General features: G+C 35.6%; 1 protein-coding gene across 1 annotated transcript; it reads left to right on the forward strand.

The window, feature by feature from the left end:
- Window positions 1-10,890: 10,890 nt before the first annotated feature.
- LOC145685321 (brachyurin-like) lies at window positions 10,891-110,747 on the forward strand. Its single transcript, XM_081757696.1, has 6 exons — window positions 10,891-10,918; window positions 16,434-16,683; window positions 29,866-30,035; window positions 41,979-42,068; window positions 53,250-53,386; window positions 109,054-110,747. The coding sequence occupies exons 1-6, from the start codon at window positions 10,891-10,893 to the stop codon at window positions 109,201-109,203; spliced, it is 825 nt and encodes a 274-aa protein (XP_081613822.1). The 3' UTR covers window positions 109,204-110,747.
- Window positions 110,748-144,179: the final 33,432 nt, after the last annotated feature.

The following is a 144,179-nucleotide window of genomic DNA, read 5'->3' on the forward strand; positions in this document are numbered from 1 at the left end:
TAAATTGCAGTAATAGTTATTGTTAATTTTTATATTCAAGGGGAGACGGAAAACCTACTTTTATCTTAACATTTGTTTTTCTTAAAATTTCTATTCGGGTTCATACCCTTCCCCCTCAACATTGAATACGGAAATGGAGAACTTATTTAGAATTTTATTGTTGATTCCAGTATATTTCAAGCATCACTTCTCGGACCTTGGCCTGGGATATGTCGATAGATCGCTATCGTCGATATATATATTATCATATATCAACATTCGATATCGCGAATATATGGACATGAATATATTATTCGAAATTTTCGATATCGATATTCGGGGGGCGGCGAGGTATAAGGGGCCCCTAAGACTTGCGATGGATGAAGAAATTAAACTTACTTATTACAATATTGTTTTCTAATCATAATATCTTTATTACCACAAATTACAATGTAAATACATCCACTTGCAAATTTGCAATATTATATGGTGTAATTTCTTAGGCGCCAGAACTTTTCTGTTCCCTGAAAAAAAAAACAAAAAATCACGTGCAAAAGCAAGTGCTTCGAACTTTGAACTAGAATTTACCATAACAAAGTTTTTTTATTTCTCTCTCTTGGAGATTGATTGATTGGTTTTGAGTTTTACGTCCCGTTCAGCAACGAGGCTATATGAGACCTGGACCTACTGATTAACGTGGAATCCGAACCACATAAACTCCCTCCGGGAATGGAACCCGGTTCTCGTTACAAATCGGAGGATAATAATGGGAAAACATACTTTATATTTTGTTTTCAGCTATGGATTTTAGATTTGCAATTGATATATTGTTCCGTCTTAGCCGGATTTGAAACAAAAGAAGTTTCCAATGAGTTACTCAAAGAAATGTTTTCCGCCTCCAAATGAAAATAGGAAGACACTTAGAAAAACTTATTATCGGGTTTTAACACAGAAACATATGATTGATAGAGTATCGACCTAAACCACTCGAGCATTTTGCATGCTTTTGCGGGCTTTCTTTTAACTTTTATGAAAGCAGTTTACTGTTCCATACTCGCTTTTGTTTATTGCGATACGACTATGAGTTCTCAGTGAATATTTGACGTCACAGCTCTTGCAATGTATAAAAGTGTTTGTAGAATAAATCGCATTCAATTTTACGTCCTAATAACATACGCAAATCAGGTTGAATTCATAAAATGATTGAGGTTGGAGTGAGCGTAAATGTTTTCATTTAGGAGTCTGGATATGTAAACCCGCTTAACGTAGGGATTTATTTCTGTGAAATTTGGGACATGGCGAATAAATACGAGTGAGCTTGGAAATGTGAAAGTTCATCTGAATTTGTTTTACAATCACTTCAAAATACAACTTTATATATACTTTTAAAAAGCCATCCCTATTTTGAAAAAAGAATTTTACTGTACTCAGGCTCGAACCGCCGCCCTCCGGTTCTAGAACTCTAACAGCGCTATTAAGCACGCTTGACCACAGAGGCAACTCACGAAAATGCGTTGTGATATAGCTAATAGAATCGCTCCAAGCGCATTTTTACACTTGGAGTTTTAAATAGCCAGTTTCTGTCTTTTTCAATAATTCCAACTGAAAATATTGACTGATTTCCCATATTGGAACTTTGCGTGAAGTGTGCATTGTATGCTCATTTCCTAAATGCACTATTTTCTGTTCTTTCAATTTTACGTATTTGTGAATGTTCCTAAGACCTGTTGTGTGCAGCGATTTTCACACAGTTAAGCGTTTTACTAACCCCCGGAGGCATAATATGTTAAACGTAGGCAACATTCTGTTGTTATCATAGTAGTCACTTGTAAAGGCACACCTAGTATTAGTTTTTTGTTCTTGTGTTGACCTTGAAGGACCAACAAATGCCTTTCGTGAAGCTACAAGTTTTCTTTAACTTTATACTTTATAGCAAGAATATTAACTGCTATATAAGACACAATTATATACCTGTGGCGTGGGAGACCCTGGTTTGATTCCAACGGGAGCTCATGTGTTTCGGATTACATGTTAATCAGTAGGTCCCGTCTCATATAGCCTCGCTGCTGAAAAGGGCGCTAAACTCAAAATCAACTCAACTCAATAATTATCTATACATTGAATTTAATAATAAGGAGGGAGACCTTGAAGGAGGGAGGCCGAATAAAGAGGGAGACCTTAAAATTTAACACGTAGGGTCAGCGTGAGTCAGAGAGGTCACGGTGGGTGGTGTGTCACAGTGAGCCACGTCCTGTTGACCCACGATCCACTGACCTACTCACAAATCTTGACCCAATTGACCCACTCCATATCTGGACTGTACACACAGATAAAGCAGACATATATGTAATCTGACCTTACTTGGCCTTCACTAATTTAAGATAATCTACAAAAAATGAAAGAAAGCAGTTTAAAACGCAAAAATATAGAAATGTATTTTCAACGGAACAGAAAAAAACGTAACAGCCCAGATTTGAACCTGGATTTCTCCACTTAGCAAGCAGACGTCTTACCGACTTACCCACGGCATATCTTCCGACTTCTGGTTTTGAAACTCTTCCGACTTCTGGTTTTGAAACTTTATTTACACTGCGTGTGTTACGTAACAACGTTACGAGATGTCCTTTCTGTTGTGTTAATACGCGTTCCGTAAATTTACGAAGTCGCTCTTTTAATCCTCAATCAATTCGACAACACACACACACACTGTAACATATAATCCATAGATTTGATGGATTTTATGTCACTGGTTATTAAATATTTATAGAAAAGGTGTCTCTAGGAATAATTATATTATATTATTTTGTACCGAAAAAGCTTTTTCGTTCTTGCCTATTCTTTTGTTTTTGTTGGTTATGCCCCCTGGTGGGACGTACTAGCACGACGGATGAGCTTTCTCTATAGTAGCCATAGTTGTGCTGGAACGTTCGAGGGAGGAAGTATAATGGTTGTTTCGCTACTATTATCATAATTTGTGATCGAGTTATTGTGTCAAAAGTTATTCTATATACATAATCTACGAGTGGTATTCGAAGTATAATTCTGTTAAAGTTTAAAATTCGAATGTAATCATGAAGTTTAAAGTGGAGTGCTGTAACCTCATGTCGGCTAGTTGTTCTATTCGATAGCACGGATTGGCTTAATAAGGCAGCGAGGTACGTAAGTTTCATGCTTTTCCTTCCTTCATTATATTATTCTTGCATTTAAAGGGCCGTTTGCCATTTTGTTAGTTTTAGGCACTTTGCCTATAACTTTTCTACCTTTTTTCTATATTGAATTAGATTCCTGCATTATTACCAATCGGCGTGACTAATTAGAACAAGTTAGCTGGTACTGAGGCAAATAGTTTTGCGTTGCTAATTGGATAATAGCCTAAGATTGAATCTATTGAAATTCTTTTTCCACTATTACGAAGATCATAATGAAATACTGATTGTTGAATTGTTAAATATATGTTGATTAATGGGTTCTTGAAAGTTTAAATATACTGTTTGAATTTCTAAAGGAGATCGGTTGTACGAGTATTATTTTATGAACTCAAATCCTCCTACTACTATTCAGAGATCTATTTTCATGGTATTGCTTGTTAGTAGCGATAATAGATTACGTATCCTTTCTATATTTCAGTGTGGAATTACGAAACCACTAAAATTAATATCGAGGGAACCGATCGATGTGTTCTCCTCTCCCACCCATACATATACGCTAGTTTTCGAATTTGAGGTTATATATGGTTTAATTGAAATTAAAAAGATACCGAAATTAGCGTAATATAAGTATGGTTACACATTATTCCAGCACAACTATCATTAATTTTCTGTATATGGAAGGGGTGGTAATCGTGCAATATCACTCGTAGATATAAAAAAAAAAGGCTCAGTATTGCATAATTTATGGTGTATAAGAATTTCAGTATTGCTCGCAATGAAAGAGTAAAGTATACGGGGTGTGAGATTGACACTAGAGGTCTCGGGTTCAATCCAAGTGTTGCTTTTGGATTTTCTCATTTGTAAAAGCTTATTCGTTGGTATATTACATGAACTGTGCTATCCTTGTTAAATCGGAGTTTATTTCCTTATTTGAACATAACATGAATCAGTCTAAAGACGAAAAAACTGGTGGTAAACAAAAACATATAATAGTGGACGACGAGATTAGTCTTATGAATGTCGCCGGACCTATTAGAGGAGACCGGAGTGTTCCTTTCTCCGATAGTGATAAGGACCTTGAACTAATTACTCAGAACACCGAGTCAATAACGTTAGAAGCCCCAATGGATTTGTCAAAACCAAAACTGTGTGAAATTGTTTATAAAAGTGGAAATGATAAGATGAGGCAAAGGATTTTAAATCCTGTAGTTATCAACCGTCATAGTGAATCGAGTATGCCACACCTGCAGGCCAAGGCTCCCGACCTTCAAACAGGTTTTTCTTTATCTCACTCATTGCCTCGAGGCTATCAACCTACTGAACAATATAAAAATTTTTCTTTAGGGCATGGTTTTCAAAACAAATCTGTTGCTATTCCTTTTAAATCTGATAAACTAATGAACTCAATAGCCATAATACCTTTTGAACGAATGATTGTGAATTTGCCCTTTTGTGATGGACACAATGAAGTGTTATTATTCGAGTGGCTGCTAGGTTTATATCAAATTGTAAAGACAATGTTGTATTCTTTTGACATTGTATTAATTGCTTCACTTTCTAGAACAGGAGGCACTTTAAAACAAATTCTTTTAGAGTGCGTTACTAATAATTGTGAGTGGCATGGGGTTACAACTCGTATACGAGAAGCTTTAATTTCAGAAACCGGATTACGTGTAATAAAACAGCATTTTTTAGAACGCTTGCAAGACAGGGATGAAAATATAATGGAATATTTTGATCACGTGTCTGACTGTTATTATATATTATTTGGTGAATATGATTCAATTCCCATATTGTATTACATATTGGGAGGTATGAATCCCCGATTACGTTATGAACTCTTCTGGTATTCTGAACCAGGAAGTCTTGAGGAATTAAAAGATAGGTTACAAACTTATAATTTGCAGCAACAATCAGTGTTAACTTATGAACGTAAACTTCTAGAAATTCCTCGACAAGTGCGAATTAAGTGTCATCTTTGTCATGGAAACCATAAACTAGTAAATTGTCCCCATAGACAGCAACCTATTCACAATAAAGCTATTGGTCAAGAGAAAAGAACTTACAATAACATCAGTAATTTTAAGAAAGGAAGTGTGCGGACATTTAATGATAAAATGGTGTATCGCCCCCTTGCAGTGTTTGTTAAAGCAATTATACATGAAAACCATGTTGAAGGTGCAATTGATACTTGTTCGACAGTTAGTTTGATTGACAATGCATTAGTAAGATTGTTGGAGAATAATAAACAAATAAAAAGGAAAAAAGAAAGTTTTGTTGGTTCGGGAATAGATGGGAAAACAGTGACTATTAATGAATCTGTGGAAATACCTATCCGGATTGACTCTGTTACTATGAATATCAAATTTTTCATTCGCCCTTGTTTGTCTCCAAAATTTATATTGGGTATTGATGCCGTTAAAGCTAATCATATGGTCATCGATACGGTGAACGACGTAGTGATATTGAAGGGTGGACAAGTGCGTGCCCCTATATTTTATAAACGTTACATACCATCAAGTTCAAGCATTAATGAGTCTTCTAAGTCTTTTGTTAGTGGACCAGTCCAGCGGAACCGGAGGGGGAGGATTGAGTTGTTTTGGCCCACATCTAATCCGAAAAGGCGGCTCCAGAGGGAGGTCACTAATGGAATCCAGGGAGCTGTAGGAAATTGTGGTGTGATGCTGAGAAAAGATGGTCCAGTGGTTCATGCCTTGGTTGATAGTACGAGTTCGGCGAGTCGGTCCCCGGTCGCAGGATCGAGCCAGCAGTCCAGTCTTCAGAGGATAGTAACTGAAGAGTCGTTTTCGTCTACTGATGCTACCCAGGCCTCCACAAAAGGAGAGCCACATGCTGTAGATCCTCAATTGGATAATCCGGAGGGAGAGCTTCAACGTTATGTAAAGCAGTTATATGCTTCGTACTCCGATGTTTTTACTGAAAAGGTAGGCACAGTACATAACTATACTTTAGATATTCATGTAAACGATGAATCACCAATACGGTTAAAACCTTATCCTTTGCCCCGCCAAGACCAGAAAGAGCTTGATAAAATTTTGGATAATTTATTAAAAGATAACATAATAGAAAAATCAACGAGTCCATGGGCATTTCCTGCCTTCTTGGTGGATAAAAAGACGGGAAATAAGAGACTTGTGATCGATTACTCTAAGTTGAATAAAAGGTTAAATATTGTTTCTCAGCCTTCTCCCATTATGGAGGACGTTCTTTCGGCTTTGAGCAAAGGAAAAGTGTTTTCCGTGGTCGATATGTCTTCAGCGTATTCACAATTATTATTGTCAGAACGTTCCAAAAAATATACTTCTTTTGTAACTCATCGCGGTAGTTATATGTACCGAAAGTTACCTTTTGGATTAACAATGGGTAGTTATGCTTTAATGGAAGTACTTAATAAGTTATTGTATGAGTTAAAGGATGAAGGAATTGAATATTACTGTGATGATATAATTATTTTTAGTAAAAATGTAGAACAACATAAAGTCTTGCTAGAGAAGGTACTTACTATTTTCCGTAATAATGGGATTACAATATCACCAACTAAAAGTCTATTGTTTCAAACTAAGATAAATTATTTAGGATTTGTGATTTCAAATGGAAACTTGGAAATGGACCCTAAAAGAATTGATGTTATACGAAATTTACCCCCACCAAAAAATCGAAAAGCTTTAATATCTTTGGCAGCATTTCTCCAATTTTATGGGAAGTTTGTTGAAGGATTTAATGAAATCATGTATCCTATACATAAGTTGCGCAGTATACGGACAAAATTTGCTTGGAAATCAGAGCAGCAGGCCGCTTTAGACAAAATAAAGGAGTTGTTTGAAACTCAGATTGTTTTAAAGTTACCAGAATTAGACCGGAAGTTCATAGTGCGGACGGATGCAAGCACCCGGGCCCTTAGCGGGGTCGTCGAACAAATGGATAGCGCCGGGAATATTAGGCCTGTGAGTTTCTATTCGCGAACTCTTAAGCCAGCGGACTTTCATAAGAGTGTGTATCATCTTGAGTTGCAGGCGGTGGTGGAAACTCTTGAACGATATAAATTGTATTTACGTAATGGATTTGATCTTTTGATAGATAACCAAGCATTGACGTACGCCTTGAGTAATGTAAGGCGGATGAAAAAGTATGGCAGCTTATTGTATAGGTTAGCATGCTTTAATTTTGATGTTAAACATTTGTCATCAGTCCAAAATATCGGTGCAGACTTGATTTCACGGATTTATGATCCTTTCAATTTTGATATTTATGATACCACTTTAGGTGAGGAAGAAATTAAGAAAAAATTGTTAAATATAAATTTCTGGAATAATCCCAATTCTTCTATTTCCATAAAGGAACATCAGTTGCGGGACCCTGAATGTTTACAGATTATTGAACAATTGCAGCAAGGTAAGGAAGTTAAATCGTTCAAATTAGTTAATGGTATTCTTTGCAAGAAAACCAAGGCTCATATTCGTCCGTTTAAGATATATGTTCCGAACGCTCTTAGGCCTATGATTATGGATTTGTACCATAATGACCCACTATTGGGGTCACATCTAGGGGTTTATAAATCAATCAATAGAATCGCCATGAGATACACGTGGGATCGGATTTTTACGGACGTTCATGATTACATTACTTCGTGTGAATTATGCCAACGCGCGAAAGCGAGTAATGTTACCCCGCGGGGAGAGTTAATCTCTGAAGTAAGCAAAATTATTAATTCCCATTGGGATATTGATACCCTAGGTCCCCTACCAAGAAGTAGGGCTGGGCGATACATATTGATAATTGTTGATAGATGCAGTAAATTTTTAATGTTAGAGCCTCTCAGGGAATTGAAAAGTTGTCTTGTTATTAGGATATTACGTAAATTGATGAACCGACACGGTTATATACATATTCTTTCCCATGACAACGCGTCAATTTTTACATCACAGATTTTTCATGATTTTCTTGCGGGATTGGGGATTAGAGATTGTCGGGTATCACCTTATTTTCCAGCGGCAAATTCAGCGGAACGTCCGATAAGAGTAATTAAAGATATTTTGAAAACATATGTTCATGATAAACAGGAACATTGGGATAAGATGTTGGGAGAGATAGAATTCTCTTTGAATAATTCTATCCACGAGGAGACACGTGTTTCTCCCATGGAGATGAAATATAATTATAACGTCAATGATCCGTTAGACGTGAAATGGAGAATTGATATTTTATTTCAGAATAAACCAGATCGCGATACTTTGCAATGTGCTATTCAAAATATGGAGAGAGCGTGGCAACGTCGTAAACGGTTATATGACCAAAATAGGGTCCCCACTGATTATCAGGTGGGGCAGAAAGTTCTTTTAAAATCCCAACTGAAATCTTCATTGACAGATAAGATTAATAAAGGATTATCTATGAGATGGTCTGAACCGTTCGAGATTGTTAAGCTGTTGACGAACAACACATTACTCGTTCGGAATGTAGAAAATCCGAGAGATGTGAGAAGAACGCATGTGGCGTTAGTAAAGAGATTTCGTGAGAGGAGGTCTGTACCGTGAATTTTCGGTACTGTACTGTTACTAATATAGAGAGACCTGTGAGTAATGATATAAGAGTAATATTGAAATTTTCAGCAAACTGTAAATAATTATATGTATATGTATGTAAATTGTCTTTGGTGTTTTTTGTACTGTTTCTTTTTTTTATTTATGTAGGGTGGCCACCTGCTAATCTAGTCATGTTTGTTCGGCTTCTTGTTTTGTATTTCGTCTCCGTTTGTTGTGAACGTAATGGGAACCCATGATTTCTTGGTATGCTTATGGATTGCTGGAAGGAGGATATGAAATGAAATTTGAAGGTCGGATATATACATTTGTACTCATGTTATTTTCGTCAGGTATTGTTATGTTATTAGAATCTGTTTGGAGATTATACCTACATCAGAATTTATTTTGCACTTAAAAAGAAATAATTATATATTGAAAGTAATTTCCCATACGAATTGTTATTATTTATTAACATATTGTTTGGATCTTATGATTCTAATTTGTCTCTGGTTATAATGACAGTTAATGTTTTCTGACACTTTTGCAAATAGTTTAACTAGTTGGATCCACGGTGAATTCGGATGAACACATGTGGATTGATAATTTATTTTCTCTTTTTCTAAACTTTCCCTAGTATGAGTGATTTTGTATGGTTGATATAGGGGGAATTTTTTTTTTTAATTTTTAGTATGATTGTTTGGATGAGTGTTTGTTCTTTTCTTTCCTATACTAACATTTTTCTAATATCGTCCACAATATGTCCTTATCTGTAATTCTCTTTATTTCTCGATTCGCTCGCTTTCAAAAAAGATTTTTTTTTTTGCTTGCGAGTGGGCCGGGGCGAGGGTGTAACATATAATCCATAGATTTGATGGATTTTATGTCACTGGTTATTAAATATTTATAGAAAAGGTGTCTCTAGGAATAATTATATTATATTATTTTGTACCGAAAAAGCTTTTTCGTTCTTGCCTATTCTTTTGTTTTTGTTGGTTATGCCCCCTGGTGGGACGTACTAGCACGACGGATGAGCTTTCTCTATAGTAGCCATAGTTGTGCTGGAACGTTCGAGGGAGGAAGTATAATGGTTGTTTCGCTACTATTATCATAATTTGTGATCGAGTTATTGTGTCAAAAGTTATTCTATATACATAATCTACGAGTGGTATTCGAAGTATAATTCTGTTAAAGTTTAAAATTCGAATGTAATCATGAAGTTTAAAGTGGAGTGCTGTAACCTCATGTCGGCTAGTTGTTCTATTCGATAGCACGGATTGGCTTAATAAGGCAGCGAGGTACGTAAGTTTCATGCTTTTCCTTCCTTCATTATATTATTCTTGCATTTAAAGGGCCGTTTGCCATTTTGTTAGTTTTAGGCACTTTGCCTATAACTTTTCTACCTTTTTTCTATATTGAATTAGATTCCTGCATTATTACCAATCGGCGTGACTAATTAGAACAAGTTAGCTGGTACTGAGGCAAATAGTTTTGCGTTGCTAATTGGATAATAGCCTAAGATTGAATCTATTGAAATTCTTTTTCCACTATTACGAAGATCATAATGAAATACTGATTGTTGAATTGTTAAATATATGTTGATTAATGGGTTCTTGAAAGTTTAAATATACTGTTTGAATTTCTAAAGGAGATCGGTTGTACGAGTATTATTTTATGAACTCAAATCCTCCTACTACTATTCAGAGATCTATTTTCATGGTATTGCTTGTTAGTAGCGATAATAGATTACGTATCCTTTCTATATTTCAGTGTGGAATTACGAAACCACTAAAATTAATATCGGGGGAACCGATCGATGTGTTCTCCTCTCCCACCCATACATATACGCTAGTTTTCGAATTTGAGGTTATATATGGTTTAATTGAAATTAAAAAGATACCGAAATTAGCGTAATATAAGTATGGTTACAACACACACACACACACACACACACACACACATATATATATATATATATATATATATATATATATATATATATATATATATATATATATATAGAGAGAGAGAGAGAGAGAGAGAGAGAGAGAGAGAGAGAGAGATATGTTGGTGCACCAGTATGCTCCCAAGAGTACAGATTAATTCATTTTAATCTACAGAACAAATGCTTTTTATGAAAGCAAGGGGACTGCTACCCATAGATGGCTAAGTGAGGTAAATGAAATTTAAACTTCAAATGGAACTGGGGTGGCTCACCGACAATGGCTGTTTTAACACGTGCCTGTGTAGGTAAGTGGATACCGCATGAGACTGTCATTCTAAGGGTCTGGGGTTCGAGTCTCGGCCTAGACTGAGTTAAAATTTTTTCAAGGAATTCAACACTATAAATGATGTTCGCGTTTGATACTGAAAGAGATTTATCCTATGATGGGAGGAAAACCAAGACGGGGGCAGGGCGAAAGACGGACACTGTTTATCTTTAAGTGTTAATATTTAATTTATTCCCATGTCTTTTGCTCTTTCCTTTCCTTCTTTTCTCATTTTGTTTAGCTTTCCGTACATTTTCGTTTTCTGCATGAAACGTATTATTCTTTTCGTTTTCTTTGCATTAATTCCTATCTCTTTGAATTTAATGTCAATGGAATTTCTGCAGATTTATCTCCTGGTTGTTTCTCTAAGTGATGCTCTCAGATAGTAATACCTTTTCCTCCAAATGGAGGAATATCCTGGCACTTTCGGGCATGTATTTGCTTTCATGTTGGTTGTCCAACTATCAGACATCGAGTGAAACTATTCTGCTACTGGAAAAAGCTATCATTTCTTATGTATCCAACCTCCATTTTCTACTGTCGCTGACTGTACACACACACCCTGTGCGTGGGTTTTCTCTGCGAAAACGTAATATCTTCGCATTCAAGACTCCGAAATAGATGAAACTAAATCCACGTAAAAGGGCGTAGGATAATTCCATATGACTGCCATTAGACAGGGGCGTCAGTGAGGGCAAGAGGGCAGCCTACCATGAATCTCAGATTTTGGGGACAGTAAGGCAGACCTTTTGATAAGCGAAGTCCAAGAGAACAAGTTTTGGGTCCTTACACCGAGTAAATATAGAAATATAAATTATCATGGATGAAATATAGATTATCAAAACTGGAAAGTTGCCCGGTCCAATTTCCAGAATTTTAAGTAGGCCCGAAACTCGAAAGTAGTAAAACCTTTGGACTCCTAGGCCAAAAAATATACAAGACGGCAATTTAGGCCTATAGTTCCTTACGGTCAATAGATATGGTGATCAAAGTCCGTATTTGTTTGGTATAAGGACTTCAACTTTTTCTGGGGGACGAGGTGGCTCAGTGGTAGAGCGTTCACCTCCGGTGCTTGGGGTCCCTGGTTCGATCCCAGCTCGCGCCGTGTGGACTTTGTGGTGGACAAACACCGTGCTCGTGGGTTTTCTCGGGGTTCTCCCGTTTCCTCCCACTTTCTTCATTCCACCATTTCACTCATTTCATATTATCACCGTCTCCTTTAGCCTAACCGGCATAACCGTGGGACGTTAAACTTAGAGATTTCATTTCATTTTTTTCAATTTTTTTTTCTGTGGACTTTGCTCAGGATATCTGTATTGCGCTCCCAACATTCGAAATTCAGGGTAGGGGGGCGGATGACCTATAAACGAATGCCCCTCTCCAGCGGCAATCATATAAAACTCTAGATTCCACCTTGTCACATAGTTTTTTTTTCTTTCATTTCTGATTCTTTCTTTCTCTAAAGTATGTATGTATGGAAACTGAGAACCAACATGTACTGTGTCAACGAATGCCTGCGATATTTCAGAAGCACAATTTAGCAAAGATCTCATTGTTTTCTGAATACAACACAAAAACTTGTTTGCATGGTAGTTCTTTTATTTATTTTTAATGTCAGTTCTACACGTAGTCTACCTTCGACTACGACACTTGCTCGCAAGTTAACTGATAAGCATTTAAACAATACAAGAAACGTTAAAAACATGGGGGGGGAAGAGGCAAAATAAATTGTAGATCACCACATTAACTTGCTGTAGCCACAAGAAATCAAAACATTCACATGGGAAGAAAATAATCTTTTGAATGGGAAGTACTCAGGTCCGTAGCCAACCTGATTTCTTAGGGAGGAAGAAGTGAATACTGAGGGGGTAATTATTAAGACATGACACAACACCATAGGCCTACCGCTCACTGGCAACATTTTGTCGGGCAACTATCTTGTTGCTCTGGCTAAATGCATTGAGCCTTATGGGAGTCCGCTCACTGAGGCGACAGCGACAGAAAAGTTGCCGAGGTGTCGCCAAGCAGGGCGACAGCTCGGCGACGGAACAGTTGCGCAACATATAAAAATGCATTGAGTCTTATGGGAGTCCGCTCACTGAGGCGACGGCGACAGAAAAGTTGCCGAGGTACCTCCAAATAGAAAGGTAAAAAATAAATGTTTTCTACATTTTTTTTCACGTAACAGTTCGTTCCGTGTGTAGCGCGTGAAAAGAAGTGTTCGCAATGGAAACTAATACATTCTTTGATTAGTAACTAGCATGTCTTTAGTGATAAAGACTATGAAAAATTAATTGAGGATATAGAGAAACGCTGAGTGTTAAAGAAGAAATATATAAAGAAGAAATTATGGAAGGAAGAGTGTTTCGCTGTTATAAGAAACTAGAATGAGCTTTCCAGCCAAGAAAAAACAACACAGGTAGGTACATTTTTCGATAATGACATATCGCTGTCATACTACACACTACTACTTTCATTAATTTCCCACAATAGAAAAAAAACACAGATAAAATTATCATTTTCAAGTTTCTTTCCATTTCAAATATAAAAAAGAAAAAAACTGTACTGTATAAAAATGGCTGATTTTAAAACGTGAAGAATACGCGGGAAGAACGAAGAAAGCCAATTTTTATTTATGGCTATACGTAGAACATTGAGAGTACAGTTACTGTACAGTGTTGTCGGATTGCCGCTTTTGTTAGTTTCGTTCTGTTAGTTATTTCCTGTCGTTTTATATTTTCGTTATTCTTGTTATCCTTTGATTCGAATAATTGTTCCCGTTTATATTAGCATACACAATGCTGTTACTTTTGTCACTCATTGACGTTCAGGACGTCATTTAGGGGGGGCAGGAGGTGCAATTGCTCCACAAGAGTTTGAGGAACACATATACTTTAATTAATTGTCTACTAATATACTAGTACAAAACGTGAAAGTCTTATGTCGGTGGTGCTCTTGCCCCCCTCAAGTGAAGTCTGAAATAACGCCCCTGTTGACGCTACCTTCGAAAGTTTATTTAAATTTATTTATTTAACCATTGGAATGGGCGGTAGTTTTTTTTTTTTTTTTTTTTTTTTTAATGTCCGAAACCAGCGATTATGCGAACTGTTCCGGTTGCCGATATCTAAATTGTGATATCAAATGCTCGGCAACTTTTCTGTTGCCGTCGCCAGTGAGCGAGGGTATGGCAACAAAACTGTTTTGTCTCCTTGAAGTTGCTGACTGCAGGCGACAGCGACGAGATAGTTGCGCAACTGTTTTTTCGCCAGTGAGCGGTAGGCCATAAAATTGCATAGTTATTTATTATTTACAAAATCTGTAACAGCTATAGTTTCTTTTATACATAATATCCTGTGTTGACAATATTACAGTACACAAATTCAAGATTACGAACATTGATCATCAACATACAAGATTTGAAAAAAACTGCGATGCAATACAATTGAGGTGCTGGGGCAATATAGTGCTATGGTAAACGTAGATTAGGAACTTCATTGTACGTCGCATTTACACTAAACAAAAGCTAATTAACTGTATGTTAGAGTGAGCACATAACCCATTAATGAAGATTGTTCCATTTGCAGAAAACAAAATATTATAAGCTGAATATTTTGACATAGACTTTTTTGTAACAACAAAACACTCCAATTAACTTTTATTGTATAATGCCATCATTATATATTCATTAGAATTGATTTGTGTTTCTATCTAAATAAAAAAAAAACTATTTTCCTTCACATTGTCATTTTGTAGAAGGGCAACTTGTTTGTTTGTTTGTTAAAATTTAGCATCTTTTTTCAGTACCGAGGCTATAAAATACACGAAGCTTGCAGTTTAAAGTGGAATAAGAACCACCACATTGCTCTCGAATTCAAGAATTCCACGGGTATCAAACCCCGAGATCACATTCAAACACGCGCGCTCTATTCACTAGACCTGTGGTAAGGGCGATTTTGTAATATTGTTTTACAAATTATTAATTTCTCGTAAGCCTTTACTGCAGCTTTTTCTTTGTACTAACTCCTAAGAATGATGAGATAAAAATACTGAGACCTGAGCACTTGCATTTATTAATAGAAGAGCTTAAAAGAGAATATTATCATATATGTATAATCGAACGTACTTCTTTTGTTTCATTTCTGTGCGCTTAATACGAGCTCTTTGAGACGTACTTTGTTTCATATTAATTAAAATTGAAGTATTTATTTTCTAAACATTAGAACAAATTATATTAAAGCTACTTTAGGTTATATCAATACAAAATAGAAGTACATGTTTTATTGTACGTTTGTACTCTTATTTTCTACCTTCCAAAGTAAGAGAGACATTACAGTTTATTTATATTCACAACTAACGTTGTGGACTATGATAATGTTGTTTGGAAGTGCACCTGATATTCTTGGATGCTTGTCACGGTTGCAATAACATCGCATCGTTTCAAATTCTTGAAACTGATAAAGGCAGTTAAAGTGTTTGGTACATCTAGCAAAGAAACATAATTTTACACATACATGGGTAGAATTCGCAAAGTTGAATTTAATTTGGTAAATATAATAGCAAGAATTTCGCTGGTTTTATGTCAGTTTGAAAATTCTCTTCAGCGTGTTTTTCAGAGGGAACAAAAAGTAATGTAGAGGGTGTAGTGCCCTCTCTAGCCGTTTCCTGGCTACGGGCCTGGAAGCACTTTTTAACCATTTTCTTTGTCTGGCATTTTTACAAAATTAAAATAAAATAATAATAAACGTATGCTTAAACAAGTCTTAAAAATACACGTGTTTAAAACAAAATGTTTAAAATGTATATAAAATTTGCTTTAAAGAAAATCAATTGTTTGATCACTTGTTTTAAACAAAACAACCCTGCAAAATAGTAGACAGATAGTTGTACAAATTCGCTATAAAAGTACCGCAAATCGAGTGGAGCTTTTGGGTAGATCAGGCTTCGGTTCGAAAAATGATAATCGGTCCGATTGATAAGATTGTTTCGAGTTCGCTTCAGAAATTAACACAGAGGAAGGATCGGGAAGAGTGGTTTAGGGAAAAGCATTTGCAAAGTTTAACAACTAGTACAATTAGTGCTTGTCAGTTGAGTTTTACGGAAGAAAATGAAGCAAGTGATGCAGCCTTGGAAGATGAACCGTTTTATCAACCAAATACATCCGATCAGAAGACACAGATTCTGAAACACGATTAGCTCAAAAGAGGCATCACTACCCAAACTTAAGCCAAATGATGGAAAGTACTGGCGTTAGTAACCGAGTTGCACCCTTTCCCCTCGAATGCGGCGAGACCCCCGACATTCGAGATTTTCCTTTCCGCTCTATGTCGGGGCTACCCTACCCTAATTTTGACGCTTTAATTACTCGCATGTCGACAGAGCCCCGCTTGTACGATTTAGTCGACAACTTCTGCCATCTTTTGGCCGTCTATTCAACTCGTTCGGCTGTTCGTGCCACAGTTTCCAACAAATGAAACGCGATATACAAATGTAAACAGACACCAAAGATGGCTGGGTTTGTGAGAGACGAAGATATACAAGGTGTTTTGGAAGCTGCGATTTCAGTGATAGTGGTAGCGAATATTTAGATAATGACAGTTTGAGTGAAGAAAGTAGTGGTGATAAATCTTCCGATTCCAATGAAAATGATGACCAAGGAAGAGGTGATGTGTTGACAAGAGACAATTGGACTCCCTATGGTAATAATGATGCAGATTTTCCAAAAATACCCTTCAAAGCAAATTCCGGGTATAAACACCAGTTGTTGGTCGGAAGTTAATTATTGGAAAATAACTCGTGATATGAAAATGTAGAAGAAAACAGGATAATCCCGAGAAAACTCACGGGTACCATGGTATCCGTACGTTTTATAGTCTGGATCAAACGAAATCCATCACGCACCAGAAGTAAGCGCTCTATCACTAAGTGACAGTGCCCCTACTTTGGAGGAAACACTATGATTGTGACAAATGTATCGGTCTAGTAAATATTATATGTGATAAACCAACATTCAAGAAGTACAAACGGTCAGAATGTAGATTTCATAGAGTTTCCTTCGTTCTGAAACGGTAAGTTTTTCTAAGTCAGTTATTCTTAACTGGTTGCCCACGTCTCTCAGGAATTGGGGGCAGTAACTCAGTGCGGTAATAGTATACATGAGAACGCCGTGATCTGCGTTTCTTCTGTGTTCTATTACCACTTCTACATGAAATACCATAAATTTTCTACGTAGTGCAATAGTAAGAAGTATCCATGTGCACAAGATATGCGATATGCGTTAAATCCCCCCCCCCCCACACACACACATAGTCATAGATAAAGTACAAGGGCACTACACATGCAGATATAAAGTACAGGTACGTTATTTTTTATTTTCGTATCAGTCGATAAGTAAATCAAAGTCGCTTTGTTACCCCCTTTGTAAGTTCGTAGATACTCAATGAATAATCCCTAAAAGTATGAGCGTCCAGCTCCTTCGGGAACTGACGCGGCTTTATGTATACTATATCCCTCAGTGCTAAACAGCTTGCCTCTGGTACGTGGGATTTGTGGTTCTTTCCCCAGACAAGTAATTTTGTGTTGGAAACCATCGTAACGTGTGTGGGTTTTCTCAGGATACTCCAATTTACTTCCACATTCTTATTCCACCGCATATTCCACCATCATTCACTTGCCTTATTAATTGTCTCCCTTAGCCTAAAGAGCATAATCGTGGGTCGTTAAACTGAAATATTTCATTTCATATTTCAGGGATTGTTTACAGTTTGTCGATGGGTCAGCATGAAGATACGTTGTAATATTGTTCTATTATTTGTAAGGAAGAAAGAGTCTATAGGACTATAATTTTCGAAAGGCTGAGAAGTACATTTGTAGGTTGATTGTAAGAAATATTTGATAAGATAACATTACACCCTTCATATTAGCATATTACACACTAGGATTTAGCAGGCGTTTACAGGTTATTTCTTCAATACCTACGCAGTCAACAATAGTGAACAAAATTGCATCGATTGCTTCACTTAATCAGTAACAATTTCTTAACCTATAAAACATTTATTGAAAAGAATTTTAAATTCGGATACATTGACACAGGAACTAAATGAAGCATTCTTAACAGTGACGATACCAGTTTTAATGAATTAGGTGGAAGTAAACTGAAAAACAGGAAAAATCAAGAGACAGCAAAATTTTGTATACGAAAAAGGTAATTTAATATTACCTCACCTATTTCATAATATGTCTGCAGGGAGCAGGCGTCGTCACATGGGACGGACGCTCGTCCTCCTATTCCCTCTGGATTTTTAACTTTCACATAGTTCGGGGTATTACAAACGTGTTAGGGCATGAAATGTGGAAGGGCATCGCGAACGAAACGTGTGTATGATACTTCTACTAGGAGAACTTGTAAGAGCAAGACGGAAAAGAAAGACAGGTAACATACTGTATATAATAAAGTTAGATGTTTGTATGATAGTAAGTTAAATAGTGAAATACAAAGTGTGAGTTTTGAATATATGTATACCCTAAGATAATATATATTTTTTTCCATAACATCTTACGAGAAGTTAAATCCCAAAACTTCCGTTGCATACTTCACAGTGGAAAGACAAAAAAGTGATTACAATGTGTCAACTTTGTATATATAATTTCACATTATGTAATAATTGCGAAAATTCATATATGTGGATTCCGTCTAAGTATTCCAATGCAAAGGTTTTTTTTTCTTTCTTTTCAGGCTTACACAGATTCGATTATGATGATTTGGTGCTGTTTGCGCTAATTGCTAAGAGTGTTAGTTACATAATATAATTTTTATTGACTTAAGCCACAATCTTACTAAAGTCCGCGATAATCACTGATATATGTATTTATGTATATATATATATATATATATATATATATATATATATATATATATATATATATATATATATATATATATATATATATATATATTATCCTAGCCCTAACTGTGTGTCTAATGACTAACGCATGAACCTTCTCTGTATGAGATCTTGGGTTCGAATTCCACTTTAAACTATAGATACCCTCTACGTCTCATATAATCTCGGTTCTCAAGAAGAAAGCTAAAATCCATATTTTGTTTGATTTGGTTTCGTCTCTCTCCCAATTACATAGAGCTGATCTCAAAACAGATTTGTATTACTCTCTTCAATTACCATCAAGCAACATAAAAGTTAGCAGATTATTTCTTCTAAATCGAGACCAGAAACTACTTTACGAGACAAGAGGAGACGGGAAAATTTTTTCAGATAATCGAGACGAAAGAGAAATAATTCTTCGAAAACCGAGACGAGACGAGAATTTTATAAACATTGACGAGACGAGAAATTCTTATTTCTAGTCTTTCTCGTAGAGAACACTACTATATTTGGGATTGAATTATGGTCCTCACATCAAATGTAAAGGCTGTACTACTAAGCCATCAATCTTCTCCCTCCTTAGTGACACGGAAGACTTGATTTAATTACCGGTACGTTTGCGTAGGATTGCTCACGAGACGAGACGAGAAATAAAGTTTTCTCCTGTCGTCTCATAAATTAATTGTTGTATTCTCCTCTCGTTTTGATTCTCGAAGAATTAGTTCTGTTCTCGTTTTATAAATTCATGAAATAAATTTCTGTTCTCTGTACATCATATCTGGAGATTAATGTTCTGACTAATAGCCTACAGTGGCAATTTTAAAAAGTAAGATGATATAGGCTTTCAATGATAAATGTTATGACTTTATATATATATATATAGGGCAATAAATCGAAAAACTGTATATCAGTCTTTTGCCCCCTCCCCCATTGGAAAAAATCCTGCGGGCGTTAGTGATTATAGTTGCTTCGTTACTGTAATAAATTGTGCTATACACGGATTAAATACTTCTGTGTTTTATATAATAATAAGAACCTTATTTATATTTATTACGGCCCTTGCTTTACGACAGCGAAACATTCACGTTCAATGTAATCAGTTTCCATTCTCAAATAATGGCAAGGAGGCAAATGAAATAATTCACGCACATATTTAGGACTCAGAAAGGTGTCTTACGAACATGACGTAGTAAATTCCTGAAGAGTGAAAAGTGCTAGTAGCAGTTGTTAGAAGTTATTAACTTAACATATAAGACAATAAATTGAAAAACTAAGAATACGAATCGTTTCAGAGATGCCAGTGCGCTGATGCTTCAAATATATGCCTTTACTCCCTATAGCTACGTTATTTCGCTATTCAAAATAAAAACTCTTAAAAATTAATCACAATTTCTTATGCAACCATCCCTTCCTTGGAGTACTGCGCGGTTACAGCGATGTAAAGGCACTTTTAATACATGAAGCAAATTCAGAAAATTAAAACCTTTTTGTATAAGATTAGAAATGTGTGGTATCCACGTTAAATGACGATAAAGATCAATTCTAGAAATGAGACCGTGTCAACAAGCAAACGTTAACAGACACCGATACATAAATCTGGATCAAGAAGGCAAGTTAGTTGGCTTGAATAATGAACTCACTGAGTGTTTCCTTTTGTCCATAGAAAATCGAATACTTATTTGTTTGATCACGAAAAAGAGGATTTAATCTTAATTTAAAATGTCGACTATTACCACGAAGGTATTCAGAACTGCAATAAATAAAAATAATGTCAAGCTGTGCAATGAACCTTTTCTAACTCGAAGAATGTATCAAAAAATTGCTGACGAAGGAAGAAGGGTTCTCAAAATAATTTCCGAGATGAGCAAGGTAGTAGTGTCTATATAATAAAGAAGTAGATCTGTACCTTTCTTAATATACAAAGCAACTGCAAATAACATTCAGGAACTTACTAAGTATTCACTTACAAAATTTACAAGACGAATTAATAAGAGCATTATGTTTGTAGCTTCTGAGTTTCTAGATTGAAATGATCAGAGCCTCACATCATCGAAGTAAGAAAGCCTTTTCGAACCAGGTATGAGGAAACAACAACAATAATGAAACCTCATAAGTACACAACACATTATGGCATATATTGTCAGATACACGATCACCACATGCAGCTGTATTGAATGACTGTCTTATAAGAGGTCGAGAGCCAAGAAAAGTATAGTGGTCAATATTTGTGCTACGGAAATCTAATGGACTGTTCTGCTATGAAGACTTACCAGAATAATGTACAGAGTCAGAGATAGACGAAACATTTGGACACAATATGTTGGCTATATCAATGCAATCTCGAGGACCTCATATGTTGATAAACCAGGCACACTTGTACTGAAGCAATGACTAATTATGGACTGAATGCGACGCCATACAGTAGAGATAGAAGGTTGATTACTGAGGCACGAAACAGTTTTTTTGTTGTTATTTTTTGTTACTCAATCTTTCTCAATTTAGCTCTTCGAAGATTTAGTCAAATATTTAGCACGGACACGAAGAATTTATATTCTTGAACATTATCAGCAGTTGAATCCTGGCTGAAGCATGCAAGACCACGATGAACAACTTCACAGGTTTCCTCAGACCACAACGGAAATCATTGTCGGAGACCGTTGCATTTGTATTTTGCAATGAAATCAAAAGTGTTTTTCATAGACGCTTATTCAAATCATTCATAGTAGAAGCACAGACGGGGAAGTCAGAAGAATCAAACGCACATTTCTGCCGGAATATTAGTGAATCAGTGCACTTCAAGTTAGAACCTATTAGATGGCACTGATTGACAATCGACATACTTTAAGTGATCACAGGACAATGGTCACTGTCACAAAACATAGATGCATTCTCTATGTAAAAGAACATGCATAAAAACACTACACGAATATGTACGGGAAACTGAATAGATATATCATCATAAAGGACAAGGATCCCACTCCTATTAAAGAATTCTTTTATCTGATGGCCCGGTTGTCAGTTTTTATTGATACCCCTAGGCAATGGTAAGCATTCAGGTCTCCAAAACGCAACACAGATAGCTCAAGGTAATTTCAAATCTGAATGAGATCGGCTGCCGTAAAGGCTCATCACGATTAAAAGAAAGTGGAAAGAATTTGATCTGGGAGGGAAGGAGCTTGCAACCAGGAGTCTATACCGAGAATGAAAGTTATTGAATACAATGATGGCTACGCCTCTAGCAGCTTAAACTTCAGTATGTGTAGTATACCTGTAAGTACAGTAGATGACTGTATAGGCTAAAAATGAGTTTTTAGCAAACATAAGTCTGTTAGTGAATGGTCAGAAACTATCACTCAATCTTCAAGATGACTGGTAAAGCCCATGATGATTATTGAAGAAGCATCATTTCTGGAAATATGAACCTTTAAGATCAACTTTGCCTCTTGGGGAATCTATCGTCCATCATATTTCATCATTTCATCTTCCAGTATATCGAAATTCAGCGAATTCTAAGCTGGCTTTCAAACTGGTTGAGACTTCTCATTTTCTCTGTTCTTGGACACGTCGTATGTGCTGACTAGCAATGTATGGTGAGTGAAGACGATGTGTCGTGAACTGGAGCCCATTGCTACGACAAACATATAGTGTTTTGATAAACTTGTTAGATAAAACTTCGGCTGGGGTTTTTGTTCAGAACTTTCAGACGGAGAATTTGAGTGGAAATGTCGTATGTCTGAGTTGTCATACGCTGTCTATGTTACAACGAGATACTTTGTATCGTTTAATAATTACTTGTACCTTGGGCAGAAAGTGCTCATACTCAAGCACTATACTTGAGATAATGTCAATTTAAAATAACAGAAGAAGAATGTTTTTGATATATGTAAGAAATATACATTATTGTATAATTGGTTGCTATGTAGCTGTTTATAGATACCTAATCAACACGTATGTTTGTAAGACAGTTTTGAGTGAAAATACGTTAAAAGAGTATCAACTAATAAACCATTTAATACCGATCATCGACTTGTAATTTCGATAGAAAAGGTGAGAATAATAGTGTATATAATTATGGAAGATATTTTTATGTGTAAACAATTACTGCCACACAAGATTCACTGATATCATTAGCCGAACCAGGGTTAACGACTACCTTTGGTGAGTCGTTGTAAAATTTTTGGTTTACCTCACCCGGGAACTTTGTAAATTCTTACCCTGAAGTATAAAGTAAGGGTGAATTTACTTCTGTAAGAAGGTTCATGACTACGAACTTTACTATACTTCGAAGTGGTAAAATAATCACAAGAAAAATGATGATCTGTGAGGTAATGGAAAAAGAAACTGGTGACAGTGATAACGAAGAACAAAATACAGCTCCTGTTGTACCCGAAATGTTATCGTTAGAAGACAAAATTTTAATGGCTTTACAGAGACAAGAACAACGATTGGAACAAAGTTTAGCCCAGATGTCGGAAAATTTAAAGCAGACTTCCAGTAAACAGTATGAAGAATTAAAGCAGACTTCCAGTAAACAGTATGAAGAATTAAAGCAGACTTCCAGTAAACAGTATGAAGAATTAAAGCAGACTTCCAGTAAACAGTACGAGGAATTAAGTAAACGATTGGAACAGACATCCGGAGAGACGAAACAATCTATTATACAGGCGGTGAGTGACATTACATCACAGTTCGATGAAAAGCTAAGAAGAGTATCTGAAGATTGCCAGGATAATTATAACCATACAATTCAAGAAGTCAACTGTGTAAAAAAGGATTTGGAAGTAATAGAATCTTCTATACGGCAACAAAAGATTCAGGTCACGGATAATTCTACCAAAATACGTGCGAATACTCAGTTGATATCTGCATTACAAGAGGAAATCAGGATGCTACAAATTAAGGACAACGCATACCAAAACAACATGGTTAATGATCATTTGGAGTTCCCTTGTTCACAGGAGATGACCTCGCAGTCACCTGTAGCAGATCAATGTGAACTTCGCATTATCTCATCTTCTAGTAACCCATCCGATGAGGACATTATTTTGGAAGAAATTCATCCAAGGAATACAGATGGGCGTAAAAGAGATGGTGGAACTACACATCATGCAGTAGGTAGGAATTGTCACTCAACACGAACACGGAAAGGTGAAAGAAAGGTAAAGTTAAGTGTAAAGATGAGTGAAATACGTGCGTTGAGTAAGTTCAGTGGTAAATGTAACGAAAACGCTACCTCTTTCTTAGAAAAATTTCAGGATGAGTGCAATATAATGTGTATAGATAAATCGCAATATATGAAACTAATCCCTCATTTATTACTCCCACCATGTTCTTTATGGTTTAAAGCAGTACGAGATCACGTCAATACATATGAGGAATTTAAAGCTGCGCTGATTGCAAATTACGAAAATGACTTTTTGCTTGCAAACAGAGATGCCACGATTAGAAATCAACCTTTCAATCCTCGTTTGCACAAATCTGTTGTTGACTTTGTTGTAAATACATATAACGAATTAAAAGTCGTTAATCCGTTGCAATCAGAATCCAGAGTAATTGCATCAATCAGAAATTTGCTACCGTTTAAACTACAACAGATCCTGTTTTCTACCCAGTGTCTGAGTTTTAATCATTTATTAATGCTTGTACAATGTTATGAAACTCAATACCACGCTCAGAATCATCAAGCGGGAGTAGGTAAAATTAAAAATAATTCAGATCACTTTGTACCTGTTCGTAATCTAAATATCCGTAAAGCGAACGATACGGAACACAACCTAAATCGAGTGAATTTAAGCAATCCGAACGAACAAAATAGGCAAAGATATGTTGGAAATCCACCTAACCTAATTAATCGTGGCAATCCTTATGTTAGACCATATAACCAAAATAGATTTAAAAATAGACGTAATACATGGCGAAATTCAAGGAATACAGTAAACTACATGGATAGACGTAGTCGTAATTCAAGAGATGGCATTCCGCATCAAAATCAAGAGAATGAGACAATTCTTGTACAGAATAACAATACGGGACATAATCACGATTGTGCAGTACAATGCACTTTATTGGAACCATACACGAGTATGAATTTAAACTAACTGCAGCTGATGTGGTAGGGGTTAAACCCATATCAGCTATAGATTCTCATGAACTTTTTACTTAATTTAATTTTCTTTAATTCTTATTAACCAATGATAATTTTCAAATGATTTTTAATTCTCTTTTGTTAATGTGAAGAATTATAATTCGATTTATAATTGATCAAAGGCAAAGGTTATTTATATTATATGGATTTGTGTTGAGAATTTGTTGTTAAAGATTATGTTAAGAATAAGGTTCATTCTATTAAGTCATTTATCCGACGACTGTCTTTATGCGCTACTTTATATATTACCCGAATAAGATTCTTCTATATTCTGATGCCTTATGGATACAATGTATATTTTAAAACATCATCTAACGTAGTTATCATATAATGAGCCCTGGAAAGATCAAATATTATTTTTCTTAACATCACCGTTTTAATAATGATTGAAAATGCTAATCATTGTGATTTATGTTTTTAAACGGTAATTTGCCTCTTATGATTTTGACTGCGCACCCTTCAGTAATTATATTATTAAGCGACGACGTTTTTGTAATAAAAAGATAAATGATAATGGAATAAAAGATTTATTATAAATGTATTTATATATATGAAGCTTAAGGAAGATATATATATATGCAAGGGGCGATCAAAATGTAAAGGACATAAGTAATGTAACATCATTATTTGTAAACGGACCAGTGGTTCTTAAATATAAAAGCTAAGCTCGCTTGTAACTTTTATATTCAGTCCCATCGTCGGGCGACATTTTTATACAACGAGATACTTTGTATCGTTTAATAATTACTTGTACCTTGGGCAGAAAGTGCTCATACTCAAGCACTATACTTGAGATAATGTCAATTTAAAATAACAGAAGAAGAATGTTTTTGATATATGTAAGAAATATACATTATTGTATAATTGGTTGCTATGTAGCTGTTTATAGATACCTAATCAACACGTATGTTTGTAAGACAGTTTTGAGTGAAAATACGTTAAAAGAGTATCAACTAATAAACCATTTAATACCGATCATCGACTTGTAATTTCGATAGAAAAGGTGAGAATAATAGTGTATATAATTATGGAAGATATTTTTATGTGTAAACAATTACTGCCACACAAGATTCACTGATATCATTAGCCGAACCAGGGTTAACGACTACCTTTGGTGAGTCGTTGTAATGTATATACGCCTTAACAGCTTTCTGTATATTGTAATTTCCATGTTGTAACAATATGTTATAGAGAAAGTAATTGTCTTTTATAGCTATTTGCAATGTTACAGTTTTGAGGAGTGTGAATAGAGTCCATTAGTTTCATTAACAGATTAATTTATTTCTGAAGATAACTTAGTCTATACATAGTCTTTGATAGAAGGGGTACTATATTTAGAAAAACAACATATTACAAAATTAATATCCAGATGGTATTCTAGGTCAAAATTCGAAGTGGTAATGTGCTCAATTTCTTTCAGAAAGAAGCTCCAAAGCTCTGTTAATGCGTAACAATTTTTTGGGTGATACCTCTACTTATACACATTCTTTGAGCAAGTTTGAAGAAAATATTGGAAAGGGTGCGCATTCCTATTCACATTCACGCCTCTGCAGATGGTAGTTTTCTACCTTTTTCATCTAAGCAGAATAGGACTGGCTGCTTCTCAGATGCAAGCACTAATACTCCAGTGCCACAATTCACCCAAACATGGAATGAAGCGTCACATTACGCGACATGTTAGCGTCGACGAAGTGTTGACACTTAAAATTGCGAAGGAAAGTTGATATCTGTGGTCAAACATTGAGGGGATAATAACCACCCTTCATCAATACCGGAAGGATAAAAGTAGATTGAAAGTAAGAATCAGAATGTTTTGGAATCAGTTCATTTAACATCTTATTTTTGATTCGAGCTTCTTCAACTACTGAACTCTGATTTGATTTTCTACTTTATGCCATTAAAAAGATTCGAACCTGAAATTGCTCTGCGACTAACTACCAGTAGGCGATCTGATAGCTAGATGAAAGTTCTACTGTTATACGAAATGAGCGATTCCTTTCTAATTTGAGTAGCTTCTCTGTTTGTCTCGGCATACACCAACTGAGTCCTATTGTCTACTTTCTACATATTCTTAACCTGGCCTGGTGTTTACGTAATAATTCTATTCATACCAATAGTTGATAAGCCCATAATACTACTCAGACAGTAGAGCCTATACCTACCGATACTATTGAATTTTTCAGTGTTGCCAACAAGTGGATATAAAATATCGCTAAATGGGAAATGAAATGACTCCAATTTTGGGTGAAAAGCCGGCAAAAAAATATTCGTGGAATTTCGTCTCTCTCTCACTTCTATATATATATCTATATATCTATATCTATCTATCTATCTATCTATCTATCTATCTATCTATCTATCTATCTATATATATATATATATATATATATATATATATATATGAACGAGTGAGTTGAAAAAGGTACACATTCCAAAAAATAGGCAAGCTAAACTGGGATGGTTATATTCATTTTATATGTACCTACACCGCTTGAGAGGAACAAGGAACCCATTCATTAATTTTAGGTCATCTTTACTGAAGTCTACGGGAACGTATGTGTGAAGAATCGAAGATATTTCTGGAATTTTTTCATGTTTCCACCCAATGTTTGGAAGTTGAGGTGTTTGGAATATGTTCCTTTTTCAACTCACCCATTCATATATATATATATATATATATATATATGTGTGTGTGTGTGTGTGTGTATGTGTGTGTTTGTGTGTGCGTGCGTGTGTTTGTGTGTGTGATCAATTCAAGCTCTAATACTATCTATGCTACAAAACCGTAGATGAAAGAAGAAAGAATCGTAACTAACAATAATTTCACTTTTTTAAATTTTATGATCAATTTCACTTCAACGAAATCAAAGATGAGTTTAGAAAAAGGAACAAAAGTAATAGTCTATAAAAAAATCTTCATTTTTACTGATGCTTCTATAGATAATCAGCTTGCTATGGGTAATGAAGTATTTGTGCATCTAAAGGGAAGCTCTGCAAACTAGAGGAAATGAAAGGTTGGAGTTAGTTCCCATTAGATGGCAAGAGATAACAGCAATGAAAGCGAGAATATAAAGATAAATGTTATGTACTTTAGCAGCTCTTCAACACCTGCGCTGATTCAAATAAGAAAAAGGAAAATAAACATATATCTGAATTGATTGGAGCTAATAGTACCTGATTACAGTAGAGGTTGTTCGCAGCAGAAAAGTTGCTACATTTGTAAGTCTCCAAATTATCATTCAGAAATCACCAAAAAAATCTCTAATCGGAAAAATATTTTTTGTCGCTATCCTGGGTGCCGAATAGCCTAGATTTAGCGACTTTCCCCCCAAATTGGCAACACTGGAATGTTTATTTAATTGCATAGTACCAAATTACATGAATCGCTATACTTGAATTTACTCATTTTCTGATGCAGGTTGATTGTTGGGTTCACTCACTTTTCTTATGAGGAATTGAATGAGGACTTGAAAGTAACGAATTTCCACGATTTCCACCACATCATTGTATTTGTATAAAACATTGTGAGCGTGACACCTGAGCGTACAATGTTATTCCTCTAGCCGCTATCTTATCGTAGTATCTAATTGTAGCCTACGTTGTTAAGGAGGATAGAATGTGCGAAAACGTGGGCTTAGCAGATAGAAATGAGAAACAAATATACAAACAACGACCCTGATGTAGCAAAGACATAATCCTTACCAATCAAAAACTTGTAAGAATAAATAACAATTGTCCAGATTTTTATCTTTTTAAAAAAATGTTATTAATGTACAACACAATAAAACTAACAGTGTACTTTTACTAACAACCACTCGCTAATACAGTAGCAGTTTTCGCAACTGGTAAGGTAGAAAGTAATATGAACATTTAACAGTAATCGAATGAAAAACAAAATGAAGCTCTACACTCTTCCGCTAGTTAAAGATTAACTGCGTGAAAGGGAAAAGAAAATTTGGATTCAGTATAAATGATATTAATCAAACAGAAGCTCCCACCGTGCTACATAACTCATTGATTCTTGAATACTGATTGTGGGTAAAAAGTGTTTGATTATTTAAAATCCCATACAATTTAAAGAAGCCTTAACGATTTAACTTACAACTGCATAAAAAGAAAGCTATGACAAGAAATTAAAGAAGAAAGAATACATCTCGACTACTGTTAATCCCTTTACTAGAAAAGGAATTTTGTGAATCAATATGGATGTACTTACGTGTTCTGGGCACGATGAGCGGTTGACTAGTGCTACTGAAAATGTGATCTCCCTGATTACCTCTATGTCGGATTGAATTCGGTGAATATGTTAATGTGATCAAATGATTGTCTTCCATCCTCTGATGGGATACTCTTGAATTGACGGTTTATCATTATATGATTCAGTGGCTCGACACTCAAACCTGGACTCCCCTTCCTATCCAACTCCGATGGTTATGACTTTAGTTTTTTATATATGTATTTTTGAAAGTTACCATAGTGCCTGATGGTCTTTCTCGCCATCGCTCGTTGGAGCTGTTAATTATACTACTTGTGAGAGATTGGGGAATGGCCCTCTGAGAAGATATGTGTATCTAGACTTGTGTGTATGTGTTAGCAACTGTATACATTTTGTAGTTATTTTCATTTAACTTTAGCAGCTTGGCTATATGTGATGAGGACCTACAGCTTAACGTGGAACCCGAACCACGTAGCTACCGCCGAGAATCGAACCAGGATTTTCCACACCAAACACGCGTATACTACTCACATAGCCAAGAGGGAGCTAAAATTTTTATATTATTCGAGATTAAAAAAATAAATTTGTCTTAACGTGAGATCTAAGACATTGTAAGCTACAATTGTTGTTATGCAACGATGTATATTAAAATCAAATACGTAACATATTTCAATATTATATTACAGTGCTATTACCATTGAAATCTGGTTGGGTGCCCAGAATATCCTAATAGAAACTGAACCTGGAAGACAGACTAAATTTGCAAGGAGGTTTAAAACACATGAGGAATTCAGTCAGCTGCTTCTGAAGAATGACATCTCTCTTGTTGAACTGAGTGAAGAGGCTACCTACAATGGTAAGAATGTTTTCGTTTTCACATAAATATATCGGGTGTTGCAAAATAAGTGTTACAACTTTTGGGAGGTGACTCGTGCCATTGACACAAGAAAAAAAGTTCTCTTGAACTTTCGGCTATCGGACATTGTTTCGGATCTACAAGGTGCCGAAAGCGTGGGAAAATGACTTTCGGACGCCAATAATTCGGAAATTATTAAACGTAAAGAGGGCGGGTAAAAAATTCACTGAAGAAGTCATACCTGCTGTATTGAATTTTGCATGTTTCACAATCCTACCATGCACGCGCAAGGGACTCCCCAAAGGAACGTAGGGAGTCCCGGATAATCTGCCAAATGAAAATTGGTCTAAATGGATATGAATTTATAGGGTTTCTACCAGGTAACAATAATTCGTTTGCATTAAGTCGATATCTGGAACAAATACAAAATGGCGGACACCTTCATTCCCGTTGTGTGTGGTTGCATAGTCGCCAGGTACGGATGCTGGCCAACAGTGACGTTCTGAGTAGAATATATTATGTGTAGCGAATTTGTACTCAAATGCTCTAGAAAGACATCTGGAGTGTCGGTAGAGCACAACAGATGAAGCAGGGTGATTCACATGTGTGGAAACATTTAACGAAAAATGCCTGAAATGCACTCATACTCAGTAAACGTGAGTTCAAAGCGTCCGAAATGTAAGGAATAGCATCAAGAACATGAAATCCATTGCCAATTCACCAATAATATTCCATCAATCCGATGCAATATGATCTTCACGGTTGCATACCAATAAGGATGCAACAACTGAGGCCAAGTTGAAATTGTGCAAGGGGAGTCACTAAGAAACTCGCTAAACTAAATGAATGTCACTAGTGCGTTCGCATGATCGATACTGAAATGTGGCCAATGTGTGTGTTGATATCGACATGTAGCTAATGGACAAATATCAACATGTCCCATTACTGCTTTGTCACCGTCTCACTTGCGGAAACTGGGAAAATAACGTTGTACATTCTGTTATTACATCTGGTGCACTTTTTGGTAGAACGTAGCTACAACACTATTGTATCAATGTCCCTCTTTGTTTGGGGCATTGTCCCACAGTCGACACATATGAAAAGAAATCTCTTAATTCATGGTTCAAATTCTGATAGAGCGTGAAAATAACAAACCTGTATCATGTCCCACGTCTTCTGGGACATATAACGTACTCGAAATATAAAAAATACCTCCAGAAATTCGTAACTTACACACAGTGCCAAGACAAAGACAAAAATGAACCAATTTGGCACATGTAACACTACTGCTGGAACACCATACATATGGAAAATAAAACGACATGAGAAATAGGAAGAAACGTCTTAAAGCTCTGATTGTTTACAACTGTGCAGTAGGAGTAACAAAATGAAACACACAAACATGTCGGGAGGCTGTACAAAAGCGCTTGCCAAACAAAGTGGGTACTCCTCAAATAAACGAATACAGAGAAAGTGAGGCTCCCTCGAAGCCTCAGGGCTAGCGCGCTCGCTTTCGCTCGCGCGGTAGCAGCTTCCAATCCTACTAGGAGCCCACGGCCTTAGATTGAAGACCCAGATAGTTATTTTCCTATTTTTCGCACGTGGGACGGTGTTCCAGCAGTAGTGGGGCATGTTGGTATTTGTCCATTAGCTACATGTCGATCAACACACACATTGGCCACATTTCAGTATCGATCATGCGATCCCACTAGTGACATTCATTTAGTTTAGCGAGTTTCTTAGTGCGTCCCCTTGCACAATTTCAACTTGGCCTCAGTTGTTGCATACTTATTGGTATGCAACCGTGAAGATCATATTGCATCAGATTGATGGAATATTATTGGTGAATTGGCAATGGATTTCATTTTCTTGATGCTATTCCTTACATTTCCGACGCTTTAAACTCACGTTTACTGAGTATGAGTGCATTTCAGGCATTTTTCGTTAAGTGTTTCCAAAGATGTGAATCATCCTGCTTCATCTGTTGTGCTCTACCGACACTCCAGATGTCTTTCTAGAGCATTTGAGTACAAATTCGCTACACATAATATATTCTACTCAGAACGTCACTGTTGGCCAGCATCCGTACCTGGCGATTATGCAACCAGGTACAACGGGAATGAAGGTGTCCGCCATGTTGTATTTGTTCCAGATATCGACTTAATACAAACGAATTATTATTACCTGGTAGAAACCCTATCAGTTCATATCCATTTAGACCAATTTTCATTTGGCAGATTATCCGGGATTCCCTACGTTCCTTTAAGGAATCCCTTGTGCGTGTATGGTAGGATTGTGCAACATACAAAAATTCAATACAGCAGGTATTACTTCTTCAGTTAGTTTTTTACCCGCCCTCTTTACGTTGGATAGTTTTCGAACTATTGGCGTCCGAAAGTCATTTTCCCACGCTTTCGGCACCTTGTAGATCCGAAACTATGTCCGATAGTCGAAAGTTCAAGAGAACTTTTTTTCTTGTGTCAATGGCACGAGTCACCTTCCAAGAGTTGTAACACTTATTTTGCAACACCCGATATAAGGTATAAACATGTATGCAATAAATAGTTTGTGCACAAAAGTAATAAATTAGAGAAAATTATTAATTATAAAGAATATGTTAAAATATAATTATTTGTAGGAGAATTCTGTAAAAGTAAGATAGCATTCAGAAAATTCTAGATACGTTTAATATCAAGAACTCTATTTGAGGACCGTTGCTGAAAAATTTGCTTTCAGGAGAAACATTTGTTTATTTTTAGAACAAACAAATAATTTATTTTTGAAGAAAAATGTATATGATACATATATGTATTAATTTAAAGCAAACTCCTAAGAATATATGCAAATTACGAGATCAATATTGCCTTGCATCACATTTCGCCCTCAGAACAGCACTGACGCAATGTTTTCTGGAGTCATAAATATAATAAATAATGGGAAACGGAGAATTTCACCATTTCGCATGCAGTCCATCGCTCTGTTTCATAGTTTTCATAAGAGACCCACAAATGTTATTCATACATTCGTATTGTTCCGTTCAGTGTTGGGGGGTTCAACTTCATCTCGATTTTTCTCAAACCTTATTGCAACAGCTCCAGCTGTGTGAATGGGTGAATTATCATCCTGCAGTATGCCCAGAAATAAAGATGAACTATTATCCTGGGATATTGCGTCATTGCCCATGTAACGGAGTGTTTCAGCTGATCTGTTTACAGAATAATGTATAAAAAATTCTTGATGTTCATTTTATTTTAGCGTTTCAATGTTGGCTGATTTATGATTATTTTATTATTTGTTACTTGCCGACTTACATTAATCAGTGCTTGTTTGTATGCATTTATTGCTTGTTAATTATTTTGGGTTTATGTGTAATGAAATTCATATTTAATGCTTTGTTAATGTTTTTAATGATGGGCTAAAATATTATTTATCTGTACCTAGAATGCTGTAAATCAACTTTCTAGCAGATATAATCTTCGAAGTAAGATTGAAAAAATGGTAGAGGAGTTCCGCGGTGAATGTGACAGTGTTAACATCTCTTGAAGTGAGTTTCAGAAGAGGAATTGGAGAAATTGAGGCATATGTCGGACAGATTGGGGATAGCAATTATTACCAAAAATTGTTACTTCTTGGTAAATTTTCAGCACTTTTTTAAAACTAAGGTTACTTTTGATTACGTTACATTAGGATACGTCAGGTTTGGTTAGGTTATGCCTGGTTGGGTTAGGTTAGGTTAGGCTCAGAATTAAATTACAGGATCCCGCCATAGGTTAAGTTAGGTTAGGTAAGGTTCAGAATTGAAATATCGCACCGGATACAGAATCCCGCCATAGGTTAGGTTAGGTTATGCCAGGTAGGTTAGGTTAGGTAAGGTTCAGAATTGAAGTATTGAACCCGATACAGAATTCCTCCATGCCTCGAAACGACCAAACTTCAATTTGTGTATACGTACACCCTTACGTATTATTCCGCAAACGAGATATCCCTTTTCCTTCACGTGTGCAGCCACTTAAAATCTGGTATCGATAAGAAAGAGAGCATTGCATTATCGATTCTGGCAAACTTCAAATATATGAGGCATTCTGGATGCTGGAAAAATAAATCGATGTCAGTTGTTAGATGGTGTTTCATCTGCATCTTCCGACAGTATTACCTTCTTGCCAATCATCGGTGACTTAAAAGGATGGAATCCAATTATTAACTGGTTCATATTAGCTTTAGTATCCTTAATAACTTAAACTGGAAATACGAATCACTCAACGAAACAACGTTTGGTTTTATTTTAAAATAATAACTGTGTAAAATTTTTCCAACTAACTGAACATATCGGCTTCAACACATACTGATGAAGATAGTGTCTGATGAAGCCAATATGTTCAGTTAATTGGCGAATCTGTTACACAGTTATTATTTTAAAATAAAAACAAACATTGTTTGTTCAGTGATCTCTATTTATAGTTGAAAGTAAAGATGGGTGCGATCTCCTTAAGAAAACGATAGTATGCAATTTCGAAGATTTAATACTGGTTACAATCTAATGGGTTTAAAATATTATGACGGTACCACCATTTTAATACTTTGATTTATTGGCGAAAAACATTAGAAATGTATTCAGAATACATGCATCTTGTAACAGAAAGCTCAATTAAAAATATTTTTATTGTAATAACCCGCAAAATAATCAAGATTGATGAAAAACAAAAATTAAAAGTGTTACGTAACAAAGGGGGGCGTTTGGCCTTGCATTACAAAGTATGACAAAGGGCAGGGAGGGGTAAAAATTGGTCAAAAATAGCGTTACGTAATATATGGACAGTCCCTAAGTAAAGAAAATCCTAAAAGGGGGTAAACAAAATTTTAAAAAATTAAATATAATAATTTTGTAATGGCAAGTCAATATAAGCCAAATCTTGCCAGTCACTCCCACTCCGCAAGATTCGTGAGATCTTGGGGTGCTAATTAATATCAATTACCTTTAGAAGGAAAGGAAATAAAGATTCATGGAGAATAGGACTCTAGCACCTTTGTACGGAGTAAATAAACTTTTACTGTAGTAAACCTACTATATTATTTGCCCTTATCCATTCCGTTACCTATGTGGGCAATAACTAATTTAACTACGTAAGATAACATTGAAAAAAACGAAAAATCTCAAACATCAACCAAGTAATATTGCGAGTCAAAGGTTGAGCACACGTATACTTTAACTGCACCATAATTTATTAATTCGTTACACTGTTCTGTAATTCGTCTTAAATTGTACCAAAATATTTAATACACAATCACTACTCACATCGTCAGGCCGAACATACCGTTAATGCATACAAATCTTTACACACCAGGTTTACTTGAGTGACTAATATGTGTAAAGGGGAAAAATCTTTAAATATTACGAATCGTTTCTAGCAACACTTATTTCTTCCCACACAAGTTACAAAGTGTAAACATAGTCAGCCATATATACAAAATTCCCTTCCATACGAATTTTCGATGTGAGGACACTGCTTAAACCACTCATTATCGTGCTGACCACTACGTCAAAGATTCGCACGGACCAAACTTTACTTCTCCCAATACGGACGATACCCTGTATGTACACTCTGCAACCTGGTAAACGTATATATGCAAACAATATTTAGTTTTTTTATTTAGGGTTCTGAGAAGCACATTACTGTGTAAAACGATTCGTATTTCTATAGTGTACTTATCTATAAATATATTTAAATTCTGAAATCAACAATTAGAGTATTAAGGGAAAAGAAAGAAAGGGAAAAGAAAATTTAAAGTTGTGATCTATCAAATATTTCCGATCTCCGCAGATTGGAGTAGCGTGCTGCATAGCAGCTTATAGCTAAGATCAAACGTAAAGTTTAATTTCATTTACTATTTGTTTATTTGATTACAAAACGTATAATAATATTTAGGATAGGTAACCAATAAGGTGCTTCACCGATTTAATTACCTACTGAAATTGTAGCCATCGAGCAACCCTAAATAAACTTTAAAAAATGGTACTTTTGAAGTTCACTTAGCATTTTAACTATTATGATTAACAAACGCATAGCATTGTGCGATTGTTTCTCACGTTAGATGGCACTGTAAGGTGAAAATAAAATTTGTACTGGGAAAATGTTTTGTGCACTATTATCAAATTACATATTTCACATCACGAGACAAATATGTAGAATCACCACGGATTTGATTTATGTATGAATTACCTACTAGGTCCGGATGAAAGAGGTGAATAGTTAACAAATCAGCAATACATTGTCCTTAAATAAATTATCAAAAACTCTCACACATACATACTACATCTACTCACAACATACTAAAACTACAATATAATACATATTACTACACGAATCCAAATTCTACATATCTACACTAAATACAAGTACATTTTCTTGAGCACCAACATATTTTTCAACCAACACAGTTTACTCCTCGGAGGCTACACGCCAAAGAACAAGGTAGAGACGCGCCAAATCATTAAGGTGGCATATAGTTCCCCAACGCAGAAAAATCGCGGCGAAAAATACAAAGCGAATGAAAATACTGAAAACTGGATCAAACCGGATTTTAGCAGGATATGGGTATCTCATTGGGATGAAGAGGATCCAAAGCCTCTTACCAAATATCGGATTAGTGGGAAATTCTACCGAAATACCGACCTATGAATTACATCGAAATAAGAATGCATGTTTTATATTTATCCAAATGAGATGCCCATACACAAACTTCACGGAGAAAAATAATACCTAAAAGTAAAACATCATTTCCCGAAGACCTATATTTCTTAGTTATTCTGAAACTCTGAATTAATATCTTATTTAGGCAAAAAGCAAAACAGATTTAGTATGTAAACTGAAAATTATTTAGTAAAACATGGTAACATACAACATTGTTACACAATATGGTTAAAAACTATTCGGACCGGAAAAAATTATACCACCTCAGCTGTAAGTGAAGGTTACAAATTATAGGCAACTATTGATTTCATTTCCTTACAATGTAAATTCTCATGTAGGAAGAGTCTTATTCTAAGACGTATGCAGTAGAAACGTTGTTTTGATTTCTTTTAAATCAGTAATCCTATACTATAAAAGATACAAAAAACAACTTTCGTTAAAAGAAATTATAGCACATGTAGACAACATTTATATATAAAGGAATAAATGAGAAAAACAATTTTCGTGTTTGTTTTCAGAAAGCAAGTTATGCAAAAAGCAGTCCTGGCTATTCATTTAATCTTTACACTCCTGTACTTCTTTGATTGTTTGCATGTAACTTACCAATCCATTAGCAATCAATGCAAATATTACTTTTACTGAGGAAGAAAAGGCACGACCGCCGTATTGAATTTCGTTCTAAATTTTCAAATTGAATCACGAATCATATCATTTGTATAGTTATTACGGAAATATACCCGTGATTGTTACGAGGATTTTGTAATTGAGATATATTAGAAAATCCTCCATCCGAAGAAAGACACCTCAACTAGAATAAAACTTCTTTATTTCCAAATAACTTTTAAGAAAACATTTTGTAAATTGTTAACAAAATACTTATTTATGAAATATTAGAAATGTCATGAAAAATTTTCGCAAACAATTGCCGAATAGAGCTCATACAACCAAGAATCTACTTTTGAATTGACCAGTTAAAATAAGTAGTTCATTTTGTCTGGTAGTAATTAATGAATTACGAACAGAATTACCATAACTTTTTAAAGAAAAATGTCAAAGCTGATCTTCAGTTACCAACTATCTATGAGTTGTTCTTACAAATAAATGCATTATTATCTATTTTATTTTATTTATTTATTTATTTATTGAACAAATTCTCAGATACAGCATAACTTTGCCATTTTACACAGGGAAATGTTAACAGAAGAAATAAAAAAAACAATACAACAATATTAACAACAACATAGAACAATGTCAAAAAAGAGTGTAAAAGTAATATTATTCCGTCAAATTCGTTTAATTACTCTTTCAAACACCGGGTAGCTTGAAAAATGTCCACATCAATTGTTATTTGATTATAATAGTTTGATATTCTGAAGAAAGGCAAGGTGACCAGACGTCCCGTTTTAGCCGGGACAGTCCCTTATTTTCAACCGTTGTCCCGTTTTTTTCTGATTCTCAAACGGGACGCCTAAATGTCCCGTTTTTAAGCAAACATGACCCAGGTGTCCCATAATTATTATTCAAAATATACATGGTCAATGCTAATTCTACACTTCTGTACCAACACTCTTTGGGAAGGTTCAGCCGTGCCTAGAACTTTTGAATAGTCAAATGAGAATTGAGTGTTCTGTGATTCAAGTGGGAATTGAGTGGGAATTCTGAGTGTTCAAGTACTTTGTAAATTGAAAACACTGCTGAGTCCCAAAATGCAATGTGGAAGTCACCCCCCACCCCCCGCCGTCGCCGATTCGTATGCGTCCCGTTTTTGAAAGTAAAAGTTCTGGTCACCTTGGAAGAAAGGAGACCTCTGTATAATTGCCAACCTAGGGCGGGCAAGATGGAATAGGTAAGTATGCCGGGTGATGCGGGAAGGGACGCGTAAGGATAGTTCCTGAAGTAATATTTCCGATCTTAAGTCTCCATTCACTATTTTATGAAAGTATTTCAGGTCAGAGATAATTCTACGTACTTCCGGAGTCTGGCTATTCAGATGTCGCAAGAGTTCCTTCTTAGATAATATTCAAAGTGCAGGAACACGGAAACAGACTACAGCGCTATTTATATAAAATATTTACGATATATGGGGAATATCGGTATAGCTGGTGCCTAAAACTAGTTTATTTCCATCAGTAAGTTCCTCTTTTCCCTTTTCACTTTTTGGAAAATATGAATTATATGAAGTTGTACAGTTGTTAAGGAAATATTTGTTTATAAAAAATGAACTTAACCCCTAGATCTGTTTTCCAGAACGTCAATTGAATAAACTTCAGCCCTCCTATACATTGTCATTTCTTTCTCTCCCTAAATGGATCATACGAGTTTTACAAAATAAATGCTTTCTTAAGATATATAAATAAAATCATTAAATCATTTGTCCAGAAACTTTATCAAGAAAAAACAGAATATATTGCATCGATTTGTAGATTTGTGAACGGAGATTTTAGTTACAAAATAGTAATTTTTCTGTATAAACATCGTTGTAACAAAACAACTTTCCCTATTTGTGAACACTCGTTCTCACACTTTACAAGATTGGATACGTTGAGTGGAATGTCATTCTACACACGGATAGTGAATGAAAAAAAAAAAAAAAAAAAGAGTAATACTTCTACGAGTATAGGGGAAGAAAAAGAAGTTTATTTAAACCTTATCTTGTATTGTTATTTTGATAAGCATTTAATGCTTGCCGTCTTTGAAATAAGTAGGTATGTTGTTGAAAGCGCGAAGCCTTAAAGAGAAATATGAGATTATGAAAATAACTTATTTACAACTAATGCACCTTTATTCAACCATAAAAAATACGGTACAAACCATCATTCATTCGTTGGATTTAACTGTCCAAATTTTTGGGTTGGCTTGAGATAGATTTACAAATCATCTGTATATAGATGATTCTTATAATATTGTAAGATAAAAGGAAGATCATTGATGTAGAGACTAAATAACAGAGCGCCAAAACATTTCCTTGATGGACTCTGTGAGTGAGATTGCGCAGTAAAGAGATAAATTGCTGCCATCCATGTAGATAATTTTGAATACATTTCACAGCACCATCACAGAAGTTAATTTTCGTCGTCAATTTACGGAAGAGGATCTTACGTATAATTGATTGAAAAGATCTATAGCAGTGGTTATCTCTCGTCACACCTCTCTTCTGCGACTTCAGATACAGATGTGAATTCTCAAATCTTCAATAATAATATTAATATTAAATATTAATAATATTCTCACAATTTTATACTTGTTTGCAACAGGACTTTTGCATGCCATTCTAGTGCATTATTATTATTATTATTATTATTAATAATAATAATAATAATATTATTATTAATATTATTATTATTACCAGATTTTGTCTTTACAGCCACAGTTCTTACTCAATAGTTACTTTGCGTTTGTACGATACCTTAAGACGGGGTTGCTTTGCACACGATTTAAGGAATTTTAAAGAAAATCGCATGTAACTTACAAACGTAATGACTTAGACACTGTATTTTAAACATATAATAGCTAGATATATGTATGTGGAAAATACTCTTGCAAGTTCATTAGTAAACATTCAGTATGACCATAGTTATTGAAATATAAATTTTGGTGCAAAGTAACCCAATAGTTGGGGTTACTTTGCACAACATACAAAAAAGTATGTTAACATACGAATATAACGTTTCTGTGTAATGTTTTCCCTTCAGTATTTATACATTTTACTTTCTACACAAAACTGCATACAGTTTACAAATATTGATATTAGAATGAGGGTACTGATATCGTTACTTAGTATGAATTACCAATATTTGTGAAGAAAATTATGTTTTCTGGTACCAGCACAGGAACCACATTCTTATAGTTTAGCATATGTCCCACTCAAATCCCATCTCAGGAAAAGAAAAAAGTTTCCATGAACTGAGTCGCCTTGGTTATTCCTTATGTCCAAGAATATCATCCCAACCGTAATTAGTGGAAGATTTACGGGATTTGGAACTTTCAGGCTGAAGTCCACCCAAATTGCATGATTTCTTTTTCAAAAAATCTAATGCTAGTCATTCCTATGCGTATAATCTGCAAGTCCCCCAAAATCTAGTTATTTCAAAAAAAAAAAAAAAAAAAAAAAAAAAAGCCTTTTGAGTGAAGCCCCTCTCAAATTACTCTTCTGGATCCGCCACTGTACATAATTTTATTTTCCAACAAGAAATTCATTCCGGCATCTACCTAAATAGTAAATATACATAACTTTAGAATGCAGGAGGTTCCAGTAGTAATAATTTCCTGTCTAAGATGTATTTTGGACCTGTGCAAAGTAACCCTGATTACAGGCTGAAAATGCCTTCTTCCGGTTTTTTTTTTATGACTTTAAAACGTTTCACAATTTAAATTCCAACTGTTGCATCAAAGTCCCATTATACACAGTAGTATTCTACGGAACTGACTTAACTTTGACGGAAATTCTTGTAGGTGATATCTTTCAAATTTTGGTGGACTTTACAGTCACTGCTTTCCATTATTCTAAAACAATGAACACTCACGGTAATTAGAACTGATGTTAACCACCAACATTATAGCCAAATTCCAGTTAGATGTTCTGTCTTACGGTGGCACTTGAAACTTGCTGTTCATGGTTTTACCGACAGAGGACTGTGAAACTCTTTTCATATTTTGTGCAAACTAACCCCGTCTTACGCTATTTGGTTTAACGCTTCTTTGTTACAGTTAATATTTGTAAGTCAAATAACCAAAAAATAAAAAATAAATATCGCAATTTAGTATACGTTCTTGGCTTCCTGTAAATCAGTTGGCCTCCAGACACGAGAGTAGTATTTAGTATTTACTGCTGGCAACAACTAATATACATAAAAATCCATATTTTTTTATTTTGATGTCGATTGGTGATCGATTGATAACGGACTCTTTCTTTCTTGTTTCAACAGTGTCGCTATTGTACTTCTGAATAATAAACATAACGCCATCCATGTCTAGACCAATACTGTCTACATCGGCAGTATTGGACCCATTCACAAATTGTTTATTTTTCGTTTTATTAATTTTTCAATTCTATGTTCTGATCTGAGAAATTTCTTTTCTGTGGTGTAGTGAATGTTGTATTGACTGAAATTTCTCGTTAATAAACTTTTATCTCAGTATAGATGTGTTTGCATATAAGGGTAATTATTGATAATGAATATCTAAAAATGGAAAATTAATTATTTCTAACACACTTTTTGTACTAATTCTTCATGTTACATATGTTTACTTGTAGATTATGTTAATCCCATAATTCTTGAGCACAACGACGACTCTCTTGTAGACAAAACTGTGACAGTCAGTGGTTGGGGTAAAATTTCTGATAGTAAGTACTTTTTATTATTTATCTTTTAAACACATGTTGTATTTTACTGGTAATCTGGAATTTCCTGTGATTATTAGAGAGTGATATTTTTATGTATTGTATTTTAAAGATTAATGGTTTAGTAAATGAGGGGTAATTTGTTAGCAAATAAACATGGAACTCTTTAATATGTATTTGAACAGTTACATTACTCATATATCCATCAATGCAGATCGTTACAATCCTGAACTCGATGGAATCCTCGGAAATCATGTCCACAAGCATGTAACAATTGTCAGCAGGCATGATGTCTCATGTTGTACGGCAGTCAGTGCAGGCTCTTTAATGTAAGGATTAAACAAAATTGGTGACAATGAGCACCCTTGCCTGAATCAGTTCTGAATGCTTGCTTCGCCATTCTTTTTTAAAAATCGCAATTGTTGCCTTCTGTCCTTATATAGGTTATGCTATTCTTCGCTCCTTACAGTTTATTTCTGAGTGCTTGAGAATTTGGAACACTTTGTTCTATTCTACGTTATCAAATGTTGTGTCAAAATCCTACAACAACTTGCTTTTCTTAATTGAATTCTTTATTTTATCCATGCTGTTAATGCAATTGTTGCTTCCTGCGTAACAGTATTACTTCCGAAATAAACTGTTTCTGTGTTACAACTTCTATGTTGGCTTTCAATCTTCTAAGGTTATTTTCCTTAAAGCTTTTTGAAGCATCATTACGCTACCTTAGCGTATTGTGATTTTTGCATTTACCAGCATTTAGTGTTTGGAATTACCACTGTCTCTAAACACCATCCCTTTTTAATCAATTCATTGACTCTATGCTGAAATTTCTGTCTCACACTTTTTATGATTACTGTTGGTATTTCATCTACACCTGAAGCTTCGAAATGTTTTAGACCATATATTTCATTGTCGATCTCTGATATGAATGTAATTATATCTGATATTAAATGTAATTCTCCTCTTACCCTCTTTTCTACTTTTTCTATATTTCCCAGTTCCTGTAATTGCTTGTATTCTTTCCATGTGTGCACTTTTGCTTCAGTCGTGGATCTTTCATCTTTATATTTTTACTACATTGTTCTTTCTCTTTGTAGTTTAAACTTTCTCCTAATAATCTTATAAGCCTCACCTACTATTTCTGTGCTCATATTGTTTTTTATTTCTTCACGTTCTTATCTTATCCCTCCTACCTGGCAGTTTGTGTTTAAAATATCGCATTTCTATTTATTTCTATTTACTTTATACAGCTTTTTAACCTCGTTGTTGTTAATGCCCTTTAATTTCCTTCCATCACTCATTAATTCCACCATTTCTTTCATGATCCATTCAGTGGCGGCGATTGCACGTTAAAAGTGGGTTGGCAAGACATGATCTGAATATTTGTATATCAATGTTAGTTTCCCTGGTTATTTCTAACACTTCGTTTGACGAAAGGTTGTATCATTAATAGGATACTATTTTTTTAAGTTAAAGTACCGTATATCGTGTTTCATATTTTATTAACTAAATTGGCAAGAGCAACGCAAGCAGGAACTATTCTTTTGTACTCTTAAACAATGAGAGTGTAAGAAGAGATTTGATTCCTTGTTCATGAACATCTTAAATTTCTGTCTGGAAAATTGTGTTATCAGATTATTTAATAAAAACTTTGCAAACAAATAAATAGAAAAGATAATATTAATTATAGCAATGAATAATGAGGTTTGTTTTGTAGAAGTCATATTGAAACTGGGGGGTTAACGATGAGTGGGTGAAGGTCTTATCTACCTGTGCACCAGTCGCCAGTCGTCTCCGAGACTTGAAAGAGTGCTGATCGACTTTAAGATGAACCCTTTTCAAGGTACCTTGTCATGTCCACAAGGAATCATTTGTTAGAGCAGCTTTACGTGGTGAAGGTTTGCATGAAACTGGGCAAAACTGCGAATGAGGCCCGTGACATGATCAACACTGCTTATGGGAGTGATTCCGAAAAAAAGCCCGGATGAGCAAGCCGAAAATTACATTGATGTTGATCATCTTTTTTGACTGGAAAGGAGTTGTTCACAGAGTTTGTACCACCTGTCAGACTGTGAATGCTGCATTCTACGTGGAAGTACTTGAAAGACTCAGAAGACGAGTCGCCCGCATCCGTCCAGCAATCGCTGGATCATGGAAGCTTCATCACGACAATGCACCGAGCCACACCGTCTTTGCTGTCATGGACTTCCTGATCAAACATGACATCATACAGCTTCCCAGCCACACTACAACCCTGATGTCACTCCTGCAGACTTTTTTCCCCCTACTGAAAAGGGTCGTGAAAGGACGGCAGCAAGGCTGGACCCAGTCCATTCTAGAGGCTGTAACGAGGGATTGAAGAGCATTTTAATTTCTGCGTTCCAGAGATCTTTCAGTGATTGGCAGAGTCGCTGGAAATGCTGTGTTGATGTAGAAGGGGCATATTTTGAAAACTATTAAGTCCTTGTGTGAAAATTGTGAATAACATTTTATTTTTTAATTCAGTCCTACTACTTTCCGGACAAACCCTGTAATCCAAGTATTAAATGTATTATTACTCCTAAAACATGAAAGACAGTGAATACTACAAGCATATGCTACATTTAAAGAAATACGCAATTGCAATATTAATTGCTTTAAATTGCAATTAAAACGCAGTTTCTGTTGCTTCCATAACTACACGGCAACACATATAACTAATACGTACTCACGTAACGGCAAATATTATATCGAACCATTCATTTCTATAACCAATAATGCATACAAAAACTTTACATTTTAAAATGAAACTATATAAAGTAAGGGGTCACTTCAAAAAAGTGGGAGGGCAAATGCCTCTCTTGCCCTCTAATCGCCGCCTCTGGATCCATTTCTCCGTTTCGATTCCAGTGACTCTAGTGAAATACAATACCGGAGACTCCGTTTTCGATTCATGCCTGGATTGTTTTTTATTCTCTGAGAAGAAATCATATTGTTCTTTCCATTTTACTACGCCGATCTCTACTATATCCACGTTCATTCATTCTAACGCTTTCTTCAGATATTCATGTTCAGACTCCTGACGTTAATGTATTGCTTGTCCATAAGTAAGCAACTTTTTGCTCTACCCAAAACCCATAGACCTGACTACTTTTGCTGTATGGGATTCTGAATTTTTCTCTAATCATTTGAGGTAATGCAGGGTTAAAAATCGCCAATTCCTAGCTGAATATTCCAGCAAAAGTGCAATAAAAGTTTCCTGATACTGTCACCAATAAGGAATTCACTTTTTTGCCTATACTATGCTGGTTTTTGCCATTATCTACTGTCAGCCCAGAGCATCGTTGCTCAGGACTTACCCCTAAAAGACATCTGCGTACTCCGAATACACCCGATAATAATAACATAAAAATATTTGATTTATTTGTGATGTTGGTAACGACGATCAACTTTGTTAGATTAAGAATTTTAAAAAAAATAAGAAAGCATTCCTTCTTTAGTTCCCTTCTTTCTTGCATTTTGAAAACATTTACACAATTTCAATTATTTTGTTTTTTAAAAACTCATATTTCATTGTGTTTTCCGTAATTTATTAATAAGCTACTAAGATAGGTGGATATTTAACTTTACCAATTCGTCTTCTAGAATTGGGAACTTATTTTTGATACTACAAATATTCTGTATTATGTAGTTTTCAACGATTTCTTCCTGTACTTATGGTTATGTAACTCGCCTAAATCAAGATTTAAAATAATTTTTCATTGTTCATATGAATAAAATCAGAAATTGATACCTAGCTTTAAAACGAAAATGAAATGAAATGAAATCCTTTAGTTTTGTGTCTCATGGTTATGCCGGTTAAGCTAAAGGAGACGGTGATGATGAGAGATGAGTGAAATGAAGAAAGTGGTAGGAAACGGGAGAACCCCGAGAAAACCCACGAGCACGGTGTTTGTCCACCACAAAGTCCACACGGCGTGAGCTGGGATCGAACCAGGAACCTCAAGCACTGGAGGTGAACGCTTTACAACTGAGCCACCGCGGCCTCTAGATTTAAAGGAATAATTTATTAAGGACTTTTGCAGTTGCATTCCTTTTGAGAGTGTAGATTGGCAGAAATCTCAACAGATAGCTTGAGACTGTTGTATAATATACACAGCAAAAAGTGACTGTGTATAAAATAACTCAATTTGTCTACCACTTTTAAGGTCTTATTTCAACACCAACAGCATAACGTTCCTTGGAGTTTCATAAATATCTAACAACTAACAATGATTTTTTAAATTTTGTTATATGCAAAGCTTTACGCGGTATAATCGACGTTTAAATCAAGAAACGAATAACGTATGATATTTCCTGATAATACTGACAACGTATGGTATCAAAAATGTCATACGCACACAAATTAATTTAGATACATTAGAAAGTACAGGAATATCATACTACTTTCGTTTATTGATATAAATGTCAAATATGCCGCGTAAAACTTTGCATATAACAAACATAACAACTAATACACACTTTCACTGGGAGTTATTAGATATTTATGAAATCCCAAAGGAAGGTGATGGTGCTGGTGTTGAAATAACAAGATAACAGTAGTTAATAAATTGAATCGCTTCTAACACCAACATATTTTAGTGTTTAAAGAAGAACCGTATACGAGGAACAGCACTCCCATGACCACAGACGTATCTGTATTTCTATGGATATTCGACTGAAATATGGAAATAAATGTCTCCTACAAGAATACGTAAATATAAATATACTTTAGTATTGGCAAATGTATTGTTTACTTGTTTGCATTCGCAATTGAAAGCTTTCGTGGCTATGTAAGTAGCGTATTAATTTTAGATGGGGAAGATCTGAGATTGATTCTCAATGGGAGTTCGTGTTATTCGGATCCCACGTCAAGTTGTATGTTCACGTCTGATATAGTCTCAGTGCTGGAAAGCGATACTAAACTCCATACCAATATACTAAGTAACATTCACAATTGAGTCGTATAGTAATTCAGAAATTTGTTAAAACCAGAAAACCATTCATTTTCCGTCGAATCTCCCTTTTAACAAAGTCATGTGTGGCCAATATACAGAAGTGAACTCCATGTTTGGTGATCCAAGTACTACTCACTGGCTTCATGATACAGTGTCAACCAGAGGGTAAAAGTGAGGGGGACGCGGGAAGACGTAATCCTCTCAATTCCAAAATAAATTTCAATAAGCAAAGATAGGTACTTCAGACTGCGTGACGTCATGCGTCCCCCTACCTTTCCAGATCCACTTTTAACCCTGGTGTCAACAACAAAACTATGTTCGCCCTCACCCGGCGCGAATCGAGTACTGAAAAAACACGGGTTATTTTGCTGAATTTGAAAGCTTAAATTGCCTGTTGCTGGCGTGGAAAATGGATTAATGATAAGTGAAGACTCAATTTTAGTATAGATTTAGCAAATTGGAAAGCGTTATACAATTATCGTTTTCGTTTGTATTATCCTCTTTCGTTCAAACTACAATAGATTTTTAAAACCTGTGAATGAAGAACTGATAACTTGCATATTATACCTTATTACAAAAAGATAATTTTCAAATATTTTATTTCTGATATTTGTCCAAAATTATTGTCGCATATATATCATTGTCTTCTTGTAAGAATATAATTCGATAATGATTTAGGAGAGTACTTTTAATACTGATACTATGTGTGTAGTCGAAACATGTATATTTGTAGTAAATTTCATAGGAAAAGAATTAAAAATACGAAAATTAGAATAAGTAAAACAAAATGTTCCTAAATGGACAAGAAAGTATTATTTTCATTTTATTGTTCTTATTTACTGCTCTTTTGACATAAAATTTGCCACATACATGTCTTTGCCGATTATACACATACTAATATTATAAGAAATACCGGGCGAATTCGTTATCAAATTATATTCCTACAACAACATGTTTATAGATATGCGACAATAATTTTGGACATGAGTGTACATATTTTTGACTTGGAAATTTTTGAATTTACAAAACTGTTCAAAAAGTCGTGGTGTACAAGGATATTTTGACAACATTCTGAGAATATTCAATATTATTAATTATTATTATTATTATTATTATTATTATTATTATTATTATTATTATTATTATTATTATTATTATTATTATTATTATTAATAATAATAATAAGAAGAAGAAGAAGAAGAAGAAGAAAATGAACGAAAAATACATGAGAATATGAATAAAATAATTAGTTACTTACTTTGTTATTGCTATTTACATTGGTTCGGATTGTCTCTCTCCCAGTGGGAGAGAAACAACTCTTAAAATTTGTTTTGTCATGTTTTGAAGTTTTATTGTAGTTCGCAGCTTTCTGATGTGATAATTCCATATACAAATATTTACTTACGTATTGATTTAAGGTCTGTAAATATTATGATTACTTGTGAACGTTCTGAGAAAGTCGTCAAATATTCCTTGTACACCGATAATTTCCCACCAGCTTTCTAATTCAAAAATTTCCTAGTCAAAAATTAAATAAATATATGGAAAAGATATTTGAAAATTATCTTTTTGAAGTAAGATAGGACATATAAGCTATCAGCAATCCAGCAACCGCAGTTTTAAAAACCTATTATACTTTGAAATAAAGTGTGAATTGTAGATTTTATTAATTGTTTCTAAAAATGAATACCATTATGCGTTATATATACAGTTATACAAATTAAAACGAAATGTATAATGCTTTCTAATTTGCTAAATGCTATGGTCTAATGAGTCTTCACTTGACCCCATTCACTTTTTGAGTTGAAGTATATTTGACTCCAAGGAAAGGAATGGATTATTTTATTAATATACTATTCCATGGAAGTTATACCAGACGCATGTCAAAATCATGGAAAGTCCTTTTTTTTTTTTTTTTTTTTTTTTTTTAGAAACAGCAAAATGATGGGAGAAGAAATTTATTGTGATCGATTATTGGTTATTTTTCCACGTAGTTACCATGAACTTCCAGACATTTCTGGTAACGTGTCAAAAGCTTCCACGGAGAGAATACAGAATCAACAACATGGGTTATTTTGCGATTTCCATTGCCAAATCGGCCGTCTGAGAGTACAGCCAGTCCAGAACTAATGTCTCGAGCATTTCACTGTCGTTGAAACGCTTCAACAAGTTGCTTCTTCAGGTAAAGAGAAAGAAAGAAATCGCTTGGTAAGGTCGTGGTGCAAGGAGGGTGATTGAATAGTTCACATCAAAATCTTTGAATTGTCTTAACAATAGGAGCAGCTGTGTGGACGGGCGTTGTCATTGATCAGAAAATTTCCAAAGCGTAGCATTTCTCTTCGATGATGCTGATGGATAGCACGTCGCATATTATTCAGTGTTTGGCAATACATTTCCGTTGTAATTGTTAGTCCTCGTTCCAATAATTCACAAGAATCAAATTCTTTTAGTCCCAAAATATGGTTGCCATGATTTTGTGAACTTATTGTGTTTGTTTTAATATTTTCGCTTAGAAGAAATGGAGTACTGCCATTATATTGACTGATGCTGCGACTCCCCGATGGTGTTCAATATCCAGGTTTTATCCTCCGTCACTATGTAAGAAAAGAAGTCACCGACATATTCCCCTATCAGGCCAAAAAAATCACGTGCATCTTTCATTTTGTGCTCTTTGTGAGCATCTGTCAAAATGTTTGGTGTTTACCTTGAACACTCAGCTTATATCACAGCTTCTCTGTCACAATCCGATGCATTGTTATCGTAGACACTTCTGAAAACTCTTTCGTGAATTCAGGTATTGTGAACCGGTGTGGAACCGAACTTTTTCGTTAACGTGTTCCACCAGATCGTCTGTCTTGAATACTAGGTCTTCCGATTCCGATTTTGAATTTCTGCAGCTATTCCACCTTACTGCTACAAGCACGTACGCAACTCTGCTTGGACTATTCTATTTTAAGAAATGCTTTTGCGCATGCTCAACTTCATTAGTGTTATCAACCCCGTGTAAAAAATCCACCCTTTTTTGACATACACCTTTCGACAGAGACCCTTAAGTTCCAAGCATTGTGTATGAAATTTTGTGCTTGATATGTAATAGGTACTTGTGGACTTTATACTAACAATTACAAACGTATTTACATTTAATATGTATCTTGTGTTAATAATAAAACACAAAGCACGTTCATGTTCAGCAGCGTATTAATCCACTTACAAATGAATGCATATAGCAAAAATAACAGAGCAGCGATTGTTAAAAATTAGGAATTAGTGTTACCCTCAGACTGAGATGATTTTGCATTATATTGTAAAGGAATCAATGCGTCTTTGCTTGGATTCACAAAAACTGTTATTAATAATGCATTAAGTTATGCAGACAATAATGTTGGTGACAGGTTTCTATTAATTTTATTTGTGTTTTGTGGAGTTTCTGTGTAGAGTGCTTGCGTCCTAAACTGTCAACAGCCAACTGGTTGTTGTTTTGATACATCAGCAATTTATAAATGTTATGTATTTATTGTAATAAAGTTACGAGAGACACCTTCCTAACTCCTCCCAACGCCTAAAACCACACCTCCTATAACGTCTGGAACTCGCTTTCAATATCAACAAAAATAGTCGCCGAGCCTGGGGGCCCTCCTTAAATAGCCCCGGTTACTTTCGTCTCGAGGAGTAGCAATACAAATTTGAAGCCGGGAGTAACGGTTCGGAATGAAAGCTAATTTCAAACTCCTCCTACAAACTGGCGGATGCCCGCAATATCCCGCCAGTAGTCCAAAACCAAATCCATAGCAAAATACCAGGAGACCAGAGAGGGACCAACGCACGCCCGGACGTCATAAAAATACACCTTCCCTAACCAATAATGCTAACCCTAACCCTGTCTCTCTTCTTTCATAAAATTTCTTCGTAAATTATTCTAATATCCCCAATAATCTTTTTCTTCAAAGGACAGCCGTCCGAATCCAATACCTGTATTGCAAACTAAATTCCCCACTTTAGTTCTTCTGACGGCTTGTGTGTAGGTGAAGTTTCCTTTCATTTTTCCTCCCCCACACACCCTTTATATGGTGGAGATGTGGCTTTCTATCTTTCTTTTTTATAATATATACAGAGTGGTCCGAAAATGTGGAAAGACTCTAACAAAATATAACCACAGTAACATTGTAGGTGGGGAATAAGGATGGTTCTTTGTATCATTGTAGCTGTCTTACTAGCAGAACATGACATTGACGCATACAGAGCGCATTGAGATCGTGCTGATCCCTGAGAACGAAATACCAGGATGATTCCAGACGGTTTTATACTCTGTCATCCGGAGAAGAATCACACCAACGATGGTACTGTGTTCAAACTACTGAAAAAATCCAAGAAACTACGTTTGTAGTAGATCGTTGCATGACATGTAGACAACCCACATCGAAGACGAAGCAACAACTGTGGCATTGTTAGCATTATTCAGTAAAAATTCCAAGAGAAGCACACATAGTGTAATCCGTGAAAGTAGTGTTAGTCTCACCCCAATCATGCGCATTATGTCAATGAAAGTGATACTCTTATAATCTGTAACTTCTCCAAGACCGTACAGAAGATGATCCAGATCATCGTTTAGAATTTGCTCAGTGAGCCACAGAGAAGCTACGACGAAACAGTACAATCTCTTCTGATGTATTGCTTCCTGATGAGGTTAACTTTTACATATCAAGTGAGGATAACAAACAGAATGTGTTGTACTGGTTGGATAGTAATCCGGATTGGTTTGACGCATCCGCAAAGTATTCCCAGCAAGATGAAAGTGAGGAGTAGCGCGTAGAAGATTTGTGTAGGTGATGTGTTGTGGGTTCATTGTTCACCGATGGGACCCTAATGGCGGTAGCATATCGGTACATGTTAGAAGCCGGTATCTTGCCATCAAGGTGCTTTCGGAGGATGGATCATTTCCTAATTGTTTCTAGCACGATGACGCCCCACCTTATGACGGTATCTGTGTCCGTAAGTACCTCGATCAGCAGTTTTCTAATGCATAGACTATTTGGGAAGGAGAGGTAGAATGGCTCGGCTACTTCGTTCCTGTGACCTCACGACACTAGATTATTACTTGTGAGGAAATGCAAAGTCTACTGGACTTTTTAACAAATCATTCTAGAAAGAATCAACAATAACGGAATATTGAATAATAAATTGCAATCTGGTTTTAGAAAAAGAAAAAACACCGAAGCGGCTATAAAGAGATTAGTTGATTTTATATGAGAGCGTAGGAGAAGTGAAAGTAGAAAAGTACCAAGTTGTTATTCATGCTGATATTAGTGGTCCCTTTGACAGTCCATGGTTACATGCAATTATTAAAGAAATGAAAAAAAAATTAAAAAATCAGTAAAACTCTTTACAATCTAATGTTGAACTATTGACTGAAATATTTTTAAAAGGCAACTACAGTAAGTACTAAAGGTTGCTCATAAGAGTCAATTTACGGACCTACAATATAATAGTTTATATTCAAATCATGCTTATAGAAACTAAATAATCTTAATAAAACATTAGGCGTGGTAAAATAAGCAGCTAATGTACCAATTTAGTAGAGATGCAGTTGTAAGTTTGTATGCAAGTTGATGATACAAACATGCCGTTTGCGACATCGATTATTCTCACATCCCTGATGAACAATTACCATGGTGTCACTTTTTTATCCGTTAAGACGCGTGTGATGACGTCATCAATATGACCGCCACTTCAAACTACTTGACACTTATTATTTTGAGAAACATTTAACCAATTATTGTTCTGTTTCCTTCAAATGAAAGTTTCAGTTTGAAACTAAAACTTACGTTCAGTATTTTTTTCTTCATACAAGCGATAATTAAAAATGTACGTGAGACTTTACATATTATCCAAAATTACATATTATGCTCTTCCACAGCGCGATCCAGATCTCAAGTTCTGGCTACTGTCCCATGACAATTCTATCTCACAAACCAACCACCGATGAGCAACCAACTCAAACTGATTACCAGATGTAATCGAAATGTGGAATTGAAAAGCGTTTCGTCTCACCCGAACTGAGACCAATTATTATAGATTAAAGAAAATAATGCGGACTTTCTTCCAAGAAAGAGAGAGAGAGAATTACGAGTAAAAGGCAATTGTGTCTATCATTCAATAAGACCATATCAAATGGCAAACGCAGGAGGTTACATAATGTTTTAATTTTCAGGTGCTACTGGTGTTAATTCTCAGTTAATGTTCATCCAACTGCCTACCATAAGCAATGAAAAGTGTGTAAGTTACTATGGGAGTTATATTACTGATGGAAATATTTGTGCCGACGCAACCTCTGGAAGTCCATGCAGTGTAAGTATTAAATAATTATTTGTATTCCTTATTACTGCATAAACTGACAGAAAATGTTGAATTCTCTTGTTATCTAACTGCAGTTACTCAGAATTAGGTTTTACCTTCGATGGATCTGGGAGATATATAAAATTTTGAAACTGTCGATCAAATATCTAAATTGAGATACACTTAAATGTTACAGAATGCATAGTCACAAAACGCAAGTTAGACTTCAGTGACATCTTCGTTGCTATACAATTACAATCAAGAGATTGTGAGCTCAAAATACAGTAATGTAATAATTAATTAAATTACTATTCCAAGTGGTAATAAGTCAGGAGACTCTACAAGAAATGCATTTTCTTCCTGGAGTAGATGACGTAAAGTAGTTAAATTCAGAGCAGGCTTCGTTCATACATATAGTAAAAGGTGATAAATATACCTAGAGTCAGAAGAAACTGTCCACACATACTCCTATTTAAGAACTCCGAAACGTGAGTGGAAAATAAATTTAAAGGTGAACCTCACATGAAAAACTTCAAGTGGAGATTGGAGTTTTGTCCTTCCCTTATAATTATTAATATAATAAAACAACTCATAAATTTTAATATTTTATTAACAGGTTAAATTTTACATTATTTACCGAGTAGGAAGAGCATAAAATATTTTCAAAGGAACAATACATTATTATTGATAACCATTCTAAAATTTACTAATGGGATTCCTTATTATAATGTAGAAAAAATGTACCCTGTGTATATATTTTTGGAAGGTGTGAAATAAATAACTAGATAATTGTTTGTTTATGACAATGTTACACAGAAACGCAGGCCCATCACAAATGTGTTTTTGTTATTCGTGATTATTCAGTTTGTTTAGTAACAGCATTATTGTATTGCTGAGACATTCTTTTTAATGATATAGAAAGAGTTACAGCATTATAACTGAGAAGTTTATTTTGAGCAAGTTCGATAATGGCTGTTATTGCGAGAGTATTGAAATAGTGTTAAAAGGTTTCTGAGTTAAGTGTACTAATACTTTTATAAGCGTGTTAACACTTACAACGAAACGTTGGTCATTTTGACAGTTGATAAATTTTGCTTTTTAATAGTGACAACACTGTTTGATTTGGATAGCCGCCGCGTCAATAGCTGCTTTTCTTTTCCCTTTCTACTTTTTCCGCCCTGTATTGTTTAGTTTGAGTGGAGAACTTGGCGGCAACGGACACAAAAATAAAAACCTCTCGATCATTTTGACCGTATCTTTCTCTTAATATTATTTCATCATCGGTCTAAAATACCGTATGTTTCGCTTAATGGTGCTGGCTTAGCATTTTTCAGTATAGCTTAGTAGCGTGTCAATTAGATTCCATTAGGTTTTTGACTGAAATGGATTATTCTGGTCGCAAAACAAGTGTCAATACAGACCCGGACTTCAGTGACTAGATCCGTAATTTACTGGATGAGATTGAAACAGATTCAGGAGAATCCTATTCGGAGGTGGATGATTCCGATGCAAATCCGGACTTCGTTATTTCGAGTGAAGAAGAGTTTTCCAAATGAAGAATCCAATGACGTTCTTGATGATGATGATGATGCTTTGCTCAAGGACGATCAAGTTCAAGTAAGTGATAACGAAGCAAGTATACAAAATGTGGTAGCTGACAACACTGAACTTCCCGATTTCTTCTAGGAAGGCTAAGAAAATCCGAATATGGACCAGCTAAGCGTGGAACAGTAAACCTTCGAGAAGAAATGTGAGGACTCCTGCACGAAATATAATTAGAACCGGACTACCAGGGATAAGAGATCCTGCGAAAGCGTTGGGAAATAATATAAGTAAAGTTGAAGTGTGGAAGCTTTTCTTTGATTCTCACATCATTGACAAAATAGTTACTAACACAAACATAAAATTGGCTACTGTTAGAGAAACGCTTGCCCCTGGCACAAGTGCTAGTAACTATAGAGATACAAATATTGAATAAATGCCCTTATCGGACTGCTACTTCTCCTTTCAATTCTAAAATGATGAAGTCAGTCGACGCATATTTCACGCTACAATGTCAAGCAAGCGTTATGAAATACTGATAGTATGTCTCAGGTTTGACAAATTAAACACGTGAACAGGGACGAAAAGATGATAAAGCAGCTCCATTTTCTGAGGTATTTTCTCAGTTTATCTCTAACGGCCAGAAGGTGTACTGTGTATCAGACCAAGTGACAGTTGATTAGATGCTGGTCCCCTTCCGGGGACGATGTGGTTTTAGGGTTTACATGCCCAAAAAGCCAAAGAAATACGGCATAAAAATCATGTGTTTGGTAGACCCTAAAACCTCGTACCTGCTCAACGCCTACATATACACTGGTAAAGGAAGTGATGGGGCAGTATTGACGGAAGAAGAAAGAAATATGAGTATACCTACACAGTCACTTATTCGACTTTGTAAGCCCATAGAGGGAAGTAACCGAAATGTTACGGCAGATAACTAGTTTTCTTCCTTGGAAGGAGTTGAGGAGCTTGAGAGAAGAAAGCTCACCTATGTTGGTACCTTGAAGAAGGATAAGCGTGCGATACCTTAAGAATTTCTGCCAAATAAGGATCGTCTAGTTGCTTCTACTCTTTTCGGATTTAGGAACAATATGACACTTCTTTCGTACGTCCCCCAAAAGAATCAGGCAGTGTGCCTTATTTCAACTATGCACAACACAATTGAGACAAATCAAGAAAAGAAGCCAGAGGTTATATGTTTTTATAACAACACAAAGTGTGGCGTTGATCTCCTCGATATGAGGTGTGCTGTGTTTTCTGCCAATCGAAAAACAAGACGATGGCCCCTAGTCATGTTCTATAGGCTTATAAACATAGCTAGTGTAAACTGCTTCATAGTCTATATGAGCTTCTTGGAAACTACTTTGCAGACAAGACATACATTCATGAAAAGCCTAGCCCATGACCTGATTGTGCCACATCTTCAGAAGAGGCTAATTGACACCCCTAATCTTCCAAGAGAACTGAAGATAGACATCAAAAAGATTATAGGAACCAACCATTCCCCAACAAAAGCTTGTGTGCCGAATGACCGCTTGGATGGAAAAAGGAAAACTTGTGACAAGTCCCTACCTGGAAAGGACAGGAAGATGCAACATAAGTCTTTCAGATGTAACAGCGCTATTTATGGACAATGCGATAGATGAATGTGCTTTGACTGTGCAGCCGAATGCGTATAAAGTGCGAAAAAGAACGTTAAGAGAGCACAGAAAAACATATATCACTTTTATTTTATTCAAGCCACCTTTGTTTTTGTACTTCTGACAGAAAATACGCCAAATCTATGGAAATTTTCATTTCACAGTTTTGTTCCTCTCTATATTATAGTAAAAACAGCACTGTACTGGTGATAAATAAAAGGTTTGTAACGTAAATGGTGTTTTAAAAAATGTAAAGAAATATTCCCTAATTTGACAGTAATATTGACAAAAAACAACAAATTTCCAAAAGGCGGTAAAAATGACCGATGTTTCGCTTAATGTTATAAAAATCATGTTTTGTTGAAAGTGTTAAGTGCCATTAACCTTCATCCGCTCGCGTACTGCCAATTCACGTTTCCGCTCGCACCGAAGGCGATTTGGTCGTTAGTGATTATTAACGTTTTTCAACATTGTGCATGATGCAAAGTGTATGTTTTCGAGTAATTAGGTTTAGTAAATTAAAACAGATCATTGTTGGCCAAAATATCTATTTATATTAAATTATAACACTCCAAAATTTGAATGAATATACAGTGAACAAAACACGAAAGAACCTAACCAAATCAACAAAATCTAAGCTAAGCAACATCCATGTGAGTGCTTTCTGCACGTTTTTTTCCCACAGTCTTAATATTCAAAGCGAGTTCTGTTTTTTTTTTTTTTCCTTGACCCGCAAATGTAGAAATACCTCTACGGATTGGTTGTTCGATTCATCATCGGTAGTTTGCTGTCTGTATTGTGCCAAGAGCACCAGCAAATCTTCTGGCAAAGTTGTGATTTTAGAACGAGCTTTCACGTTTTCTATTATTAGGTCTAATGATACAAGAGGACTCATCCAGATACGGTCCTCTTGTATTATATTTTGATGTTAGGGCAGTTAAAAATCAAACAACGAATGAAAAATGATGAAACTTTTACTTACATTTTTATGTAGTTGCACCAAAAAAAATCAGATTTTCGCTCGCATTCACGGCAGATTGGCCGTCCACCCTCCTTCGCTAATTTTGGGATTGTACTGAGCTGGAAGCAGGGACTGATTAGACTGCAGCTACACAGAATCTAGAAGCCGGGATTGTAAACAGAGAATACAGACCCCTCCAGCCATAATGTTAGCGCTCTGGGAAGAAGGGTACACTAAAAGTAAAAATGACGGCCAAATTGACGCTTGCGCGAGTGGATGAAGTTTAATCAATCCAAACCAAACCATTGAAATCACAATCTGTGATCATGCCCTATTTGTTATATAGTCTTTAGGCGTATATTTCAGTAAAAACAGATAATATTTCAAAAATGTGTTAACAACATAGTACTAATTTACTTAATATATCCGATTCTACAGAATGTCCACTTGATTAAATTAAGGGAAGCATGCAGAAATTTATCAGGGGACTAGAATACCCTCGAGAAAATTTTGAGCATTTTAAGTAGACAATTTAGGAACAGAAATATTTTCAATAAAAATATCAAAACCGTCAATATTTCCCCGAAAGCAAATATCTGATTTTATGATGTAATATGGATTAATCAAGTGTGTACTGCACATACATTATAGTAGGCATAAGTTTATTGTTCTATGTTCAAATCGCAGAATGCATGTGTAATGTTACTTCAATCTTTGTTGCACTCAATGTAACAGAATTCCTGATTTTTTTTCTTTTTAATCAGAGCTGGCGCAACAAATCCTTGTGAGATTGCTACGACTCAAAAAACAGTATCACATTATTCACGTATTCAGTGTGTTCGAGCGTAATCTGATTATGCCGAAACTGAACAGATTCTGGGAGAGGATCATTGTGGCCATTTTTAATACGAAGTTCACGGCGTCGCGCATCGTAGAAATGTGATAGGTGCGTAATTTTCGAGTAGGTTGTGCACTGTGAAACGTATTATACGGAAATATGTGACGCAGAGTCCTGAACCGAACACACCGACGCTAGCAGCTAGAACCATTTCGCAAAAAATTTCGGGATTGTAGTCAGTTTCTCGTACCTCGGCAAAAGTGGAGAGATGCATCAATATCAATGCTGAATGCTACCAGATTCGTGTTCTAACTGAAATGTACCAGCATCAAAATTCCAATAATTTTAACCGGAAAAGACGTAAACCAGGTTGAGTTGCACCAAGACATGGCATCCAGCCATACGGCAAAAATGTCACTGGAATGGACATTTCCACTGATTTCTTTCATTGTTCAAAAAAAAAAAAAAAAGTCAGAGCTAGCTGATTACGGAGAACATTTTCTTTCGCTCGTGCGCCGATTCGAACTAGTCGAAATTTGCGATTGAATTCCGGTCTGCTACTCGTGCGCTTAAAACAACGACCAGCATGTTTGTACGTCACAGGTCGGTACAGGTGAAAAGGTCTGCGCCGATTGCTAGGGAAACAGCTTTACGAAAGATAAGATCCATGTTTTCAAAATGTGTACGACGTTGCTAATAACACAAAGAATAAAAAAAATACAGTAGAGCGTCGATTATCCGAAGTAATTGGGGGACATGGGTGTTCGGAAAACTGGTTTGTTCGGATAATCGAACTGTACATGTTTATTTGCCAAAAAGAAGTACTGTACAGTAAATTTATTCATAAAAACAGGCATCTCTTTAAGTATTACAAAGTAATGTACAAAGGCAACGCCTTATGAAGGCCCCATTAGAAGCAATGTTCCGCCAGTGGTGGCTCAGTGCGGCGACTACTGTGGGAAACTTGGTTTGGGAGTGAGGGGGATGATGGACGGTAGGGTGGGAGAGTAACAGGTGCGAGCGAGTACACAGTTCGGTTAAGCGGTCGTTCGGTTGACCGACGTTCGGATAATCGATGCTCTACTGTAACAGAATTTAAGGTTTATTTTAAAAGCAAGATATTTATTTATTTATTACTAATTACTTTAATATACGTACTTAAATATCTTAGGACAAAGTTGAAGTGTACTAATTTGCTATATTTTTGACATTGTTTGCAGCTTGAGGTAAGAAACTAATTAATATTTTCATGTTACGGTCATCCATGGACCTTACGAAGCGAATTTTATTCGTTCTTAAAAAAAGAAATCAACAAAATAAAAGCATAGTTATTTGATAGTAGAGTGCTAATTTCTTATATGCAAGTTCATCGTGGATTCGATAGTTAGGCGCTCAGGGGGAAAACTATGGAAATTAATGCATGAAAAAACATTTCTCCAAGTAAAAATAATCTAAATTCTTTATTGAGTTCAACAGAAGGACGCACAAATTTACGTAATAATTATGTTTATGAGCATTCTGATTATTTAATAGTGTTATTATCGAATTACTTTACACATTAGCAATATTATTTCTTCATAATATCTTCACGCTTACTGTCGTTTCCTTTAGCCCATGGAACATACTCGTAAATTGTATATATTAGTCCATGTGAACTTTACAAATTGGCTGAAGTGTTTTGAGCACATGAGTTAACATTTAAAATAACAAATAAACAGACATGGTCTCAAAGTAATGATAAACTAGTTACAGTGCCTTATTGCTGAATAAAATAAAATGAAATTTCTACTTTTATGTTCAACGAATATGTTCTGTAGGCAAAGGGAGATTAATGATTAATGAGAGTGAATGATTATAAAAGAATGAGTGGAATGGTCATGTGGGAGGAAACGTGTGAATCGCAAGAAAACCAACGGACACGATGTTGTCCACCACAAATTCATATGGCTTGAATTCAAACCACTTACTCCTCACAGTAGAGGTGAGCGCTTCACTATTGATCCTCTGTGCCCCTTTGATAATGAATGTTTGTGATATGTCATGATGAGTAATGAACGCAATATTCTGTTCCAATGAGTGAAACAATATAAGAGAAATCAATCCACTGAACAAAACTTAAAAGCTGAACTCTTCAAATGTACCACCATATTCTAAACATTAATCATCTCAAAGATGAATGCAGGCTTGTAGCCACCACAAAAATGTAGGGGGAGCCGGTAGAAGTTAGGGAAGCTAATCCGACCATATTATAGTTCATCATCATATTATAGTTTATTTGGAAGCCTACCTTCAAAATTTTAGGGAGTCAGTAAAAATTTAGGGGAGCTGCCTCTCGTGGATATGGGCCTGACTGAAGGGGGAAAAGAATATAAATAAACTTATATTTGTATACCTAGAACACTATTTCGTGTGAGGTTATTGGAAAGAAAAAGCTGAAGTAACAAAGTAACAACATAAGTAACACATAATAAATTTGTGTCAATATTCCTCTTGTTCAGGCTCGAAAAATCCCGGACGCCAGGTAGTCAAGGTGATTGGAAATAAGAGTCTGGCTTCCAAACAAGTTAAATCAAAAATAAAATTATGAAGGCCTATGTATGAAATTGTATTATTATGGCGCCTAGGTCACAAGAAAAATTCTCGAGCACTTATCTTGTTTATGACGGTCTTACAGCAGCCTAACCATCTATCTGTCTCCCTCTATTCGCTACAGCTTTCTTCAGCTTCAAACCACTGCGGTGACCACAAAGGCATTTCCCTTGTAAAAATATAGTAGAAAATAAAGCGGTATATAATACGATTTTTGTAGCTTTAAGATAAGAATAGTTGTAGCGATGGTATAGAGTGATCAATTGCTAATATACAGAGTAAATAGTAGAAAAATGAAAAGACGTAATAGGATATAAATATTTTAAAAGGATTAAGAGTTCCTTGGTGCAGAAAATGCTTATTTGCAGCCGTAGTATAATAGCATGGAGATTCACGAAAAATCTTCAAAATAAAGAAAAGCTATAATATGGTGGCCTAGATATTCTCAGTGCTTAGACTCCAATGTTTTTGGGGAAACACAATAGTAAAGTAATCTTGCTTAAGTGTACAAGTATCTAAAATATTTGTAATGGTAGAACATTACAAATGACCATTAATGCATTTCAAGCTAGGAAAATAGGACTTATTAATACGTTACGTTTATGTACAGTAAGGGGCATTCAAATGAAACACGCTCAATAGTGTAAATTAACGGTAACGATTGTGTTAACTCAAAAATTTAGTTATACACAGTACACATACTCACACATGTAGTGATACACAGTATATATACTCAAAAATAGTCGCCAAAACTGTTGGCACATTTATCGTATTGCGACACTAGCCGATCGATTTCATCCTTGAAGAAGCTAGTAGGCTGCTGTTGGATCCAGCCCTGGACCCAGTCACACACTTCGTCGTCGGTTGCGAATCGAAGTCCGCGAATAGCTTGCTTTAGAGGTCCAAACACATGAAAATCACACGGTGAAAGGTCGGGACTGTACGGTGGATGGTTTAGCGTTTCCCACCGAAACCGCTGCAATGTCGTCTTCACCGCATTCGCCGTGTGTGGGCGTGCGTTATCATGCAGGAGGATAACGCCATTAGACAACATGCCTGGGCGTTTCGACTTCATGGCTCATCTAAGGTTCTGTAAAGTGGCTTGATAACACTGGGCATTGATGGTGGTACCCCGTTCCAGGAACTCGACAAGCAGTGGGCCCTTGTGGTCAAAACAGAAGGACAAAATGACCTTACCAGAACTGGTGTGCACGGCCTTTGATTTCTATGGAGATGGTAAAGTCGCATGTTTCCACTGCTTGCTCTGACGCTTGCTTTCCGGTTCAAAATGGTGACACCACGTTTCGTCCCCTCTGACAATACGCGACAGAAAGCCGTATTCCTTCTCATGATAACGTTCCAGATGACTCAAAGACAGCGCCATTCGAGTATTAAACTGTTCGTCCCTCAGTTGGTGAGGAACCCACTGCGCACTAATTTTTCGAAAGTTCAAGTGTTGATGCATTACGGTGTGGGCGGTGCCTACGCTAATACACAGTAACCGATGGATCTCGTCCACGGTAATTCTGTGGTTGTTCAAGACTAAAGCATTCACTTCAACAATCATTTCCGGTGTGATGACAGGACGAGCATCGTCTTCCAGTAACTCGCGCTTCTCAAGGAATCTTTTGCGCCATTCAACAACACTTGCACGAGTCAGACTGTACTCACCGTACAAAGCCTTCATCCGTCAATACATTTCACGACCTCCTACTCCCTCTGCCGCCCAAAATCGAATCACTCCTCGTTATTCCTGCTTATTCGCCTGCATGTTCGGTAGTGGACGATAACTCCTGTGACCACGTTCTCTTCGGCGTGAAACCACACTGGCTCTATGCAGAGATGGAGTGGGTCAGTGGGTCAAGTTTTCTGAGTGGGTCATTGGGTCGTGGGTCAACAGCATGTGACCCACTGTGACCCACCACCCACCGTGACCAACTGCGACCCACCACCAACCGTGACCCACTGTACCCACCACCCACCATGACCCACTGTGACCCACCACCCACCTTGACCCACTGCGACCCACCACCCACCATGACCCATTGTGACCCACCATCCACCGTAACCCACTGCGACCCAACGACTCAGTATGATCTACCGACCCTCTCTGCTCACTGCATTGTAGAGATTATCTTCTGAAGACTGGTAAATTTGTCTCCGTTTTACTTTCAAGACCTTCATTTCCCTTTTGTTTTACACTTGTTTCTGTCTACTTACCTGAGGTGAGTATATCTAACCAAGTGAAAAAAGAACTTCCTGCACTTTTGGATATCGATATTTTTAATAGTAGTAATAGCAATAGGACTTACACTACAACTTGGCTTTCGAGATCTGTGGGCTTTTGAGAGCTAACTACTGGAAAAAATACATTTTTGAATCTCTGTAATATATAAATAAATTTATAAAAAAAATTGAATGTAACTATGTGTGCCTGATCATCACGGTCAAATTTCAAAGTCAAATGAAATTACTTTTGGTATATAGTTAGGCCTTAATCCAAATTGGGATGTTATCTGGCTTTTATTATAATGCATAATATCCTAAGGAGGTAGTGAGGATCCGAATTTTTGCGAAAAAAAATGAGTATCTCGAAAGCCGTTCAACTTACGGAGCTGGAATTCAGTGTATTAACTCTTTATTGAAAATAAACAGAATGTGTTCTAGCATTTTTTTAAATTTCCCTTTATGAGGGGGGGGGGGTAAATATGGAAAATTGGTAGTGAGTTGGTTTGTAAAAATGATCGTAAACGATCGATGTTATTTCAGAAAAAAATCAGAAACAAAAAATACAGTGCTTGGCTTCATATATCCATTGCTTTCTGCTATAATAATTGCTGAAGCTTATGTTTATTATATGGAGGGCTCACAGCACTGGGCAATCAACCCATAAAGTTGTGAGAAAATTAGACATAAAATTTGTACTGTAACCTTAATTACACGGAAATTTGAAGTTTGGATTGTACGCATAATTCTACGGAAAATTTTATACTTTTTTTCCCTTTACGTTGCTCTACTTACTTTGATTTGGAACTTTGAAATTTCATCCTTTTTTCCACTGAAAAGTATTGATAATTCAACAAGGAAATAATTATACTATGATAATTTAATTGAAATTCATCGTAATTTGGCACATGGCAAACAGCAGTGTGGAAATTGAAGTTGAAGAAGAAGGGATATACCCATTCACCTCTGAATACTTTCCAGAAACCTCGTTTCCTTTCGCTTTCTAGACGGGGGAGGGAACTTGGTAATAGAGATGCAAGGGCTCGGAAAAAAACCGGCTTTTTTGGAAAAAAACTCGGTTTTTTCTGCTTTGCTTTTTTGCTTGGGAAATTTTGGGCTTTTTTGAAAATTCTGCTTTAAATTGATAAAACAGACTTTGTATCGCTTCTCTATAACACAAAAAATCATTTAATTAGTGGTTGATGCTGATAATAATATAAAACATCGAAAATAAACTATGAATTTCGAAAAAATATTTCAAACAATTTTTCTTCAACATATTTACATTATGAATTCCACAGGATTAACCAATGTATATAATAAGAATTTTTTAACCTCCTATATACAAAAGTAAGCAGAGTTGGCAAGAGCCATGGTTGTTTTTGAAAATGCCAAAAACCCGTTTTTTGGGGGATGTTTAAACCAGGCTTTTTTGGTTTAAACCAGGCTTTTTTGATTTAGAGTTTTTGCTTTATGTATTTATATTACATATTCACAGAAATAAGATTGTTTCGCCTTGATGTTATTATGCAACAGCGGGGTTATGCCGGAAGAACTCCCATAAGCTTAAAGAGGTGCGGTCAGTAAATTTCTTAAGTTGAGAATCTCCCGCCCTAGCCATTGGGAAACTCCCGTCATTACTTGAAATGTAAGACAATAACGGGAAAATCCTGTTATTGCTTTGCATGTAAAATTTAAAGGTCAACGTACCATAATCAGTACGCTAAAACTGAGGTATTAAATTACAAATTTAGTACCGGTACGTAGATATCATTGAAAGTCCAATCCAAGCTAATGTTGGAAGCTACGTAGGCAATCGATATATTTTGCCAATTTCTATCAATATATTTAAGCAATATTGGCTTCTTTATAAAACAACACGCATTTAGGCATGCAGAAATATACAATTTGGTTTGTTTCGTATATTTAGGCTTAACATCCTTACGAAATACCGAGGTTATCAAGGAGAAGACTTTCGCTTAAACTGACATCCGAACCGTTACTTGGGTTACGCATGAAAGAAGGTTTGTGGTTCGACCGAGAATTGAACATGGGACACCTTAATTAAAAGGTGAAAGGGAAATAAAACTATTGCAGGTGGTTTGATATCTGGAAACGTTACCATGAAGTTCACACGATTCGCATTTTTCATTCTTTTTATTTTTGTGGTTTACCCAATCACAGTTTACCCAATCCTCAAGTTTTCTGAATTCTTAACAAGAGGGATTCAACATATCATTACAGAACTCCCCCCCAAAAAAGAAGACTACGGAATATATTTAAGTTAAGCTAAATACAACTGCACAACAAACATGACTGAGTGATTAGCTTTTGCGCTTCTATCGGGAAATCCGGGATTCAACCAGCATTCGACCATTCTGACAAAGCTTTTCTTCATTCCATCTGTGAATGTAGAAATAGTGCGTGTACTCTGAGTTGGGCGACTTCCTTTTTTATTGTTTTTAAATCGTTATTATTACTAATTACCAGCACTGACGGTTTTGCGAAGGTTAGGGGGGCGGTATTTCGGACTGAAGCCCGTTCCCCGAAGTTACGGAATGTCTGCAACAAACAAAATATCTATTATTTATGCCTTTAATCATAAACTTTAAGCTCCCGTCAAATAAAAATTACGAATGTTCAAAAAAACTAAACATTAGTAAGAAACCCTTCCCAAAATACTTTTCTAAATCCGCCACTGATTCTCAGTATAAAATGATTTTTAAAATTGTATCCGGAAGATTATTGCTAAACATATAAACGAAACGAAATATTAGTTATGCCTGTACTCATAAACTTCAAGCACTTCCCAAATAAAATTAGGACTTTTTAGGAAACGAAACAATAAAAAAAAAACTCCTAAAGTACTTTTCTAAATCCGCTACTGATTATTTGTATAAATTGGTATTCGAGGTTGTGTCCGGAAAATTATTGCTAAATCTCTTCACAGCTACAGTATAACAGAAATGTGGAAGTACGGTTTGACGGATATATTGAAAAACGTACGCTTTGACGGATAAATAGAAAAACGGGCAAGTTTAACTTTTGCGCTAGAAGCTAGAGTACTAAAAGCTCTTAGAAATGAAACACGGATGACAAACTAGAGAAGAAAAAAGATGTTGATAACTCAAAAGTTAAAATAAAGTTAAAAAGCCTCTAAAATTACCCTCAAATACTACATTCTTCATGTTAGCTTTAATTCGTAAAACATGTGCTCCATCCATCTTGATGGTGAATTTCAGAGCGAAATATCACATTCAGGTCATGTAATTCTTATCTAACTATAGAATATACTATACGAAAGCTATTTAGATAGAAAAATCATGAAGTTGAAAAAAGCCAAAATTTCCAAAATTCTCGTTTTTTTCCCAAAAAAGCCGGCTTTTTATGTGAAAAAAACCATCGATTCAAAAAAGCCGGCTTTTTCGCATCTCTACTTGGTAATGGTATCAAACCTTCATGTGTAATTACAAAAATTAAATTTATAAACAAATAAGAAATCATCAGTTTATCAGGCTTTAATTGATAATTTTTTCAAAAGATTCCCTATCAAAGGCATGGTAGATGAAGTTTCTGTTCTACATGGGTCGACATTGCCAACTGACATGGTCGATATGGAAAAGATGTTGTATGGTGATAGAGAGATGATACTTCTTGCTGAGTATTTCAAAATTGACCGAGAAAATCGTTATCACACTTAAGTCTAACAAGTAGATTGTCGATGAGAAGTTGCAGAAATCTGATAGAAGTATTATCAATTTCCATGACAGAGTGTGAACGGGGATTTCCCATTATGAATTTACAGATGACTGATATTAGAAATAGATTAAGTGCTCAAACATTGTCTAACTTGTTGCTCATCAATGTTAATGGGCCACCGCTAGACAAGCTCAAAGTAGACAAGCTAGTTATTTCTTGGCTGAAGGATGGAAATCATTCCACTGCGGATGATTTACCGTCAAAAAGTTACCAACAGGAAATAAATCCGATTTCAGATTTGTTTTAAGGTGGAAAATTACGAGTTACGGAAAATGTATACTTGTATTACTAATGGCTTATTTGTGCTATTCAACTTTGTACAGTCCGCGGCATAAAATTTGTTACAAAAATTCTAAGTCCAAATGAATAACAAACTCTTGTCCAGTTTTCTTATGCATTCCCGCAATACATGTATCAATCGATTAGTTGCTTCTACTATTTATTCCAACTCCTCCCCGTCCTCCACCTCTCCTTGTCTAAAGCAGTGTGTGTGACGTAGTACACTCTTTCCATTCAGCTGAAAAAGAAACAGGAATCAAGTTTACAACGTTACAGCTTTAAAACAGTGTTTTCCATTCGTTTGTTCTGAAATATTTTTAAAAGCCTAAAGTCACACAATCTTCCCAGAGCTTCATAAATATCTTTAGTTTCATTCTTTTCTTTCTTTAAAGAGTGCAAGCTAGTAAGATGCTCCCTAAGAAATCTATGGAAATTGCCAAGAGCTCTAAAATATCTACGGACAGAAACGAGTTTTATTCAATGATTCATTGAATTTCTTTTCAGTAAGTGCAAGCAAATGTTTCAGGGGCGTCATTTGGGAAGGACAGGAGGGTGTAATTCCCCCTCTCTTAGCTTCATAAATACGTATATTTTGATCAAATGTATAGTAATACACTAATAAAAAGTGAAAATCTTATGTCACTGGAGAATCTCTTCCTCCCCCCCCCCCCCGAATAAAGTCTAAAAGACACTGGTTTTAACAACAAACCTATATAGTTACGATAGCACATTGCTAAAGAGCTTACATTTGGTTTCAAGAGTCGAAGGTTTGATCTCAAGCCATATGACTTCCTGGGTGACATTGAGAGAGAGAGAGAGAGAGAGAGAGAGAGAGAGAGAGAGAGAGAGAGAGAGAGAGAGGGAGAGAGAGAGGGATTCAAGTATGGAGACAGAGAGGGATGATTTGTATACACAGATTTAGAATTGGGGAAAAAATGATTGGACAGCATTCGTATTATGACGAAAATTCTGATTTTGTGAAAGATAAGAAGGGAAGTTTTCGAACTGCGAGGATCACATTAGGCAGTTGTCGAATTAATGTGGAGAACTCTTTTTAGAACATCAGATGATTACAAAAGGAGAGAAAGATCTTCAGAACTGAGGAATTAAGATTTTAAATAATCTGGTTACGGCGACGGGTATCGAACCACGAACCTTGTGGTCATCGAACCATGACTTTATCCATTCTGCTACGGAGGAATCTATTACTCGTTCACATACGTTTCCCTTAGCTGCGTTGAAAGCTACCTTAAGGGGATATTCCAAAAGTTGACTCGCTAGATGCGCCGTTCAGTTAGGACGTAAACCTCTTGTAACTTAGTTACAATGTGCAAAATGAACTTCCTCTCCTTCAGGACACTTTTTAAAGCTTTAAAGTTTGTTACTATTGTTTTAATTAAGTTACATTTGATAGAACCATCTGATAAGGTAGTGTCTAGCCCTGTGCGTCATTGTCTGTTAGGTGAATGGTTAATGTAAGTTACTTTTACGTGGATGGTCCGAGCTTCCAATCAAGACCATTCTTATTGATTATTTCATTTGAGCTACGCTCATACTGTATATTCCACAAGTTCAAGTTTGAAGTAATGTAGTCACAGCTAGTTTAATTCGAAATAATTTTCCAATATTATATTTGTTACGAAATTTACATGGCACTCCTCACTTGTTTGTAGCCCTGCATAAATGCAAAATTGTTTTAAAAGTATATTTTACTTTCAAGTATTATTGATTTTTTAAAATTGTCCTTCAAATTTATTTTATAATTATTTTCTATTTCTTAATTATAACATATTTTCTATTTATATTGTATTCTATGTTACACGTTTATTATTTACATTTTATGTCTTACCTTTGAAGAGGAGCTTTTGACAATTCAGAGCAGCAGGGACATACATAGGATGCAGGCCTTGGCAATCCAGAGCTTTTGCCCCCACGAAATCACTACTTTTTTGTTTATATATATATATCTAATTTTATAGATGGTGATAGCAGAGGCGGATCCAGGGGAGTGTGTTTGGGGTGATCGCATCCCCCAGAATAGGGAACTTTTTATACTTTTTATTTTAAAAATAAAACATATCGTAAGTATTTTTCATCTTTGTATTATAAAGGTAAATTAAAACCTAAAGTAGATAGGCCTTACTTTCTTAAGAAAGTTAATTCTGCAGAAGAGCTCTTTCTCATATTCTATTTTTTCTTTTCATTCTTTTCTTTTCTTTCTTTCATTCTTTTTTCTTTTCTTTTTTTGCAATCCGCTCTTACCTTGATTTGACTTCGAACGACCGCCCCTCCCAAACAATCGTTCTGGATCCGTCCCTGGATGATAGACATTTTAGTAAAATATGCCCTCAATCGCTGAAATAAATTCCTGTCAAGCTTTCGATCGCTGAAATAAATTTTTGTCTACGGCCCTGCAAAACAGTGACGATTTAGGGAGTGATCAGTTAGTAATACCTCCCTGGAGCAACGACACTTCCCCAGAAGTCATGTCTCCGATAATATCAGAATGTGATTTGTGCATTATCACTTTTCACTCTTAGTGTCTTGAAACGCACCAAAAAGGAACTGTTCTGAAATATTTACTGGTTCTCCCTATGACCCCATTTCAATATGGCCAACCTTGGACATATACACATCTGAAATAACACCTTTTATGTCAGTGATCCCGAAAACTATCCATTCGACACAAATATAGGATATTTTCGATTCTTTATTCCTGTCACCCTCGCATTGTCAACTCGAAGCCAACCAAGGCTTATTTTGGACTTACACAGCATCCACAGTGTCACTTTTCATCTTGGAATATGAATTCGACACAAATTTCGTTCGTATTTGACTACGTTTACAAGTCACCTTCACCTCTTGATAGGGATTTTTTCAGTATCTCGCCCCCACAACTATGGAGAAATTTCAACCAACTAAGTATAATTATAAATTATCATCTGAAACACAACAGTACGGGTGATCTTTTTCGCAGAGGAATTCGTTAACTACTGTTTCAATATCAATGAATGGGCTTTTTTTGCTGTCCATTCTGAAGATTGCCAAAGGGCTAAACTTCATCTGCACTATTGTGCAATGAATATAGGTTTTAGTGGTTTAATTTACTGAATACTCGCTTAGATGTTGCTCTCGTCACAGAAAAAGTGATATAAAGTTATAAAAGAAAAATGAAATGAAATATCTAATTTTTACGTCCCACGATTATGCCGACTATGCTAATGGAGAGAGTAATGGTGAGAAATAAATGAAACTGTTTAATGAAAATGTGGGAGGAAACGGGAGAAACCCGAGGACACTCATGCACACGGTGTTTGTCCATAATAAAGTTCTTTGGGCGTGAGCTGGGATCGAACCAAGGACCCCATGCACCATAGGTAAAATTATAAAAGAATAGGCGTCTGAACAAATACGGAACACTACTATCAATGAGAGTTATATAAGATTAGATTTTTAGTTATATCATTCTAAGTTAAAATTTCAATCAATCTTGTTCTTCATTATTGTTCGATAACTTAAAGTTGTTGCTGCAAGGACGTGATAACGTGATAAATCTTTTCAGTAGACTTCGCAGTCACCTCCACAGCTTCTTTTTCATGTAAGGCTAAAGTAGTCTCATTTTAGACATCGAGGAAAAATAGTGGAATTACGAATTTTCAATAGGCCCCGTTTTACTCTGGGCTCCCTCAACGCACTGCCGTTAGTTACGTCACTGTTCAGGATGCATGATGCAGCTTCTGCTTTTAGGAATACTTTCTAAGGCAGTACGAGTTTTTTTTAACTGCTGTGTGAATTAAGTTGTATTTGCTAGAAGTGTCGGTTAAAGGAAACTAAAGATCCTACACTCAAACACAAATAATCTCTTTCGAAACTCTAATGGAAAACGAAAGGAATCGTCCTAAACATGTTACGCTTTTGAAGAGAAAAAGAGCAAAGCAGTAGTTGCACATACGCTTAACGGTGTTTCTTGGATACAAATTTATAAATTTCAAACGTCATGGTTTGATATATGAAGGGTTAGTAAAAAGAATTCTTACGCTGGTGGTCGTGGGTTCGAATCTCTGCTCTTCTTGTTACTTTTTTCTCTTAGGTACACTTAGTTTGTGCATTCCAAACCTCGAAGTTTGGTTTGGATTATTTATGAAAGCAGGTAGAGAATTAATTGTAGTCGAAATTAGTTTTAAATATGAGATTATAATTACATATTTTGTCTTTAACTTATTACGTATCCATTTTTATATCAAATTTTCCAGTCTTTATTTAATTCATCTTCCGGTGTAGTACAATGAACATTTGCAGAGCGACGTCAGTCGGACGAAAATACTATATTCCATTGTTACTCTAATATACCTAGGTATTTGTTCATATATTTATAAATTGTTTACTAAGTAAAAACTTATGGCGGTCCACATTATGTGTCATATAATAGACCGTACGAAGGCGGACATAGCAGAAGGCGTATTGCAAATATCCCTGGTGACAAAAAGTAGGGGTCTTCTTCACTAGATTCGAACCACTGTTACAGGCGGTTTTGGTTTACATAGCAAGCATAATACCACTCGGCCACCAAGTCTCGCACGTTAGCCTCTTTATTAATACAGAACATACTGAGACACTTACATTCACTGGTGTCGCGTAATGTATTTCAGAAAATTTTGTTAATAAGTGGGTCGAATTAGGTAGCCCTCGAGAAGGCTGATGGTGTTGTGGGCGAGCATTTATTAATAGTGTGTATAGTCCCCTTGGGACTCGATTACAGCTGCCATACGCCGCGACATTGAATCCACCTGGCGAGAGATATAGCGTTGGGTGCAACAGATCGACCACGCATCTTCAACACGCTCCCAAAGATCATTAGATGTTCGTGGAGGATTGTTCGACCAGGTTTCCCGCAATGTTCTTGCAACAGAGGCCCACATATTTTCAATAGGGTTCAGATCTGCTCCATGAGGAACCCAGTCAACTATTTCGACATCAGGTTGCCTCTGCAACTATGTCTGAAGCACATTTGAATTATGTATCGAGCTATTGTCCTGTTGCAAATATAATATGCCGTCACCTACATGAGCTTTTATTTCCGGAAGCGTTTCATGCAGATGTTCCACATACTTGTGGGCGTTTAGGCGACCAGAAATCCTGTAGATTCCTCCGAAATGTGCAGCCTTGCATATCCATGCCCAACAGTGGACAGTTACATGTCCCATTCGACCAGAACGGGAAACGTATTCAGAGGCATACCTTTTTCCAGGGGGGCGGTAAACACGCTTGGCCCGAAGTTTGCACTGGAAAATATTTTTTCGTCTGTGAAAACGACCTCGTCCCACACACGTGCAATATTTAACTGTGCAAACACCAGACGGTCAACCATGTGGTCTTCTGTTAGTCGCTCCTTAACAGCTGCCCTGTATGATCTCAAACCAAAGGATTTGAGTCTACGACGAACAGTCGTAACATCGCCTGGGAAATTGGTTTCCTCTCGTAACTGTCGAGCAGACATAAAAGGGTGCTCACGGCATTGGGCAATTACACTCTGGTTTTCTTCGGCAGAGGAAACACTTTGTCGCCCACTTCCTCTTTTACGTCTTACATCTCCTGTTTCCTCATATCTCCTCCACCACCTCCGTGCTGTAACACGGTTAACGCCATATCTCGCGCCTGCCTCGCTATAGTTCATGCCCGCATGCTCAATTAAAGCAATCACGCTGCTTTTGACAGAAGCTTCGTAGTGAGCCATTTTCACACCAGAAGCAAAATGATAGCTTTGCTTAGGTGTTTGAACGGAACGTGCTTCATGTGACGTCACGAAACAAGGCGGAGTTTCCTCTCATTGCTGTAGACGATATCGTACACCCTCTGCTAGACGGAAAAAGTGCTTTTAAGCAATTCATGGCGACCGCTTTGAAATCAAATATAAAGTATGAGAATTAAATTTGTCATATCTGTAGTTTGGTGTAGAGACAAAACAAAATTGGAAACCAAAGGTTTCAGAACAACTCAGATTATTAATATAAAACAAGTCAAAGATTATTAACTTGTATTATCATACAAGAAATGCGAGAATTTTGAAACAAAGAAAAATAACTTAGAAATTTGCAACTGAAGACAAAAAAAAACTAACTTAAACACACTAAAGGGTATGAGTAGGGAGATTAATGGGGACGTCAGCAATGAGGCTATATGTCCCCGTCTCGAGTAACGCGAGGGATGGATTTTACCATTTCACTTTGATGGAATAACGTAGAGGATGGAGAGGAGGGGGAAGATACATAACAGCTATAAATATAAAAATAAAAGTGACAGTGTTCGGTGGTGAATAACTCTTGAACTACCCGATCGTTCTCAATCACATTTTGAACATAGATGAAATTCGAACCTGGGAAACTTTTTGTTATTTAATTTTGATATTAGAACTTGCGGAAGAGGAGGGGAGGGTAAATATATGAAAATGAATAAAACTTAATAACTCTTGAACAATCCGACTGATCCTAATCAATCAAACATTCAATATTGATAAGGTTCGGACCTGGGATGTTTTAATTTTTTGCCTTGACGGCACAATATAGGGGAGGGGAAGGGGGGATTATATAAAAAAATAGAAATAAAAATGCTGTCTTGGTGACTACATCACTCTTAAACCACCGAACTGATCTTAATCAAATTATCAACATAGATGAGGTTCGGACCTGGGGTGGTTTTTTTCATATCCCTTTGATGGTAGAACGTAGGGTAGGAGGAGGGGAGGGGAGATATCTATAAAAATGAACAAAACTTAACAACTCTTGAACTACCTGACCGATCTCGATCTAATTTTCAACATAGACGACGTTCGGGCCTAGAAACTTTTGTTTTAATATTTTCACTTTGACGGTAGAACATAGGAGAGGATAAGAGAAGGGGAGATTAATATATAAAAATAAATAGAACAACTCTTGAACCATCCAACAGATTTCGATCAAATTTTCAACGTGACATTCGGGCCTGGGATAATTTTTGTCAAACCGTGCCCCCAACATGGAGAGGGGAGAGGGATACATAAAATCATCGAAAATGACCAATATCAAAGAGTGCTTTAGTAATACGGCCATTCCATTCTTACGGACGAGACATTTTAGCTCACGATTGTAACAAAAAAACAAAATTCTATAAAATATATAGGATTGTTTATATATCTTAAGATTGGTAGCTGGGCCCTTTTTATCTAACCTTATTTTTAATAACAGAAATCGATTTTACCGTCTTTATGATGATCAGTAACTAAACTTACGGACGGGACATTTTTTGGACACATGTTGTTGTAGACGTCAACTTGAGCGTCATTTTCTGCGAATTGCAAAATTTTAGCAAGCTTATTTTTTTTCCTGTTGGGTTTAAACTATTTACCTACACGTTTCCTCACGTTTCATCTGAGAAAATTTATATTTCACTCAATAAAAAAAGAGTTAGTAATCTTACGGACGGGACCAAGAATTATCTTACGGACGGGACAAAAAAATAATTGCTAAAAAGGACTTCTTGGAACACTCTTTACTGTCTGAACTTAGTTATTACCCACAAAAGAACTAAAACTAGACATAATCTTTACAGATTCGAGAAACAGAAAGGAATTATGCACTTGAACTCTTTTAAAAATTAACACAACTACATGTAAAAAGTACATAGCATATTACTCTTTTAAATTTGCAATATTACTAGAAAACTACAAATATTCCGTCTGGCCTACGATATTAATACAAGGAGATTGGATGAGACTTGTAACTTCACAGATTTTTTCACTTGGATGTAAACAGTTGAATTCACATTTTAAAATATTTAGCAAACTCGGAATCACGTACAAAATTTCAATAACATCATTCTTCTCAACACCACCTTAAGTGACAACATTTTTGTGTGTGTGTGTGTGTGTGTTTAATTTCTCCGAACACTTTACCCAATTTGACTACTTTTAATGTCACTCTGCTTTACTTATTGGGGGTTATCACATTATTTTCCGGAATCCGAGTAAATATCACTGAATTTCACTCGCGCGCCTTTCGGACGGTCTTCAATCTCTTCACTTGGATCTAAATCTGAAGATTCTAGCTCAGCGTGCTTCCACACTTCGTAACAACTTGTCTCACATTGAACAGTTCTTCCGGTTTCAATCTGACGCTCATCAACAGGGCGAAAGTAATGTCGAGACTGAACTTGCGGCATAGAACAAACGCGGGTCCACCTTTTCTCGAGAATATCCCTGTGTTCACTCACAATTTCTTCACCAACGAAGAATAACTGAATTCCGTCGGGCTTACAAAGCTCAGTACAGCATTTGAAAAATTCCCTTGCTGTAGAAACCTCCATCTGTCGAGACTTAACCCTTTCCCACACCATTCTCTTGAGTGTGCCTCCTACACCGTCCACGGCTCCTTTCCCGTGAGAAGTTGCAAAAAAGTTCCATCTGAGAAAACATTCATATGCTCAATTTTGTGTTTTGCCTTTAAGTCAGTAACTGAAGTTTTCAAGAAGACCCACACACAGGACTTGCCGTGGCTCGTATTGTTACTAATAATCGCATAGCACTGCTTTGAATTTTTCATCCAGGCCATACCAGGAAAGATAGTGACTTGAGTTTCGTTCCAGTGTGCATTCTGTATTTCGTCTTGTGCCACACAGGAATAATTTTCTGCAAAATTTACTTTACTTGCAGAACAACTACACCACACTTCAAGTTCTCTTTTTTTATTTGAAAGTAAGATTCTAGGGTCATCTTAACAAAGCAGTGAGTCTTAAATTTTAACAAGCTTTCTCGTATCACATTTACTGCATCTGGAACAGTCCTATGGACAGTACAACGAGTTGGATGTCCGTTCACATCAACCCACTGCTTCCAAAAAATTTCTTCACTTAAATCACAATCACTACCAACAAAAGCTGAAAGATCTGTTGTACAAAGCTGGCAGTTTCCAGTCATGCGATTTTCGTTGGACACATCAGAGCAAAGGCCTTTCAGATCTTTGGCGGTTTTAGGAAAACCATGTATTGCCTTGACCAGTTCACTCAAAATGAAATTGAAGTTCGCGTGAAGCTTACAGACAAACATTATGTGACATTTTAGAACTAAGCATAATGTGTGTTGGTCTCAATTCGTAGAACTTACTTTTCTTTACTTTAATTTCAGAATACTCTGTACGAAACAAAGCAAATGGTTCTTTTACTGTCAAACTTTTTTTAAAAAAATTTTCCATTATCAGTTTTAACGCTCTTGAAATCGCGCTTTCCAGGAGCTTGCCTACTTATGTCGTCACGGCTTGAACCTTTTGTATAGTTTCATTACTGAGGATTGTAGCCCCCCTTTCAGTGATGACAACAAATAGTAACTGTATTGAGTACTTCTTACGGACGGGACACATTTTCTTAATTCGTTTATTTGTTAAATATGAATCACTGGTTGATCACACTTTGAAATTAAATTGAAATTACATTTCTTCCTTTACATATGTGTTTTCAGAACGTTATTATTACTCTACAGAACATAAAAAGAACTTCTTTACCTTTTTTCTTACGGACGGGACATCCGAAACACTTTTAAGTGCTGAGCTACTTCTAGGAGAATCAGAAGTGATAATCCACTGCCGAACACTCCATCATACACACAACAAACAATGACTTTTTCCCTCCAAGCGTTGCTTTCTCAAAGTCAGTAACACGGATAAATAAGTGTTGCCAACAAACGCCTGAAATTTTTCCCGGCAATGCACAGGCAGTTCAGTAAATTCAAACTGCCAAAATTGGACAAAACAAATTTTAATTGCGTTTATTTTTTTTTCAGTCAATGATACACATTCTTCGCTAACTTAAGGCATATTTTCAGTTAAATACCAACAACATGAAAATTTCACTACAAGGTTTACTTTTGCATGGAATGGCCGAATAGTAAAACCATAACATATTACTATTTTTCTTTAATTTAGCCCAGCGAAATCGGGGTGCGACTTAGATTCGAGGACGTCTTAAGTTCGAGTAGTTATCGAGAAACAATTAAAGATATTAACGTGTTATTGAATTACTTTGCTAATAATAATAATAATAATAATAATAATAATAATAATAATAATAATAATAATAATAATAACTATTATTATTATTAGTAGTAGTGGTAGTAGTAGTAGTAGTAGTTTTATTATTATTAGTAGTATTATGGAAGATTTGATCATTCAAATATTGAAAGATCAAAATATTCAAATACCTTAAGACAATTAAACGTGTGTCATCGCCGGCTAATGATCACCAAAAATTCTAAATTTAAACAAAATATTCACACATGTGTGTTAAATGAAGGCTGCAGGAGTTTAGTATTGTGAGCTAGTGACAAGCATGTAATAACGTCTCGTATTTGAAAATAATGTTAGCTACTTTTAATTCACTAACTGGTATTAGATTTAATTCAAGCTTAAAGAATTGGAATGAACAAACTCAGTGTAGCTTAAAGAAACAAAATGTAAGAAGAACGGACGAGATTCGAACCCTGGACCGCCAGTACAAAAATCCTGTTCACTAACCCCTCACCTAACAAGCCATTAACTTCTACAAGTTTTAAATTTGCAAGCAAATGATACCATTATACGATTGTGCAATCAATGTTTTGCTGTTTTCCTCTTCAAGAACGTAACATGTTTACGACAATTCGTTTCGTTTTCCATTAGAGCTTCTAGAGACATGATTTGTGTTTGAGTATAGAATCTTTTGTTTCCTTTAACCGACAGTTCTAGCAAATACAACTCAATTGAAACAGCTGTAAAAAAAACTATTACTGTCTTAGAAAGTATTCCTAAAAGGGAGAAACTCCATCGTGCAACCTGAACAGTGACGGGAGTGCGTTGAGCGAGGCCAACAGCAAAATGGGGTCCATTGAAGATTCGTAACTCCACTTTGAAGGGTTTTAATTAATTTCACACTTTTTCCTCAATGTCTAAAATGTAACTACTTAGCCTTAGATGAAAAGGAAGTTGTGAAGGAGCTATAGACTGTGAAGTCTACCGAAAAGATTTATCACGTCCTTGCAGCAACTATTTGCAGCAACTATTTCCAGCAAAAGGGAATAAGTACATCAGACCTAAATTTTCAGAAACGCTAAAAAACCTTTCCGAGGCGTATTTGTATTTGTTTCAACACGTGTATAACTGATTAATTGTAGCAAAAGAACTGACAAACACTAAGACAAGAAGAAGAATCTTGTATTGTAGCACTGCAATTGGTGAGAAAAGCTTAAAAGTGGAAAAAATATTTTTATGTACTTATTCCCTTTTTTTCCAATCAGTGGTTCAATTATGAGCCTATATTTTTGAGGTGTTAAAAATAATAATAATAATAATAATAAGAAAACTTATTAACTGGTAGGTCACGCTGGACTCTTAATTGTGTATATGAAATAATGGAACGTGGGGTTATACAGAGGATTTTGGATTTCTGTTGGCGACCAATTAATCTTCACCCTAGTAGGGAATACTGGTTGGTCCGGATTTCGAACAATTATGAAGATCAAGATTGATTGAAATTTCAACTTAGAATGAAATAAATAAAAATCTAATCTTATATAACTCTCATTGATAGTAGTGTTCCGTATTTGTTTAGACGCCTATTCTTTTATAACTTTACCTATGGTGCATGGAGTTGTTGCTTAGATCCCAGCTCGCGCTGAATGAACTTTATTATGGACAAACATCGTGTGCATGAGTTTTCTCGGGTTTCTCCAGTTTCCTCCCACTTTATTCATTAAACTATTCCATTCGTTCCTCACCATCACTGTCTCCATTAGCGTAGTCGGCATAACGTGGGACGTAAAACTTCAATATTTCGTTTCGTTTTTCTTTTATAACTGTATCTCACTTTTCGTGTGACGAGAGCATCATCTAAGCAGGTATTCAGTGAATTAAACCATTATATTCATAGCACAATAGTACAGAATGAAGTTTATCTCTTTGGCAATTTTCAGCATGGACAGCAAAAAAGCCAATACATTGATATTGAAACAGTAGTTAACGAATTCCTCTGCGAAAAAGATCACCCGTACTGTTGTGTTTCAGATGATAATTTATAATTATACTTAGGTGGTTGAAATTTCTCCATAGTTGTGGGGGCGAGATACTGAAAAAATCCCTACCAAGAGGTGAAGGTGACTTGTAAACGTAGTCAAATACGAACGAAATTTGTGTCGAATTCATATTCCAAGATGAAAAGTGACACTGTGGATGCTGTGTAAGTCCAAAATAAGCCTTGGTTGGCTTCGAGTTGACAATGCGAGGGTGACAGGAATAAAGAATCGAAAATATCCTATATTTGTGTCGAATGGATAGTTTTCGGGATCACTGACATAAAAGGTGATATTTCAGATGAGTATATGTCCAAGGTTGGCCTTATTGAAATGGGGTCATAGGGAGAACCAATAAATACTTCAGAACAGTTCCTTTTTGGTGCGTTTCAAGACACTAAGAGTGAAAAGTGATAATGCACAAATCACATTCTGAATTATCGGAGATATGACTTCTGGGGAAGTGTCGTTGCTCCAGGGAGGCATTACTAACTGATCACTCCCTAAAATCGTCACTGTTTTGCAGGGCCGTAGACAAAAATTTATTTCAGCGATCGAAAGCTTGACAGGAATTTATTTCAGCGATTGAGGGCATATTTTACTAAAATGTCTATCATCCAGGGACGGATCCAGAACGATTGTTTGGGAGGGGCGGTCGTTCGAAGTCAAATCAAGGTAAGAGCGGACTGCAAAAAAAAGAAAAAAGAAAAGAAAAGAAAAAATAGAAAATGAGGAAGAACTCTTCTGTAGAATAATCTTTCTTAAGAAAGTAAGGCCTATCTACTTTAGGTTTTAATTTACCTTTATAATACAAAGATGAAAAATACTTAGGATATGTTTTATTTTTAAAATAAAAAGTATAAAAAGTTCCCTATTCTGGGGGATGCGATCACCCCAAACACACTCCCCTGGATCCGCCTCTGCTATCACCATCTATAAAATTAGATATATATATAAACAAAAAAAGTAGTGATTTCGTGGGGGCAAAAGCTCTGGATTGCCAAGACCTGCATCCTGTGTATGTCCCTGCTGCTCTGAATTGTCAAAAGCTCCTCTTCAAAGGTAAGACATAAAATGTAAATAATAAACGTGTAACATAGAATACAATATAAATAGAAAATATGTTATAATTAAGAAATAGAAAATAATTATAAAATAAATTTGAAGGACAATTTTAAAAAATCAATAATACTTGAAAGTAAAATATACTTTTAAAACAATTTTGCATTTATGCAGGGCTACAAACAAGTGAGGAGCGCCATGTAAATTTCGTAACAAATATAATACTGGAAAATTATTTCGAATTAAACTAGCTGTGACTACATTACTTCAAACTTGAACTTGTGGAATATACAGTATGAGCGTAGCTCAAATAAAATAATCAATAAGAATGGTCTTGATTGGAAGCTCGGACCATCCACGTAAAAGTAACTTACATTAACCATTCACCTAACAGACAATGACGCACAGGGCTAGACACTACTTTATCAGATGGTTCTATCAAATGTAACTTAATTAAAACAATAGTAACAAACTTTAAAGCTTTAAAAAGTGTCCTGAAGGAGAGGAAGTTCATTTTGCACATTGTAACTAAGTTACAAGAGGTTTACGTCCTAACTGAACGGCGCACCTACCGAGTCAACTTTTGGAATATCCCCTTAAGGTAGCTTTCAACGCAGCTAAGGGAAACGTATGTGAACGAGTAATAGAATCCTCCGTAGCAGAATGGATAAAGTCATGGTTCGATGACCATAAGGTTCGTGGTTCGAAACCCGTCGCCGTAACCAAATTTTTTAAAATCTTAATTCCTCAGTTCTGAAGATCTTTCTCTCCTTTCGTAATCATCTGATGTTCTAAAAAGAGTTCTCCACATTAATTCGACAACTGCCTAATGTGATCCTCGCAGTTCGAAAACTTCCCTTCTTATCTTTCACAAAATCAGAATTTTCGTCATAATACGAATGCTGTCCGATCATTTTTCCCCAATTCTACATCTGTGTATACAAATCATCCCTCTCTGTCTCCATACTTGAATCCCTCTCTCTCTCTCTCAATGTCACCCAGGAAGTCATATGGCTTGAGATCAAACCTTCGACTCTTGAAACCAAATGTAAGCTCTTTAGCAATGTGCTATCGTAACTCTATAGGTTTGTTGTTAAAACCAGTGTCTTTTAGACTTTATTCGGGGGGGGGGGGGGGAGGAAGAGATTCTCCAGTGACATAAGATTTTCAATTTTTAATAGTGTATTACTATACATTTGATCAAAATATACGTATTTATGAAGCTAAGAGAGGGGGAATTACACCCTCCTGTCCTTCCCAAATGACGCCCCTGAAACATTTGCTTGCACTTACTGAAAAGAAATTCAATGAATCATTGAACAAAACTCGTTTCTGTCCGTAGATATTTTAGAGCTCTTGGCAATTTCCATAGATTTCTTAGGGAGCATCTTACTAGCTTGCACTCCTTAAAGAAAGAAAAGAATGAAACTAAAGATATTTATGAAGCTCTGGGAAGATTGTGTGACTTTAGGCTTTTAAAAATATTTCAGAACAAACGAATGGAAAACACTGTTTTAAAGCTATAACGTTGTAAACTTGATTCCTGTTTCTTTTTCAGCTGAATGGAAAGAGTGTACTACGTCACACACACTGCTTTAGACAAGGAGAGGTGGAGGACGGGGAGGAGTTGGAATAAATAGTAGAAGCAACTAATCGATTGATACATGTATTGCGGGAATGGATAAGAAAACTGGGCAAGAGTTTGTTATTCATTTGGACTTAGAATTTTTGTAACAAATTTTATGTCGCGGACTGTACCTACTTTTTAGTAACTCTCTTCTTTGCTTTAGGTTAACTACTTTTAAATAAATATTCATAATAATTGCAATTATGCATATTTGTAACTTAAATTTAACGTGGTGTTTTAGTGATTACACAAATTACAATTATGAGCATACTTTATGGAGATGCTCTCACATAGGGTACCAGAGTACCTTTATACCCTATGAACAACTGATTTTTCAAGTCTTTTGTGAGAAAAATACTGTGAACTGAGAAACCATAACCTTTTCCATATTGTACAGGGGTATTTTCCTGCGAATAGAAGTTTCTTGTGGAATGCGTTCAGAAATGAACACTTGCAAGAATACTCTCTTAGTACAAGTATATTTTAGGCACACACTAATCCCCCCACCTCGAACTGTTTCAATTTCCTCACTGACAAACACTTTACCATTTTATATTGTAAAGGTCAGATCCACCGTTATTGTAACAGAGTGGTGCTTGAGCGATTGACTAGAAATTCAAACTCCAATTAGTGACAATTTCACAGTCTTGTTTTATTACAAGTGTAAACTCTTTAGTCAGTTCAGAAGAGGCCGTGGATCGTGTTCAGAGTTGATGACGATGGATTTTGGTGAGAGTAGGTCAAAGTGGATGAGAGTGGTTCATGGTGGGTGGAGGGTCAGAGTGGGTCACCGTGGATGATGGGTCAGTGGGTCGTGGGTCACGGTGGGTGGTGGGTCAGTGGGTCGTGGGTCAAGTTTTTATTGATCCACGCCAACTCTGGCTCTATGGAACGTCAAACGGTGCGCACGCGTCAGTCTCTCTACCAATCGATGGCGCCACCATACCCGCAGTTACGTGGTGCCAACTTACATGTAAGGCAAAGTTAGACGCATTGACCAGGTTTCATTTGAATGTTCCTCATTCTTATTTTGCCATTTTTCCTTTCACTATTCTATTAAATCTAGGTATAGTTTGCAGTAAGAAACTGTAATATGGAAAGATTCCTGAGGCTTCTAATGCTACTCACAGGGGATACGGACCTGTGACGTCATGCCAAAACCCTTGTCTGTGCTGCCATGACGTAAGCAGGTCATTTTTCCATTGTTTGAAGCGCTGTATCTACGTAACGAAGAAATATTTTTCTGAGATTTTTGGTGTGTGCTATATTGAAAACTGGTTCCACAGGATGATGTCTTTAAATTGGTCAAAAAGGAAATGTCCATCATATCGCCGTATGGAACAGGAAGTTAGAATTTCTGCAATTCCCTTTTGTAACGTCTCTTTGAAGAGCCCAGGTGTCAGCCAAATTGAATATCGTGCTTTTGCACTCCTTTAGCTGCCCTGGTCCATTTTTTAAGTCCGTAGCGTCACCGGACTGTGGAAAGCATGTAAAGAGGACTGAGATCCAATGCCAATGGTCCAGCTGCAATGCAGTCTCCTGCAGTAGAAATTCCGATGGCTGGCAATAGTCTGTACAGGTGGAGTACATATCTAACAGAACCGGCGGTGGAAACATGGTTAGTCCTAGTTAAGTGGCACATTTAAATTCGGCTCAATGTAAGTGTCGATAAGTAAGAGATATTTTTATTATATCCTAGAACACTCAGAATAAGATATTTTTCTTCACCAAAGTCATATTAAAATGCCTTTATTGTTCACTAATACATGGACCAATGAGTTCATATGTCCCTCAATGCTATCTACTAGTAAAATGGCTCAATTCTCAACTAGGTAAAACTAGAAAAAGAGAAAACATGGAATATCAAGTAGACATTAACTTACAGCATGCAATACGACTAAAATAAAGCATGACGAGATTCAAATAGTCGAATCTCGAGATTCAAATACTGGAAAAGATGTGGATTCCTGTCACCACGGCATGGCGCGTCTGCTGATCAAGGAGAAGGCCTCTAGATATAGAGGTTAGCTGCGAATATACTGACAAGTGAATAAGCAGTCACGAACAGACGATAAGGAATGGTTCTCCAGCTTGGGGGTTTGGGTGGGCTAACAACCTCATACTGTAAAAAAAAAAAAAAAAAAAAAAAAAAAAAAAAAAAAAAACTTGTTCAGAAACATTTACAGAAGCCTCGGACCAGGACTGATAATTTAACACGACCTCAGCAAAAGAAAATGGACATGAGATTTGGAACATGGAATATTAGAAGTCTTTATAGGGCAGGCGCATTGAAATACAGGAACGAATAACGAATAACGAATAAGTTAGAGAAATACAGGATGGACCTAGTAGGAGTTCAGGAAGTTAGGTAGGAAGGAAATGGAACTGTTAATTCCGGAAATTTTACGTTCTTTTAGGGGGGAGGAAATAAAAATCACCAATTAGGAACAGGGCTTTTCGTTCACAAACGTTCATAATATCAGCAATTAAGTGGGTTGAATTCGTTAACGACAGACTTTCTTTTATTACTCTTAAGGGTCGGTAGTGTGATATTGTTTTAAATGTACACTCATGTCCAAAATGATTGTCACATATCTAGGCCCAATAAATGTTTTCGTGTAACAATATAATTTGATAATGATTTTGCAGGGTATTTTTAATAATGATACTATGTATAGATAATGTGTATAATCTTGAAATGTATATTTGTGGTAATTTCATAGGAAAAGAATTATAAATACGAAAATTAGAATAAGTAAAACAAAATGTTGCTAAATGGACAAGAAAGTTTTATTTCCATTCTATTGTTCTTATTGCTCTTTTGACATGAAATTTACCACATACATGTCTTTGTCGATTATACACATGCTAACATTATAAGAGATACCGGGCGAATTCGTTATAAAATTATATTTCTACAACAACATATTTGTAAATATGCGACAATAATTTTGGATATAAGTGTACATACTCCAAGAGAAGATAAGAATGACGATATAAAAGATAGTTTTTACGAAGAAGTGGAACGGATATTTGACCACTTCCCGCTATACCATATGAAAATTCTATTAGGGGATTTCAATGTAAGGGTAGGCTAAGAGAATATTTTCAAACCGATTATAGGGAACGAAAGTCTACATAAGGAAAGTAATGACAGCGGTTTTAGACTCGTGAACTTCGCAACATCTAAAAACGGTATCGTAAAGAATACAAAATTTCCACATCACGACTTTCATAAACATACTTGGACCTCACCAGACGGAAAAACACATAATCAAATCGATAATGTTTTAGTGGATAGAAGAAGACAATCTAGCATAATTGATGTTCGGTCGTTTTGAGGGGTTGATGGTGACACTGATCACTACCTGGTAGCAGCGACAATAAGATAAATATTATCGATGAAGAAAGCAAATATTAAATGTCTGGAAACGGGGAGATTTAATTTAATGAATTTAGAAGAGAGCCAGTTAAAAGAGGAATACCAGATTGAAATTTCGAATAGATTCTCGGTTTAAGAAGATTCGGAGTGCACTAGTGTTGAGGATACCTGGATTAAAACTAGAGATAGCATTATAATTTCAGCAAAAGAAAAATTAGGATACGCTGAAGTACGTAGGTACAAACCATGGTTCAACTAGGAATGCATTCAACTAGCGGAGAAGAGAAAATAGGCAAAATTACGTTCGCTACAAAATCCGAATGAAATAACTACACAAAATTTCGGAGACATCAGGAGGGAAACTTCCAAAACTTTTAGAACAAAGAAACGCTTTTTTTAAGCTAAAATTAAGGAACATGAAGATAATAGTAATATATATATATATATATATATATATATATATATATATATATATATATCGGGTGTTGCAAAATAAGTGTTACAACTCTTGGAAGGTGAATCCTGCCACTGAGACAAGAAAAAAAGTTCTCTTGAAGTTTCGGCTATCGGACATAGTTTCAGATCTACAAGGTGCCGAAAGCGTGAGAAAATGACTTTCGGACGCCAATAGTTCGGAAACTATCCAACGTAAAGAGGGCGGGTAAAAAATTCACTTAAGAAGTCATACTTGCTGTATTGAATTTTGCATGTTTCACAATCCTACCATGCACGCGCAAGGGATTCCCTAAAGGAACGTAGGGAGTCCCGGATAATCTGCTAAATGAAAGTTGGTCTAAATGGATATGAATTGATGGGGTTTCTACCAGGTAACAATAATTCGTTTGTATTGAGTCGATATCTGGAACAAATACAAAATGGCGGACACTTTCATTCCCGTTGTGTGTGGTTGCATAATCTCCAGGTACGGATGCTGGCCAACAATGAAGTTCTGAGTACTAAGTGTAGCGAATTTGTACTCAGATGCTCTAGAAAGACATCTGGAGTGTCGGTAGGGCACAACAGATGGAGCAGGGTGAATCACATGTGAGGAAACACGTAACGAAAAATGCCCAGAAATACACTCATACTCAGTAAACGTGAGTTCAAAGCGTCGGAAATGTAAGGATTAGCGTCAAGAACATGAAAGTCAATTCACCAATAATATTCCCTCAAACCGACGCAATATGATGTGCACGGTTGCATACCAATAAGGATGCAACAACTGAGGACAAGTTGAAATTGTGCAAGGGGACTCACTAAGAAACGTTAAACTAAATGAATGTCTCTAGTGGGATCACATGATCGATATTGAAATGCGGACAATTTGTGTGTTGATATCGATATGTAGCTAGTGGAGAAATATCAACACGTGCCACTACTGCTGGGACACCGTCCCACGTGGGAAAAATAGGAAAATAACTACTCGGGTCTTGAATCTGAGTCCGTGGGCTCCCAGTAGGATTGGAAACTGCGACCAAGCGAGCGAAAGCGAGCGCTCTAGCCCTGAGGCTCGAGGAAGCCTGACTTTCTCTGCATACATTTCTTTGAGGAGTACCCACTTTGTTTGGCAAGCGCTCTTGTACAGCCTCTCGACATGCTTGTGTGTTACATTTTTACTCCTACAGCACAGTTGTAAACAATCAGATCATTAAGACGTTTCTTCCTACTTCTCATGTCGTTTTATTTTCCATATGAGTGGTGTTCCAGCTGTAGTGTTACATGTGCCAAATTGGTTAATTTTCGTCTTTGTCTTGGCATGTGTACTGTGTGTAAGATACATATTTCTGGAGGTATTTTGATATCGAGTACGTCATATGTCCCAGAAGACGTGAGACATGATACAAGTTTGTTATTTTCACGCTCTATCACAATTTGAACCACGGATTAAGATATTTCTTTTCATGTGTCGACTGTGGAACAATGTCACAAACAAAGTGGGACATTGATACAATCGTGTTCTAGTTACGTTCTACCAAAAAGTGCACCAGATGTAATAACAGAATGTACAATGTTATTTTCCTAGTTTTCGCATGTGAGACGGTGTCCGAACAGTAGTGGGACATGTTGACATTTGTCCATTAGCTACATGTCGATATCAACACACACATTGTCCGCATTTCAATATCGATCATGTGATCCACTAGAGACATTCATTTAGTTTACCCAGTTTCTTAGTGAGTCCCTTTGCAGAATTTCAACTTGTCCTCAGTTGTTGCATCCTTATTGGTATGCAACCGTGCACATCATATTGCGTCGGTTTGAGGGAATATTATTGATGAATTGGTTTTCATGTTCTTGACGCTAATCCTTACATTTCCGACGCTTTGAACTCACGTTTACTGAGTATGGGTGCATTTCTGGGCATTTTTCGTTACGTGTTTCACACATGTGAATCACCCTGCTTCATCTGTTGTGCCCTACCGACACTCCAGATGTCTTTCTAGAGCATCTGAGTACAAATTCGCTAAACTTAATATTCAGAACTTCACTGTTGGCCAGCATCCGAACCTGGAGATTATGCAACCACACACAACGGGAATGAAAGTGTCCGCCATTTTGTATTTGTTCCAGATATCGACTCAATACAAACGAATTATTGTTACCTGGTAGAAACCCTATCAATTCATATCCATTTAGACCAATTTTCATTTAGCAGATTATAGGGAATCCCTACGTTCCTTTAGGGAATCTCTTGCGCGTGCATGGAAGGGTTGTGAAACATGCAAAATTCAATACAGCAGGTATGACTTCTTAAGTGAATTTTTTACCCGCCCTCTTTACGTTGGATAGTTTCCGAACTATTGGCGTCCGAAAGTCATTTTCCCACGCTTTCGGCACCTTGTAGATCTGAAACTATGTCCGATAGCCGAAACTTCAAGAGAACTTTTTTTCTTGTCTCAGTGGCAGGATTCACCTCCCAGGAGTTGTAACACTTATTTTGCAACACCCGATATATATATATATATATATATATATATATATATATATATATATATATATATATATATATATATATATATATATATATATATATATATATATATACACCCTCCATTCCAAAAGAAACCGAACGTTTTAAAGAAACAAAAAAGCAATGTACATTTTGGAACAAATCATTTTTATTAATCAATGTATTCCCCTTCTGCATCGATACACATATTTGCACGCTCCAACAAGTTGTCAAACGACTTCTCCATGTCCTTTATTGGAATGGTCTTTAGGACGGTGGTCGTCGCCTTCTCAATGGCATCAATCGATGCGTGCCACTTTCCTTTCATCGCCAAATGCAGTTTCGGGAACAGATAGAAATCGCACGGAGCGAGATCTGGTGAATAGGGCGGATGATGCAACCGAATAATGCGATTTTTGGCCAAAAATTCAGTTACAAGTCGCGAACGATGTGATGGTGCATTATCGTCCAAAAGAGTCCAACTGCCGATTTCGCGATATGCGGGCCGAATACGATGAATTCTTGCCAGCAAACGCTTCATGACGCTCAAGTAAAACTCTCCAGTGACTGTCTGGCCGGGCTGAACAAATTCTTTGTGGATAATTCCTTTTGAATCGTAAAAACAAATCAGCATCACCTTAACTTTTGACTTCACCAAGCGACTTTTTTGGGGTGTTCCTTCATCCGGCGCTCTCCATTCAGCACTTTGCCGCTTTGTTTCGGGCTCATATTCAAAACACCACGTCTCGTCACCAGTTACAATCGATTTCAAGAAGTTTCGATCCTGCCGAGCACTTTTAACGATGTCTTTGCAATGAGCAATTCGATCAACTTTTTGGTCTTCGGTGAGTTTGTGTGGTACAAACCGCGAATTAACCTTCTTAAGGCCCAAAACTTCGGTCAAAATGCGGTATGCGGTTGTTTGAGGAATGCCTAATTCCATTTCAATAACTTTCACCGACGCTTTTTTGTTATGTTTGATGAATTCACGCACTTTTTCGATGTTTTCTTCCGATAATCCGGTTCTGGGACGGCCTGATCTTTCGTCATCATCCAGCGTCTCTCTACCCGATTTGAATTGCCTGAACCACTCGTAAACTTGCGTACGAGATAGACACTCATGACCATATGCATTTTGTAGCATTTGGTGCGTTTCACTAAAAGTTTTACCCAGTTTAACACAAAACTCAATTGCAGCTCGTTGTTTGAAACTCATTTTCCGACCGATGTACACAACACACTGACAGTTGAAACGCAATAACTTTGTTGCCGTACATCCAAATGTCATGACATTTATACCAGTTGTCAATGAGGGACTACGCCATCTACCGGTAAAATATTACAACAGATGGCACTAGTGGTACTATTTGTTTTCAAAAGTTCGGTTTCTTTTGGAATGGAGGGTGTATATATATATATATATATATATATATATATATATATATATATATATATAAGGGGATCAACGAATTAGGGAAAGGCTATCAACCTCATACCTATATATTTAAGAAAGTTGACCGAACAGTTCTCACTGACACAGATAGCATCTTAAATAGATGGAAAGATTTATTTGACGAATTGCTTAACACGCAGCCAAAACTAATGTGCATGGAGAAAGAAAAATACACACCGTAGAACCGTATATCCCAGAAACTAACCGAGTAGAAGTAGAAATTGCTATAAAGAAATTAAAGAAACACAAATCTCCTGGTGTAGACGAAATTCCGATTGAGTTAATTTTAGCTGGAGGCGAAAAATTGAGGAACAAGATACACAAACTCATTCTCTTTATCTGAAACAAGGAAGAATTGCTACAAGAGTGGAAAGAATCAATCATTGTTCCAATTCACAAGAAAGGCGACAAAACTAACTGTAATACTTATCGAGGCATTGCTCTTCTGTAAACGTCCTACAAAATCCTCTCTAACATTCTATTAGCAAGATTGCCCCGTACGCAGATGAAATTATTGGAGATTATCAATGCGAATTTAGATGAAATCGATCAACTATCGACCAAATATTTATCATTCAACAAATAGTCGAAAAGAAATGGGGATACAATACCCCTGTACATCAACTATTTATTGATTTTAGAAAGGCTTACAACTCGGCAAGGAGAGAAGCACTGTACAACATTCTTATAGAATTTGTAATACCGAAAAAGCTAACTAGATTAATTAAGACATGTTCAAATGAATCCCAAAGTAAAGTCCGGGTAGGAACATTTTTGTCTGCCAGCTTTCACGTCGAGAATGGCGTGAGACAAGGAGATGCGTTGTCGCCATCATTATTCAACTTTGTTCTGGAATACGCATAAGGAAAATCAAAGATAGCAACTAGGGCCTAGAGTTGAATGGGGTTCACCAGGTTATGGCATATGTTGACATCAATTTAATAGTAGATGACAGGAGAACAATAGAAAGAAATGCAGAGGTTTTATTAAACGCTTGCAGGGATATGGGTTTAGAAGTAAATGAAGAGAAAACTAACTACATGGAAGTTCGTTGGGATCGTAATACGGCAAATTATGGATGCGTTAAAATATCTAACAATAGTTTCGATAAACTGGATCTTTTAAATACCAAGGATCAATATTAACAAGAAATTAAATGCCGACTAAAAGCAAGGAATTCGTGTTATTATTCAGTTCAAAATCTCTTATCGTTGCTAATTCTGTCAAAGAATTTGAAACTTAAAATATATAAAACGCTAATCATACCTGTTGTTCTGTATTGTTGCGAAACATGGTCGCTTACTCGGAAGGAAGAACATAGATTGAAAGTATTTGAGAACAAGATCTTGAGACGAATATTCGGATGCAAGGGAAAGGGAAATGGGAAATGGTGGAAACTTCATAACGAGGAACCACATATTTTATACGGTTTACCCAACATATTTAGGGTCATCAAGTCTAGGAGGCTCAGGTGGACAGGATGGAAGATGTAGCCAGGATGGAAGAAAGTGGGAACACTTTCAAACTCTTAACTGGAAGACCAACGGAAAAACGATCATTAGGAAACCTAGGCATAGATGGGAGGACAATATTAAGATGGATATCGCAGAAACAGGAATATAAAGTAGAAATTTGATCCAATCGGCTAAGGATAGAAGTCAGTGAAGAGTTTTTGTAAACGCGGCATTGAACCCCCGGATTCCATAAGCCACAGAGCTTTTTTTATGTCGAGATTCAAATAACATATTATAATCTATAATTTGTTTTAGACTTACATATAGGCCTAGCTAAAGTGCAGTTCTATAAATTATCGACTCCAAATTACTATACTATAATCACGTTAATGAGACTATAATACAAGTTACTTACTTTTCGATTGCAAAATTTCATGATACGCAATATTTTTTTCTCACATTGTTTGTTTCCGGTCATATAATTCCATCCACAGTATTCTCCATAGCAGGAATAATTCTGAGACAAATTATTCCTACAATCAACGGCGTTATATATATCGGAGGGTTGAGGGGGATTTTCCCCCTCAATTACATTTTGTCACCCCCAAAGAAGTCAGCTGAAGTATCCCCACCGGGGAAACTCGCTTTTCCCCACAAACTATGCTTAGTATACCGCAGAATTTCGCTGTTTTTGTCTTTTCTTCTAGGTTTATTTTTGTAGTTGTATTTCGAAATGAGCGATCTGAACTAGGGATGCACGGGACACGAGACGAGACATGGAAAAGTCTCGTCTCGTCACGCAGCCCCAAATGTTGGTCTCGTCTCGCGTCTCGTCTCGCAAATGTGAAGTCTCTTCTCGCGTCTCGCATAAAATTTTGAGTCTCATCTCGCGTCTCGCGCGATACTTTCTCGCATGATCCCGAAGTCTCGCATATATTCTGGGTCAAAATTTTGCAATGTATTATTCTATGGCTGTTAATGAATGATGATGTGATATTCTGTCCGAAGGCAGGTATTTGACCTAAAAGTCCCTTGGCAAGGTGAATCCATGGTGGTTTGCCATTGCTTTCCATGGAATGACTGTTCATAACATCCTAAGGAGATGGAACATAGAGTTCAACATGGTATCCGAACTTGCTTCCCCTCCGCTCCAAATTACAAGTAAAGTTGTGCTGGAATTTGATTGCTGGACCATTAATTCTCGTCAAATTAATAGCATAATTCACAGCAAAACCAGCATAAATCGTTGCTGGATCCAACATTGTTTTCCAGCTTAGGGGTAGGGATGCGCTCGAGTCGAGACATGTCTCGAATCTCGACTCGACTCGACTCGAATTCGAGTCGAGATTCGAGTCGAGACACACTTTGTAAAATTCGAGACGAGTCGAGACAAACGTATTTCTCGACTCGAATTTTCGAGTCGAGACACGAGTCGAGTCGAGACGGCTCTTAAAAATCTCGACTCGACTCGAATGTCTCGAAAATTTTTCTATAATTTTTAATATTATTTTGAAGAAAGTATTCACTCAGAAACAGCCTTGAAACCAATTCCAACTTTTATTCCTTCAGAAAGGTACAGAACGCATAAAATTAATAGTTAATCTTTAAATATCAAGATTTAATTTTCAGCTCAATTCAGTTAATTAGAACTAATAGTTCATGTTGTTGTATTTGGTTGTACTGCAAATATAATGATAATAATAATAATTGATTATCTAGTTTGTATAAAACTATTATCCGTAGTTTAAATCTAGTTTGTATAAAACTATTGCGATAAAGTGAACTTCATAAATTCTCTGAATGAGCAGTTGATAGTATATAGTAATTTAGCATAGTTATAATTATTGTTTTTGTTCCCATGAACGCAATAGGGTTACGTAACTTCTGGATTATTCGCTTGCCCAACTATTTTGAGGCTTTAATATGTTGCAGCATATCAAGAGCTACGGATAATATATAATGAAACATTTGTTGTACATCATATATTGTGATACGAGACTATGTAGGCCCCAGATCAAGACGAAGCGTTTATTTTTAAATTTCGAACCAGAGGGGTCTCGGAGGGGACGTTTACTGGGACCGACCTGGGGACCAGACAAGTTGACCGAGAGTTTCCAAATTTTGGTCACGGATACCTTGGTCCAGGTCCCAGTCTAAGGCAAAGCGTTTTTGTCAAAATTGTAACCAGGGGGGTCTCAGGGGAACGTTTACCGAGACATGTAGTAAAAGTAATCCAAATTGATCGACATTAGTGTCAAATCCATAGTTTTCACGGTTGCTGAGATCAATTGTGACACTTCCATCAGCGATGACTTGCAAATTCAGCTACCACTGTATGCGGGCCGCGTGTCAGATAGTGAGGAATACCGAGATATGTATAAATAGCCCATATTGATTGATACTAGTGTCAAATCCATAGTTTTCGCGGTCGCTGAAATGAATTGTGATACTTCCACATGTGTTGACTTCCAAATACAGCCCCCATGCGAAGAATGGGTATATTAAGCTAGTTTTACAATAAATGGACTGTTTGGATGCCAAGAACTAGTACAGATAAGTACCTTTCACTTCTGTGAATAGGTATTTTTTTAAAGGATTTTTGTAAACACTAAATTATAAAACAATGAACTACATACAGTAGTTATGGTTTTGGTTCCCAACATAAAAGAAATATGAATTGTTCATGAGATATTGAACTTTAACTTTCACTCCTGGAAAATTTCAATTTTGGAGTTAGGCCACTTGGCATCGAAGGAGTTCACTGTAAGGTAAATACATTCCGCACATTAGTAACATAGTTGTTCAGGAGCCTTCGATTTCCATCCTCTCAAATGAAAGCTGAACGATTGCTTGATACATGCTGACTATATAGGAGAAATAGTGGATTAAGTTTTCGAGCTTTGGTGCGTATCCGTATTTACACTCTGGTATAACTTTAAGTTCACACTCAAATCGAGCTAATTATTTAATACATTTCGAAAGCTTTTGTTTATATGCAGCTCATTAAGGAAAATCTATTTCATAATCGTAACATTTATGTACTAAGAAACTATGAACGTAAAGAGGACTCGACCTAGCCTCGTGGCTGCTGTGACTCAGTGGCACAGCTTTCACCCTTGGTGTGTGAGGACTCTGATTCTGTGTGTGTGTGTGAACTCCGTGGCTAGTGTACGCGTCTTTGGCGTGGAAGACTCGGGTTCAATTCCCGGCGCGAGCTCATGTAGTTCGGATTCCACGTTAATCAGTAGGTCTACACTTCATATATCCTCGCTGCTGAAAGAGACGGTAAAGTCAAAATCAACTCAACAATATATATGTGTGTGTGCTTACGTGACTTTCCTCGTGGCTGTATGGTTAACACATGCACCTTGATCGCGGGAGACTCTGGTTCGATTTACGGTGGAAGCTCATGAAGTTGTTACCGGTATTCCACTTTAAACTGTAGATCCATGCCTCATATAACCATACATATAATATATATGCCTTTGATACACTTATTTTCCGACTTGGAAGCCATCGAAAATTTCCGGACACAGAGTCCCGTAGACCGAAAATGAGAAACATGGCTACAGAGTAAAACTGCCATAAAAATTTAAGCTTTTTAGGCTAACTTAATCCTTATATATAATGCAACTAGCTTGGCCAAGTTATAATGGAGGAAATGCTATCATTTGCAACACTCTGAGAATAGAAAATGTTCGCCAGGTATTACTATCCTCCCCTCTCCTGCAGAATGAAAACCCTGACTAAAACTCAATATTATATATATATATATATATATATATATATATATATATATATATATAATAACTATTTTGTGTAATGTAACAAACAGTGGCGGATAGTATTCATGTTTTCTTGCAGAGGTCCTTACGAGGGTTCGCTTCCATCTTCCTCTCCCCAAGAACTAAGATAAATTAAAAAATTGCGATTACTTGTTAATCTTGTAAAATTGCGATTACTTGTCAATCTTGTACAAAGGACGCAATTAAAGTCCCAGTGTAACATCCCTTCACATTTAGATTTTTGCCCTGGAAGAAAACCAGTTATTATTGTTTCTTGATTTCTCAGTCTCACCTACATAAACATACGAATAGAATTAAAGGATAGGACATGTTTAGAGTGCTTGCACGTGACATCTAACTATATTTCTCATCAAATGTGTCACAGATGAAAATGTCCGTTTGTACTACCTCTATTTTCTGGTACGCATGTTTCATTTATGTTATGTTGCTAAAATCCGTTAGGAAACAAGTACAGACTGCGCCTGTGTGCCTGACAAAACGTAAATGTACTGGATAATTATTTCTTCACTTTCTTCAAAAAAAAAAAAGAAAAGAAAAGTAATCCATCTCATGTCGGCTAACAAAAGGAGGTAGCGGACCAAAGATAGCCGTTGTTTACCTCAGGTCGTTACACAGCAGGGGTTTCACTCAGTCAGAGAGAGAAAAAATAATTTAAAGTTTCTACATTTGTTTTGAACTGCAATATACTTCTTCCTTTTATTTTAAGAACCATTTCCTTGTCATTTGTCTGCATCAGAAAAAAATGCAAAAAAAATCACTAGAATGTGCCTATTTACCCAAAGTACGTACTAGATCACTAGCTCAATAGTAAAATCACTAAATCTAGTATTATACGAAATCATAAATGTGGCATCCCTGGGTTGGAGCGAAAGTAATGGTTGGAGTAAAAACTAGTCCGTATTTCTACTGCGTTCTGTTGTTGAATTCACAGAAATGTTCAAAAATAAATTCAAGAAGTAAAACACGATCCTACAAAAGACTGTTTACTTGCTCACTGGTTTTAGTATTGTGAACTGAAACTCAAGTCGCAGTCATGTTGAATACTTCTGTCCCTTTCTATTAGTTTCTACTTTACAACTTAAGGTAGGATGAGGGTCGAGTCGGAAGCGGTATGTATTGTTTATACTACTTACAATGTTACCCCCCCCCATAAAATATAAATTCACCCTTTCTCCCTTCCCTTTTTCGAATACAATGAACCGACTCTTTTGCTGAAGAAAGATGCTAAGAGAAAATTGAAACATCTGTGTCTAAACTTTCTTTGAAGCGCATTCTTTTGTATTTGTAGGGTTTTGCGAGTGTTTTCACATCAATATGAAGAGATAGTTAGCCAAATCTTTTACCATGGACTCCTGCTGCGAACTGACCGTGAGTAAACACCCGATCTCGCTGTGCTCAATTTCTCTCGCACACGTGAAATGGGTGTTGTTGTTTCCAAAACAAATAGGAAGTTATCTTGTGCTTTTGCATTTCTGCACGCACACAGGTACCATTGCTATATTTTAATGATCAGAAGAAATATCAAAACCATCCAATATATATGATACGAAACAGCTAACAGAGGGAGGCAAAGATTATAGTATACCAAGTTTTCCGCGTGGTACCATTATGGAGAATAAATATTTGATAAAGTCACGTAGATACGCTTAAACCTATTCCATCTGTCCTTGTAATTTTTCTGGTCTCATCAATTTCTCAGGAGAATACGTACAACATATGTCCAAATTCCATATATACTCTTTCTAAACTAATGAGTAAACTCATTAAGAACACCAACTGATATCAATAAACAGGAAAGAAAGCAATACTTTATACTTCTATCATTTGGTACACATCTCTATCATTTGGTATAGAATGAAGCATAGCTTGTTTCTTTTCGAAATAGCTCCTTCGTGTCACAGCTGTGGTTAGTTTTGTTTTGTGTTAGGATGAAAGAGACAAATGCAACATTTGCTTCGCGGTGAAGTTATATATATTATTAAGATGAGCGGTGATAAGCGAGGTTTAACAAAGAGTGCCTTTCGGATGCACAATTTAACGGGTAGTTGCAGTCCGTGTTGAGAATCGAACCAAAGCTATGTAAGACATGTCAATATTGAGCTCTTTTGTGGTAAAAGTGAACTTCAGAAACACACAAAAGACTTGAAACATCAAGCTAATGTAAAGCAATTGAAAAATAGCCTACCTATCGCTGCATCTGTTCTGTGGCAAGGAGCATGCAGTGCGCAACAACAAGAATCGTGTTAAGGACTTCTTTTTTCGAACATAACATTCCCTCCCACACCATAAAAGACAATATAATGTTTGTTAAAAGAAAGTGCACATAATATTTTTAAATTTTGTTTGTGATCCTATCATGCATAATTATAAATAATGCCTTTCATATTACGAGAATGAGTTCAACTATACGTCATGGCCCCTTTAAACCGAGGCCGCGGTGGCTCAGTGGTAGATCGTTCACCTCTGGTGCTTCGGGACCCTGGTTCGATCCCAGCTCGCACCAAGTGAACTTTGTGGTGGACAAACACCGTGTGCGTGGGTTTCCTCGGGGTTCTTCCGTTCCTTCCACTTTCTTCATTCCACGATTTCACTAATTTCTCATCATCACCCCTCTCCTTTAGCCTAACCGGCATAACCGTGGGACGTAAAACTCAAAAATTTCACTTCATTTTTTCCCTCGAAAGCGATATTTTTCAAAATTATTTATTGTTAGATATTGTAAATTTACGGTATCTATTCTAGTGGACGGGAAATTTTGCATCTAATCGGATAATTTCATGGCTTTTAACAGGAATTCGCAGTTACGAAATTTGCATCACTGTCTTTTGAAAGGATGCCTAGAAAAAATACTACTAGAAAATAACTGAAAACACAAAATGAATTTGATAGCCAAATTCACGTCATCTTGGCGCGTCATCATTTTTCTTTAAATATTTGTATTTAGTATTAGATTAGAGTTTAGTGTCCATTTCAGCATCAAGGCTATATGAGACGTGAACTTACAAATTAACGTGGGTTCAGAAGCACATGAGTTCCCATCGGAAATTGAACCCAGGTCTCCCGCACCAAAGACGCGTACGGTAATCATATGGACAAGGGTGTTCAATATTTAGTAATGTGTACATAAAGTTGTGAAATTGCGCTTATATAATGGAATGCAATTTCTTCTACTGATATAAACCTTCACAATACTCAGCTGGACAAAGTATCTTTAAAAAGAAAATATCACTGTTTATGTTTCAGTTCCTGGTTCGACTGAAGGATGGAACAAATTGCAATGAGCGTTTTTGGATCCTACTTTGTGTAGTTGATCCATCATAAACTTGGTATTTGATACGGATATGAACTAAAAACATACAAATATAAATTTAAGTCATTCAAATACCTTTAAACAAAAATTGAATATATATATATCTATATATCTATATCTATATATATATATATATATATATATATATATATATATATATATATATATATATATATATATATATATATATATATATATATATATATATATATATCGTTCGTGAAAGAGTCATGTTATTTCTTTAATACAAGTACATGAATACAGTTAGCTTCTCTTAATGAAAATAAGTGGTGGTTGGTCTTTAAAACTAGTGTGGAAAGATTAGTAAAGAATTTGGCATAATTTAGAAACATATATGGTAATTCAGGCCCGTGTTTGGCATCATTGATTGTCTCAAGAGTGGCAACCCTGACTTAAAGGTTTCGCTTCGAGAATAATGGATTCTCTGGGATATATCAGATATACAACTCGAGTTGGAGCAGTATGCTCTATAACAAGCTTTGAAGTAGGCAGTATATCTGTTGAAATAAGTTATTTCTGAGTATATGAGTGGAATTCAGAACTATTTTGAGTCAGTTCGACTTGTTTCTAGTTAAGGCAAGGTAAATCAATCCCCGGGTAGAGAAATAGATTACTCTTATGTTATTTCTTAGTAGGGAACATCTAACATTTTCACGGGAGACAGTGTCCTTTTATAGGTATTGACATTTCCACTTATATTTAAGATTGCTAGCAATACCTGGTTTCCATAGTAACGGAGCAAGTCGTAGGGATTTTAGAGTGAAAGCCTTATTTGAATTGTGAGCAAGAAGGATGCTTGTTTACGAGGTTAAAAGACTGTTTTTAAAACCACAGTCTGACTGTATTCAACTGAGTGTGAACTTAAAGAATACTGGACTAGTTCTCGATGCGAACCTAACCTCAAACGAAGATTCTGCTGAAGGCGCTTCACTTCTCTGGTGAGAGGAATTTTCTTATATTCAACCAACTCAATTCTATAAGTAACAGAATTAGCCTTTTTGATGGAGAGTCTGTTTATAGACAATTCCATGTTTAGGACTTTAGGCCAGACAGCTTTCTGATTATTGAAATTGTCTTTTAAATGTGAGGGATTATGATGTAAGAAAACACATGTTCTGCTCTCTCATGATTAAAGCACAGCTTAGCTGCGTTAAAGAAAATCGATTTGAAGTTATAGTTTCATGAAGGCTTAAGTAGGCGACTTCTCCGGACTGAAAAGTTGGTCTTCTATTTCATGACAGTTAACTTAAAGAAAATTCTTCTCAACCTGTATGGACTGTGGAAATGCTTTATTTATCAAAGTTTCCCTAAACATGTGGTATGTACTACTCTGTGCTTGTTAATTACCCTAGACAAACTTACCGGGCAGTTCAAATTTTTACAGTTAAAGAAAAGATTACAAGACTAATAGTTATTTACTATATGTTATTTTAAATGCGATACTAGTAGCAATAGAAGCCACGAACTCATTTTTTCTTTTCTTTTCTTTCTTTTTTTAATTGCACACACAAGAACACCTGTATATCAAAACGGTCATGTTCGACAATGTTCCTGGGTTCATTGCGTGTTTCTATCTCTTGGTAGATGAATGTTTGCCCAGAATCACTATTGGAAATCGGGTTGCAGACCGCGAAATGCATGTTTAACCCTTTGAGACCTGGTGGTAACATTTGCGTACATCATATTTGCGAACAAAAAATACTACTTAGTAAATAACCAGTGGTTTTGAAATAGTCTTTGTTACTACTTATATTATTATGTAAACAAATTAGATGGAGCACTATGGCTCAGTGGTAGAGCGCTTACCTCTGGTGCGTGGGGCTGTGGTTCGATTCCCGTCAAAGTAGTTTTGTAGTGGACAACATCGTGCTCGTGGGTTTTCTCGGGGTACTCCCGTTTCCTCCCACAATTTCATTCCAACAATTCTTCCATCATCATTCACTTACTTTAATCATTATCTCCCTTAGCCTAACAGACATAATCCTGGGACGTTAAACTCAAAGATTTCATTTCATTTTTTAAAAAACCAATTAAATCATAATTAAATTGAAGGCTTATTCTTTTAGTATGGGAAACATATTGACACCCACGGCCGTAATCAGGCTTGAAGATTTGGCGGACAGACATCATTTAGGATCAGGCTCTTAAGTATTCTTTTAATAAACAATGCTGAACAAACTAGACAATCGTGTTTTAGGATTGTAGAAAACGACCGTGAATTATGTTCAAACACAATTATTACTATATTTATTTCTCTGACTATTGGATCTTTACACAACAGTGTTAAACAAAAGAGAATAATTGTTTGTATAATAGTATTCAAGAGTTTTCTCATCATGATTAGTTTTGTAAACAATTCAATTACACTTATTTGGTGTTTATTTCTAAATAATAAGTCCTAATACAATTTCATAAAGTTGTAATTCTTCTTTAGTTTGTATCATTTTACACAATGACAAATCCAAAAGGTGTGTTGTATCGGTGCAGTACCAGTTTTTCACGTTTTTCAAAATTTTCCAAAACCCAAAGAATAATCTTTAATTTCTGATATTTTAGTCGTCACAAATTACAATTTTATAATGTAGTCACTGTTTATAATTACTGGGCAGTTGGGCGTTTAAACTAATGACATCATAATAAAGTCAAAACCATAATTTTGAGTTGAATTGATTCTGAGTTTAACGTCCCGTTCAGATAAACTTTCTTATAAATACATACGCACCTTACTCACCTTTTATAATTGCTATGCTTAAGTTCATAAAAACAGAAATTCTCTTTTAGTGATACTTTACACAAGATCACGAAGTGGATTCCAATTTAATTAAAGGCAAAATACAATACAATAATCCACAAATATTGCCTCAAGTGAGTTTAAAGATTTCTAAACATTAGTGCGAAACCGGGCTCTGCCGTTGCGATCAATTTGCAGGTCTTGAGACGAAAGTAAGAAGGGACTTACGCACATAGTAAGTAAAAACGATTAATATGCCTGTAACTTATCCCCAAATGGGTGTATCTTAAAACTAACCTCACCATTGTTTTCCTAATTAAATTCTAGCCCGAAATTATGTATCATATTACCCTATTCCCATTTTGAAAACTTGACCTTAATTGAAAATGGCGGATTTCAAGATGGCTGCCGTCAAGGTCATACCTACCATACGACTTCCCCCCAGGACTTACATGTATCCACATAGTTGTTCTTCACTTTTCTTCATTAACGCTCCGTTTACAAAGGGTAGTAAGGGACTTCTGTAGTAATCTCTAATAACCACATCACAACTCTTAAAAGTTATATATAAAAAAAAAGAGAGAGAAGCATGCACCATGGCAAAAATTTGTCATCACAAGTAATGCACAGCCGGACATTTGAGTGATGTCCCTTGTGGAATGTGATTGAACGTGACGTCAAAACGCATCGCCCCCCTTCCCGGAATTTACGGGAATTAGGTGACCTGAGTGTGCACATGTGGTGTCAGCTCTCTCCACCGACCTATCAAGGATCATTGCGTGTATGCCAAGACGTGTCGCCGTTTTTATCCATGCCAAAAGTCGACATACTGACAATTAGTTAGGTAGTCATAATGATCTGGCTGATATGTGCGTATATTTTAACTCGTACATTTTGGCTCGACTCGAATTTCGAGACGTCTCGACTCGAATTCGAGTCGAGTCGAGACAGAGACTGTCGAGCCGAGACACGAGTCGAGACAGAAACATATTTTCGAGTCGAGACACGAGTCGAGACAACATTTTCTCGAGTCGAGTCGAGACAGGCTTAAATCTCGACTCGACTCGACTCGAGCGCATCCCTACTTAGGGGTCTCCAGCAATATTTTCCAGTATTCCATGTCGGCACATTTTTGCCCCGAATAGGCCGATAATTGGAGCGTTCGTTTTGAAGTCGGAAGTGGATGTGATGAGGGTAGGATGTGGCCTTTCAAACAGCCAATTCTAGGCATTTTGAAGCCGGAAGTAGGCGGATTGACACATCCTATCCTCACTCTAAATCACTAATTGTCTGACGGAGGAAATTAATATGTACAGTACGTTACCCAGTGACTATACAGAAGAGTAATTGTACAGTGGGTAATTGGATTAAAGATAGATAACTACTGCAAATAATAAAATTTAAACTCCGCCCAACTTACCTTATACTCCACCTTCCCTCGCCAAATTTTAGCTTCATCCGGCTTCATCGTGCCAAATGCTTTTGAGATAAGAGCCGGAGGTCTATTCTTTAGTTACATGTCTGTAGTATCAAATCAGGTTACCGCAATTTGTTGCGGTAATCATCGCGGAATGCTCTCCGTATAAGTAAGGAACTTACCACAAAAAACCTCTACCTTTTTTTTTTTTTAAAAAAAGCTTCATTTACACTTATATGGTTTACCATTACACGCCACAATTAACATATACTAATATACTAACCTAAATAACAGATATACAACATAATTATGTTATATACTAATAAAAATTATATCAATGGCTCGCAACCGGAGTGCCGCGGGGAATAGTGATAATTAATTTTCAACACTTTAGACCTGTCAAGTATGCTATGCACTTACCTTAGTTTCCTTCTTCTGAGGGAATATATTGTTATGTCCTCCTTCCTGCAGCTACTCTTCTGATATTTGTCGCTGTTGGGGTAGAGAACCGCGTACTCTTTCTTGTGAATATTTTCCAAGTGTTTCTTCAGCCCCGTTGTATTACGAGAATGCATTTTCAATTCTATCTTCTTAGGCTTACATAATTTACAAATACCCAACTAAGTTTTAGTCGCAATTTCAAAGTAATCCTGGAACTTACTTTTACAGCCTGCTGTTTTGGGTGGATGAAGACTTGAACTTGCAGAAACAGTACCTGAATCAGTTTAAATTTCAACAGGGTCCCCATTTGGCTCTTCTAAAATATCGTCGCTACTATCAACATTTACACGTTTTGGTCGTTTCCTTAAAGGGTGATTTTCCATTATAAAGATGTTTTTATACCACCAAAAGCGCCTGTAAACAACAAAAGAACTCCTCACAACACAATACAACCCAATTCTTTCGGTTCGTTCGCGCTTGTAGCAATGTTGCATTATCGCATTTTATCAACGTTCCCTTTCAACTTGTATAGCGTTGCCAGATCTAGAAAATAAAATTACTGACAGACATAGGGCCATTCCTACCATCTCTCACTAAACCTATAGGGCCATCCTACCAAACCAGTGTTTGAATTAAACTTCCGAACTAGAGGGGGATGTTTTTGATAAATAGAGTGGACTCTTTTTAATTCGAAGTCCAAGGGGACACGAAAAAACTTCGAAATATCCAAAATTCGAATTATCGAACAACATTCATTTTCACATATATAACAACAAACAAACCAAAGTACTGTGCATCAAAAATATATTCATATGGTGTAGACTTTACCTTTAAAGCAGCTTATTATTTGCGTGATCGAATACCGCAAACTAACAAACGACATTGACTCCACATAATTCAAACTACGTGTACAATGGAAAATACATTTACGTACAACACTACAACATACATTGAATAGCCCAAACAATTAAACACCAGTAACAATTTGAATATTCTGTTCTCACTTTTAAGAAGTCGTAAACCTCATTTGCTTAAATTTGATTGTTTTCGTACGGTCAATTAATCTTGAATTTCATGTATTGCGTGGAATACGATATTAATAACATTTTGGTTGACTTTATCAATAATTCATCTTAAATTTTCAACCAATTCTGAAGCAGGATGAGATTAGCACACGTTCTTTATCTTTACTTCTTCCCCAACTCACCTTCATCTTTATTATTACATAGATTTTCTATTTATCTTTTCTATTACTCTTTCCTATGGCTGCATCTGGATAACTGAAAACACGTTAAAACTGTATTTCTCTGTTTACATCTGTCCAACATTAAAAATTTTCAACTGTATTTACTTCGAATTATCCGAAACATAGGTTCAAAAGTTCGATTTATCCACGACTTTTTACTATTGTTTTCAATACAGTTTTCAAGGGGAATGGACTTCTGTTCGAATCATCCAATATTTCGAATTATCCAAGTTCGAATTAACGAGATTCCACTGTATATAGAAAGAAAATACTTATTCCATGTAAAAATAACATGTTATTTCTGCGAGCCGGGCCGGGAATAAACTTTGACGAGAGGGGATTACCCGCCATCCCCCAACATTAATCGCTAGTAGTAATGTGAAAAAAGACAGAAACAACAGAAATATCACATTTCGCAGCAATAGGGAGTCTTATTCGCTTTTCAGACCAAAAACAGAAGTTCATGTATTCGTGAGTGCCGGCGTGTATGTGTTTGTGTCGCAAAATAAAGTCCTAAATAGATGCTGTAATAAATTTCCAATTTACAAAGCTTTTCTTTTTTAATGATGTTTAGAAACTAAAGAAGGCTTTAATTCTGAAAATCAACCTTGAATAATAATAGACTAAATCTCATAAACTCTCTATTGCCCCAATCACTTTTTTGTTCCTGGAGGCATTAAAGCTCGACTTAGAAAACTCAATAAATGTAAAATCACTAAATATACAATTAAATGTAATTCATAAATGTTGCGAGACTTCTCGTGCGAGACTTAACTAGTCTCGTCTAGCGTCTCGTCTCGTCTCGCATGGTTTAGTCTCGTCTCGCGTCTCGCACAAAATTTTCACTCTCGTCTCGTGTCTCGTCTCTTCAAATGCGAGGCGAGACAAGACTTCTCGCGTCTCGCGTGCATCCCTAATCTAAACTATCCAGTTTTGCTCATTTCTAACTTCCCCACTATTTTCATCATTGTTTAGTTGAACTATATTATTATGACTATGGTTGTCACTTGCAACACCGTACCTTCGTACCCTTCAGTTCGTCATCGTTCGTGAATTTGAATGTACTAATTGCGCATAACAAAGTCACATATGGATTTATAAATGCTCTTAGCGGTTGGCCAAGTAGTGAACAAATAGCTTCTTCCACCATACTTGGCGAAGGTCGGACATGTCATATTCATCCTCTACATTTGTATCGATTATCATCTTATTTTTATTTTTGTTATATTTCATTTTCCAGTGTATTCTTTGTTAGCGCATGGTTCTCATTCCCTAGTATTTTGTGTGTATGCAACTCAAAAGGTGCACTTAATTTGTGGGAATTAGCATAGTAATCATTGCCTTTTACAGTTTACTGAAATGAACTTTTGAAACTGTACTCGAGTTATTATATGTTAACGTATACGCTAGGAATGCGCCCCTAGTGAGCAGACATGTTAGTGAAGGTGAGTAAGCTCATTATTGAAGATTTGTTTCAGCATTTGCTAATACGACTGGTTCTCCGTGTCATTGTTCGTGTCTGTATAAGCACTTCAACCGGAGCGGGCTTTTAAAGTGAATTCTTCATTTTTCCATCTTTCATTCCGCTGTACAGTTTGCTGTTCACGCTAATAACGTTGTCTGGAAAACTTCAGTGTAATGTTTATACTTTATTTGAATCAACTAATCTGTAACGTAACAGTGAAGTAATTGTAAGTGTTGACTTCCTAAGCTCCGTCATAGAATCGATGTTTTAAAAAAAATGAAGAGCGCGGCTCTAGCGAGGAATAGAAGCGCAAGCTTGAGTTGAGTTTTTAAATATTTGACATTCGATTTGACCCTGATGCCAAAAATCGGGACTAGCAACAACCATTTCTCGTATGATAGGCTTATAACCAGAAATTTTTTTAATTGATATTTTTAAGTAGTTTTCATAATAATGAAGTAGGTTTTCTTTTGCAAGTGAAGATTTCAATATGAGTGAAAAATTAACATATGCTTGTGATCATGGCTATCTCTCGGCCCGAATTATTAAGTAAATAAACCTTAGAGATCTACGGGCACAAGAGTAAGTACATTTAAACACGTTCGGAAAGGTTAGGTGTGCCTTGTGCATGTCAGACAATATATAGTTATTGTCGGTAGATTTATTGAATTAATAGATCTCTTATTTATTAGAGATGTAATATTTATGTGCTGGGGGGTGAGGCATTATCTCATTTTGGAATATTGCACATTCTGGCTTTACGTCCTGTTGACCTAATTTTATCCCCTAACCTATGGTATTTTCACAATGCATCACAAAGATATATAAGAAAAAGTCAGTCTACGTCTTAAACTGTAAACTGTAATTAACTGTAATTTTCGAAGAGCGTTGAATGCATTGTTGCAATGAGACCTCCCGCGACACAGGTTCGCCGTTATTGCTTATTATCTGTAATAAACATAACAGTGGTGTGTACGTGTACTTTCTTTACAATATAAATATACTAGAAATATAAGGAAATTAAAAATGTGTTGAGAAGATTATATAAAATGTAAGAAAGATGCATGTAAAACTATCTGCATGACAATTTCACCAGTCTTTTTTCAAATGTGAGTACTAAATCCAATCCGTTAAATCGCTCTTGTGCATAGAAAATGTTAACAACTGATTATGCTTTTCTATATTCAGTAATTGAACTTACTTACCTTGTCAATAATATAAATTCTAAGTATTTCACTGCTGGAGTACTATAGTAGAGAGCAGATAACATTATTATGCTAGAATTGGAAACTCTTGAGTTTCGATATAGATATAGACGAAAACGACTTTGAATCTTTGGTGCTTGAATTACTAAGGTTTGAGTTTTAGAAAAGCGACACCCAGACTGGTGCACACATATCTGGAGGACTATGTAATAAAATATAACAAAAATAAAAATAAATCTTTCAGGTTTACATGCCATTGTTATGCCGTAGAGACTAAAGAAGACTGTGATAATGAGCATGAATGATTTTGTTAAAAACATTACTGGGCTTTTCGGCATATAAGGCCATTTAGCCCCTCACGTTTTTGAGGGATGACGTCCCTCGGCGAGCACACAATCCGGGGAAAGGGAAGGAAGGAAGCGGCCTGGGACTCCGGCATTTGCCTAATGTGAATGAGGAAAACCCAGGAATGGAGGAGTGAAAAAGTGGAAGTAAATGGGAGAACCCGAGAAAACCAACGAACACGGTGTTTGTCCAGCATATCTATGAATACTTTCCTCATTGTTAAAGGTTACGACAAAAGATAAACTTGTGGGGAAAATACCTTAGTTTTTGATTATTTGTAAACAATGTATATACCTAGTCATTGTAGTCTAGATAGAAGATTCAATGATGATTGTAAGTTTTCATAAATCAGAGTAGAATCAGATCAGAATTGATATTATCCACATACTCAACAATCACCATGCAAAGTTACATGATTTTGAAACATTTATTTTTAGAGGGGTTTTCAGAGGAAGGAAGTATTAGGTTAGTATATGTATTTTAACTACACTCCTAATCACAAACTGAAACATTTTACTGAAATAATGAGACAGAATTAAACTTACACTAGGCAAAATCACTTAGATTAAATATGAAAGTGTTCAAAATGTTCACTACCAAGTAATTGCCGTAATCGTCGTCGGAAAATTGAAAGAAAAAGAACAATTACCATACAGGTAAATTTATTGTTTCCTAGAATTTACAGAAAATAGTTGCCTCTTTTTTTTTCTTTCTTTTTTTATGTGAGCCATGCAAAGGCAATTATTAAATAAAAGTATCTTGTCTGAAAAATGATATAATCTGTAGAAGAGGATTAATACAAGAAAGGTTTGGAATCTGTGTTTGGGAATTGTAACAATTTTATTTTTAAACGACTTTCATTTCCACTGTGGTAGAGTGTACCTTAAGAAATCGAATCTTTGAAGATATTTATTATCTTCTCTACAACTAATGTATGTGCATTAGGCGAGTTATCGAGGTTAAGCACTTTTTCAATTTCTTCTATTCATTTACGTAACTAAGAGTTGGAGAATAAGCCAAAGTAAGATTTTATCATTTTGCAGTTCATAGTGCTCACGTATGTTGTCGTAACCAAAATAATATACTTCGTATATTTGATAGAAAAGTAACGATTCTACCAACATAAAATTATACTGTTAATACAACTTGACAATACTGTCAACTCTGAGAACAAATTCTAAACTATTATTCTTACACATTTCATGAAAATGTTTATAACAAAGACACGATTCTTGTATTCTATGAATAAAATATTGTATATGAACGAGAGTTATTTTTACAGACAAGACTTGATTTGGGAAACATACCATGCCTGTAATCTTAGTTCTCTTTCATAGATGCACTAGGTTCAAATTCGCTAGTGTCGGCTAAAATGTTCCACGAAAAAGTGAAAATATATTTAAAATGAAGAAACTGCCTCATAATATCTTACCTAGAAAGCTTTTGTAGAATGTGCTCAACTTTAAAATCTGCAGTTTAGCTCGCTATTTATTTTGGTAGGGAGATTCAAGTATTCATTTTAAGAAAGACAATACTAATACTACTACTACTACTACTACTACTACTACTAATAATAATAATAATAATAATAATAATAATAATAATAATAATAATAATAATAAATTATACTTGCTAGTTTTTGAATATCACACTTGTTCCTATCATTTTTCGAGTTCCATAAGTACGTCATCATTGTTTACTCAAAATGATACCTTCCTCTTACAGACCTGACATCAAAAACATCATAGGTTTATATCCTTATTAGTTCTGAGATTTCGACGTTGTCTTAGTTTCCTGATTTACTTATTTTATAGATTTACTTATGTCTGACTACTATTTAAATTATCATTTATCTTTTCAACACAGGGCGACAGTGGTGGTCCGATGGTGTACGGCAACACTCAGGTTGGAATTGTCTCATTTGGAAGCAGCAAAGGATGTCAGAGTGGATATCCATCTGCTTATACCAGAGTGGGCTACTACAGAGATTGGATTACTAAAAATGCTGGAGTTTGAATTTATCCCTTTTAGTATGCTTTGTCAAAACTGTCCTAAATATCTTGACTAATGCTCGAATTTCTATAATAAATAATTTTTATCCTAACATTTGTGTTCTGTTTGGTTAAACATAAACTCTTTTTTGAGATTCGTGCACATGAAAATACAGTTTTATTGGTAATATAAATGCATATTTGAACAATATTTCAACGTTACGACCTATTTAGGGCTCAAAGAGATACAAAAGCGCATTTCTGTTGCATTTCATGCGAACTTTACTTATTGCTCAGAATTATATTTGCTAGCATCGGCAACAAGGTTATTTAGAACTTTCTTTTTCTTACAACTAGTTTCCTTGTGTAAGATGATTTTAAGGAACCAGTGTGAGAGAGTTCAAGTGGTTAACTTGGTGTGGCATCAATCATTTTGGAAAAAGATAAATCACCACCTCAGCTTTTGTCTGTCTGTCTGTCTCTCTCTCTCTCTCTCTCTCTCTCTCTGCTCCCCTGCGCATTGGTAGAATTCGCATATTGGTCGAATCTTTTTAATACATATTTGGGGGAATTTTAAATACACGGGAGATGAAATTATTAGTGCAAAATGTGTTTTAATCCAGACTAACCACGATCGGAAACTTTTTTTCAGACACTCCTCCTTAAATCATTACTGCCGTCCCTTTATTCTTTTACATTGAGCTTCCGGATATTATTCAAGAATGAGGGATATTTCACTTCTTTGGACATATTTTTGTAATAGTATCCGGCACCATAGTTTCAAGTTTTATAAAGTCAGTTGCTCTAGTAGTGTGAAATTGTGTGGTTCTAAGAAATAGCGTTATTTCAGCATGTGATCGGTAAGGGGGAAGATAGGAGGACTCTGTGATAAAAGTTGAGTTCTGCAATTTTTAGGGTATACACACATACATATTTTCAAAGTTTCTAGGTCATAGAAATTCGAGCCCTGATCATGATAATTGTATTAACTTTTTATTCAATTCAACATCTTTGCTTGTGTATTGCGTATAAAGTATAATGAAATATAAAGGATAATGATGATCATTAAAAGTTGCATATGTATTAATTAAAAATTGTTAAAGGAAAGGACGAATATGATTGGCCCTTGGAATGACCTCCTCTCATTTTAAGAAGTATATAAGCTCTAATCTCAGAAATTGTATTTCATAATGTGTCTGATGAAGGCAAAGTTAATTTGCCGAAACTGTAACGCTATTATTATTTATTAGTTAATATATGCTTTGGTCAGAATTTGTCTGTTTATGAATTACCTTATTTTTTATTGTAATAACAACTAAAATGAATTTTTAGTAAATCTTCTCTGGTTAACAACCAGGTGAAAGTATTGATGTCAATACCAGGACCCGTGATGTCAATACTTTCATCTGACTGACAGCCAGAGAAGACTTACTAAAATCACGTCGCAAGGAAAAATTCAATTCCTTCAACTAAAATGTATAATTCTCAAGTATAGAAATTGTTAACTAAAAGATGTTGTTCTTTTTTGTATTCGACGAATTTTCAAAGTGTACTTACCCTGAAATAAAAGCGTGCTCCATCACCGCCTGGTTTCTATTGTACCTTCAGTATTATGGACCATCACCCAAATCACAATATCCACTACAACGAACTACGTTGAAGCGCATTCACAGGAATTTGATCTCTTATCCTTTGCAGGTTTTCCATAAACTGTGAAGGTGCTGTATAGATGCCATTCTAACAGTTCAAATGCGCAGAAATAAATTAAGCTGGCATCTTTGTTTTTGAAAATGATGCCACGAAAAGGAATAGCACACATTCCCTTTCATCCTTAATGTTAATATAACATAAGGAATATAGGTGACCGGTTTGTCCATCTTGACTCACAGCTGGTTTCGTACAAACAAGGGATAACTTTCTTTCAGATTGAGAGCATGATGGATTACTCGAATTAAGTAACATTTAATTTTACGTTTTTGTGTCTTTAACTTTCTCTCGTAATCATATTCGGTGATAATCACGATTTCTTCCGAATAATACATTCTGCAGTAGTGATAAAACTTAGTATATCCCTTGCCAGAGACGTCATGGTAAAAAATATTGCCCGAATAATATCATTATGTATGAGATAAATGCAGGTCTCACCGAATATTCATTCGTCTTGCATTTTGAACCCCTCAGTCCCACTTGACTTTTAATCTTCTTCTGATTCCTTTTAGATCAAGTTTCTTCTGACAAACATCACATTCGTGTTTTCTGCTTCCGACTTGGGACAGACATTCACACCTTGAACTGTCAGATGGGGTATACGGAATAATGCATTTCTTTTATCATTCTATCCTTGTATACACGACTCCAAAAGTACATCACCACCTACAATTCTAACTTTCCTACAATAGTAACCAACCCAGAAAGCTCGGCCGTTGTGTTGGTTCAGAATTCGAAAGGCGTTGGACCAAACCTTAATCTGTTATCAATATATCAGTGTGGCAAACTGCAAATAAGAGAATAAAGTAAATTGTTCAGAATGTCGGTTTCATTATTCTGAGGGAAATGGATAACACAAAAAAGTTACAAAATGATCTTACTTAAGCAGTCGAAACAAGGTGAATGGTAAGAAATAGATATCAGGGGAAAGCAGTTTCTTTCCTTTCAAAGAAAACTTGGAAATAAGAAAATAGGTTACATAATGTAAAGGTTTAATATAAACGCCTAACAGCACAGGAAACGGAAAGAGAGACAAACACAGACTAAGGGACACCATTAGCGTAGTAGATTTGCGGGCCTCCCATGAAAGATAAACAGACGGGACCCTACTTGTAAACCCAATTGATATTATTATTATTATTATTATTATTATTATTATTATTATTATTATTATTATTATTATTATTATTATTATTGAAAACTTGTTTCCTTTCCCAATCTCTTGTTGTTCCTAAGAGTATGTCTGCATATAGCAGTCATGTGTGCAGTTTTTGCCAATGAACGGTCTCAAAGTCCGAGTAAGATGGAAATCTCCGAGAGAGAGAGAGAGAGAGAGAGAGAGAGAGAGAGAGAGAGGAACAAAAACACTTTCTTATGATACTATCTAGGTCAAAGTTCAAAGCACTTGTTTTTAACAGGTGTTTTTTCTTTCTTTCTTTTTCGGGAACAGGAAAGTTTTGCCGCCTAAAATTTACAGTATGTAATATTGCAAATTTGCAAGTGGATTTATACATTGCTCTTTGTGGAAATAAATAAATTGTCATTGGAATACATTATTGTAAAAACTAAGTTTTGTTTCGTCACCCATCGCATGTCTTAGGAGCCCGCTATGCCTCGCCCTCTCCAAGATCGATATCGAAAATTTAAGATATGGATATATCGATGTTGATATATTTGTGATATCGAATGGTGATATGTGTCAATATCGATATCGACGATATCGATATATCGACATATCGCACAGGTCTAGATTCGAGAAATATATTTGGAATCAATAATCAAAATCTAAATATGCTTTTGCATTCCGTTTAAAACGTTGAGGGGAAGGGGGTGAACCCGAACAAACATTTTAACCCAAAAAATTGTTAAAATAAAACTAGTTGTACTTCCTTCTTAACGGAAAGCTATTACTGTAATTTAACTTTTACCTCTGTTTCTGATTGTCATCAGAAATCAGTGACAGTACACATGCTTTACATACTATACCAATATACGATATAATTTTTCACAACTAAGCAAACTGGAAGATGAAATTCTTGTGATAATAAAGTGGAATGTTCTACAAAGTAATCATAATTCATTGTCCTTATTTCTGTCACTAATTTGGGCACAAACTCAGAACTGCAAGATTAATACAACTAGAAATGAGAGATTTAATTTCGCTTTTCTCTAACACTAAAAGACATCTGCATTTGCCTGATATTGCCATTTTTTAATATATAAGTCCCCTATCCTGTTCTTATTCTGGCTACTTGGGTTTTCAGGTAATCGGTACCGGAAACTGTAAAGTTTGTTGAATTTCAGATCTCGACAGTTTGTTAAAAGACATTTCCCAATTCATGTTATTATATCTTCGTTATAAATACACTTCTGATTGACTATATTCATGGTGAATTACTAAACTTATACACTCAGCATAAAAAAGAAACAACTAACACCTTGCAGCTAGGCCATCTAATATATACCTTCTTATCCCACAATCGTGTCTGGTAGAGAGACTCCTTCTCTCTCCACATTTTCTCTCCCATATTAAAATAAGTAACTACATTAGCAAAATTCTAATTTCAAAATATAAATGTATTAGTGTCGATAAAGTGAAAGAATAAAAGTGAGACGAAACGGGATTCATTAGTTGATGTGGGAAGAATTTTAAACATATCTCAATGAAAAATTGATACCAATAGATATCTGTTAGAGGTACGAAAGTGAGACACAGAGAGAAAATGAGACAGAAGAAGGAAAAGAAATGGCAGCATATATAAAAATATTCGATTTAAACTTAGTAAGAAAAGAACCTAACATTATAAATTTCCGTTTCCAGAAATCCCAGACTAATATAGATATAACTTTTTTTTATTATTTTTGTCAGAAATATTGAAATAAATACGTAGAGGATGCTTGAAAAATTCATTAAGTCATTTGCAAAATGATTGCCAAACTTGGTGATCAAATTAAGTACTAATTTTCATTGAAACTGAAAAGTTCCGAGACACATCTAGGAGCATTACAAAAGTTTAATACACATTTTGTCTTTCCGCGTGTATCGGTTGCAAAGTTCCGAGACACATCTAGGATCTTGACAAAAGTTTAACACACATTCTGTCTTTCCGCGTGGTTCAGTTGCAAATTCTGTAGTGTTCATTAAACGTACGGATCTGAAATACATTATAATAAACCTAGTAGGTAGCATAGGTCTTACCTTCCTTTCCACTAACGCAAACTGAGCAAAAAAAGAAAAGAAAGAAAGAAAATAAATGAAAATATAGAAAGAAGGGAAAAGGAAAATTGAATGAGTCCTATTTCACTACTAAATTTCTATCAGAAAGAGCCTATATTAAAAGTCGAAATTGTATCATAATGAAAAGTTACAAATGTTTAAATGGAAAATTGGATGTTGGTTTCTTATAGACGTAGCAAATCTGGCATATTTCGCATTTCATACGTGGATAAAACAAATTGAAGAATTATATAATGGAAACGAATTTTGTGTGAAATTAATATAAATAAAATCTTTCTTCAAATAACCCAAAAGAAGTCATTCTCTAGTCATTTCTGAACATTCGTCTGTTCAGAATATCCACTCTCGATTCCACCTATTACGGATATAACATTGTAATTCGCAATGATAGAATGCTAGAACTGAAACGGTAATTCGATTGACACCCGGTAACCCACAGAAAAAAAATAGACTTTGTGTCTTTCCTTGACATAAATTGTGTATTTGTGTGTGAGAGAGAAAAGAAAGATGCAAGACTTGATAAGGAAACGTCAAGAAAGATAGAGAGAAAGAGAGATGAATATAAATGTGAAGACTACGTAATATTACACTATATGATGAAGACTGCACACACTGTTTATTCGGATTCTCGCCTTGTAACTTCAACCAATGTTGGTAGCGAATGTTTTAAGAGAAAAAACGTAGTACTTAATGGGGATACGAACCTAGATTTTCCGTTTGGAAGTCTAAGACGGTACCAATACACCAACAGTTACTCTACTCAAAACATATTTAACAAACGTATAGTATTTCTTTCTAAGCACAATAACATGAAAAGTGGATACTACAGAACAATTAAGTGTTTCGAATTATCCTAGAAGCCCCCATAGTTATTATTAGTCCTCTCCCAACAAACATTTGTAAATCGTCGCTATCATGATACAAGTATTCGCTTCACATTCTTACGGATTGCTGGTTTAGTATCAGAAGTCCAAGATTACTGTAAAAATACCTTGACCTGGATTCGAACCTACGCTTTGAATCTAAACTACTAGTGAGTTCATTACGTTACCCCTACCCTATGCCGCAACCTGAAAGTATAACTCAAATCTTACTAAGTTCAGTTCTGCTCTATGAAACGAACCGGCTTCCTTCTGTAAGGTTATTTGCATCAAGGTGCGAGCCGAAATTAATTCATTCGAGGACCTGGAGACAAATTAGTGCACACTAATAAACGAATAGCATACAATGCAGGAAAAATTACAGTAATAAAAACATACTTTGTAGTAATTACGCCGTGAAATTCAAACCCCAGGCCAAAAACGTCGCCAACACCTAGTGGCACACTTGCTATTAAATGTCGATCATCGCTACAGCGACGCGTCAAAGGATTGCCGTGCCACTGGCGACAGGGTTTCGTCAAGTCGAAAGAGATATCTAGAGTCTGGGTATTGAAGTTACCACCGTGTAGCTCCAAAGACTTCATTTTGGTCCGCATTCCTTTGGTTTGTCGCGGAGAATCGCGAAGGAACCAACACGAACTATCGCCATTCACGTGCATGCGGTTATTATTATATACTAGTGGAATATAACTGTTCGTCGCATGGAGGCAATATTTGGAAGTCAACGCCAGTGGAAGTATTACCATTCATTTCAGCGACCCCGAAAAATATGGATTTGACATTAATATCGGCCATTTTGTTCTCTTCTTCCATGTCTCGGTATCCTCCCCCCGTTGTCGCCCGAATGGCATACAATGGTAAGTGAATTTGCAAGTCATCGCTAATGGAAGTGTCACCATTGATCTCAGCGACATCGAAACGTATGGATTTGAAACTTAATATCGGTCATTTTTTATTACTTTCACATGTCCCGCCCGCAGCCAGAGTTAATCCTGGTTGGAATTTTAACAAAGTGCTCTGCTTTGATCTGGGGACTGGACCAAGGTCTCCGTTACCAAAATTTGGTAACTCTCGTTCAACTAGTTTCGTCCTCAGGTCTGTCCCGGTAAACTCTCCCCGTGAGACCCACCTAGTTCGGATTTTCATAGAAATCTTTCGCCTTGGTCTGGAGCCTGGAGCAAGGTATCCGTGTCCAGAATTTGATAAATATCTATCAACTTGTCTTGTTCCCATGCAAATTCCGGTATACGCCTGGCTCCCCTGAGACACCCCTGATTCGAAATTTTAAAAAACGCTTCGTCCTGATCTGGAGTCTGGACCAAGGTACCTGTGGCCAAATTTTGGTAACTGTTGGTCCACTCGTCTGGTCCCCAGGCTGCTCATAGACAGACAAACACACAAACAAACTCTTTATTTTATTTATATTAGGTTATTTTCTCCTGACGAATTGTTCCTAAAATTAGCTTCAGGGGTCAAGAATAGTCCTTATTTTACATTATGAAGTGGAAAATCGTGAGATGAGTGCGTATAATTGTTTGAATTTAGATGGCAGCTGTCACCGATCATTTGAAAGTGAAGTGGGAGAACCATGAAATGAAGTAGATAGACGCGCGTCATTTTGTTGTAAAATTACATGGCCAGCAGATTTTATCTGATCCCAAACGGTTATCGTCGAATATACACAGTTAAAGTAGCACTTTGATTATCCAAATTCAAAGACCTTAACGATTTATCACTCTACAAGCGACGTCTTCTTCATTGCCTCGGTGGCTAAGTCGAAAGAGCATTTATTGCAGATTTCAAATGAAAAACGACATGGCCTTGAGTTGGCTTCAGACGGCGTCCAATTGCCATTGAGCGGTGTTGACAGTTCGCGACAAGCAGTTCTGCACGCTGACTTCTCGCGCTACCTGCGCATCTTGACAATATCAGAGGAGCTACTTAGAAATATTGTATTAGCACATTAACTGCTCACCTTAGGAACTAGTGAAAAGAATTACGAACACATGCGTGAAAACTACATCTTTCTATGTCAACTGGTTGTCATGATACACGCTTTGAAAGGTTACCATGTAAAACAATTAGTAGAACGAGCGTTGAGTGCCGCGTCTAATTTCTAGTGGACTTTGTTTCGAATTCCAAATAGAACTCACAACTTTTATTAAGGATAATCAGGGTGTAGCCAGCAGATTGTTCTAGGGGAACATTACTTTCCGGGGGAGGCAACATTTTCACATATTAAAACCAGATCAAATTACCACTTTCACAACATGAAAGCATTTTAACTCACCATACATACATACATACATACATACTATACAAATATTATATTTTCACAATGCTCTGTAAATATTATATTTTCACAATGCGCAATATATATCCAATCAAATGCGACCATAATTACTGTTATTTTGAATGTAAACGTCATTTACAATTGATAAAAAAAACACTTCAAGTTCCGACATAGTTGTAAAAATATTAAAAAATGTTTTGGTGTTCGAACGCACACTCTCAATAGTGGCAATACAGAACCTGAATACATTGGGTGTTACTGCGCGTAATTGTCATGGCCAAGCTGTTTTCGGCAGCTGGTTGTAATACTTTTGATGTCCATGAATATGGGTTCGAATGCCAATACTCCCACCTCTGTTTTTACTTTTTTCTGCTACGTTGGAACGTTTAATTTTTGTCCTTATCAAGTGTAAATGGCATTTACATTCAAAGTAACAGTAATTATGGTGGCATTTGTTTGGATATATTTTTAGAATAAAGAAAATAACAATACTTAAAACAAAAGCAATTACCGATACTAAACACTTATCAATAATAATTACTACGAAAGACTAAAACGAATAGCTGAGCTCCTACTACAGGAGTTACACTTTTGGGTAAAGTATGTTAAGAACTACTGTGTTCTATGGTCCCTAACGAACTTGAACCTATGTCCACGCGCACAAGACAAGAAAATATTTTTGTAACGCTGCACACAAGTTTGAGTTATTCGACAATAAAATGTGTAGTACCGGTTCCGACTTTTATGTATACATAAAATAGATCCCATCTAATGTCATACGGACTTTATGCTGGATAAAAACCACGTGCGTGGGTTTTCTGGAAAGTGAAGCCTAAATGGAAGACCCAGGTTACCCTAGCAGACATCTGCTACGTTAAATACAAAATGTTAACAGGGTTGCCAGCAACATATGAAATTTAATACCATACAGTGTTCTACTAATTATTTGATATCCACAAACCAAGTAAAAACAAAGATGGCATATTTCAATAATTATAAATGTATCAACTAAACGGCGATATGTACAACAATGGTCAAAATATAAGGTGAAGATTAAACAACACAATGAAAAAGTAATTTTGAAAACATGAGCGAAACCACAAATGACCGCTGATTAATCGTAGTAATAATTATCCAATATTAATCTACATAAATACCACTAAAATATAAACCCATTTAGAATGTAGGGACGTCACCATGAAAGACCAAAAATACGAGGTGTTCTTAAAAGTAATTATATGCTCAAAGGTTTAGCTAATTTTATTTATTTATTTATTTATTTAGAAAACAACACAACAGGCTTAATGCCTAATTATAGTGTCGTATAATACATACATATACATATATACTTTTACCCGTACAATTAATCAATGCACTTCGAGTGTCAGGTACTCGGTAATAATCCTGTTTCTAAATACATATTCTGACATACTGAATATATCTAATACATCAGTTTTATGACAATTCATTGTAGGAGTCACACATTCTCCACAGCGGAGATTTATTGAGAATATTTGTTCGTGCCCTTTCACAGAAAAATATACCAGTATTCCCTGGTCTTGTTCTGCCTGTTGGAACGCTCAGATATATTTTCGTGAGTAGCTCTGGACAGCCAATTTTATTATTTAATACTTTATATAAAAATAGTAAATCAAACATCTTTCGTCGATTTGTCAACGTTAGGAAATTCAAACTCCTTACTAAGTCCACGTAGGGAATCTGTTTGGGATAGAAAGCTGTTTTCTTGTACGTAAGCATTTTTAGAAATTTAAATTGTATGTTTTCTATCGCTTGTAAGTATACATTCGGTGTCCAAATAACGCACGCATATTCTAATCGGGACCTTACGTACAAATTATAAAGTTTAATGAATGTTGGCTCGTTTCTAAACTCTTTACCCATTCTATAGATAAAACCGAGGTTTCTGAATGCAGCGTTAGAGATTGCATCAATGTGATGAGAGAAGGTCAATTTCGAATCAAAAATTACTCCTAAATCTTTAACTGAATTTGGTTTACACAGAGATATGCCATTAATTATATACAGATGATTGATGGGATTTCCTTTCCTTGAGAACGATAAAGACTTGCATTTAGAGATATTCAATGAAAGTTTGTTTTTGGCACACCATTGCCCAACACCCTGTAAATCCTGCTCGAGTTGTGTGCAGTCATCTATTGTGCTTATTTTAGAATATAATTTGAGATCACCGGCAAACAATACAAAGTGAGAGTTTTTAACATAGGTTGAGATATCATTAATTACAAGAAGAAATAATAGCGGACCTAAATGGGATCCTTGAGGAACACCTGATAATGTGGTAAATTTCATGGTAATATATCCCTTGTAAGAGACAGCTTGCTCTCGATCGCACAAGTAGGAAGCGAAGTACTCTATCGCTCGTACAACTAAAACTCATGAAACGCAAGTGACCTTACACAAATCCAAATATAAATTATACAGTAATAATCTACCTAGATTCCTATATAATTGACAACCGCTCAGAATCTAGGGACGGTATAACAAAAGACCAAAAATACGAAGTGTTTTAAAAATAATTTTGTACTTTTTGTCCAGCTCCCATAAGATTTAAGACACAAAAACCGAAAGTGACCTTATAGAAATCGAAATTCAACTTATGCAATAATGATCTACATCGATCCAACTATAGTTTATACCGACCTATAATCTAGGGACAGTAAAACAGAAGACCTAAAATACGAGGTGTTTTAAAAATAATTTTGTAGTTTCACGTCCAGCTCCAATACCAACTAAGTACCGGTTTTTGTGACCTTATAGAAATCAAAATCCAACTTATGCAATAATGATCTACATCGATCCCACTATAGTTTATACCCACCTAAAATCTAGGGACGGTACTACAAAAGACAGAAAATACGAGGTGTTTTAAAAAATAATTTTGTAGTTTCAGGTCCAGCTCCCATACCAATTACGACATAAAAACCGGAAGTGACCTTATAGAAATCAAAATCCAACTTATGCAATAATGATCTACATCGATCCCACTATAGTTTATACTCACCTAGAATCTAGGGAGGGTACTACAAAAGATCGAAAATACGAGGTGTTTAAAAAATAATTTTGTAGTTTCAAGTCCAGCTCCCATAAGATTTAAGACACAAAAACCGGAAGTGACCTTATAGAAATCGAAATGCAACTTACGCAATAATGATCTACATCGATCTAACTATTGTTTATACCGACCTAGAATCTAGGGACGGTACAACAGTAGACCGAAAATACGATGTGTTTTAAAAAATAATTTTATAGTTTCATGTCCAGCTCCCATAAGATTTAAGACAAAAAACCGGAAGTGACCTTGTAGGAATCAAAATCAAACATATGCAATAATGATCTCCATCGATCTCACTATACTTTATACCCACCTAAAATCTAGGGACGGTAAAACAGAAGACCGAAAATACGAAGTGTTTTAAAAAATAATTTTGTAGTTTCAGGTCCAGCTCCAATACCAACTAAGACACAAAAACCGGAAGTGACCTTATAGAAATCAAAATCCAACTTATGCAATAATGATTTACATCGATCCCACTAAAGTTTATACGCACCTAAAATCTAGGGACGGTAGTACAAAAGACCGAAAATACGAGGTGTTTTAAAAAATAATTTTGTAGTTTCAGGTCCAGCTCCCATACCAATTAAGACACAAAAAGCGGAAGTGACCTTATAGAAATCGAAATCCAACTTATGCTATAATGATCTACATCGATCCCACTATAGTTTATACCGACCTAGAATCTAGGGACGGTACTACAAAAGACAGAAAATACGAGGTGTTTTAAAAAATAATTTTGTAGTTTCAAGTCCAGCTCCCATAAGATTTAAGACAAAAACCGGAAGTGACCCTATAGAAATCGAAATTCAACTTATGCAATAATGATCTACATCTATCCCACTATAGTTTATACCCACCTAAAATCTAGGAACGGTACTACAAAAGATCGAAAATACGAGGTGTTTTAAAAAATAATTTTGTAGTTTCAAGACCAGCTCCCACAAGATTTAAGACATAAAAACCGGAAGTTACCTTATAGAAATCGAAATGCAACTTATGTAATAATGATCTATATCGATCCAACTATAGTTTATACCGACCTAGAATCTAGGGACGGTACAACAGAAGACCGAAAATACGGGGTGTTTTAAAAATAATTTTGTAGTTTCAGGTCCAGCTTCCATACCAATTAAGACACAAAAAGGGGAAGTGACCTTAGAGAAATCGAAATCCAACTTATGCAGTAATGATCTACATCGATCCCGCTATAACTTACACCCACCAAGAATCTAGAGAAGGTACTACAAAAGACCGAAAATACGATTTGTTTTCAAAAATAATTTTGTAGTTTCAAGTCCAGCTCCCATAAGATTTAAGACACAAAAACCGGAAGTGACCTTATAGAAATCGAAATTCAACTTATGCAATAATGATCTACATCGATCCCGCTATAGTTTATACCCACCAAAAATCTAGGGACGGTACTACAAAAGACCGAAAATACGAGGTGTTTTAAAAAATAATTTTGTAGTTTAAAGTGCAGCTCCCATACCAGTTAAGACACAAAAACCGGAAGTGACCTTACAGAAATGGAAATTCAACTTATGCAATAATGATCTACATCGATCCCACTATAGTTTATACTCACCTAGAATCTAGGAACGGTACAACAGAAGACCGAAAATACGAGGTGTTTTAAAAAATAATTTTGTAGTTTCAAGTCCAGCTCCCATGAGATTTAAGACACAAAGACCGGAAGTGACCTAATGGAGATCGTAATCGATCCCACTATCATTTATACCCACCTAAAATCTAGGGACGGTACTACTAAAGACCGAAAATACGAGGTGTTTTAAAAAATAATTTTGTAGTTTCAAGTCTAGCTCCCATAAGATTTAAGTCGCAAAAACCGGAAGTGACCTTATAGAAATCGAAATCCAAGTTATGCAATCATAATCTACATCCATCGCACTACAGTTTATACCCACTTAGAATCTAGCTACGCTACCACGAAAGACCAAATATATAAGGCGTTCCTAAAAAGAATTTTATAACGTAAGGTACAGCTCCGTTATCATATAAGACGTAAACACCGGAAGTGACCTTATACAAATCGAAATCCTAATTATGCAGTAGCAATCTAGATTGATCCGACTAGAATTGACACCCTCTTAGAATCTAGGGACGCTGCCACAAGAGATCAAAATATACGAGGCATTCATAATAATAATTATACCTTAAGTTTCATCTCTCTCATCAGCTAAGACCTGTAAACCGGAAGTGATCTTATACGAATCGAAATCCTAATTATACAGTAATAATTTAGATTGATCCGGCTATAATTGGCACCCAGTTAGAATGTAGAGACGGTGCTATAAAAGACGAAAATTATAAAATATTCCTAAGAATAATTTCATACGTTAAGGTTCAACACCCTTATCATGTTAGACCTATAAACGGAAAATGACCTTATAATAATCGAAATAAAAGTTATAAAGTAATAATCTTATAATACACATATAATAATCAACACCCTTATCATGTTAGACCTATAAACGGAAAATGACCTTATAATAATCGAAATAAAAGTTATAAAGTAATAATCTTAATAGGCCCCACTATAATTGACACCCTCTTAGAATCTTGGGACGCTACCACGAAAGTTCAAAAATGCAAGACGTTATTAAAAATAGTTTTATACTTTAAGGTTCAGCTTCTTTAAGATTTAATACCTATAAACCGGATTTGACCTTATACAAATTGAAATCCAAATTATAGTAATATTCTGTTCCCACTATAATTGACGCCCACTTACAATGTAGAGAAGTCAATACAAAATTACAAAAATGCTAGGAACTTTTATAATAATTTTATACGTTCAGTTTCAACTCTTATTATTTAAAAGCTAACTTTACATGAATGTAACATAAATTATACAATATTATTCTTCATAAGACCTACGCTGTTTTATAAAATGTTTTGCATATCTTCATTCATAATATTATTTATTTATGTAGTAGCCTATGTACTTTGTTAATTCTTTTCTTTATTAATTTCTAAAATGCAACAATGCTTATATACAGTGAAAGCTGTCTATGTTGTCCACCATCAGTTCTATTGAATAATAGGCAACTTAGACATGTTTCCAATTTACAGAAAAGAAGTGTGATTGTTGTATTTTCAGAATAGAATTTCTAGCATTACTTGATTATAAAATTTCAATGAGCAATGGCTGGACAGCTACTTTTAAATAATGCATATAGAGTAAACATAACAATATACAGTACCAGAAAGAATTACTGGATTATGTTTAATATATTTAGGGAAGAGGTGGGTAAAATGATCCCTGCAGATAAAATGATCCCCTACCCTTACAGCGGAAACTGGTGGCGCTACCTGTCTTATCGCGTAGTTGCTACGTCACACATAATATGCTGTCCTTTTTTATCAGTTCTCTATGCGTGAGAAACGTTTTGTTAGTCTTCCAGACGAAAAAATAACATTTCCATAACATTGTCTATAAGGTAAGTGCTATTTTTTTTTTTTACTTTATTTGTAGTAACGCATGAATTAAAATATAAATGAGAGATTATTTGTTGAAAAGTCAGTGTTTAACTCTATACATTTAGCAATGCAGGTGAAAGTCTCCATGGTTTGACACACAAGAACGTATTTAATAGAAGCCATATGAAAAGGCAAAATAATTCCAGGATCATTTTACCTTAGGATTTTCCATTTTCTTAGGGATCATTTTGCCGTTTTTGTTTATTTCACTTAAGTTAATCCTGATTAGCACGATAATGAAATCCTTGGAGATAGGCTACTATAAGTGATGTCCAGCAGAACACATCGAACCTTTCTATTTCTCCTGTTCTGGAAGCTGTTATTCCAAAATTAAAGGAATATTAAAAGAAGGCATTGATTTCTAAAATGAAGAAGTTGCAAGGCGCATAAAAGATATATAGTCTGATTTTGACGACGAATCCATGACAGATACCGAGTGTATCTATTGTGTCGGTGCTGTGCAATCAGTTGTAGCTCAGAATAATCTCTAAAATTTCTCATAGAATAATGTAACAATAGGGGATGGAACTGATGCACAACACGGTACTTAACAACAAAATTATGATTGAATTTAAATGAAATTCAAATGTTTTGATTTTGAAGATGACTAGTTGGAAAAATGTGTGTGAGAGAAATAGGTTATCATTGAAAGATAAAGGATGAGCACTAGCCTGATAGATCCATCGAGACTGATGTCGTCCTAGTCATCTGGAATGATGAATGTTTTCCCTTGGAGCAGCATGGATAGCAGGAGACAGTCAACATCTGGATCTCTATCCTCTTGATCTGCAAGGGGCGTCGAGTTCTCTCGTCTTCATGCGTTTCCAATGATGTTTTCCCACATCTTCATTCCACTACTTTGCTAACAAACTTAAAGGTGTCTGCGGCGATGAACCGACAGAATGGTAATCGGTCGTCCTCCAATGGTGGGATCTGTTTGTCTCCGATGATCCTGCACCTATCTTAATCGTGTGTCGAATACTCCTTATTGTTGTGTTCCTCGTAGTTTTGTCCAGCTCAAGAATGATGACCTAAGAGTCCAATGAATCGGGAAGTATCAGGCTGGCTTGAAGTTATGCGGAAAGGAAAGAAGGAAGCTAGTCGAGTTTATTAACAAAAATGTGTTTACAACAGATGTCTAAAAATGCACAGTTCTAATCAAAGTTTTCTTCCAATGAGTTTTCAAAAGTTCATGTTTCTTTACATCCAATACACAGTTACTTCACACTATTGTCATGACTCATATTCAAAGCCTGCTGGAGGTGACAGTTGGATAATGTGTCAGCAGTTCCAAGAATGGGTCCACGATCAGTGTGTTGATGTTGATGAAGATGCAGATTTCTTTGTATATGGCATGTGTTCTGCTACTTACGCTACAAGAAAGCTGATTCCCAAAAAAGCATAACAGAACTAACTGTTCAAAAAAATGTTTTCTATATTGAACAATATATTAGCCTACCTTAACAAACTATAAATACTATTATTACTAACATGTTTTTACAAGTATTACTACACCCTGTACTCTATTTTCTTTTAAAAAAAAATAATAATATCATTTTTGTAAGTTTACAATATTTTTCTATTATTTTCAATGGAGGATCATTTTACCCACCCCTAAAGCAAAATGATCCTTTATCAATAGGTTGAAATTTGTGTTAAAATAATATCAAACATATTTATTGACAATGTTCAAATAATACCTTATCCTACCGACACAATTACCATAATATAGAGTAGATCATTAGAGCTAAGATCTGGAGGCCAGTTTGTCTTAAGGGAATCATTTTATTCACTCTCCCCTACATACCTTTCTCTTCCTGAAAATATTCTGGTACGGTATACTGAATTATTCGGACTGAAAACACAATAACACGAGCAACCATAAAATAGAACCTTACGTACGCACTTTATTGAAATTCGTATTTTGTAGCAAACTGAGTTATTCAGATTGAAAACAAGAAAAGCAAAATTATACAGTACATAGAAAAATTTATATGCAGTTTATATGACTTTTTTCAGTTGTTACTGTTTTTCCTTATTGCAAAATACGGTCTTTTTTCTTTCTTTTTTTTTTTCTTTTTTTTGGCACGTATCCACATTATAATTTGGTACTTAACTACCTCTTGTTAATGAGCTGTAAGAGTTTCCCTAGAAGCAAAATATGTTTTGAATAAATCTTAAGAGACTTCATATGTCCAAACCACCGCTGTCTTTCGACAAGCCGTCATGTGCCAATAGTTGACAATTGAGATGGTTAACTTTAACCTTGAGAATTTTCCGGAATTACTAAAGCCCCTCACTGATGAAAGGAGCCGATATAGCTGTTGGTTTTACCAAAAGATACAGGGTACAGATATATGCAAACCGTTTCCTGTATTCCTGTTCGTGCCTTTTGTTGTTCACATTTTCCTCCACCACCCCTTTATCAGGGTAGTGTTCTGGCTATTGACCTCCAAGAACAAATGTGAAAATCTATGCTTCCTTGTCTCCAGTCACAAGTACAGAACATCTGCCTCTCAAATGGGAATACGAAAAGTAACAAAACGGTATTTTGCGTGGCCAAGATATGCAGGTAAATTTATCATTATTATTATAGGGTAAACATTGCTTCAATGCAGCCAATTTCCAAGACAGACAGGTGACCAACATACATAGTAAGTAACGAATGTCTTATGGGAAAATGTAGGTTCAAGACAAACCAGGTCAAGATGAGCACATGGCCAAAAACACCATTTTCTTTAGTATAACGAGCATTTTTCAACGGTACCACTCACGTGTCCGTATTATACACCTGAACTGGAAAAATCGGGAAAAAGCCGGAATATTTTTTTTTAAATCCCACCAAAAAACTTTGCCGTAGGGATCTGATTTTTTTTGTAAGTAATACGTTCTTATGTATATACATAATACGTGTGCAAAATATTTATCTTGTATCATAAAACAAAAGATTGGAAAAATTGTTGAAAGTCTGATATACATAAAAATAGACACATATGTCAATTTCATTTGTTCACTGTGCAAAAGTGGTATGAGGTAAAGCCGTGCAATTTGGTGTAACTTTAGATGAAGGACATAAGTTTTGTTTCGCCATAGAAGCATGTCACTCGTACTAAAGGTTGAAGAGATATAGGGTCAACGGTCAAATTTCAATTTTTTCCTTTTGGAACTGTAATGGTAAATTCTGAAAGAGCCTGAAAAAACGTAAATCGAAGTTATAACAAAGAAAAGGCTGTATGGTATGATTCTATATCGCAAGCCGACCAAATATGCGTCAATCAAGTGTCACGGTCAGATCAAGCTCCGTGTGAATACGCAGATTGAATACAGTGAAAACAACGCAATGTCCGTACCTCATTATGTCAAATGACCTGTCAGGTGACCTGTGACCTTGATCTGACAGTGACCTCTGACCATGACACTTGATTGACGCATATTTGGTCGGCTTGTGACATAGAATCATATCATACGGCTTTTTCTTTGTTATCACTTCGATTTACGTTTTTAAGGCTCTTTCAGAATTTATCATTGCAATCACATAAGGGAAAAAAATCGAAATTTGACCTTTGACCCTATATCTCTTCAATCTTTAGTACAAGTGGCATGATTCTATGGTGAAACAAAACTTATGTCCTTCATCTAAAGTTACCCCAAATTACACGGCTTTACCTCATATCACTTTTGCACAGTGAACAAATGAAATTGACACACGAATTAATCAACCCCTGTATATATATATATACAGTATATATATATATATATATATATATATATATATATATATATATATATATATATATATATATATATATAGTGGCAGATATGATAAAGTGAGGGGCTAAACCATAGTTTACCGCTTTATCCAGTGTAAAGCAGGACTGAAGCCCATTTTATTCAGTGGATCCCACTATAATTTATATCCCTTGGATCCGCCATTACACACACACACACACACACACATAATATATATATATATATATATATATATATATATATATATATATATATATATATATATATATATATATATATATATATATATATATATATATATATATATAGTAAATATTTACTGCGTCATTACTAGTAGGCCTACAGTCATGGTTCAAACGTCATTTTTCTGTGTATATCAAGCCCTTTCCAACGGAACCAATCACGTGTCCGTATCGTATAAATAAACGGGAAAAACAAAATTTTCTTTTTTTTTAAAAAAAACAAAACTCCTTTTAACACTTGCGCCCTGCAGACCCGGCTCCAGTTTCGGGAAGGGATATCCAAAGAAAAATTGAGAAATACCCAATGGATACACAATCCGTATGCAGTTTCAATCTGATATCTTGAAAACTAAAGGCGTGAATTTTTTTAATATACCTTAAGAAAAAATAAAAAGGCACGTCTCTTCGCCCCCACTTGGCGCCGCCAAGTTGACCAGCCGGTTCCGAAACGCATCTTGGAGATTCTGTGGTCTATCTACCATTTGACCAATAAAAAAACGGCTTAAATACTAGTTATAGAAACTAAATAAGCGACCAAAGACGATAGTACGCCATGGTAGCAAAAGTTACTAAAAATTCTAAAGGGTTAATCAAACGAGTTGAAACTGGATATATATATTAATTGCATCGTATTTTTGTCCTTTTGTAAAGACGTCCATACATTCTATGTGGGCTTAAATTTGGGTTTTATGAAGATTCATATTGTATACTTTTGATTAAGATTCATATAAGGTCACTTCCGCCTTATAGGTCTTGAATAATTAACGAGTTCAAACTAAATGTATATAATTATTTTTAATAATGCTTCTTATTTTTGTCCGTTTGAAATGACGTACCTACATTTTAAGTGGGTGTCGATTAAAGTGAGCTTCGTGAGGATTAACATTGGATAATTTGTATTACGATTCAAGTAAGGTTACTTCCGGTTTATATGTATTAAATGGTAAATAAGTCGAAACTGAGTGTATAAGATTAAAGGGCCTTCTGCAATAGCAAGGTAAGTGAAATTAAGGTTTTTAGGTAGAAATATTATAAACTTAAAGTACAACATGCAAAATGCAAATAAATTGTGTTGTTCACACAACAGACACTTTGTATACTCGTATGCACTAGAGAAGACGGAAAAGAAAGGTAAATCCACACGCCTTATTTATCTATGTTTTACTAGGAATCAAGGTAACTCGACTTACCTTGTTATCGCAGAGGGTCCTTCGATTACTTTTAACAACGCCTCATATATTTTTGTAATGACGTCCCTACATTCTAAGTGGATATCAATTAGAGTGGGATTTATGAAGATTCATATTGGATACTTTGGATCAGAATTCACATGAGATCACTTCCGGTTTATGTCTTAAATGATAAATGAGTTGAAATTGAATGTAAAAATATTTTTAAAAATCCCTTGAATTTTTGATCTTTCATAATGAGTCTACATTCTAAGTGCGTGTAAATTAGAGTGGGCTTTATAGTGATTAGTATTGTATAATTTGTATTACGATTCATGTAAGGTCACTTCCGGTTTATAAGTCTTCAATCAAAAGGGATTGGAACTGAATGTATAAAATCATTTTTAAAAATTCTTTGACTATTTTACTTTCTGTTATGATCCCTACATTCTAAGTGTGTTTCAATTAGAGTGGGCTTCATAATGATTAATGCTGGATAATTTGTATTATGAGACGTGGAAAGTCACTTCCGGTTTATAAGTCAAATGATAAATGAGTTGAAGCTAAATGTATAAAATTATTCTTAGAAACGTCTCGTATGTTTAGTCTACTGTAACTACGTCCGCACATTCTAAGTGAATGTCGATTAGAGTGCGCTTTATGAAGATTAATACTGCATAATCTGCACAATAATTTATGTTAGGTCACTTATAGTTTGAGACCGTTAATTGGTAAGCGAGTTGCATAGAATGCATACATTTATTTTGAGAATGCCTCGTATTTTAGTCCCTTCCTAATGACGTTCCTACTTTCTGAGTGAGTGTCAAGTAGAGTACACTTTATGAAGATTAACACTGGATAATTTGTATTATGATTCATGTAAGGTGACTTCTGATTTAAAAGTCTTAAACGACAAACGAGTTAAAACTGAATGTATAAAATTATTTTTAAAAACGCCTGGGATTTTAATCATCTTGTAATGACGTCCCTACATTCTAAGAGGGTGTAAATTAAACTGGGATTTATCTAGATTATTATTGTAAAATCTTAATTTCGATTTTTATAAGGTCACTTCCGGTTTATAGGTCTGAGATGATAAGGGAACTGAAAATTAAGGTATAAAATTATTTTTCAGAAAGCATATTAAATTTGATCTTTTCTCGTACCGTTCCAAAATTCTAAGACGGTGTCAATTAAACTGTCATACATGTAGATTACTAATATATAATTTGCATTTCAATTTCTATATGGTCACTTCCGGTTTTTGTGTCTTAATTGTTATGGCAGATGGACTTAAAAGTATAAAATTACTTCTTAAAACACCACATAATTTCAGTCTTTTGTAGTACCGTCCCTAGATATTGAGTACGAATAATACAGGGATTGATGTAAATATTTACTGTATAACTTGGACTTCGATTTCTATAAGGTCACTTCCGATCTTTTATGTCTTAATTGGTGTAGGAGCTGGACCTAAAAAAAAAAATACTTTTTAAAACACCTCATATTTTCGGTATTTTGTAGTACCATCCCTAGATTCTAAGTATGTGCCAACTATGTTGAAATCTATAAAGATTATTACTATATAATTTAGATTTCGATTTCTGTAAGGTCACTTCCGGTTTTTGGGTTTTAAATGATATGGGTGCTGCACCTAAAAGTATATAGCCTACTTTTTTAGAAAAATTTCTCGTATTTTCGGTCTTTGGTAGTACCGTCCCTAGATTTCAAGTGTTTGTCAATTATATTTAAGAGTCTATGTAGATTATTACCGTACAATTTAGATTTCGATTTCTATAAGGTCATTTCCGATTATTGGGTTTTAAATGATATGGGTGCTGCACCTAAAAGTATATAGCCTACTTTTTCTATTTTTTTTAAATTATCGTATTTTCGGTCTTTTGTAGTACCGTCCCTAGATTCTAAGTGGGTAAAAATTGTAGTGGAATCGATGTAGATTATGATTGCATAACTTGGATTTCGATTTCTATAAGGTCACTTCCGATTTTTGTGTCTTAATTGGAATTGGAGCTGGACCTAAAAGTAAAAAATTATTTTTTAAAACATCTCGTATTTTCGGTCTTTTGTTGTACCGTCCCTAGATTCTAAGTGGGTATAAATTATAGCGGGATCGATGTAGATCATTATTGCATAAGTTGAATTTCGATTCCTATAAGGTCACTTCCGGTTTTTGTGTCTTAATTGGTATGGAAGCTGGACCTAAAAAAAAAAATTAACACCTCGTATTTTCGGTGTTTTGTCGTATCGTCCCTAGATTCTGGTGAGTATAAATTATAGTGGTATCGATGTAGATCATTATTGCACAAGTTTGATTTCGATTTCTATTAGGTTACTTCCGGTTTTTGTGTCTCAATTGGTATGGGAGTTGGACCTAAAATTACAAAATTATTTTTTAAAACACCTCGTATTTTCGGTGTTTTGTTGTACCGTCCCTAGATTCTAGATGGTTATAAATTATAGTGGAATCGATGTAGATCATTATTGCATAACTTGGCTTTCGATGTCTATAAGGTCACTTCCGGTTTTTGTGTCTTAATTGGTATGGGATCTGGACCTAAAATTACAAAATTATTTTTTAAAACACCTCGTATTTTCGGCGTTTTGTCGTAGCGTCCCTAAATTCTAGGTGCATATAAATTATAGTGGTATCGATGCAGATCATTATTGCATAACTTGGCTTTCCATTTCTATAAGGTCACTTCCGGTTTTTGTGTCTTAATTGGTATGGGAGCTGGACCTAAAATTACAAAATTATTTTTTAAAACACCTCGTATTTTCGGTGTTTTGTTGTACCGTCCCTAGATTCTAGGTGCGTATAAATTATAGTGGGATCGATGTAGATCATTATTGCATAACATGGATTTCGATTCCTATAAGGTCACTTTCGGTTTTTGTGTCTCAATTGGTATGGGAGTTGAACCTAAAATTACAAAAAAAATTTTTTAAAACACCTCGTATTTTCGGTGTTTTGTCGTAGCGTCCCTAGATTCTAGGTGCGTATAAATTATAGTGGGATCGATGTAGATCATTATTGCATAACTTGGATTTCGATTTCTATAAGGTCACTTCCGGATTTTGTGTCTTAATTGGTATGGGAGCTGGACCTAAAATTACAAAATTATTTTTTAATACACCTCGTATTTTCGGTGTTTTGTCGTAGCGTCCCTAGATTCTAGGTGCGTATAAATTATAGTGGGACCGATGTAGATCATTATTGCATAAGTTGGATTTCGATTCCTATAAGGTCACTTCCCGTTTTTGTGTCTCAATTGGTATGGGAGTTGAACCTAGAACTAAAATTTATTTTCTACAACACCTCGTATTTTTGGTGTTTTGTCTTACCGTCCCTAGATCCTAGGTGGGTATAAATTATAGTGGTATCGATGTAGATCATTATTGCATAAGTTGGATTTCGATTCCTATAAGGTCACTTCCGGATTTTGTGTCTTAATTGGTATGGAAGCTGGATCTAAAAAAAAAATTATTTCTTAAAACACCTCGTATTTTAGGTGTTTTGTCGTAGCGTCCCTAGATTCTAGGTGCGTATAAATTATAGTGGGATCGATGTAGATCAGTATTGCATAACTTGGATTTCGATTCCTATAAGTTCACTTCTGGTTTTTGTGTCTTAATTGGTATGGAAGCTCGACCTAAAAGTAAAAAAAATATTTTTTAAAACACCTCGTATTTTCGGTGTTTTGTTGTACCGTCTCTAGATTCTAGATGGTTATAAATTATAGTGGTATCGATGTAGATCATTATTGCATAACATGGCTTTCGATTTCTATAAGGTCACTTCCGGTTTTGGTGTCTTAATTGGTATGGGAGCTGGACCTAAAATTACAAAATTATTCTTTAAAACACCTCGTATTTTCGGTGTTTTGTCGTAGCGTCCCTAGATTCTAGATGGTTATAAATTATAGTGGGATCGAAGTAGATCATTATTGCATAACTTGGATTTCGATTCCTATAAGTTCACTTCTGGTTTTTGTGTCTTAATTGGTATGGAAGCTTGACCTAAAAGTAAAAAAATTATTTTCTAAAACACCTCGTATTTTCGGTGTTTTGTTGTACCGTCTCTAGATCCTAGGTGGGTATAAATTATAGTGGTATCGATGTAGATCATTATTGCATAACTTGACTTTAGATTTCTATAAGGTCACTTCCGGTTTTTGTGTCTTAATTGGTATTAGAGCTGAACCTTAAATTACAAAATTATTTTTTTAAACACCTCGTATTTTCGGTGTTTTGTCGTAGCGTCCCTAGATTCTAGATGGTTATAAATTATAGTGGGATCGATGCAGATCATTATTGCATAACTTGGATTTCGATTCCTATAAGTTCACTTCTGGTTTTTGTGTCTTAATTGGTATGGAAGCTTGACCTAAAAGTAAAAAAATTATTTTTTAAAACACCTCGTATTTTCGGTGTTTTGTCGTACCGTCCCTAGATCCTAGGTGGGTATAAATTATAGTGCTATCGATGTAGATCATTATTGCATAAGTTGGATTTCGATTCCTATAAGGTCACTTCCGGATTTTGTGTCTTAATTGGTATGGAAGCTGGATCTAAAAAAAAAATATTTTTTAAAACACCTCGTATTTTAGGTGTTTTGTCGTAGCGTCCCTAGATTCTAGGTGCGTATAAATTATAGTGGGATCGATGTAGATCAGTATTGCATAACTTGGATTTCGATTCCTATAAGTTCACTTCTGGTTTTTGTGTCTTAATTGGTATGGAAGCTCGACCTAAAAGTAAAAAAAATATTTTTTAAAACACCTCGTATTTTCGGTGTTTTGTTGTACCGTCTCTAGATTCTAGATGGTTATAAATTATAGTGGTATCGATGTAGATCATTATTGCATAACTTGACTTTAGATTTCTATAAGGTGACTTCCGGTTTTTGTGTCTTAATTGGTATTAGAGCTGAACCTAAAATTACAAAATTATTTTTTTAAACACCTCGTATTTTCGGTGTTTTGTCGTAGCGTCCCTAGATTCTAGGTGCGTATAAATTATAGTGTGATCGATGTAGATCATTATTGCATAACTTGAATTTCGATTCTTATAAGTTCACTTCTGGTTTTTGTGTCTTAATTGGTATGGAAGCTCGACCTAAAAGTAAAAAAATATTTTTTAAAACACCTCGTATTTTCGGTGTTTTGTCGTACCGTCCCTAGATTCTAGATGGTTATAAATTATAGTGGTATCGATGTAGATCATTATTGCATAACTTGGCTTTCGATTTCTATAAGGTCACTTCCGGTTTTTGTATCTTAATTGGTATGGGAGCTGGACCTAAAATTACAAAATTATTTTTTAAAACACCTCGTATTTTCGGTGTTTTGTCGTAGCGTCCTTAGATTCTAGGTGCGTATAAATTATAGTGGGATCGATGTAGATCATTATTGCATAAGTTGGATTTCGATTTCTATAAGGTCACTTCCGGTTTTTGTGTCTCAATTGGTATGGGAGTTGAACCTAAAACTAAAATTTATTTTTTACAACACCTCGTATTTTTGGTGTTTTGTCGTACCGTCCCTAGATCCTAGGTGGGTATAAATTATAGTGGTATCGATGTAGATCATTATTGCATAAGTTGGATTTCGATTTCTATAAGGTCATTTCCGGTTTTTGTGTCTTAATTGGTATGGGAGCTGGACCTAAAATTACAAAATTATTTTTTAAAATACCTTATATTTTCGGTGTTTTGTCGTACCGACCCTAGATTCTAGGTGGGTATAAATTATATTGGTATCGATGTAGATCATTATTGCATAACTTGGATTTCAATTTCTATAAGGTCACTTCCGGTTTTTGTGTTTTAATTGGTATGGGAGCTGAACCTAAAATTACAAAATTATTTTTTAAAACACCTCGTATTTTCGGTGTTTTGTCGTAGCGTCCCTAGATTTTAGGTGCGTATAAATTATAGTATGATCGATGTAGATCATTATTGCATAACTTGGCTTTCCATTTCTATAAGTTCACTTCTGGTTTTTGTGTCTTAATTGGTATGGAAGCTCGACCTAAAAGTAAAAAAAATATTTTTTAAAACACCTCGTATTTTCGGTGTTTTGTCGTACCGTCCCTAGATTCTAGATGGTTATAAATTATAGTGGGATCGATGTAGATCATTATTGCATAACTTGGATTTCGATTCCTATAAGATCACTTCTGGTTTTTGTGTCTTAACTGGTATGGAAGCTCGACCTAAAAGTAAAAAAAAATATTTTTTAAAACACCTCGTATTTTCGGTGTTTTGTCGTACCGTCTGTAGATTGTAGGTGCGTATAAATTATAGTGGGATCGATGTAAATCATTATTGCATAACTTGGATTTCGATTCCTATAAGTTCACTTCTGGTTTTTGTGTCTTAATTGGTATGGAAGCTTGACCTAAAAGTAAAAAAATTATTTTTTAAAACACCTCGTATTTTCGGTGTTTTGTTGTACCGTCCGTATATCCTAGGTGGGTATAAATTATAGTGGTATCGATGTAGATCATTATTGCATAACTTGGCGTTAGATTTCTATAAGGTCACTTCCGGTTTTTGTGTCTTAATTGGTATGAGAGCTGAACCTAAAATTACAAAATTATTTTTTAAAACACCTCGTATTTTCGGTGTTTTGTCGTAGCATCCCTAGATTCTAGGTGCGTATAAATTATAGTGGTATCGATGTAGATCATTACTGCATAACTTGAATTTCGATTCCTATAAGTTCACTTCTGGTTTTTGTGTCTTAATTGGTATGGAAGCTCGACCTAAAAGTAAAAAGAATATTTTTTAAAACACCTCGTATTTTCGGTGTTTTGTCGTACCGTCCCTAGATTCTAGATGGTTATAAATTATAGTGGTATCGATGTAGATCATTATTGCATAACTTGGCTTTTGATTTCTATAAGGTCACTTCCGGTTTTTGTTTCTCAATTGGTATGGGAGTTGAACCTAAAACTAAAATTTATTTTTTACAACACCTCGTATTTTTGGTGTTTTGTCGTACCGTCCCTAGATCCTAGGTGGGTATAAATTATAGTGGTATCGATGTAGATCATTATTGCATAAGTTTGATTTCGATTTCTATAAGGTCATTTCCGGTTTTTGTGTCTTAATTGGTATGGGAGCTGGACCTAAAATTACAAAATTATTTTTTAAAACACCTTATATTTTCGGTGTTTTGTCGTACCGTCCCTAGATTCTAGGTGGGCGTAAATTATAGTGGTATCGATGTAGATCATTATTGCATAACTTGGATTTCAATTTCTATAAGGTCACTTCCGGTTTTTGTGTTTTAATTGGTATGGGAGCTGAACCTAAAATTAAAAATTATTTTTTAAAACACCTCGTATTTTCGGTGTTTTTTCGTAGCGTCCCTAGATTCTAGGTGCGTATAAATTATAGTGGGATCGATGTAGATCATTATTGCATAACTTGGATTTCGATTCCTATAAGTTCACTTCTGGTTTTTGTGTCTTAATTGGTATGGAAGCTCGACCTAAAAGTAAAAAAAATATTTTTTAAAACACCTCGTATTTTCGGTGTTTTGTCGTACCGTCCCTAGATTCTAGATGGTTATAAATTATAGTGGGATCGATGTAGATCATTATTGCATAACTTGGCTTTCGATTTCTATAAGGTCACTTCCGGTTTTTGTATCCTAATTGGTATGGGAGCTGGACCTAAAATTACAAAATTATTTTTTAAAACACCTCGTATTTTCGGTGTTTTGTCGTAGCGTCCTTAGATTCTAGGTTCGTATAAATTATAGTGGGATCGATGTAGATCATTATTGCATAACTTGGATTTCGATTTCTATAAGGTCACTTCCGGTTTTTGTGTCTCAATTGGTATGGGAGTTGAACCTAAAACTAAAATTTATTTTTTACAACACCTCGTATTTTTGGTGTTTTGTCGTACCGTCCCGAGATCCTAGGTGGGTATAAATTATAGTGGTATCGATGTAGATCATTATTGCATAAGTTGGATTTCGATTTCTATAAGGTCATTTCCGGTTTTTGTGTCTTAATTGGTATGGGAGCTGGACCTAAAATTACAAAATTATTTTTTAAAACACCTCATATTTTCGGTGTTTTGTCGTACCGTCCCTAGATTCTAGGTGGGCATAAATTATAGTGGTATCGATGTAGATTATTATTGCATAACTTGGATTTCAATTTCTATAAGGTCACTTCCGGTTTTTGTGTTTTAATTGGTATGGGAGCTGAACCTAAAATTACAAAATTATTTTTTAAAACACCTCGTATTTTAGGTGTTTTGTCGTAGCGTCCCTAGATTCCAATTGAGTATAAATTATAGTGGTATCGATGTAGATCATTATTGCATAACTTGGGTTTCGATTCTTATAAGGTCACTTCCGGATTTTGTGTCTTAATTGGGATGGAATCTGGACCTAAAAGTAAAAAATTATTTTTTAAAACACCTTATATTTTCGGTGTTTTGTCGTACCGTCCCTAGATTCTAGGTGCGTATAAATTATATTGGTATCGATGTAGATCATTATTGCATAACATGGATTTCAATTTCTATAAGGTCACTTCCGGTTTTTGTGTTTTAATTGGTATGGGAGCTGAACCTAAAATTACAAAATTATTTTTTAAAACACCTCGTATTTTCGGTGTTTTGTCGTAGCGTCCCTAGATTTTAGGTGCGTATAAATTATAGTGGGATCGATGTAGATCATTATTGCATAACTTGGCTTTCCATTTCTATAAGTTCACTTCTGGTTTTTGTGTCTTAATTGGTATGGAAGCTCGACCTAAAAGTAAAAAAAATATTTTTTAAAACACCTCGTATTTTCGGTGTTTTGTCGTACCGTCCCTAGATTCTAGATGGTTATAAATTATAGTGGGATCGATGTAGATCATTATTGCATAACTTGGATTTCGATTCCTATAAGATCACTTCTGGTTTTTGTGTCTTAATTGGTATGGAAGCTCGACCTAAAAGTAAAAAAAAATATTTTTTAAAACACCTCGTATTTTCGATGTTTTGTCGTACCGTCCCTAGATTCTAGGTGCGTATAAATTATAGTGGGATCGATGTAAATCATTATTGCATAACTTGGATTTCGATTCCTATAAGTTCACTTCTGGTTTTTGTGTCTTAATTGGTATGGAAGCTTGACCTAAAAGTAAAAAAATTATTTTTTAAAACACCTCGTATTTTCGGTGTTTTGTTGTACCGTCCGTATATCCTAGGTGGGTATAAATTATAGTGGTATCGATGTAGATCATTATTGCATAACTTGGCGTTAGATTTCTATAATGTCACTTCCGGTTTTTGTGTCTTAATTGGTATGAGAGCTGAACCTAAAATTACAAAATTATTTTTTAAAACACCTCGTATTTTCGGTGTTTTGTCGTAGCATCCCTAGATTCTAGGTGCGTATAAATTATAGTGGTATCGATGTAGATCATTACTGCATAACTTGAATTTCGATTCCTATAAGTTCACTTCTGGTTTTTGTGTCTTAATTGGTATGGAAGCTCGACCTAAAAGTAAAAAGAATATTTTTTAAAACACCTCGTATTTTCGGTGTTTTGTCGTACCGTCCCTAGATTCTAGATGGTTATAAATTATAGTGGTATCGATGTAGATCATTATTGCATAACTTGGCTTTCGATTTCTATAAGGTCACTTCCGGTTTTTGTGTCTCAATTGGTATGGGAGTTGAACCTAAAACTAAAATTTATTTTTTACAACACCTCGTATATTTGGTGTTTTGTCGTACCGTCCCTAGATCCCAGGTGGGTATAAATTATAGTGGTATCGATGTAGATCATTATTGCATAAGTTGGATTTCGATTTCTATAAGGTCATTTCCGGTTTTTGTGTCTTAATTGGTATTGGAGCTGGACCTAAAATTACAAAATTATTTTTTAAAACACCTTATATTTTCGGTGTTTTGTCGTACCGTCCCTAGATTCTAGGTGGGCATAAATTATAGTGGTATCGATGTAGATCATTATTGCATAACTTGGATTTCAATTTCTATAAGGTCACTTCCGGTTTTTGTGGTTTAATTGGTATGGGAGCTGAACCTAAAATTAAAAATTATTTTTTAAAACACCTCGTATTTTCGGTGTTTTTTCGTAGCGTCCCTAGATTCTAGGTGCGTATAAATTATAGTGGGATCGATGTAGATCATTATTGCATAACTTGGATTTCGATTCCTATAAGTTCACTTCTGGTTTCTGTGTCTTAATTGGTATGGAAGCTCGACCTAAAAGTAAAAAAAATATTTTTTAAAACACCTCGTATTTTCGGTGTTTTGTCGTACCGTCCCTAGATTCTAGATGGTTATAAATTATAGTGGTATCGCTGTAGATCATTATTGCATAACTTGGCTTTCGATTTCTATAAGGTCACTTCCGGTTTTTGTATCCTAATTGGTATGGGAGCTGGACCTAAAATTACAAAATTATTTTTTAAAACACCTCGTATTTTCGGTGTTTTGTCGTAGCGTCCTTAGATTCTAGGTTCGTATAAATTATAGTGGGATCGATGTAGATCATTATTGCATAACTTGGATTTCGATTTCTATAAGGTCACTTCCGGTTTTTGTGTCTCAATTGGTATGGGAGTTGAACCTAAAACTAAAATTTATTTTTTACAACACCTCGTATTTTTGGTGTTTTGTCGTACCGTCCCTAGATCCTAGGTGGGTATAAATTATAGTGGTATCGATGTAGATCATTATTGCATAAGTTGGATTTCGATTTCTATAAGGTCATTTCCGGTTTTTGTGTCTTAATTGGTATGGGAGCTGAACCTAAAATTACAAAATTATTTTTTAAAACACCTCGTATTTTAGGTGTTTTGTCGTAGCGTCCCTAGATTCTAATTGAGTATAAATTATAGTGGTATCGATGTAGATCATTATTGCATAAGTTGGATTTCGATTCTTATAAGGTCACTTCCGGATTTTGTGTCTTAATTGGTATGGAATCTGGACCTAAAAGTAAAAAATTATTTTTTAAAACATCTCGTATTTTCGGTCTTTTGTCGTAGCGTCCCTAGATTCTAGGTGCGTATAAATTATATTGGTATTGATGTAGATCATTATTGCATAACTTGGATTTCGATTTCTATAAGGTCACTTCCGGTTTTGGTGTTTTAATTGGTATGGGAGCTGGACTAAAATTACGAAAATTATTTTTGAAACACCTCGTATTTTCGGTCTTTTGTAGTACCGTCCTCACATTCTAAGTGTTTCAATTATAGTGGGATTTATGTAGATGAATATTGTATAATTAGGTGTACGATTCATTTGCGTTCAATTCTGTTTCGTTCTTCTCTTTCAAAATTAGTTTTCCATTGCAGTGTTTATCTTCCCTTAATATTTTGTCCATTGTTGTATTTACCGCCGTATGGTAGATACCTTTTTAATGATTTGAGTATTCATTCTTTGTTTTTGTTTTGTTTGTGTATATCGAATAATGTATAGAGCACTGTATGGCATTAAATTTGAGATGTTGCTGGCAACCCTGTTAAGAATTTGTATTTCACGTAGCAGATGTCTGCTAGGGTAACCGGGGTAATGGAAGAACAACGTAATTTTCAAAGAATGTTCGTTAGATTGACTCCGCATATTGATATTACTATTATTTGAAAAGACTACTACACCGGGAAGCTAAACATTTATTATTATTATTATTATTATTATTATTATTATTATTATTATTATTATTATTATTATTAATATTATTATTATTATTATTATTATTATTATTATTATTATTATTATTATTATCATTATTATTATTATTATTATTATTATTATTATTATTATTATTATTATTATTATTATTATTATTATTATTATTATTATTAAAAGCGTAATTTTCCCACATCGTAAGCGTCGGTGGACCACCGATAGAAACTAGCGACATCTCAATAAAATTTGCGGCAACGAAACGACGATCCGCCGACAACCCACTTCCGTTTTGAAAATTATACCACCAGCGGCAAAGATGCGATGAAATCCACATGAACCACTAAAATTCCTCCCCCAAAATATTTAAATCGCCTAAGTACGTAATTTGTAAAATAAAATAAAATAAAATAAACCTTCCTGGGGTGCGTTTTCTACCCTTTGATTACTAGCTAAGTGCTCTTTCGAGTTGGCCACCGAGGCAATGAAGAAGACGTCGCTTGTAGAGGGATAAATCGTTAAGGTCTTTAGCATTTGGACAATCAAAGTGCTCCTTTAACTGTGTATATTCGACGATAACCGTTTCGGATCAGACAAAATCTGCTGGGCATGTAATTTTACAACAAAATGACGCACGTTTATCTGCTTAATTTCATGGTTCTCCCAAATTTACTTTCAAATGATCGGTGACAGTTGCCATCTAAATTCAAACAATTATACGCACTCATCTCAAGATTTTCCACTTCATAATGTAAAGGCAGGTCTATTCTTGACCCCTGAAGCTAACTTTAGGAACAATTCGTCAGGAGAAAATAATCTAATATAAATAAAATAAAGAGTTTGTTTGTGCGTTTGTCTGTTTGCGTGCGGCCTGGGGACCAGACGAGTGGACCGACAGTTACCAAAATTTTGTCACAAGAACCTTGGTCGAGACTGCCGATCAAGACGAAGCGTTTTTTTTTTTATTTCGAACCAGGGGTTTCTCAGGGGAGGCAGGCGTTTACCGGGACCGGCCTAGGAACCATACAAGTTGACCGAGAGTTATCATATTTTGGTCACGGATATCTTGGTCCAGTCCCCAGACTGAGGCCAAGCACTTTTGTAAAAATTCCAACCAGGATTGTTTCATGGGGTTGTTTACGGGACATGTAAAAGTAGTACAGAATGACCGATATTAGTGTCGAATTTATAGTTTTCGCGATCGCTGAAATCAAGGGTGAAACTCCCATCACATTAACTTCCGAATTCTCCCTATTTGGCTGCAGGCCGGACATGTGAAAGTAATAAAAAAATGACCGATATTAAGTGTCAAATTCATAATGTTCGCCCTCGCTGATATCAATGGTGGCTGTTCCATTAGCGATGACTATCAAATTCACCTACCATTGTATGCTGATCGGGACCAAGGGGGTAGGATACTGAGACATGTAAAAAGAGAGCAAAATTACAACGATAATTTACATTTATTATGTATTTCTCAGTATTGTTTCTATTTACGGGCAAAAGTGCTATTTAAAGGCACAAGCTATTAAGAAGAATAAGACGAATATATATACAATGAAATAATTTAAATATTTGTATTTTTATCGATATATTTCTTGTTTTCGATGCTATGACAACTTGTTTATCTCGTTGTTAAGGTAACTAACATATATATAGAACCTTGTATATATATATGTATATACGAACCTTGTATATATATAGTGTATATACGAACCTTGTATAGAACGAAGAACCATCTTGTAAGGATTGAATATGTAATATTTTAATGTGACAATTACGGTATTTGTTCAGAAATATATATACAAGAGTGCATAACTGGGGTATGATTCATTGTAATCTCAAGTACTAGGACATCACAGCGAGTGTCTTTCTAGAAAAATTTTAAGAAGTATATGAACTAATTGGTATAGATAAGGCTAATTTCAGCGACCAGAGGTAGTCTGTGTAATTATTCAGATTTTAAAAATGCCCTGTTAGCAAATTTTGAAAACGTTTTTTGTTAGCAGATAGGGATGCCAAGATTAGAAACCGACGTTTTGATCCTAAAGTGGAAAAAGTCTTACAGATTTGGTAATTTCAGCGTATAGTGACTTGAAACAGATCAATCCATATCAGCAGGAATCACGCATTATTGAATCCATCAGAATATTATTACCGTTTAAGCTACAGCAAGTATTGATCTCTTGGCAGTGTATTAATTTTAATTACTTTGAATATGTTTTGACGTACGCCTAAGTTTGGTTTAAGTTACATTATCAAAAGATTCAATTAGGTTACATTAAATGGCCGTGTAACGTGGGTTCCTGTCACCACGCCATGGCGTGTCCTCAGGTTGCTGATCGAGGAGAAGGCTTCTAAATGTAGAGGTTAGCTGCGAATATACTGAAAAGCAGTCGCGGACAGACGACTAGGAGTGGTCCTTCAGCTTGGGGGTTTGGGTAATGCTAACAACCTCATGCTGTAAAAAAAGACACTTGTTCAGAAATATTCACAAAAGCCTCGGACAAGGACTGATAACTTTGCATGACCTCAGCAAAAGAAAATGGACATGAGAGTTGGAACATGGAATATTAGAAGTCTTTAGTATAAATAAAAATCACCAGTTAGGAAGAGTGTTTTTCGTTCATAAACATATACTACCAGCAATTAAACGGATTGAATTTGTTACTGACAGACTTTTTTATTATTCTTAAGGGACGCTGGTGTGATATTATTGTTTTAAATGTACATGCCCCAACTAAAGATAAGGATAACGATATAAAAGACAGTTTTTACGAAGAAGTGGAACGGATATTTGAACAACTCCCGCGCTACCATATGAACATTCTATTAGGAGATTTCAATGCTAAGGTAGGGCGAGAGGATATTTTCAAACCGATTATAGGGAACGAAAGACTGCATAAGGAAAGTAATGACAATGGTGTTAGATTCGTGAACTTTGCAACATTCAAAAACCTAGAGTACAAAATTCCCAGATCGTGAAGTTTAAAAATACACTTGGACATCACCAGACGGAAAAACACATAATCAAATTGATCATGTTTTAGTAGATAGAAGAAGGCAATCTAGCATAATTGATGTCCGGTCGTTTAGAGGGGCTGATTGTGACACTGATCACTACCTGGTAGCAGCAATAATATGACAGAGATTATTGTTGAATAAAGGTAATATACTATGTTTGAAAACGGAGAGATTTAATTTAAAGAAATTAGAAGAGAGCCAGGTAAGAGAGGAATACCAGATTGAAGTTTCAAATAGATTCTCAGTTTTAGAAGATTCGGAGTGCACTAGTGTTGAGGATACTTGGATTGAAATTAGAGATAGCATTAAAATTTCAGCACAAGAAAAATTGGGACACGCGGAAATACATAAGAACAAACCATGGTCCGACCAGGAATGCATTAAACTAGCAGAGAAAAGA

This window comes from Thermobia domestica, chromosome 5 (genome assembly GCF_964235325.1).
Source record: "Thermobia domestica chromosome 5, izTheDome1.hap1.1, whole genome shotgun sequence".
NCBI classification, from domain to species: Eukaryota; Metazoa; Arthropoda; class Insecta; order Zygentoma; family Lepismatidae; genus Thermobia; species Thermobia domestica.

Coding starts and splice junctions, on each gene's coding strand:
- LOC145685321 (XM_081757696.1), top strand. CDS start 10,891: ATGGCTGTTTTAACACGTGCCTGTGTAG. Junction 42,069..53,249: donor TTGGGGTAAAATTTCTGATA/GTAAGTACTTTT, acceptor TTTAATTTTCAG/GTGCTACTGGTGTTAATTCT. Junction 53,387..109,053: donor CCTCTGGAAGTCCATGCAGT/GTAAGTATTAAA, acceptor TTTTCAACACAG/GGCGACAGTGGTGGTCCGAT.